The following is a 141,745-nucleotide window of genomic DNA, read 5'->3' as shown; positions in this document are numbered from 1 at the left end:
ATACTAGCTCCAAAAAAAAAAAGAAAGAAAGAAAAGAAATGAGACAAACAGCAAAACTCGGATGATGATAGTTTACAGGATAGCAATGATCCAGAGTGTTTTTCACAGTGAAGGTCACGAGATTTATTGCCTTACATTTACCTGCCCTTCCCTTTCTGGAAAATTCGGCCTCAACTCACATCTCATGATTTTACTGCCTCATCCCTAATGGTCCACCCTTTCAACAAGATGATGCTGATACTGAGACTTCCAAGCCTAGCCCTGTGAGACCACACTATCCATCCAGAAGCTTGGTCCGTCAGTGCCTCCTCAGACCGCTGTATAACCCAAAGGAGAAACTGTGAACAGAAGGGAGCTCCATAATACATCCAGCAAAGCTCAGTGACCGAAACCCACCGGACAAGGGGATCTGTCTGGTCACAAATCCCTAACTGGGCAGGTCACTGTGGGTAGTCGGACCTCAGGCCTATCACTGCCCTGGTGATAAGTTTATCTTTCCCTTAATCAAGCCCTTCCTGTTGTTCTTGTGCATCTAGGTTTACGCCTTTGAATCGCCAGAGTAATCCTCTTTTTCAGGTCCCTGGGATGTGTAACCACTCCCAAGGAAGCACAAAATCTTGTAAACTATCTTATAATCCAATCACAGAGATTTCCCTGCCTTGCTTTTTCTCACCTTCTTGCAATCTTCCTTATGTGCCCTCCTTAATTCCAAGTATATAAAAGGAATAGAAAAACTCATTCTTGGGAGCATTTTCTCAGTCTGTTGAGAGCTTGCTTCCAGGCAGTGTCCTCTGTTTGGCTCAAATCAACTCTCATAAAATTTTTCTACAGGTTTAGACATGCTCACATTGACAGTCTCTGGAGACAGGGTACTATTTGACAGATTACACCTCTGTTGTAAATATGTCTGCAATTTGGTCAGGGTGGGGGTCTGAGCCATGGCAGAGGCTGGCCAGTGGAGCGTGTTGACAACCCACCCACTGACGAAGGGAAGTTCTTACTGTGACTGGCTGTTCTATCAGGTGCATCTGATCTCTGCTTCCTTCCACAATTGGGGCCAAAACTCTAAGGGCACTCACTCCTTGTGTTGTTTTTGCCATAATGACCAGGCCATGCCTTCCAGGTTTGCTGAAACAACTAATTGAAGTGGCAGCCCTGCCTGTGAGATTCCAAGAGACCAGTACTTCTGGTTTCTCAAAGGCGGGCAGTTGTTCAGCTCCCCAGTCCCATATATATCCCTTCTTAACTAAGTGGCATAATGGGCAAAAGCATTGTGCTAAATGGGGTATAAAAGTTCACCAATACCCCAGAATTACTACAAAAGCCTGTACCTCTTTTGGTATAGAGTAGCCTTGTACTTTGTCTATGACAGCCTTGGGGACACCACAGGTCTTATCTACCGCCCCCCCCCGCCCCCCCCCCCCCCCCCGCCAAACTTCCTGCAGTGCCCAGACCTTGCATTTTTACAATTGATTTTGAGAGAGAGAGAGAGAGGAACATTGATTCATTGTTCCACCTATTTATGCATTTATTGATTGATTCTTATATGTGCCCTGACTGGAGATCAAACCCACAACCTTGGCGTATAGGGATGAGGCTCTAACCAACTGAGCTACCCAGCCAGGGCCTCAGACCTTGAGTTTTCAGCAGATTCGTTGCCCAGTCTCTGTTGCAGGTGGTTCAGGAAAGCCTGCAAGATTTTCTGTCACAGGGGCAATCTTCACAGGTTAACATGTCGTGATATAATAAGCCCATTTCACAGAGCTAGGAAAGGAAAACAGTAACAGGCCCCAAGCCACCATCACATGGCATATGGTGGGCTACGTGCCATGGGGGAGCACTTGGAAGGCACACCCCAAGTGGGAAACACGTTTTCTAACAGTTTCGTTGCCACTGTGGAGGCAGCAGCCTTGTGGCAGGGAAAGGCTTTAATCCATCCAGAAAATAGACATGCAACACCAAGAACATATTGAAGCCATACTAAATGGCAGTTGAATGAAGTCCAGATTAAAGGCACTATGGCGCATGAAGGAATGCAAGAAAACAAGAATTGAGGCTTGCCAGAGAGTCTGAAAGCGCCAGGAGGCCTTCTTGGGTTTCCCATAGATCCTACTATTCATTTAACTTATAGCCACTGTTTACCCATCTTAACCTCTAATTCAGGAGCAGACTGTTGCCATGTCACAAGGACATCAGAATGGTAACAGTCTGGCACTGAGGGGTCATTTTTATAGAAGCAGAATGGACTTCATTCACATGTGCCACAATCTTTACAGAGTTTCTGCTGCTGCCTTTTCATGAAAGCCAGTGTGGACATTTCAAATACAGGTTAGCCTTTGCTATTATGATTCAGTGTCCAAAAAAAAAAAAAAAAAAAAAAAAGTTGCCCTAACAGGTTTGGCTCAGTGGATAGAGCGTCGGACTGTGGACTGAAAGGTCCCAGGTTTAATTCCAGTCAAGGGCATGTACCTTGGTTGTGGGCACATCCCCAGTAGGAGGTGTTCAGGAGGCAGCTGATCGATGTTTCTCTCTCATCGGTGTTTCTAACTCTCTACCCCTCTCCCTTCCTCTCTGTAAAAAATCAATAAAATATATTTTTTTTAAAAGTTGCAGCTTTTTTAAGTAATTAAGGACTGATTAAGACAACCTTAAACATGGAAAACTATTATTTTTTAAATATGTTTTTATTGACTTTTTAGAGAGAAAGGAAGGTAGAGGGATAGAGAGATAAAACCATCAATGAAAGAGAAACATCGATTGGCTGCCTTCTGCATATTCCCTACTGGAGACTGAGCCAGCAACTTGGGCGTATGCCCTGACCAGGTTTTATGGATTGACGCTCAACCACTGAGTAACACCAGCTGGGCCAGAAAATTATTTTAATAAAATATAGAATCTAGGCAGAAAACTTTCATACCTGAACACTGAGCCATAGGCATCAGCAGAGCCCCCTCTGATCTCAGGGACCTGCCTCATGCCTGCTCTTCTTAGGCTGCAGGAAAGCACGCCCGCCTCCTTTCGGGCAGTGATGTGCCCCTGCCTGTACAGCCGGCCTCCGCCAGTCCCAGCCTCTTTGTAAGAGCCCCAGATAGGAAACTCCAGTCTATCAAAATAGATCAGCTATTCAAGTTGTTGGCTATTTACAGAGTAACTTAGAGCAGCGGACATGAACTATTCCTGCTCTTGCACCATAGATAAAGCCTCAAGTATTGCAAAAGAATGAAACACTATGAGGTGTTTATGAAATTCAAAGACAGAGTCAAGACCGGCACGAGCGACCTTTCCTCTGTATCAGCTGAACTTCTCTGCCTGCACGTGATGGGCTCAGCCCAAAGGAGTAGGACGCCAGATGGATCAGGAAAAGGTTCTCCACCAGCGCCCCCAAACCTGTCACAGCGGAGCCTGAAGGTCACGGTGGGCCAGGTGTAGAGCTAGCAGGGTACATCCACTTCCCCAGGGGGCTCAGCTTGGGGGCGGGTCACACCATCCACTAAACACCGCAGAGCTCCGTGTCCTCAGAAGAGGGGCAGTTCAAAGAAAGCCCAACCTAAAGACGCCAATGTGTCCTTTGCCTCCAGCCAGCGTGGTGCATCAGGCACTACACAGGCTTGTGCTGGCGACTGGATCTGAGCATCCATGGCGTGAAGTTAGAAGTCTAAGCAACTCAGCTAACATGGTTTCCCTAGTCAAGGAGCTCCGGCCCCAGAGCCTACGTGTCAGGGGATGAGTAGTCACAAGGGGAAGGCTCCCCTCTGGGGCTGCCAGACCTCAGGGGAAAGAAGGCAGGTATTTGAGTTTCAGAAAAACACAGATAATGTTTTAGTATAAGCATGTCACGTACCGATGTCCTGCATTTTATCTGCCAGCGTTATGCCCTGAAGACACAAAGTTAATAGTCACCTCTGGTTTCTTGCTGGGAAAACAAAAAACAAAAAACAGAAATCATGGGAAGAGAAATGGCCATTACCTGCCTGTAGTCTCCACACCCTAACTTGGAATGCAAGATGTTGTTTCTTGAGCATACTCAGAATATAGAATATACAAACTGGATGAAAATATTTCAGTAAACACAGGATTCCACAAAAAGGTGGCCAGGGCGGCGCTTTCTTGCCTGAAGTGAACAGTGAAGAGCCAATCAATCTCAAGGAACTCAACTCCACGGTCTCTGGGCTCTCACCCTCACCGCTGCCCTCTGCCCCCCCGGCCACGGGAAGACATCAGATGGTGCTTTCTCTGGGCTCTCAACTTCAAGTTCTCGGTGGTGACCACCACTTTGTGAGCTGGTATACAGGAGACACTAAACAAAAATGGTTTTCAGGCTGCACTTACTAGTAGCCATTTGTTCCGGTTCAAGCTGGTCGCACAACCTACATGTTAACTGCTCCTCTGAAGTAGAGGCAAATTCAGCAGCTCCCAATTGGGAAGACCTCCAGGTGAGCATCCGCAAGGAATGGGAAAAAGAGTTGGAGCCTCATCTTCGTGTTTCTGCTCACAGAGCAGTCCACTCAGGAGCTGTTCTTGCTCAGCTGGCACATAGTCTGAATCATGAAACTGTTGGATTCTAAGGAAAAATTAGGAAAGAGACAAGTATGTGATGTGTACATGTGATAATCTCTAATCTTAGTCTCCAGGCCCTCATTTTCTAGTTTCCCAAACAAGAGTTCTGCCTGGGTGGGGGGAGACTTATGTAATACTTTAAACAATAAAGAATTTTAAAAAAAGAGTTCTGCCACATTGGCTCCAGGGTAAAGACAGGAGAGCCTTCTCTAAAGCTAACCAGAACAGAGAAGTTATATGTTTTCGGGGCTTAAGAAAGTAGTTGACACATCAAATAAAAGCTCTATAAGCATTTAATACATTAAGATACTATTTTTAGAATCTAAACTTGTATGAGTAGGGTATCATTTTTGCTACATGTAAATTCTCAATCCAGAGCAGGACTAAGCCAGTGAGCAGGGCTCTTTGGTTTTATACCTCCTCCCTAATGGTAGTCCCGAGTAGCTAGGAAGACATCTGCTTTGTCTGTATTTTCCATTACAGGTTCTCAGTCATTTCACGATTAGGAACAGAAGATGTACATAAAAATAGTGCATCTCTATGGCAAACACTATAAAGTTTTAGCTTTCCTTGCTAGAGGTAGCAGCTCCAAGACCATCACAAGGGCTGGCAGGCATTGATACCGTAAGGGCTGGCAGGGTCTGGCCCTTGACTGGGGAAGACAGACTTTCAGGGGCTTCTGGGAATGATTTTCCGCTCTGAGGGCCAGTTACACGAGGCTTTACTTTACAAGTTCATCCAGAAGTGGTCTTGATTTGTGCACATGCCTGCATGTATGTGACCCATACGTTCAAAAATATTCATAGAAGCCATCTCCAAAGTAAAACTACGCGACTGTGGCAAAAGGGGGGCAGCACATACTAAACCTGACAACTCGTGGGAGATGGTCTTACAAACTCAGAGACTGAAAGTCGCCATATAGGATGGTCTGAACATGAAGCCGTGTGGTGGGTAGGCAGGTTCTACGCCTGCAGCTTCCTTGGCAAAGGTCAGTCTTCATCTTAAGTGACCTTGGGTGGGGTAGCCTTTGCACGTCAGCTTCTTTAACTGTAAAGAGTGATGCATATGCATATGTCCCGTGTCCCTGGGGTGTGTTAATTCAGTGCATCTTCAAAAACGTCTGAGACCCTTCTCTGCCTCAGTTTTTGTGTGTGAAATAGTTACAGTACCCACCTTAAGGGAAGTGAGAATAGGCAGTTAGACATGTGAATTGCTTAGTGCCCTTCGCTAGCATATAACATGCATTCAGGTGCTATTTGACACCCGGCACAAGAGAGCTCCATGAATATTAACTCTATGAAAGGAGAAGGAGATTCTGCCCTAACACACCGGGGAATAAAATACTATAAAAAGACATGAGCAAGACTAAAGTTATCTCCATAGGAGCCAGGATACTAGTACTTTAAGGCAGAGACTACCCCTCAAGAGAGGACTTTTGAGGGCTTATGGGGATGCAGACATGATTTTCTGCTCTGAGTGCCAGTTACATGAGTGTTTACAAGTTCGTCCAGCCGTGGTCTTGATTTGTGCACATTCCTGCATATATGTTGCCCATATGTTCAAAGATATTCATAGAAGCCACATCCAAAGTAAAACTAAGCTACTGTAGAAAAGGGGGTGGGGGAGCACATACTAAACCTGACAAGCTCAAGGGAGGCGGCCTTACAAACTCAGAGACTGGAAGTAGCCGTATAGGATGGTCTGAACATGAAGAGTGGTGGTGGGTTGGCAGGTCCCAGGCCTGTAGCTTTCTTAACAAAGGTCAGTCTTACCCTAAGTGAGCCTGTCTATTGTCTTCTTGCATCTAAGATAACAGAGCTTTGACATGTCAGAGTCATCTTTTCCAGACCCCTCAGGCACAGCCACCAGCAGCAGAGCAGGAGACCACAGAACCCCCTGCTGTTATCTTGTTCCCCACATACCATCTCTATGTGCTGTAAATGTTCATCCTTAACGATCCTGTGCCCACCAATGGGAAAGAAGCATGTGTCTCTCCATTTTACTTTGTATCCAATCCCAGAGATTTCCCCACTTTGCTTTCTCCCGCCCCCCTAATCTATCACCAGTGGATTTCATGTAACCCTCCTTATATCTCCTTTGAGTCTAACGTATAAAATAAGCTGCAAAGCTGCCATTCTCCGGAGCATTTTCTCAATCCGTTGATATTTTGCTTCCCTGCAATTGTCGTCAGTTTGGCTCAAATAAACTCATAAAAATTCTCTATAGGTTTGGAGATTTCTTACATTGCCACTGTGGTCCAATGCACACTGATGTTACAAGTAAAGGAAAGTGAGGGAGCAGTTCTCTTGTGTCAGGCTGTGTTGCCGCTGACAGAAGAAGGGTCGGGTTCTCAAGGGAAGTCCATGTGACGGAGGGCTCTCTTTTGACGCTGGTGGTATCACACAGCTGTTAGCTCTGTTAGACTTTAACTGTTTACTGTCAAACAGTGTCCACAGACAGTTTAGTTACAGTGCACTTGTCTTCTGTTTACTGAAGAAGGCTAACTTTAGGAAGCCAAGGGGCTCTTCACATCTCACCCACAGCTCCATGACCACTTTCCACCCAGGTGCGCTGGGACTTTGAAATGGCTGATGAGATGGGCTGTGAGATGGGCCATCACAGTCCAACTTTTCCTTCTGTGTTAGATGAAGCAAAGCAGCTAACAACTGCCACATGGCTTCCCTGCTCAGCCTTCCTTCCCCAATTGTACTAGATTCACGCAGTCTCTACCACATGTGGATCGGACTCTGAATTCCCCCTTAAAAAGTCACTCAGCTAGTTTAAGGCTTTAAAATACCTAAGTTACTTTTAACAGCTAATGTCTAAGATGGAGGTGGTCAGCTTAGAAAGAAGAAATTAGAAAAACTCAGGAAAATAAGAAGCATTTCATGGTTAGCAGTATGGTAGGTTGTATTAGTAAGTAACACGTCACTTTAAGTGTCTGGGAAGTTTCTCATTTACTTTGCTATTTCATGTGGGCATTCCTGGTCAGACCTCCCTTGTACCTGTTCGGGGACTGGGGCTCCTTCCACATTGCGGCTGACCCACCTCAGAGTCTTCTCCATCAAACCCGTGGATAGGAGGGAAAAGACCATGGGGAGATAATGGGCTACACTTACATGTAGTACACATTTCTGGTCACGTTCTCCTGGCCAGAACTCAGCCCATGCCCATATTTAGATGTAAGGGAGGCTAGATGCTAGTCAAGTTTGGGATCACCAGCAGTCTCTACCACAAGTGTACACCCTGAAGGCATGTGTTCAAGATCATCATATCTGATGTCTTCCCCAAGCCAAGTCTCTCTAATGTGCTATTATCAGTCCTATTGAACATACAGCAGGCTTTGTTTATGAAATTAGGGTGTTTAGACAAAACTCGAGATTTACTGATAGCATCTGGAGGATACTTTTAAACAACTTGTCTGATCTGATCAGTGCAAGTATGAAACTAGGTGGCTCTAGGAGTCAGGACCAGCATGTCCCCGGTGCCTCAGAGAACTGTTTCTCTGCTTTTCCTCTGCACTGTAAGCTTAACACTGACATTTCAGGAGTCCCTATTAAGAGAAGTTGCCTGTATTTTTTTTAACCTGCCAGTATTCTTTTGGGCAGGTTTCAACCTCCTGCCTATTCTTTTATCAAAGGGCGACAATTATACTCCCAGGCAGTTTTGACCTACACAAACGAATAGTGTAGCCTGCTTTGTAGATTTCTATATAAGCACTCCGTGTTCTTTGAACTCACTTCTGAACACCTGCAACACCATGCATTGTAATTGCTGCAGAACAGCTGTCTCCAGGAGACTGTGCTATATGCTTACCTGACCCCCACAAGGTGTTTCAAACTGCTTCCACCATTAGATAAAGTACAGCTTATTACTTAATAAAAACAAGTCATCTTTGGTTAAGATATAGGAACTGGTAGATAAAGGGAAAGAATTATGCATTTATCCTGCCTTTTTGTTTTTTAAGGGATAGCTCATTAGAGTTAGTGATAGAAAGCTGCCACATTGCATCTCTAATAAGCAGACCTAGGTGAGTCCATGGCTGTCAACCTCAAAAAGCAACTGCAGAGGGTACCCACCACTTGATGGTAGTATACAGTACCTAAGAGGTGGTCTTGCCAAGAAGTGAACTTTAATCTTACATGTTAGAGCCAACCACAGACTTACAGAAAACACAGGAGAGAGGGGAAATAGTAAAGTATGCCGCAGAGACGCAGTTAGCAAAGTCCCCAATGGGGGTGATTCTGCAGGTCTAATGACCCTGCTTCAAAGAATTGCAAGGAAAGATGGAGAAACCTGTCCATTGAGACAAAGGACGCCAACAATTGTAGTAAGTAGACCTTATTTGGACCCTAGTTTTCATAAAAACTGGAAGGAACCATAATGTAAGTGCTAAAATGTGAACTCTGAATATGAGTAAAGACTAATAATTTTGTTTTGTTTAGGTATGAGTAGTATTAATTGCTAAAATAGTGCCATAGAACTTGCTCACCAGGGCACTGATACCCCTAAAAGCGAGGTACAAAAACCGTTGCCCAACTTCCTTGACACCTACAAAGCTAGTGCCAGATACTGATACTAGAATACCTCTACAGACAGAGTATCCCCAGATCCTGGCTTGCCAAGAGAATGGTATGTTTATCCTCTATTTCTGTCCCTATCCCTGTCATTATTGCCTCTACCAGCCATACCCTTGAACCCTACTCCTAAAATAAGAATTCAGCTGATGCTTTTATTGGTAAAAATTAAAACTATAAAGTACAACCTTGGTTTTGTGTTACAGACTGAGCATTCATTTTTAGGTGTAATAACAAGATATCAGTATTTGACAACAGCCCCTTATCTGAAGATTTTCCAAAATGAAAAAAAAAAAATTTTTCATTATAGATCAGCATTGACAACTCAACTTTTCTAATCAATTTTGATGGGGAACACTAACTTTGAACATCAAACAGTTCTCAAAAAACAAGTCCTATTTTTTTAATTAATAAACCTGTATGACAAATCGTAATATTATATTTTTAATTTTATAAATACAACTTGGGAAGTTCCTTTGTCATTAGTACCTCCATAATACCCTTAATTTTGCCCCATGGCCCAATATATTTATCATTTGGGCCTTTATAAAAAAGGTTGGTGGCTGACCTGTGCTTTAAGAAGAAAAACACTGTAATACAACTTCTAGTTTGCTCTATGATATTAGCAGTGTATTTCATTAACATTAATTTCTATTATCTAATTTTCATCTCTAGAAGGTAGTCTATCTCACCCAGCCGCCAGCAGGCAGGATACTGCCTTTGAACATGTGAACATACACAAGTCCAGGTGGTCTTACTTTGGATGTAGCCGACATGGAACAGCAACTGGACAATAGCTCATTCAGCCTGGAAGGAGTTGTGAGCTCAAACCTCAACCTACTTAGCTGATCCAGCGGCCTTCGTTTGCTGTTCAGTGGTCTCTCGTGGCTTCCCCGAGCCCCTCATCACTAAGCATTCCCAACGCGAAGGAAAGTCTCAGTTGTTAGGTTGTGAAGGCGCCACATGTGCATGAACAGACAGGCATGGGGGGTGCTGCTCATCACAGCCCCTGCAGCTGTATTCACGAGAGCAACTGTATTTTAAACTTAGGTGTTAATTCCAAACGTCGGCTACTGCTGGTGACTTACGAGATTAGCTACTTGAGAACTGGCAGGTCAAGTGGTAGGCGTTAAGAGCTGCATGAAAAGACGGTAAAGTCACTCAGTCACTAAGTACGTCTCGAAGAAACCGACGGATCAGGCTTCCTCCACGAGCCTGGATGTTTGTCTTGATGCAATGGCATCGATGGCTTTAAAAGTAATTCCGCTTCATGCCACCTCTCTCTCCCATCATTCCACAGATTAGAGACAGTTGTATCCCACGATGTGCATAGAGTTGAATAAGGTGAGGCATAACACTTTTTGCAGATTGAGCATTCATTTTTAGGTCTTTGGACACAGCAAAGTATAATCTCCAAAAGTAAGCTTTTTCAAAAGGCAGATTTATGCACCCCTCCCTACAGGTGGAATACATCTCTAATTTAAGTTCTATTCACCATAAGGATTAATACTTATTATAAAAGCCCATCATTCTTATAGCCCTAGGATATCCGTTAGGTTCTTAAAGTTCAGAAGCAAGTAAACAGGTAGCCCAATAATGACATTTCAGACAGACCATGGAAGCACAGGTGTAATATGCTTGAGTAAGTAGAGCATTCTGGAAAGTCTACAAGATAATTGACATATACCACCCATCTCTCATAGATGCCAGGAGATGGGAAGCCCAGCACTTGACTGCAGCATTGACCATGGCCAGAGGACAGAAGCAGCAACAGTTCTCTGAGAAGCAGAACTTTGAAAGCTAGTAGGATCCCCTACTAATGTAGGTGTTTGAAGTTTCTATAATAAAAGCATTAAAGCTAGTAGGAAAAAGAAACAATGTTTGACCTTGAGGATAAGAAATCCTTCATTAACACCAAAGTCATAAGTCATGACAACATGAGAATAGAGAAGGGTAGAACAAGAATACTTAGGCTTGTTCTTTATTGGCCAATTCTTTAATATAAAAATTAGACTGGTGACTAGAAAACATGAGAAGCCCTTAAAAAACAAGTGACAAGGGAAATCTATAAGATACAGGGAACTCCTACCAAATGAAACACGGATGTCAATATGGGGAACTTTTCTATGGGTTTGTCATAGCTTGCAATGTCATGATTGCAATTCTTCTGCTATTCTCGTTAAAAAAAATAAAATTTTGCTAGTTAAAAAAGGGGGAGGGGGACAGAGCCAATAGGAGAGATTAAATACATCAGCAGGTAGTTTAGGAAAGGGAGAAAAAGTGACTTATGAATATGGTATCTTATTTTACTAACCAGAAATACAAATTTATAGTGATCATCTTTTACCCATCAAGCTAAGGAGTCTATGAGCCGGTGGAGATCTGGAGGACGTAGGCGCACCTTCAGCTCTAAGGAGGTTCCTGGTGGCATTGAATATGCCTGTGCCCAGCAGTCCATGGTTAGGTAGAGACCTCAGGCCTCATAAACACGTAAGAGGCAGTTACAGTGTCTACGTCCTTCATGGCATAGTCAGACAAGCATAAACATGTGATCTATACCGAATGGAAGGCTACGCCTTTAGAAGCAACTGCCTAGCCCCATGGTTGGCAAACTGCGGCTGGCGAGCCACATGCGGCTCTTTGGCCCCTTGAGTGTGGCTCTTCCTAAGCCTTAGGAGTACCCTAATTAAGTTAATAACAATGTACCTACCTATATAGTTTAAGTTTAAAAATTTAGCTCTCAAAAGAAATTTCAATCGTTGTACTGTTGATATTTGGCTCTGTTGACTAATGAGTTTGCAGACCACTGGCCTAGCCATATAGAATAGTAGTGTGGGTTTGTCTCAGAAGTGTTTGACCAGAAGAGACAGGACCATAGTACCATTTATGAAGATAAGCACACTCTCTGAGATAAAACTCACTCCCCCAGCACAGGGATTTCCCCCAGACATGAGGTCTAATTATTCCCCACTGCACCTCACCAGAATGGGGTGGGAATCCCTGCTGATCCAAGGTGTTAAGGACACAGCAAGTCTCAGAGATGCTGCTGCTGGGGTAGTCCATCACCGAAATATAGGCCAACAGATGGCCAAGCCCAGGGTGCACACCATCCCTCTCATTAACTCTCAATAAGTCTTCCTCCAGGTTCAGAGCCCAAACTCTGCAGACCCAGACCCAGCTTTCCAGGGCCATGTGTTGTCCATTTGAGGTTCCCGTGATGACCACCCATTCCTGGAGCTTCTACAGGAGTGCAGAAAGAACTAGACATCTTAAGTTTTGATATAGCTAAACTAATCTGAACTAAACCACTTGGTTCCTGGCAAGACCCCTAACCAAATGCATGTGCACCATGGGCAAGAGCTGGCCTAATACCTGTTCATGAACTCACCTGTCTTCAAGTTCAACTCAAGTTACTGAGTCCCTTGAGTTCCTACTAACTTGTCATCTTGCTTAGCAACTCATCCAGAACACAGAAAAACATAAGTCAGCAGGGAGCACCAGATCCTCTGAAGCAACCAAGCTGAGGAGGCCAACGCTAGCCAAGCCAGAGACCACTCTTTCCCACACAGACCTGAGAAGTTCTAACCTCAAGTGCAAGGTTATAGGTGAGAGAACATATATCAAAGACCTCTTTTAAAAATAAGGGTGCCAAGGAGCTGGATACCCAGCAGAGCCAGGGTAGGGAAGGTAGGTAGTGGGGACAGTTTGCTTCCCTCATTGTGGAACCTTTACTTTAGAAACAAGGCAGGCCAAGTGAGCTCAGGACTCCAGTAGTCTCAATACTCTGGGCCCAAGTTAGAGTACAATCTCCACTGGGGCCTGCGGAAGGAGGGAGCCCATCTCTTGATTGTACTTAGCCGCTGCAACAGGCCAACAGGTCCTGTCCCATGCACAGTGATAGCCTTGTCTCAGACTTGAAAGGAAGTTTCTACCCTTAAGGGGCCCGTAGGCAGCCTGGACAGCTCCTTGAGGCTTACACAGTCCAGAGAGGGAACTGCTACATTCAGGGATGTTCCATGACCAGCTGAACAGAGAGAACTGTTTGGATAGAAACCAGCTCTAGCAAGTGAAGATTTTCTGGTGTCCTCACAAGAAAAATGTTGAACAACCTGAAAGTCAACGATTTCTTAGACTACTAGAGAATTGAGGTCATGGGGGAAAATGCCATTTTGAAATTTGGAGACAAATGAATAAACAAAATCACAGCCAAGATCTACTTCCCTGCAGCAGAAGACACTGAAAACAGTAACTAGTAGAAACACTGACAGGTTGCTAGACTAGCTTGAGAGTGAGAAATTCTAGGGGCTGCAATAGTATGGGGTCCTTCACTTCAGGGGATTTCTACCTCCAGAAATTCCACAATGTTACCATGGTGAATGAAGGTCAAAGGAAAAAATCCTCATATTTCAGGCAGCCAGAGAGGAAGAGTTACCATTTTAAAATATACCAGAGCATCCTCCATAACGTAGGACTGTCTCCCAGGGACAAGTACATTATCAGAGTCGTACCTGGCCTGGAAGAAGGACAGTTAGCCAGCTGCAGCCCCTCTCGTCTTCCTGTCTCACAGGAGGGAAGGAAAGGGCCAAGAAGCACTTCTGAAGGTCACAGCCCAAGGACTCGAGCCCACTAAAGATCTGAGATATAATCATTAGACTACACAATGCTCTCCCTCCCCTGCACCTTGCCACAATATCAATAGGGCTCCCATATAACGTGTATTTATACTGAGAGAGCCACAAGAAAGGAACCCTACTTAAGAAGGAGTTCTTAGGAAAACCAAAGGACAAGACTAGTGGGGGAGGGGGCAATGAAAGAAAATAAAGCTGTCGGGCCCCTATACCTACCACTGATACTAAACGAAGCATAGAAAAGAGTTACAGCAGTTCTTATTACTTAACAAAGATTTACAAGGCACGCGAATGAACAAGAAACAGTCCGAAGAGACAACCTAAGTATCAGAATCAGATTCAAATGATACAGAGTTTGTAATTATCAGGTAGAGAATTTTAAATAACTGATTAATATGTTAAGGGCTCAAACAGGAAAACACAACATGCCAAAACGGGAGCGCTAATGTAAGCAGAGAGATGGAAACTATGAAAGGACTAAAAGGAAATGCTGGAGATAAAAAAAACACGAAAAGAAGTGAAGAATGCCTTTGGTGGGCTCATCAGTAGAACAGACACTGCAGAGGAAAGGAATGAAGAACTTGGAGATATGTCAATGGCATCTCAAACAAAAATGCCAAGAGGAAAAATAGAGAAAACCGACCAGCAGGTATTCGGAGTTAGTGTTCTCTCCCGTTGACTCAGAGCCAAGAGTGTTTCCAGAGTGAAGGAGAGGTTACTGGACTAACCATACCTTCGGTTCTTCATCCCCAAGGCATCCCCGAGTCCTGTCCATGGCTAACAAGGCAGAAGAATTTTAGAGCCGTCTCCTACGCTCTCTAGGTCACTTCTTCTCTGACTGCATGTGGGAATCCAGTGGCTTCTGGGCCCTAACTGGTTTGGCTCAGTGGATAGAGCATCGGCCTGCGAACTCAAGGGTCCCAGGTTCGATTCCGGTCAACGGCATATACCTTGGTTGCGGGCACATCCCCAGTAGGGAGTGTGCAGGAGGCAGCTGAATCGATGTTTCTCTCTCATCAATGTTTCTAACTCTCTATCCCTCTCCCTTCCTCTCTGTAAAAAATCAATAAAATAAAATAAAAAAGTGGCTTCTGGCTTGGGTCTGGCTGGCCTCCTTTCTTTCTTTAGGGCAGGATAGGGAGCATGCAGGCCCTGGATTCCTTTAGCCAAAAGGCAAGTGATTTCACATGGCATCCCAAACATCTAGAAGACATGAAGTGCCCAGGAAAAGAGTTGAGATTCAGAGGAAGCGCTAAGAGTGTGTAACCAAAACTAAAAGCAATTCCTGGGTAAAATTAAGTTGCATGTTCAAGTATGTTCAAGTATGTCAGTTACCAGTATTGCTTTCCACCCCAGGACTGGTGGACATAGTGACAAACCTCAACGGATCTTTTGACAGAAGAGAATGTTGCAGGCTTTCAACAAGAAAGGCAATTTTTAAGTCCTCTGGATCTTGCAAATGACTTTGGACCTTACAAAGAGCAGCTGTACAGGCAAGTTCTTACATAAGGATGCTCAGACTTGAGTGGTCCTGGCATAAAAACAGATACATAGATCAATGTCATAGAAGAGAGAGTCCAGAAATAAATTGTCATTTCTATAGTTAATTATTCTACAACAAAGAAGGCAAGGATATACAATGGACTAAAGACAATCTCTTAAATAAGTAGTATTGAGAAAACTAGACAGATACATGCAAAAAAATATAAAACTGTACCACTTTCTTACATCATATACAAAAATAAACTCAAAATTGATTAGGAACTTAAAAGTAAGACCTTAAACCATAACTCCTAGAAGAAAACATAGGCAGTAAACTGTTTGACATCACTCTTAATAACATGTTTTTAAACACGTCTCCTCAGGCAAGGGCAACAAAAGAAAAATAAACAAATGGGACTACATCAAACTAAAAAGATTTTACACAGCAAAGAAAACCATCAACAAAACAAGAAAATTTACTGAGTGGGAGAAGGTAACTATAAATGATACATCCAATAAGGGGTTAATATCCAAAATACATAAGGGACTCATAAAACAACACCAAAAAAAAAAATCCTAATAAAAAATGGGCAGCCCTACCTGGTTTGGCTCAGTGGATGGAGCATCAGCCTGTGGATTGAAGGGTCCTGGGTTCAATTCCAGTCAAGGGCACATGCCTGGGTTGCGGGCTTGATCCCCAGTAGGGGATGTGCAGAAGGCAGTTGATCAATGATTCTCTCTTGTCATTGATGTTTCTGTCTCTCTCCCTCTCCCTTCCTCTCTGAAATCAATAAAAATATTTTGTTAAATGGGCAGGGGACCTGAGTAGACAGTTTTCCAAACCACAATAAGATATCACCTCATCCCGTCAGAGCAGCTACCATCAATATATTAAATGATGAGTGTTGGCAAGGAAGTGGAGAGAGGTACGCTGTGGTGGGATTGCAGATTGGTGCAGCTAACTATGGAAATCAGTATGGAGCACCCTCAAGAAGTTAAAAACAGAGCTACCACATGACCCAGCAATTCTACTTCTGGGTATTTATCTTAAATAAACAAAACACTAAGTTGAAAGACTATATGCACCTCTATGTTCATTGCAGCGTTATTTACAATAGCCAAGATATGGAAGCATCCTAGGCGTCCATGGATAGACAAATGGCTAAGTAAGATGTGGTCCATATATACAAGGGAATATTATGCCGCAATAAAAAGAATAAAATCTGGCCACTTGTGACAACATGGATGGACGTTGAGGGTATTATGCTAAGTGAAGTAAGTCAAACAGAGAAAATTAAATACCACATAATTGCACTTTTATGTGGAATCTAAAAAGTAAAATAAAAAAATGAATAAACAAAATGAAGAAGAAACAGAAACAGGTCTAGAAAATAAGCTGATGGTTGCCAATGGGGTGGGCGTAGGGGAGTGGGCAAAAAGGGAAAAACATCACAATGTTTTTTAGTAAATTGTTGTTTATTTCTGCATAAATGATACAGATCTTTTAAAAATAAAAGCAATAGTTGTGTAAGATTAAATAAACCTAAGTATTTTAGCTACACTGATATTCCAAAATAGAATAACTTGGACATGAGATCACTAGATATGATTGAGAATGTGTGGCAAAATGGGAAAATATCACATTTCAGAAGAAATAAAATAGTACAGAAAAGCAGCAGGACCTAGGAATCTCACAATAGTCTTCTTGGTGTGTTTTAACTCAGTACTTGATTAGTTTCCATTTGCTATGACTGCCCAAACCAATGTAGTCAGATCTGTAATCCATCAGCGCTTCTATTGAACTCCTTTGGGAAACAAGATTGGGTCTAAAAATGCTGATCGCAATTGCTAGTTCTTCCACCAGGATTGGCCCAGAAAGACTAAAATGACAACAAACTGGAGAAAAGACAAGCAGCCTCCAGGGAAGGGGCTGTTCTGGCCTGGTGAGGGGACGGGTACCTTTTTCCTGGGACAGGAGGCAGCCTGGCTGCTGTGGAGGAGGAGTTAGGAACCAAGGTAGTTTGGATTCTGTGCCTGTTTCTCCTTTACTACCTTGGGACAGGGCCTCATACCTGCAGCAACTCACTCCTCTAGGCCAGGTGCCATCAGCAATAAAATCAGGACCTGGCAGAAGCCCTGAGACAAGGATGGACAGATGGGGAATTTGGGGGAGTTACAGTCTGACGCTGTCCTATTGCCCCTTCTGCCTGAAGACCTTTTGTGGAGTGACTCCTGCCCCAAGCTCTGAGTCCTTTGAGAATTGGGGTTGGGGCTCCCCCATAGGCATCACTGGAGTAGTTAACACCTCCAGAGAAGTGAGTTCAAGCCAAGTGACACATTAGGGTGCAACTATTTCAAGCTGGTTCACTGGATCACAGATTCCAGAGGTACAAGTGTGAAGACAGACCGAGGGTTTTAACCGCCTTAGCAAAATTAAATTGGGCATGAAAAGAGTTAAAATAAAGGCTACAACAGATCTGAGACAATCGACTCAGCTAAGAAACAAACCAACTTGAAGTCTGATTGAAGACTCTCCCAGAAGGAAAGGGCGAAAGTAGATGTAAGGAAAAGCTAAGCCTTGGAGGATGCACGTGCCAACACCCAGGAAGAAGGAGTCTTAGAAAAAATAGAAATATCTGAAGGGAAGCCTGCCAAGATTAGAGATTTGCAACACAGAATGAGAAGACCCACGGTGAGGGGAGGGGTAAGGAGACCCCAAGCCCTCCATCAGCTGGCTCCCATATCCCTACTTTACTAGGAAGAGAGAGTCGGAGCTGGAAGAAGGGACACACACAGGAACAGAGACAGGTGCACCCCACGGCAGCTCTGGGTAGAGGGGCAAGACTAGGCTCGTTAAATGAGGTGACTTTCCCGAGAAGGGAGATGGGAGGCAGCTCTCAGGGTGCACAGAAAGCCACCCCTGCCTGAGGACACTGCTTCTGGTGGGAAGTCCAGGGAACAGTTGAGACAGCACCAGACACCTGGGTGAGGGCCCATCGCAGCCACGCAGTGACATGGAGGGGCTTGTCCTGGGCCAGGACAGAGCACCCTGGCTCCTTGTAACAGCTACAGGGACAGCAGGAGAATGGCCTGTGGATCCCCAGCTGCAGGTCCCAGGCATGGGAGGACCAAGGCAGCCCGCTGAGGAGGCTCCGTAGCTGGTGGAGGAGTGCCTTCAAGACATGTGATGCCATTTAGCCAGCTGCTTCCACTTGGTGCCAGCTTCACTCCAGCCCCTCAGGGTAACTTGTCCTTCCGCGTATGGACCATCCACTCTCCTAGCCCTTAGCTCTGGCTCTACACAGACCCCAGATCACTCAGCTTGACTTCAGCCCTTGGTCTAGTGACTCTAGTCTTCACCACGGCCTGGCCTCTTTTTTACGGAGAAGGGATTGGCATTAACACCGTTCATTGCAGCAAGGGAGAGAGCACACCTTTCCTCCCTGTAGCCCAGATTCCTGCTACTGCCCATCTCCTCCAAACTCAGCATGCAGGCCACTTGAGCCTTCTCTCCCCAGCGATCAGCCAGCTTGCTATGACCAAGGCCTCGAGGCAGAGTGGGTTCGTCCTCTTCATCCTTGGCACTGAGCCAGGATCATACCACACAGAGGGAGCCTCAGAGGGCCAGGGGGATGGCTAGAAAGATGGGTTCCTGGAACAGTGAAATGCTTTGATTCTCTGACTATCTTGTTCAAGCCTGCTTTGTTCCCATGGCCTTCAGGCTAATAGCTTCTGCTTCATCTTAACATATTAAAGGAATTCTGCTTGCGGCTTGAGGAGATAAGAGAAGTATGTATTGTTTATCAAAGATTTGCCGGAACCTTGTGACCTGACTAACAACAACTAAGGTCAACATAATCTTCTTCAGACCCTGGCGCCCAGATGTCTGCGGTCAGTTGCCTCTTGCCTCTCTCATTCTCTGTTCCCTTGACATGAAGAAGCCTCTACTCTGTCCTTTCTTAAGATAGATTTGAGGACTAGGTCTCCCCTATTCTTGGTTGGTACTTTCTCAAGGAATAAACTCTGGCATTTTGAGTTTGGCCTTTTGAAGCATTGGGCACACGGACTTTGGATTGGTAGGATTCCTACCACATGGCCCCCATTGGCGGGGAGGAGGCTGGGGCTAGGCCACCTCAGGCACTCTGTCTGGGATCCTGAGCCCAGCTTGTGAGCTTCCCCCAGTCATTACCCACCCAGCCACAACCGCACCACATGGCATGCGCAGGGAACCCAGACCCATCTTCTACTTCCCCACAGTCGGAGGGCCTGCCCTATACTGCCACAAGTGGGGTGGGGGTGGGGGCAACAGAGAACCCCACCCAGCATTTGAGGGCTCTCCTGCCAAGGAGGCATAAATAGAGCAGCAAAGCCTGGGGCTGTGACAAGGCATTGTTAAGACAAACATCAGTGATGGGGTCCTGGGACCTGGCCTCCTCTCTCTCATGCCCTCTGGATCTAGATCCCCAAGCCTATTTCTTCACCAGGAGCTGCAGCTCAAGAACATAGCTGAGCAGCTCCTGAGTAGCCAACTGAGGTGATGTTGTCCAGCCACAGACAGAATAGGGAAATCCTCAGGCCACCAGTCTAGACTTCCGAGTTTCAGGGCCTCCCTGGCCACAAACTCATCTTCCCAAGATGGCAGCCGAGAACAGAGAAAAAGGTTCTGCCTGCCCCTACGCACACAGGAGACCTGCACACAGGACCTGGGCTCTCCCTAGCCTCTTACGTCAAGCACCAAGCTCAGGACACCCATTCAGACACCCTGAGCTTCTGCACGTCAGCTCCTTCATGAGCCACAGCCAAGCCAGACCAATGCCAGACCTGGGGCTTCATGACAGACCCCAGGGCTCGGTGACAGAGGATACCGGGCAATCTTGGCTACCTGCTCATTGCCTCTCTGACCAGACAGGCAGCTCTTTGAAGACCCTGACCCCTTCGGAACCCAGCCCTCTTCAAAGAAGGCCCTTAGTCCCAACCGCCAGGCCCAAAGCACGTGACTCCAGGTCTAACAGTGGCCTCCTCTGCGGTCCTGCCTGTGCCATTGGCTGGACATCTGAGCAGCAGGTAAGGACAGCCCTTCCAAGAGTAGAAATGCAGGGCCTGGGGGTTCAGTCTCATGTCAGTGACCAAGGCCAAGACTCTGCCTCCTTTCCCCAGCCAGCAGCATAAGAGCTTCCCAGCTCAGGAATTCAGACAGGTTCAGGTCTCAATTGGAAGTGAATCATCACCAGGCACCCAGAATCCAGGGCTGAACAAAGACTGCACCCCACAGCCATTCCCCTCCCTCTCCCGGTTCTGTTCTAGCCACATACTCCATAGCCAATGTCAGGTTCCCTTCCAGCCCAGGCCACAGGTGCTGCCCAAACTCCAGCTTCCTTTCTGCTTCCTACTCCACCCATCGTTAGGTGGGAACGCTACACGGCTGTGCCCCAGGGGTTCCTCGGCTCAGGTGGCTGAGAGGTCCCCAGGTAGGCTGCTGGGCTGAGAACATTGTCCCCCATCTCTGATCAGGGCTACCTCAGAACCTCCTTCCCTGGGGAAGGTTGCCAGGCCCCATCCAACCGGAGCCGCCTGGGACGGGGGACAGAGTCCTGGTAAAGGCAGGACCTACATCCCCTTAGGACGGACCTATGCCAGGTCAGCAGCCTCCCACTCCGAGCCCTGGCCACCAGATAACACCAAGCTGAGGGCAGGCTGGTCCTCAGAGTCCCCACACCGTCTCCTCCCAAGTCAGACAGGCATAGCCAGTGAGCAAGACAGTCATCTTCTCCTGGCCTAGAGCAAGCACGTCACCTGGAGAGGCAGCCTTCAGCCTGGTGGTCCCAGCCTTCTCTCCCACCTTCATCTCCAGCCACCAGTGTGCGTGTGTCCCCTAGGCCATGGCTTTCCTAGAACCAGGCGTCCCCTTTATAAAGAGCCAGGCAGGTGTGAGCACCTCCCAGCCCCGTCAGTACTTCCTGCCCACTGGCCATGAACTGTCTGTCATAGTTCAGCCAACACTTATCCAGGGCCTGTTGTATGGCGGGCACTGTGCTAGGTGCTGGGAGGGGGCAGTAAAAGATGCCACCCTTTGCCTGGAGGCAAAAGACCTCCAGAGGCCGGCTGGGCAGGCAGCTACAGCAGAGAGGAGGCAGTGCAGTCTGGTGAGGGACAGACAGGAAAACAGGGGTGAGTACAGGCGGCAGCAAGGAGCCCCTCCTCTTGCCCTCTGCACATCCTTTCCCCTGGAACCTGAAGAGAAGAAAAAGCAGCCAGAGGGGAAGGTCCCTCCAGTGTTTTGGCAGCCAGTGGTCTCCCCAGTTCTGAAAACCAGCTTTCAGGGGGAAGCGTGTATTTAAATTAATGCAAAATCAAGCTTTTACAATTTATTCTCCTTGCCCCTGCAAAGCGCATTCTGAGGCAGACTGCAGGGGTATGGGAGCTGATGTTTCACTGTTTATACTGAGCTTATAGCTCACCAAGTGTCACATGGGTTAAGATACCGGGCTCACAGACTCTGGGGGCAAGACCCAGGCATTGGAGGTGGTCTGTGCAATCTTTGGCTGGTTGGTTGGAGAATCACTGGTCTAGACTAGGAGGAAAAAGACCTCCAGACGCCAGCTGGGCGGGCAGCTCCAGCAGAGAGGAGGCGGTGCAGACCAGGTTCGGAAGGCAAAGCTCCCTGTGTGACTGCGGGAGGCAGAGTGGACAGAGGGTGGAAAGGTGGGTTGGGCCGGGTTTTGCAAACTAAGGGATTAGGCTTTTCCTTCAAAGCCAATGGGGGCATGGTGCCATCAAAGCTGAGTGCCAGCCTCAGCCTCCTCCTGCCACTTCCATCCCTCATACACTTCATTGTCTCCGTCATGTGATAAAAAGGAGAGGGCTTGGGCCTCAGGAGCCCATTGTATTAGAGAATGCAGTTTTGGGTGGACATTGGTCCAGAACAAGAGATGAGAGATGACAACTGTCAAAGCTGATGCCTGTTCTTTCGCAATCATGAGCACTTTCCTGTGTGGCCTTAGGCAAGTTGGTTACTGTCTCTGAGCCCCAGTGGTCAAAGATGGCTCCTCCTGCCTGCCCAGGATTCACAGGCAGCACGCAGAGGCATGCTGTGAGGAGAAAGCTGGACCTTGCACAGGATTCATTAGTACCCTTTGCTGAACCCAGCTCAGCCGGAAGTGCTGAGAGGCTAGGAATCAGATGGCTGGGAGAACATTTGAGCTTCCTGTTAAGTCCCAAACCTGGGAAAAGTGTAAGGGTGTGTGGAGTAAACACATCTATTTTTCATGATCCCAAGCTCAAGTGTGAGAAGACGGTAGTGAGGTGATCTGAGATAGAAAGCAGATGAAACATTGATAAGAACAAGATTAATATTGCAGAAGTGGGCAGGCTGCAGGTGTAGAGGCAGGACCCTAGGGCATCCCTCCCAGATGTGGTGTACCTGGAAAAATGCAATTGTACCCATGGCTTTAACAGAAACTGCCTGAGAACCAAGCTAGGGCAGGAGCTGGGACAGGGGCAGGGGCAGGGGCAGGGGCAGGGACAGGGACAGGGGCAGGGGCAGGGGCAGGAGCTGGGACAGGGGCTGGGCAGGGGCAGGGGCAGGGACAGGTGCTAGGCCTGGGGCTGGGGCGGGGGCAGGGCCTGGGGTTATGATGAAGAGTATTCTCTTCAGAATTCAAGCTCCAGTTTTGCTGTGTGACTTGGACACAGAGTGTCACCTCTCTGGGACTTATTAGAGCTACTTTACCTGCTCCCCCTAATGAGGCTAGAACTCAAACCCTTGCTTGGGTTACTAACTCATGGCTCTGATCATGTTGGCATCAATACAGGACCATGTGGTGTAAAGAGGTAAGATGAGTCTAAAATGAGTGATGAGAAATAAAAGAGTCATTTAAAAAACCAGAATCAGCCCGGCTGGTGTGGCTCAGTGGTTGAACATGGACCCATGAACTTCGATTCCTGGTCAGGGAACATGACCGGGTTTTGGACTCAATCCCCAGGTTGGGGTTGAAAGGGCGGGGACTACGCCCTCCATCTTGCCCTGGGTCCTCCATTTTTGGGCAGAGCCATGTGCTCGGCAAGGCTTCTTCCCGGAAGCCCAAGCCTCTGCTAGCCACACCCAGGATTTCTCTGGACTAACCAATGATAATCAAGGGAAGTGCACGCCATCAATATGACCACATCCTGTGTACTGACTTGCGCCTGGCCAATCGGCAGGACCCACAGTCACCTCTCCACCCCTTACTCCACCCCCCTATAAAACTCCTCGTTCCATCGGGTTAGCTCTCTCTCTGCCACCTGCTGCTGTGTCAGTAAGGAGGGTGGGGGAGTCAGACCTAGGTTTGAAATAAAGGACTCTTTGCTTTTGCATCGGACTTGCTGGCTCCCTGGTGGGCTCTTGTGAATCTTGAAATCTGGGCATAACAGGGTGTGCAGAAGACAACCGATCAATGATTCTCTCTCATCATTGATGTTTCTATCCCTCTCTCCCTCTCCCTTCCTCTCTCTGAAATCAATTAAAACATAGAAAATTTTTTAAAATAAAAATAAAATAATAAATAACCATGATCCTTCAAAATGATTCACTTGGCTCCACCCCAGCCTCAGGCCCACAGGACTCAGCCAGCAGGGCCCTCCCCAGGTGGCCAGCCCTAGGGCAACTGGGCCCAGCTGCTGGTGGCCTGCCAATTCTAGCTCCCTGCCTGGGGTGAGTCCTTTGATCCTTGGCGCTAGGAACTGGCTGCCCCCAAATAAAAGTCTCGCCCCAGGATGGGCTTCCCAGTGCTTGTACAGCCAGCAGCTCCCCCAAAGGTCCTTCTGCTGTAAAGCCTCAGTCGCCTCCAGCCCTCCCCACCCCCACCCAACCCCACCCTGAAATCTACTGCTGAGAGTCTGGGCATCACAACAACTCGGCTTTCATTTCTTTTCTTTTCCTTTTCTCTTTAAAACTTGTTTTTTAACCAGTATGTCACCTCAAACAGCCTAGTAGCGTACAACGCAGGTCACCTTCTTTAACAACTGCCATGTTCCTGTCCCCAACCAAGATGCCAGGGAAATGGAAAAGTAATTTAAAACTTTGGCTTCTCGTTCTACTTTCCTTTTTACACAGATGCTATTGAGTACCTAACAGGAGCCAGGCACTTCCTCGCATGCCATCTGCCTGGATCCCCACAGCAGCCCCACCGGGACGGGAGACCAGGCTCTGAGAGTCACAGAGCTGGCAGGCCAGGATCCCAGTCCAGGCTGACTACCCTCGGAGCTGTGCTCTGCCCCAGGGCCCTGCCACGAGGCGGGAAAAGCTCCACTGTGGCCTCAACATCCCCCTCTGGACAGTGGGTATAGTTTGCTCTGCCCTGCCCCCAGTCAGGGTGGTCGTGAGGAGCTGGGGGAGGGGACAGGGCCCTGAGAGCCCCACAGACCTCATCCCAGCTTTGCAGATGGTGGGTGGGCTTCTCTCCATGGCTCCCACTCCTCTCCCACCCACGGCAACGGGTCCCACGCCAGACAGCACATGCACCTCCACCCACTTTGGGGCAGAAGAATGCAGGGAGGGTTGAGATCTGGAGCTCAACACACTTGGGTTAGTATTTGGCTCTCACAGGCATGGTCTCCCACGGTCTGTGTGGCCTTGGTAAGTTGCTTCACTTCTCTGAGCCTCAGGGGTTTGCTTATTTTCCCCTGTCCCGTAAGTGGGGATCCTGCTACCTCACAGGAGTGTTGTGAGGCTTTGACATGACAGTGGCATAGCAAGCACAGCAGGTAGAAGGCCCGGCGCTGAGGTTAGAGTGAGCAGCCCCGATTGGCCACAGACGGAATTCAGCTGGAGGGAGCCTGACCGACACCCTGCCCGGGGACTAATTACCAAAAACCAAAGACATCCGTGCCCAGGTGGTCTCACCTGTCAGGGGCTTCCAAAGGATGGCTCAAGAGCTGTGGCCTACAGAGCCTCGTGAAGCCTGGGCAGGGGGTATTGCTGCCCCCTTCTTTACTTTTGGGGCGCACCTTCAAGCCTCCTCAACCCCAAACTGCCTGGCCTGTGACACCTGCTGAAAGCTGAGCCCCAGACTCGGCCACCCCAGCTGGACCTTTGAAATATTTCTGCACTGGCCTTGGAGCTGGGAGGAGCCTCAGTGAGCACCACACTCGTGTTACACGGACGGGGAGAGGAGGTTCAGAGAAGAGAAAGCTGCCGTCTGCATACCCGGTGGGGCCGGGACCAGACCCAGCTTCCCCACCCCTAAGCTTGTTAGTTGCTCTGTGCTGGTTAGAAGTGTCTTCTTTTCTTGGAAAAACAGAAAAAGCAACCACTTTGTAGGTCAAACTAGTAGCTGGGGCCAGCTTTGCCCACTGGTGGATTTGCTTTGCCAGTTCCCCTCCTTTCAATATTTAATATTTTAACCCACATGTTTAACCCACATGTAAAACTCAGGAGCTTTTTCATCCACATTCCCACTTCTCCTGATCTCTAAGTGAACGTGGCAACACTAGACCCACATACCCGGCTGGCATCATTCACTGTGGCCGAGTGGTCGCCCCCTATTTCAGTCAGGACATGCATCTCCAATTTGCCACAATCCCCACCATGCCTTATAGTCTCACACCCAGCTAGCTTCATTCACTGTGTAGTCCCTACAGGAAGCTTGTATGTGTTCTCAGTGTTTCACCCCCTTTCTCTCCAGCCCCCAAAGTGTATGGCCTCGATGCTGCCCAAATAGCAATAATGACCACCCTCAGACATTCATCCTGTCAGTCTTGGCTTGCAAAATGCCTTCCCCAGCTTCCCAAGGCAATATCATGCCTGCTTCCCACACCACCCTGAAGTGTGGTTGGAGTGGGGGAGAGTGAATATCGGCAGCCCCATTTTACAGGTGAGAAAACTGATGAGCAAGTGGGTGTAGGATCAGAACTAAATAAACTGACAGCTGCCCATGGGGTGGGCTCTGGAGGCACTACCTGTCTGTTTGAATGTTAGACTGAAAGGCAGGCCCCGCGTAGGGAGCGGGGTGGAGTCTGAGGCCTGGCCTGGCCCAGTGTTTGGAAGAGACAGCTCTGTGAGGTGGGCAGAGCTGGTCCTGCAGCCTGACACCCTCCCTCCCACCTTGGCCAGCCCAGCTCTTCTCTTAGGTCAATGGGGGTGGAATGGTCAGCAGGCCCAGGGCCGGGACCAGCCCTGCATACATTAGGAGTAACACAATTGCGCAGAGAGCTGTAGGACATCATTGCCTGTGCATTATTGATAGTCATTGTACACTGCCAGCTATAAATTGACAGGACAGGGGATGGAGAGGTGGGGGCTGTGGGCTAAGGGGAGGGGACTGGGGCTGGGCATGCAGAATGCCTGCCTGGGTGAGTTTGGGCAAGAGAACCCAAGCTGGGGGGAGGGGTGTCCCTATGCTCACTCCCAGGCAAGGGAGTAATGAGTTTCTGTCTCTCACCTCTTCTCAATCTTTTCTTGACTTCCCTCTTCCTAGATGCCATCATCTGTTCCCTCCTTCCCCTTCTTCCTCCTCTTCCTCCTCCTCTTCCTCCTGCTTCTCCTCCTCCTCCTCCTCCTCCTCCTCCTCCTCCTCCTGCTCTCTGACCTCTGGTGGACTGATTGACATCCAAAAGAGGACTCGAGGACAACTCCAAGTGCCAGACACCCAAGCACTGGGGATACCGTGTCGTGAAATAGAGGAAAGCTAGTAATAGACAATTGGGTAGGGTGGATCCAATAGTTCTGATTTAGGCAGGTTCAGTTTGAGACAGTTGTCAGCCGTAAGGTAGAGGTATGGGGGTTGTTATCGTAACAATGGCTAACACTTAGTGGTCACCTTCTATGCGTCAAGAGCTTTAGTCATGTTCCCTTAGTCCTCAGAGCGAAGTTCTCGGGCAGTACAGAGGGGTTAAGGCATTTGTCCAAGGTCACACAGCTAGTTAGTGGCAGAGCAGGAATTCAAGCCCAGGTAGTTAGGCCCCATGCCTGGGCTCTTAACCATCACACTGGATATGTGAGTGTCCCTGAGTGGGGAGATTAGGAGGGGTGTTATTTGCCTTTTGTGCTTATCTCTATTTTCCAAATTTTCTACAATGAATATTCATTGCTTTTGTAATCAGAAAAACACACACAACAAATTACTTTTTTAATAGCATCTCACCCCCTCCCAGTCCCCAGATGCCTCTAGCCTATTGCCCCCACACATGCCCAGCCCCATGGCAGCCCCAGCACCATCCTCCAAGCAGGAGGGAGAAGGAAAAGGGCCGCTGACCGCATATACTCCCTCCTGCAGGTGAGAAGGGGATGCCTCCTCCATCCACCTCAGCCAAGTCCAGAGCTGCAACCACAGGCCCTGGGGATGGGGCTCCCTCCAGCGCTCTGCCAGGCTTGGCAGCTTCTCCGTTGGCTCTTCAAGGACTGGGGGGTCAGCTCCAAGCCACCCCCACCTCAGTTCTCTCTGCCACAGCAGCTGGATTGGCAGCTGGGCCCAGGGCCAGTACCATGGAAGGGGCCTCCATAAGCCATTCCCAGCCCTTCCTCTGCCTCCCAGAACACCATCTCCATCTCTTGGTACCAAGTTCCCCGGATTAATTCATGTTCCTAAACTGGGGCCACGGGGATGCTGCTCCGCTTTCATCCTCACAGCTCCAGCTAGGACATTCTCCTACCCTCGCCCCTCCTGGCTCTCCCCAGGAGAGACTGGGAGCAGTCCAGCCCAGCCTGCGTGGCTCTGTGGTTGGTGTCGACCTATGAACCATGATATCATGGTTCAGTTCCCAATCAGGGCACATGCCCAGGTTGCAGGCTTGGTCCCCAGTAGGGGGTGTGCAGGAAGCAGCCAATAAATTAGTCTCTCTTATCATTGATGTTTTTTATCTCTCTTTCCCTCTCTGAAATCAGTAAAAATATATTGATTCCCAAAAAAAGACTGGGAAGGGTCCAGGAGGGAGCCAGAGCCCATGATAGAGAATAGCTACTTAGGAGAAAGCCTGAGAGCTGCCATCAGCCTGCCTGCCCACCTTCCCAGCAGTAGGCAGAAGGTGCTCACCCAGGCCTCCAGCGTCCCAGGGACTTATAGCGCCCACTTATACGGCTGCTGGCAGGGACATCAAGTACACCTAAGAGAGAGCATTTGTGAGACCACTGGCCTAGGCAGCCTTGAAGCATAGCTTGTGTACACACACACACACACACACACACACACACACACACACACACACAAAGAGAGACCTGAAAACAACTCAAGTGTCCATTGGTGAATGACTGGCTAACCAAATGATGATGCATCCAGTCTATGGAACACCATGTAGGCATTGAAAGAATGATGTAGATCTTTGTGTGTTGACCTCCAATAACATCAATGTGATAATGTCACATAGAGAGGCAAGTTGTACCTCAATATAAAACATACACCCATTTTTAATTTTTAAAATAGCTATTTTAACCACGTTGATCTAAATTGACATGTTTGCACAATCTTAGGACTTGATTGAGAAATGCACTTGGAAACTGTTAACAGAGGTTAGGAGGTTAGTTGGCTGCACTGATAAGGGCAGACCAGGAGGAAACTAACACATCTTGTTTCACGTGATACACACACACACACACACACACACACATACACACACGTGCGCGCGCGCACGACATTCTGTATTATTTTTCCCTACTCATCATAAATAACACTTCAATAGGAATTAAATATGGTCATAGTCTTCAGACTCTAGCAACAACTGTGCAGACTGGAGAGCAAGTGACAGGTCTTCTTGCCTGCGAGCAGTGTCCCTCTCCAGGGTGTGCCGGGCACCGCCTTGGCAACTGCTGGTCCATGGGCACTGAGGCCAGGTGACTCTGGGCTCCTTTGCCAGACTGGTCTCGGCGCTGGGAAGATTCAATCATTCATTCAACAATTGTGTCAGGCACCTCCTCTGTGCCCGCCTCCGTCCCTGGATCCTTCTATCGCATTTCCAGCTATTCCCTGAGAGGTCCATGCCGAGGAGAGGGACCTCTGACCTGCTCCTCAGAGGAGACTAAGTCCACGCCTTCTTTCAACTTAGGAAGCCCCCAATACTAGTATGTGCTGGGCATTATGCTAGACAGCCTCCTTCCCCATCTTGACATGGCTGTGTAACTTCTCTGGGCAGAAAGCTGGGCAGGTGTAGGAATAACCAGGGATGGGGTAGGTAACCTGGAAAAGCACATGTAACATGCGTATCTATTGTTCTTGCAACCACAACTGTGCAAAGTTGCGTTCAAGGCCACCTGGGCTGGCAGGAGCCACAAAGACAGAGGGGAGTGAGTGTTTCACTGGAAAGATTGGAGCTCATAGGACACCATCCCAAGCTCGTGGCCCAGAGTGAAGCAAAAACATCTCCCGGGGGAGGGAACTGAGAAGCAGAGAGCGCTGGTCCTTCTTTGATGGGGGATTGACAGGGGAGGAGCTGGTGGTGATATGAGGGCCTGTGCATATGCTACCAGGGGCCTCAGATCCACTCTGGGTTGGCGTGGACTCCATAGGCAGAGACCCTGGGGCGTGGCTGAGCAAATGCTCCAGGTGTCCATAGCGGCAGCTGCAGGCGTGGGCTGGATTTGGCAGGTCCACCCTGCTGTCCTCCCAGAGGTCACCATCTTCAAAGAATGAGGAGGTCCCAAAGGCAGATAGAAAAACTGGAGGCCCAGAGAGGGTGGGCGGGCCGGAGTTAGAGTCGATGCAGGGGCTGTTCTTGGGTAACTGCCACGCCCACTCTGAGTGGGGATCAGTGCCCCCTGGGAACCCTGCACCCCTGCCACAGTTGCTCCTCTCCCTGCTCCTGAGCTCAGCGTTCTGACGAAGGGAAGCAAGGCTGCATAGTCCCTCCCCCCCCCCTGCCACCCCCCCACCACACACACACACACACACACACACACACACACACACACACAGGCAAGGCCTGGAAAGCCCCAGAGAAGGGAGTCTGCGAGGACGCCAGCATTAGGTTATAGAGCATCACGCTGTATCTGCCTCCCTAAGCCTGGCCCAGCTCCAGGGGATCTAGCTCCAGGGGGACAAGGGGAAGAGGTGGAGGAAGGATCTGGGAAAAGGGAAGGGTGGGCCCTGGTTCCAGCTCTGCCGCCAACTTTCCAGGTGGTGACAGATGACCCTCACAGGCCTCGGGGCAGGAAATGACAGGTCACAGCGAGAGCAGGGGACTCTCGGGTGGGGTGCTCATTCCTGACACCTGCTGGTGGGGCTGAACATTGTGGGGTCTGGGTCAGGGGGTGTGGACAGGAGGGAAGGGCAACCTGGGGAGTGACCTGTGTGAGGGACAGGAAGGGGGGGAGCTGGGCCCGTTGAGGAGAGGCTGCAGGGAAGGGAGCATGAGCACGGGCTGGGGATGAAATCTAAGGTGCTCGTCCATGTCTGTGCGGTCCCGTGCGGTAGCCACTGCCACTGCCACAAGTGGCTACTGAGCACTTGAAATGCGGCTGGGGTGACTAAGGAGCTGAATTTTTAGTTTTAATTTTATTTTTAAATTTTAAAAATTGACTCGAGAGAGGGGGGAGGGAGAGAGAAAAAATAACACATCAATTTGTTGTTCCTCTTATCTATGCATTCATTGGTTGATTCCTGTATGTGCCCTGACCGAGGATCGAACCGGCAACCTTGGGATACTGGGACGATGCTCTAACCACTGAGTACCTGGCCAAGGCCTTGATTTTTAAAATTTTAATTCACTAAAAAAAATTTTAAATTTAAAATTAGTACTATCGGAAAACTTGGTATGTTTAGAACAACACGGGCACTTTCCTACTATAAATTTTATGAAATCTAAACACTGATAAGTATTTCTAATGAGAATGTAGCATCCAAATCGAGACGTGCTTTAAGCGTAAAATGCACACCAGGTTTTCAAGATTTAGTATTGTAAAAAGGGAATGTAATAACTATTAATAACTTTTATGTTGATTACATGTTGAAATAGTATGTTGGGTATTTGAGCTAAATAAAATACATCAAAATAAATTCCACTTTATTTCTTTTTAGTTTTTTTCTTAAGATAGCTGCTAGCAAGTTTTAAATTACGTATGTGACTTCCGTTGTATTTCAAGGAGACATAGCCGAAGGTTTTGAATGCTGGCCTCAGTTTAGCATGAGAATATGCATTACCCAGCAAGTGGCTCAGGTGTGAGCGGCCCTGGGCAGTCTGCGTGCTTCCAGCGCATCCCATTTTCATCTCAACGCTGAAGAAAAAAAGCGCCATGACACGGAGGACTTTATAAGTGTATTTTATGCCGGATGCCCAGCAGCGTGTGAGTTGGAGGATCTGGTTCTAGGCTCTGGTGCCCCCCCCCCACCCCCCTCCCACCACCACCACCCTGAGCTGTCAGCAGGCCCATGCCTAGAGTGTCCTAGATCCAGCCAGGCATGAAAAGCAGGCATCACCTACCCTCCCTGCCTCCCTGCCTGTCACTTAATCAAGCGCAGACAGACCCAGGGCCACATGATAAGCCCAGACCTCTGTAGGCTGGCCTGCGGCCGGGTGCTGGCAGGGGCCTCCCAGGGGAGCACATGGTGACGCGTCAGACCTGTCAGCTCTGATGCTACAGAAGGGGTACACAGGCCAGTGAAATATAACCCCAGTTCCTGCTTCATGATGTCTGGGCTTGGGTCACCAGCGTGCAGGGCCGCCCAGGTCCCAGGCCTGCCAGGAACTCCCTCGCCCAACAGGGATCTGCCTGAGGGGAAAGAAGGCTGGAGCCAGTCTTCCCCAGCCCAAGGGCGGAACCAGATGGACTTGCCTGTCCTGTTATATTTCTCTCTGTCCCTAGTGTCTCTGAACCCTTTTCATGGGGCAGGTTTCACTCAGTCCTTGAAATCACCTTTGACCTGGTCCTTGTCACAGGGAGAGACTCTAGAGGCCCAAATTTCGGACAAGACCATTTCTAGGGGCTGCAGTGCTGGAGTGGAATTGCTGTGTGGTCTTAGGAGAGTCACTTTGCAGTCTGTTCCAAAGGGGTGAGTTATTGACCCCCTCTTATGTCCCACCCCTGATGTTGGTCAGGCCTTGAGGAGGAAGGAAAGCTGTGCGAATGTGCAGACAGGAGACCCAAAAGGAAGCAGTGACGCTGTGGAGAGCTGGGCTTGCAGGCCAGATGGTACATGAAGGCGGCAAACATCCTGCTTCCCATTGCTCTTCACAGATTCCTCTCTCTGTCTGAACACTTTGGGCACCTTACCAGCCTCTCTGTACAGGAACAGGCCCACCTTGTTATTTTTTTTTTCCATCAACAAACATCAATTTCATACCTTATGAAAAATGCCTGGCCTGAAGCTGAAAACACACTACAATGCATTATTATTATTACAATCATCATCTTCTTCTTCTATGCCAGGTGTTGACATGCTCTTTCCCTGGACATCACGTGCTTCCCTGAGGACTGTCAGCAACTAAATATTCTTTTCCTGCACCAAACTGTCCCAGGAGAGGTGTGGATGGGGCCTGCACAGCCTCACGCAGTCTTCACCCTGCATGCCCCTTACCAGGATTGGCGGTTTCTCAACATATTTCTTCCAGTAGTGGGCCCCTTTCTTTGCACAGACTCCCTAATTTGTAAACCAGCTACTCTCAAGGAGGTGGGTAGGACCTGAAGTCCTGCACCATCCCACTCTGTGGCAGCGCCCTCTGCAGAGCCCTGGGACTCCCCGGAACACAGATGGAAATCACTGCGGAGGAGAAAAGCCTGGGAGTCCGAAGGACTGGGCTGTGCAGCACAGGCCCATTATCTCACTGTGTGATTTCGGGCAAGCTACTACTCTCTCTGGGCTTCAGGTCCATTTTCGTTGAATGAGGACGTGGGGATGGGGGAGGCTGAAAAGATGACCACCCTATCATGGGGAGAAAGGGGAGAGTTACCATTCACATGGGTGAGACCACTTCGCCATCCTTCCTGAGACCGGGGACCAGCCACATGTCTTCAGGTGGCAGATCCCCTCTGGAGTGAGCCACCGCACACCAGAAAGGCTTAGAAGTTTTGCTTAGTCACTAGTTGCCCCCAAATATGTCTCCTCTAGTCTTCCACCATGTCTAAAATTCCACCATTACCACTGCATCCTGGAGTCCCAGTACTTCATGCTCCACTCAGATCTTGTGAAAATACAGGTAACTATACACTGAGTGGCCAGATTATTATGACCGGCCAGATTATTATGAGCACCCCATCAGTACTTCATTGGGCCACCTTTTGCCTTCAATACTGTGGCGATTCTTCTTGGCATTGACTCCTCGAGATGTGGAAAGGTGATGCAAGGAATCTGACACCATGCCTGATGAATAGCACTGTCCAGTTCTGTGAGATTGGATGGTTGTGGAACCAGCTGCCTGATGGCTCTTTTAACTTCATCCCACAAATGCTCAATTGGATTGAGATCTGGTGATTGTGGGGGCCACCTAAGCAAGGTAAAGTCTCCCTCATGTTCTTGAAACCACTCCTGCACAATATGAGCACCATGGCATGGCGCATTGTCTTGTTGGAAGAAGCCACCTCCATTGGGATACGCCATCAACAGGATAGGATGAACTTGATCAGCAACGATACTTAGGTATGTTGTGCTATTCAGAAGTTTATAATGATCTGGCCCTCTAACAACGTCAGCACAAAATTATAGCTAATTTGCCTACAAATGTCAGGTGGTCATAATAATCTGGCCACTCAGTGTATATGAGACAAAAACAACTCATCAGCTAAGACCTTGGTGACAGTGAGCTGTCATCTGACAGAGTTGGGCTTGGGGAGACAGTCAAGGGGCTCGGCCCAAGAACCAAAGACCAAGTTCACCAATGTCATCATTTTCTGCAACTAATACTCAGGCAGACAAGCTTGAGATTCTAACCAACTGCAGGATCAACCCAGTGCAGCCAAGCTGCCCCTACAAACTCACCTCCCATCAGCCCCATTCCTGCCTCTCAGTCCAGCCACCATGCTTTGCTGATTCCACGTCATCAACAGCCACTGCCAGGCACTTACTAGTCACTGTGCTCTGGGCCAGGGATTCAGCCATGAGAGGACAGACATCTTGGGCAGCTCCCTCTGATGCTGAGGTCAATAATAATGACTCTGTTTACTGAGCACCAACTATGCTTCCTGTCCTCACAGGAAGACCCACAACAAACAAGCAAACAACGCCCCTGACAACTGTGCAAGGGTATGATCTGGTTTATGCTTTAAAACAGGGTGAGGAACATCTGGCCTCCAGGCAGTATAAGGCCTGCGAAATCATTTGGTCTGGCCCTCTCCAGGCACTAGGGGTGACTTAATTAAATGTCTGACCAAATATAGCAGGCTAAATTTTAAGTTGATCATTTTGGATGGCCTGGGAATGATGTGATAAATATCCAAATGGCCCTTGGCAGAAAAGAGGTTCCCCACTCCTGCTTTAAAGGGTCACTGGCCACTGGATGGAGAAGGGGCTTCTAGGGGACAAAAATGGAGCCACTTCCCATGAAGCTGGAAAGGAACTAATCTGGTCCAATCCCTCGTTCACAATTGGGGAAACTGGGACCCAGAGGGGGAAGTAGCAGCAGAATGGAGTAGTGGAAACATCCCGGCGGATTGGCCTCGTCTTAACCCCAGCTTTGACGTTACTCATTAGGTGGCCTTTGCTGGAGTTACTCAGCCTTCCTGAGCCCCACCTCCCACATCTGGACGTGTTCCCCGCCCATCCCACCTCATAAGGGTCTATGAGCGTGGATGAGATCACTTGTGCAAAGAGCCCAGAGCATAGTAGGTGCTCAGTAAATAGAGCCATTATTATTGGCCCCAGCATCAGAGGGAGCTGCACAAGGTCATATAGGAAGTGAGGGGACAAGTCAGAACTGGACCCAGGTCTCCCAGTGCCCTGACCACCCCACCAAGATCCAGTCAGCTATCAGTGGAGTTTCCAGGTCAGATCATGGAGGATGAAAAAAATGAGTAGGATGTTATGCAATTGACTAGCATCCAGTTAAATGATTTTTTTAAAAAAAGGAAGGAAAGTGCTTAAGCGAACACACGCAGGCTGCTACTCTCCGTTTCCCAGCATGCTTTTCCCTGAGGTAAGCTCAGTGGGAGACACAATAAATTACTGTTCAATAGGAAAAGATCATCCCAGCCCAGGGGAACCCTTCTCCCCCCCCCCTCCTCCCCGCCCTCTCCCCCCCCCCCCGGCCCCCTCCCCACCTCCCCCAACCAGAGCCACCAGGAAGGGAACTTGCTTCTCTAGCAAGAATGCCTGAAGGCTGCAGGAGTGCTTCCCCGACCAGGCAGGCCTGGGGACAGCCTCAGAGCAAGCAGAGGCCCAGTGCAGGCCAGCCTGGGGCAGGGCAAACAGGAAGGCTTTGGAGCCACGGAGTCTGATTCCTGCCATTCCCCTCAGCTGCCCTCCTGCGTTGGGCAGGTTACCCAACCGCTGTGAGCTCAGGGTCTTCGCATGTGCCCACAGGGCCCGCAGCACCCTCCTTGTAGAGGTGGGGCTGCAAGATCCCGTGGGCCGTGCAGAGCTCAGGAGCACAGGAGGGGCTCAAGACTTGCTTGGCTCCCTGTGGCCCCAGGTGTACCCTTTGGAGGGTGAGGGGAGAGGTGGTTCCTGGGAGTGAGAGCAGGATGAGGCTGGGGGCAAACAAAGGGGAGAACCGGTAGCTTATTCTCCGGGTGGGGCAAGGACAGTGGCAGCCCCAGAGCTTGACTAGGAGGGACTCAGAGGAAGAAACTTGATACTAAGGGAGCACAGCGAGGGGTGGGGTGGGGATTGTTCCTGGTTGTATACTAGTTTAGGGCCAATAGAGTAACACTTTCTAAAGGCGCATGAATTCTTTCCCCAGGCTGCCACGACAACGTGCCACAAGCTGGGGGGCTTAAAACAACAGACGCTCACTGTCCTGCAGCTCTAGAGGTGACAGGTTTGAGCAGGTGCCAGCAGGGCTGTGCCCCCTCTGGGGATGGATAGAAACCCTCTTGGCCTCTTCTCAGCTTCTGGTGGTGCTGGCTGTCCTTGGGTGTCTTGGCTGGCGCTGCATCTCCCAAATCTCTGTCTTCACAGGGCATTCTCCTTGTGTCTTCATGTCACCTTCGCTCTGTCTGCGTCTGTGACCAGATTTCTTCTTTTATAAGGACACCAGTCATATTGGATGCAGGCCCACCTAAATGACCTCATCTTAACTTGGCTAAATCTGCAAAGATTCTATTTCCAAATAAGGTCACCTTCTGAGATACTTGAGGTTAGGACTTCAATGTATCTTTCCTTAAGATGTGGACACAATTCAACCCATAACAGTACCCTTAGATATACTTTTATATCAGCTTGCTAAAAAGTGCCAATTGGCCCTAACCGGTCTGGCTTAGTGGATAGAGCATCGGCCTGCAGACTGAGGGGTTCCAGGTTCGATTCTGGTCAAGGGCATATACCTTGGTTTCGGGCACATCCCCAGTGGGGGGTGTGCAGGAAGCAGCTGATCAATGTTTCTCTCTCATCGATGTTTCTGGCTCTCTATCCCTCTCCCTTCCTCTCTGTAAAAAAATCAATAAAATATATATATATTTTTAAAAGTGCCAATCGTTCAGATCAAGCAATATTATTTTGGGTGATGGCTTGAAGAAAGGGCAGGTAGCAATTATGAGGGGACTAAAGCTCTTAATAGGTCCCCTTTGTTGTTGCCACTGGTAAGAGATGGGGCTAAGGCAGCCCCCTGAGATGAGTGCTTTGCCCTCAGAGGACTGGAATAGCAGTAAAAAGGAGTTACTGTGTGTCAGGCACTGTGCTGCTCGGGTTACATACCTCATCTCATTTCTTCCTCACAATAATCCCATAAAGCAGGCGTCAAGCCCATTTCCAAGACAGGAACTGAGGGTGAGACAGGCTAGATAGAGGTCTTGTTCAAAGTCACCAAACTGTCAAAAAACAAAAACAGTCAAGGAGAGGAGCTCAGATCCCAATCCAAGCAGTCTGACTCAGCCTCCGGGTGCTACCACTAAGCTAAGTAGCCTTCACATGAGAGAATGGAGTGGTGCTGAGCCTTCTCCCAGCACTTCAGTTCCAAGGTCCTGCCAGAATCGAAACCAAAGCTAAACCCAAAGGCCATCTGAAACTGCAGCCAAACCCTTTCCCAGCTCAATAACAAGATCAAAAAGCTGCTCATTGCACTTGAGGTTGGGAATAGAGTTAATCATAGGTGAACTCAATCTATTTAAAGCTGAAGCCCAACACCAATCAACTCAGCCTCGGAAGAATCTGATCGATCTGTTCCTTATTGTATGACAGAGGAAAGTGTTTATACTGTCTGTGGAAGACATAAGCATATAAAACAAAATTATGTTTCAGTCTTCACATTTTTTTCTAGATAGTAACCTTAAAAATTAAAATAATTTTATTGATTTTTTATTATATATATATATATGTATATATATATATATATATATATATACTTTAGAGCAGCGGTTCTCAACCTTTGGGTCACTACCCCTTTTGGGGGTCGAATGACCCTTTCACAGGGGTTGCCTAAGACCATCAGAAAACACATATATAATTACATGTTGTTTTTGTGATTAATCACTATGCTTTAATTATGTTCAATTTGTAACAATGAAAATACATCCTGCATATCAGATATTTACATTACGATTCATAACAGTAGCAAAATTATAGTTATGAAGTAGCAATGAAAATAATTTTATGGTTGGGAGTCACCACAACATGAGGAACTGTATTAAAGGGCCAGAAGTTTGAGAATCACTGCTTTAGAGAGGGAGAAAGGAAGGAAAGGAAGAGAAAAAGAGAAACATTGATGTGAGAGTAGAACATTGATCGGCCGCCCCTTCCATGCCCCCCCCCCCCGAGTAACTGAGCCCAGAACCCCAGCATGTGCCCTGACCAGGAATCGAACCAGCAACCTTTTGGTGCATGGGATGACGCCCGACTAACTGAGCCACACCAGCCAGAGTTAAAATATTCAGTGGTATTCTGGAACCAGCTCTGTTCATGAAAGCCAGTTGTGCACGCCTTTTTATAACTCTGTATTCAGTTATATCATTATGTTATGTTGATAACTTGAACTCAGCTATGGTGGAATTTTTACAGAGTGGAAATTGGCAAACACTACAAATCAGGGCCATTGATGCTGCTTCCGCTTTTTCTTTTCTCCCTATTCTCTTCCTCCTCTTCCTCTTCCTCCTCCTCCTCCTCCTTTTCCTTCTTCTCTTCCTTCAGAGAGCTGATTGTTAAACATTTATAACATACCACTGAAAATATGATGCAAAAACAAGAGAAAAAATACCCACTAGAAGCTGATCAATAGATGACCTACTTATTGCAATAAGCAGAAAAGGCCTTTTAAAAAATATCATAAATATTTTAAAGAATATATAGGGAAAGATGGGCATAAAAGGTGAAGAGAAGGAGGGTTTCAAATGAGAAGTAGTAACTCTAAAATGAATAAACAGAAATAATATAAAAGAAATTATATGAAATAAAGAATTCACTGATGGACTTAGACTGCAAAAAAGGGCATAAGTAAAACTTGAAGCTAGCACAATACAATTGTTCAAACAGAAGCAGAAGAAGAAAAGTGATAGAAAAATAGTGACCTATGGAATGACAGTAAGCTGTTTGACATGTATTTGGCATCCCAGAAGGAAAAAATAGATAATGGGGCAAAAAATTATTTTGAAGAAATAATGATTAAATGATGAAAAATATTAACTCACAGATCTAAGATGCTCAATGAACCCTAAGCAAGTTGAGTATGTCCAAAATTACAAAACAAAACAATAAAACCCCACCATTTTCAAACTGATGAAAATAAAAAATGAGTGTGGGCCGGACTTAGTCACTCCCTTATACCAAAGACTATGGCAGAAGAGGCAGTGTGCGAGTGAAGACGAGGTCATTCAGAGGTGCCTTCCTCTGTGCCCACTCTGGGATCACAAACTGTAGGGAAGTCAGAGGCCATGACACGAGGGGACTAAAGCCGACCCGTGGGGAGAGACTGGGACCTCCTGCCAACAACCAGCAAGGAGCTGATGCCGCCTGCCAGAGGCCATGTGAGCAAAGGATCTTGGGAGTTCACCCTCAGTCAGACCTTTAGATTACTGTGGTCCGCATGCCTGGAAACCAAAAGAGAGCAGGGGCAGCCATACTTCTATCAGGCAAAGTAGACTGTAAGCCAAAAATGGTCACAAGAAGCAAAGAATGTCATTCATAATGATAAAGGGGTCAATTCATTAAGTAGGTATAATAATCATGAATATATATATGTACCCAACATCAGAGCACTTGGTTAGGGAGGGATTGGAAAAGTCAAAAACTAGTAAGATGTCAATTCTCCTCAAATGGATCGATACATTCAATGGCATTTTATCAAAATCTCAAAGGTTGGGGTTTTTGTGTGTGTGTGTGTGTGTGTGTGGAAATTAACAAGCTGATTCTAAAGGTAATGGAAATGTTAATGATCTGGAAGAGCCAACACAATATTGAAAAGATGAACAGAGTTAGAGGACTTAAGATTACCTATAAACCTATATAGCATTAAAGATGGTGTGGTATTGGGGTAAGGACAGACAAACAGATTAATGACTAGAGGATTCAGAAATAAATCCACACATATATAGTCTATTGACTATATAAGTAAAAATATCAATGGGGAAAGGAAAGTCATCTCTTTAAAAAATTTTATTTCTCAATTACAGTTTACATTCAATATTATTTGTATTAGTGTCAGATGTACAACGTAGTAGTTTGACAATCATATACTTTACAAAGTGCTCCCTCAATATTTTAAGTACCCATCTGATACCATACATAGTTATTACAATATTATTGACTATATCCCCTATGCTGTACTTTACAACAGAATGGAGAACCCAGAAATAAGCCCAAGTCTATATGGTCAAAAACACACGATGGAGTAAAAACAGCCTATTCAATAAATGGTGCTGGGAAAATTGGACAGATATATGCAGAAAAATAAAACTAGACCACCTTCTTACACCATATAAAAGAATAAACTCAAAATGGATTAAAAACTTAAATGTATGACTTGAAACCATAAAACTCCTAGAAGAAAATATAGGCAGTCACATCTCTGACATTTCTCTTAGCCATATTTTTTTCTGACATATCTCCTTGGGCAAGGGAAACAAAAGAAAAAAATAAACCAATGAAAGTACATCAAACTAAAATGTTTTGGCACAGCAAAGGGAACTATTAACAAAATGGACAACCTACTAAATGAGGAGGAAAGTCTTTTCAAAAATATGATGCTGGAACAACTGGATAATCATGTGGAAGTAAATGAATTTCAACTTCTAGAGATGGACAGACTTACGGAGGTCAAGAGATACAAGCTTCCAGCTTACAATTAATAAGTCATGGGGCCGATGGTTAACAATAATGTATTGTATATTTGGAAGTTGCTAAGAGAGTAGATCTTAAAAGCTCTCATCACAAGAAAAAAAGTTGTAACTTTGTATGGTGATGGATGAAACTTATAGTGGAGATCATTTTACAGTGTATACAAATATAGAATCATTATGTTGTACACGTGAAATTAATATAATGTTAAATGTCTATTATATCTCAATGAAAAAAAGATGGCTAGACTTGAACATAAAGGCTAATGACCATAAAACTTTTGGAAAGAAACAGAAGAATACCTTTATAGTACAAAATGCAGTAACCATAAAAGAAAAATTTGTAGAATTGATTTTTATCAATTTAAAAATGAAAACATTAGCTCTTTGAAACACATGTTAACAAAATGAAAAAGCAAACTATAGACAGGGAGAAAATATTCGCAGTGCATGTCTGACAAAGGATATGTAATCAGAATGTTTAAGGAACTCCTACCAAACAATAATTAAAAGACAAACATCTCAATAAAAATTTGGACAATAGGCCCTGGCTGAAGTGGCTAAGTGGATAGAGCGTCAGCTCGAGGACTGAAGGGTCTCGGGTTTGATTCCCAGTCAAGGGCATGTACCTGGGTTGCAGGTTTGATCCCCAGCCCAGGTCCCAGAGGCAACCAATTGATGTGTCTCTCTTGCGTCAAAGTTCTCGCTCTCTCTCTCCTCTCTCTCTCCTCCCCCTCCTCCCTTCCATTCTCTCTAAAAATCAATCGAAAAAAATATCCTTGGGTGAGGATTAACAAAAAAAAAAAAAATGAACAACAGGTTTGAACAGATTCTTCAGAAAAGGAGATATACAAATGGCTAATAAGCATATAGAAAGGCGATCAGCATCACTAGTCATCAGGGAAGTGCTAATTGAAACTAAATTGAGATACCCCTTCACACCCACTGGCTAACACTAATAAGACTGACAGTGTGGGTGCTGGGGAGGGTGTGGAACAACTGGAGTTCTCATGCATTGAAGGTGGGAATAGAAAAGGTTACAGTAACTTTGAAAAACTGGGCAGTTTTCTATAAATTTAAGCAGGTACTTACCTGATGACCCAGTAATTCCCCCCTGGGTATTTGCTACAAAGAAATGAAAACATATGTCCACACATACACACAAAAAGGTTTGTTCAAGAATATTCCTGGCAGCTTCATTCATACCAGACTAAAATGAGAAACAATCCATATGTCCATTATAAGAGAATGAATAAACAAATTACAGTGTGTTCATATAATACTCCTCGGTAATAACAAGGAATGAACTTCTCTCACCACAACGACAACACCCTGGAATAAATCTCAGTCATTATGCTGAGCAAAAGAAGCCAGTCACAGAAGACTACATGCTGTCTGATTCCATGTATGTGGCATTCAAGAATAAGCAAAATTGCCCACCGTTGTGGCTCAGCCATTGAGCATTGATCTATGAACCAGCAGGTCATGGTTAGATTCCAGTCAGGGCACATGCCCAGGTTGTGGGCTTGATCCCCCAGTAGGGGGCATGCAAGAGGCAGCCGATCAATGATTCTCTCTCATTATTGATGTTTCTATCTCTCTCTCTCCCTCTCCTTCCCTCTCCGAAATCAATAAAAATATAAGGGGGGAAAATGAGTAAGCAAAACTAGTCTATGGTGTTACAAATCAGAGCAGTGGTTGCCTCTGCAGGGTGAGAACTGGCTGGGAAGAGGCAGGAGGGAATTGTTGGAGGTGGTGGATATGTTCATATATGGATTGGGACTGGGGTTACTAGGTGTTTTCCCTTGTCAAATGCCATAGGACTTTACATTTAAGGTCTGTATATTCCATACGTAAATTAATACCTGACTCAAATATTTTCAAATGGATTTTAGAGAAAGAGAGGAAGGAAAGAAACATCTATTTGTTGTTCCGCCCATTCGTGCATTCTTTGGTTGATTCTTGTATGTGCCCCAACCGGGGATTGAACCCGAAACCCTGGCACATGGGGATGACCCTCCAGCCAACTGAGCTAGCCGGCCACCAAGGCTACCTCACTCAAATGTTTAAAAAGAGAGAGAGAAGCCTGGCTGGTGTGGCTTGGTTGGCTGGGTGTCATTCCATGCACCAAAAGGATGCTGGTTTGATTACGGATCAGGGAACATCCCCGGGTTGTCAGCTTGATCTCCAGTAGGGGCTGTGGAGGAGGCAGCCGATCAATGTTTGTCTCTCTCTCTCTCAAAATTAATTAAAAAAAAATATTGGAGAGGGAGTGAGAGAATACAGGAGAGAGGAAGCACTGGCCAGGAACATGAGTGTGTCAGTTCTTCACTCTTCCTTTCCCCAACCTTGACCTTCACCACTGGCCTCTCCTAGTTCCAGCAAGTAACACCAACCATGCAACAGCAGTCTAAGTCCTGATTTCTGCTCACGTCCTTGGGTGATGATGCTCTGGGCATCAGTCGCTGGAATTTTTTATAGCTCTCTTAATTTATAGACGTTTTCACTTGTTTAAAAAATGATCTCCATACAACTTAGCAAACAATTGCAAGAGTAGGTAACATTCTCAAAAAGCTTAGCTATATTCAAAGAAAACATATGTCTCTATACACATGCAGACTGGCAGCCTGGAGTTCTGCTAAAAAGATGCCAGCAATGATAGAGTCATCAGAGCAGCAGATCTAGAAGCAAGCACTGGAAAGCTAAATACGTCCAGCTTCATAGTTCAGAGTGGAATCGATTTATAGCAGAAGAGCTGAAGGAAGAGAATGCTACATATTCAGAACCAGATGAATGACTGCTGATGTTACAAGAAAGATAGAGCCGGGGATCTGACAAGGAGCGCTCCCCATCTGGCCCTTCATCAAAGAGTCAGTATTCACAAGACAGGTTTTCGCTATTCCCCCTACACGCTTCCACGCAAAAACACATACCCTCTCCAGGTTACTATCGGGTTTCTATCCTCTGCCTGATCCTCCAATTAAGATCTTTGTTGCCAATCATCCAAAAGAACCTGCTACCGAAAATGCAGACCCACAACAAGAAACAGGGATTCTGTCTCTCTTCCAAGTTAATTCTGAATTATCTCTCCATTTTAGTTTAAGAAACAGCTTTAACTTAAGTGATTATACATCTGCCCAAATGAATGCTTTACAGAATTATGATTAAGATATAGCTTGTAAATAGTGTTGATTTAATAGGAACCTCACTGAGTGAATTATTTACATTACCTTGTACTCTTTGAATAGTATTAATATTGTGTTTAAATTGGTTAACAGTCCATTATTACATCACTGGGAGCATCACATGAGCAATTCTGAAACTGGACATATTTGAAATGGCAAAGGCATTTTTATATGCCAAGATCTGTATTATCATAGTTTTAAGACAAATGTGAAGTGACTTGATGGTTACCTAAATATATTTAAATTGAAATGTTTAAAAGAATAAAATAGGAGAAAGTTTAAAAGGTCTATACTGTTACTCTAAACCACTGGTTCTCAACCTGCCTAATGCCGCGACCCTTTAACACGGTTCCTCATGTTGTGGTGACCCCCAACCATAAAATTATTTTCATTGCTACTTCATAACTGTAATTTTGCTACTGTTATGAATCGTCATGTAAATATCTGATATGCAGGATGTATTTTCATTGTTACAAATTGAACATAATTAAAGCATAGTGGTTAATCACAAAAACAATATGTAATTATATATGTGTTTTCTGATGGTCTTAGGCGACCCCTGTGAAAGGGTCGTTCAACCCCCAAAGGGGTTGCGACCCACAGTCTATTAGAACCGCTGCTCTAAACAGTCTGTTAGACTGTAATTCCCCACTCAGAACACCAGGCAGGGCCTGGAAGAGGCTAGTAGTGTGGACTGGTCCTTAGAATGTGGGCTCAAAGCTGAGAGTCAGTACTTAACAGCAGTCCCTTCCCCTCTGGGAGCCCCAGTTTCCATTTTAATGGGTTCACGATGAACACCTACCTCCAAGAACAATGGCGATGAACAATGGGAAACTGAGTCAGGATAAAAGAGCTAAGCACACCCAGGCCGCTGTCTCTAGGGAAGCAGGAAAGGCTGAGGTACAGTTTCCGCCATTTTTCAAATGGGGATGATCCTAGCATCCACCTCACGGGTTACAATGGAGGTGAGGAGCTGATTCAGGAAGAGCTTTGGGTCGTGTCTGGCTGTAATCGTTAATCGCTCAGTGTACATTAGCTGGCCTTGTAATTTTCTAAGACAGCGACCACTCCCAGAAGCACTGGTCAGTCCTGTGTTCACAGCTGTGTGCCGAGAAGTCCACAGGCACCTCTAACTCACCGTGTACAAACCCAAACTCTCCACCTTCTCCCTAGCCCGCCCCTCCTCCTCATCTCACCGTTTCTCCCATTGAAACCCCCTTCCTCTGTTTCCCTTCCATCCACCCCCCCCCCCCGCCCCCAATCCCACTCTCACTGAGGTTCAAAGTCCGGAGACTTCCTCCTCTCTCCCGGAGTCCCCAGGCACCCCCATCTGCAGCCCTGGCCAGGCCCTCTGGGGGGCAGGAAGAAATCTCACTAGTTTCCCCCTCCCCTCTGAACTGTCCGCCTCAGTCGGCCCCACACCCCAGCCTGAAATGTGCTCCCACAGCACAGCCCCCATGTCAGCACCCACGACTCCCATTTCCTACAGAATCAGTCTCTAGCACAGCAGTCCGTGCCCTCCCTGAGAGATTTCCCCTCCTGCCTTCTCTGCCATCTTACTCCCCGGTGCGTACGCAGTTGGATGGAAAGACCAGGGCCTGGCTACCCCCTGACCACACCAGCCCCACCCCTGACGTCAGGCTTTTCTCACACTGTTCCACGTGCCTGAAATGCGTTCCATTCTGTGTTTAGGCTCCCTTCTCTCCCCTGGGTCTAGCTCCCAAATCCCGATTCAGAGCACAGAACCCACCCACACCCTCTCAGAACTGAGGCATGCCTGCCAGTCTGCAGCCTGTCCCAGCCCTGGCCCCATAATGCCTGGGACTTAGTGCAAACGTATTTTTAACAGGGCCCCTTATTGAAAAATTAAGAACTTCAAGGCAGACAAGTCCCAATTGAGGGACATGCTACACAAGACCGGATCAATAAGCCCAAAACTGTCCAGATCATTCATGTCTGAGAAATGGTCACAGCCAAGAGACGCCTCGGGGGTTCCGACTACCATGCGTCATGTGGTGTTCTGGTTGGGATCCCGGAACAGCAAAACGACATGAGGGGAAACTAAGGAAAGTGAATGAACTTTGCTTCATAATAATATATCAATACTGGTTTATTAACTGTAGCACCATACTAATGTCAGACATTACTAATGGGGAAACTGGGTGAGGGGTAAATGGAAACTTTCTCTACTGCATTTGCAGTTTTTCTGTAAATCTAAAACTACTCTAAAATAAAAAGTTTATTTTTAAAAATTAACAACAACAAAAATTTTTTTTTTTTTTTGGAGAAGGTGACAGCACAGTATATTGTTTAAGACACAGTCAGGATTTGAAACTGGATCTACATGACCCCAAGGCTCTTGAACTCTCCCCTAAAGCCCTCCCCTAAAGGGAAAATAAAACTGTTTATGGGGGTGGGGGCTGCGGGGAGGTGGGGGGAGGAAGGTTGTCACAGTATTTAGTAGAGGTTATGATTCCAAGCTTGATGACCCAGGTCACACAGTGTATGATTCCATTTATATGCAATTCCCAGAACAGGCAAAGCCATAGAGACCAAAAGTATATTCTTGGTCGCCAGGGGCTGGGGGAGGGGGAATGGGGAGTGACTGGTGAACGGTATGGGGCTTCTTTTGGGGGTGACGAAATGCTATCAGATTAGATAGGAGTGATGGCTGCACAACATCGTGAACATACTAAAGAACACTGAATTGTATCCTTTAGAATAGTTAAAATGGTACATTTTGTCTCAATTAAAAATAAGAGCACAAACTTGAGATCCAGTCTGTCTGTCCTGCGCCATCTACCAGCTGCATGTGAGCCTGGGCAAGCTACCTGTCCCTGCCTCAGTTTCCTCATCTGATAAAAGGAGTACTAACTGCTCTTATCTCATAAGGTTGTCGTCGGCATGTAGTGGACCAGGACAGTACCGGCACACAGCAGCACTCAGCATTACCTAGAATAACATTATTACAAAGAGGTGGCAGAGCGGCAAGGACTTCAACCCTACATGCCTCTCTCCCCCGGGTCCAGGCGTTTGGAGTTCATGCTGAACGGGACAGTGTGGGGGTGGGGAGCCGAGCGGATTGTGAACTCATCTCCAAACCTTCCCACCCAAAATCCTGCAAACCCAGTTGTCTGAGAGGTTCCTCTCCATAACAGTCCCAGGGCTGAGATCCACTCCAGGGCGGACCCCCAGGTGGAAGCCTTCCGGAGCCCAGGCTCTGGAAAGAGGCTGAAGCCGACGGAGGAGGTGTGAGCTGCAGCGCGCCGCCTAGTGGCACCCGTGAGCACATGGGTACCGGCCGCCAGCTGTGCATGCAGGGAACCGACAGCTGCCTTTAAATCTTCATTGGTAGTTTGTCTTCGGCCGAAGTAGGGGATTTCCGTATATTCTTTACAATCCTATGAGCTAGTTATTGTTCTCATTTTACGACTTAGGAAACTGATGCTTGGAAAGGCTCAGCAGCCAGCCCAAGGTCTCCCAGCAGGTAAGAGCACCCATCAGCTCTGATTCCTGAACTCGGGCTCTCACACTCTTCTGGTTTTTGAGAAACGAGGGAGCCCTGGAAGCATTTGCAGTCCCCTCTAAGAGTCTAAACTGGCTTTGTGACTGATTTTGAAGCAGCTATATTGTACAAAGGCTTCCCCACCGCCAGCCTCCAGCCTAGATGACCCCCCCCCACACACACACACACACACTCACCCAGGAAACGGAGGGGAGGTGGGAGGCTCCTTGTAGGACTCACTTGGCTAGGCTGTAGGCCCTTTGACCAGTAACCCCTCTCTCCCCAATCTCACTGATGTGTCCATTCAACCAATACTAATGTATGCCTACTACGTGCAGGATACTGTGTTAGGTGCTGCTTATTCAATGGTGAACAAGAAAGAGTGTGGACCTCTCCTCCAAGCAGCTCACTGCATCATCCTTTTTCTTAATTCACAGCAGGACCCCTTTGCTGTGAGTCCCGTGGCTCTGGGTTTGGGAATACCCTGGTGTAAGTCTTAATCCAGCTACTCCAAGGTATTATCCCAGACTTAGGCCTTGTCTGTTCTTCACTCATCCCAGGGAAAGGGGTGGGCTCAGGGCAACCTGACTCCCTCTAAAGTCCTCTCCCTGGACCCCAGAGATGCCCAGGCTGCAGAGGAATCCCATCTTCAGCGGGTTGCTTAGCTGCAGGTGGCTGAGGAACGGGCACATCCCAGACGCTTGCAGGGCATGGGATGGGGTGCAGGGGAGTGAGGAGAGATCCACAATGTGGGATGCTGGAGTCCTGGAGGGGAAACAGGGCCTAGGACCTCCCATGGGTATATTTCAAGAATTGAAAGAGTTTTTAGGCTGGGAAGTGGTGCAGGGACCGGCAGGAGAGGGGAAAATCACCACTCTCCCTTTGCTTGCCCCGCCCCCCACCCCCACCCCCCAAGACTCCCATTTCTCCAGCCAGAAATTAAACAAAGTCATGAAACCTGACACTTGGACTAGAGGCCTGCCTGGTGCAATTACTGCCTGAACAGGACTGGACCTTGTTTGAAAAATCTCCAATATCCCACTGGCCTTCTGACTGAGAGAGAGAGAGAGAGAGAGAGAGAGAGAGAGAGAGAGAGAGAATGCAGGCCAGGTCCTCTGCTCAGGTCTTTGCTGAGTTATCCAGTAGAGTGTCCTTGACCATATGCCTGTATACAGGGGTTAACAGGCAGATGTGGGTCTTGGTACCTGTGTCCCTGAATGATACTTAAGTATCTAAATATCTATTTGCCTTTAGTGTCCTCTGCCTAGGAGTATATTTGCACTTCTGGGTGTGTGTGCCTGTGTATGTGTTTGTGTCTGTGATGAGGCATGTGTGTGTGCTTTTCTGAGTCCTGTATTTTGGGTATGTGTTTGTCTCTGCAGTTGGGTTCCTGTTTGTACACAGATGTTTCTGGGAAAGTCATTTTGCACCTGTGAGTTTTTGTTGTATGTCTACTTGTGTGTACCTTTGTCGGTGTGTATCAGCCACGTGTACCCTGTAACTGTGTCTAGGGATTTGGATGTGCATAGGTGCCTGTAGTTATGTGGATAGGTGGAGCTGGCTGGGTAAAAGAAGCTATTGACTCTCTCATCCACTGCCCTTGCCTGGGCTGCCTGGGCCAAGCTAAAAATAGCCCACCTACCTTCTCCCCGTTTGCCAAAGTTCTTCCCTAGGGAGTCCCACTCTACCCATATCCGCCCTCCTGAACCTGGGTGCCCAGCCAGAGAGGGCTGGGGAGGTGGACTGCTTACATACATCCTCCCCCAAATGCTCCAGACCCCTACATGTGGGGGAGTGTTATGGAGGGGAGGGAGTCCTGGGAAGTCCTGCCTTTATCTCCTTTGGGGAACAGGTGGGGCAAGCCCTTGTTGCTTCTCTGCCCCCACAAAGTCCCCTTCCAACCCGCAGGTCTGGCCCCAAGTCCTTTCTCCAACCTAGGAAGCACCCCTGGGGACACTTGGCCCTATTCCAGCACATCCTCTGGCTCCTGGGCCTGTCAGGACCCCTCTCTGACTTCCTTCATTCCTCCGGAAGCAGCCCACTGCATCTGTATTTGAGGAGTGATTCTAGAGCCCAGCTCCTGGAAAATCCCAAGTAGTGAACAGATCAGGGCTAGGTGGAAGAGGCAGTCCGCTGGCTGCCAGCCCCTTCTCACAGCCAATCCAACACCAGACGGCATCTTCACAATCCCATCTCTCCTGCCCCTTTCATTCCCTCACTCGCTTATTCACTCAGAGCTGTGTGTTCTTGAGCAAATAACTGTACATCTCTGTGCCTCAGTTCCTTCATCTGTAAAATGGGGATACAAGTGGTACTTACCTCAGAGAGTTGTGAGGATTCACTGAGGCAATGCATATAAGGTGCATGCCTAGCACCCCATGCCGGCACCTAGAAGGTCTCTGCTGACCCATCCTTTCTGATGTCTCTGGGTTTCAATCTCATGACACCCATCCCCAAACTCCACCTAGTCCCCATGTGCCCCTTAGCCCACCCTTGGGTGGTCAGGACTTTCCTCCAGAAATCAGGCTGGCTGGGAGGGGAGATCCTGGGGAGATTACTGACATTTGTGCTACAGTTTTCATACTTTTTAAAAAACTTCTATTCCATGTCCCCTTATGAAATAGCTATTATCATTATTTTCCATTTTACAGATAGTGACAAAAGGAGCATCAATGGTTAAGTAACTTGTTCAAGGTCACACAGCAGGTAAGGGGCAGAGCCCAACTTTACACTGAGCCAAAAATGGCTGCCCTCCCCCCCTCTGCCCTTGGTCACTCAGGGTGGAGGTGGGGGGCTGGGTTTCTAACACCCTAGGACCTGTGTGCTGAGAGGCTCAGAGATCTGGGAAACAGTTCTGCCTAGGGTCATACCAGAATGACCCAGATCTGTGCCCAAGTTCACAGAGCCGTAAGCCCCAGCTCAACCAGGACTTGAGTGTGAGAGTTTCTCACTTATGAAGCCTTTTTGGAAAGACCCCCACATGTGGAAGGCATAGAGGGTGGTATGCACCAGAGAACTAAAAATTAAAGTCCTGGGTTCAGAGAAGAAAGCTGACATAGCCAAGCCAAAGGAGAGCACAATGGTGCATTTCTTTAGTTTTTGGAAAAGAAACTTGAGCAGAATCCGCTCCCAGCTATGATCCAGCAACCGGGTTTTCCAATGCCTCGGGCACAGTGTCTTGCGAGGTCCCCCCTGAAGTACCCCCAGTGCTTCGGAAGCCGGGCCCTGGTGGCCGTCGGATCCCCCTCACGAAAGGCCCTCCGCCGGCCCCGCCCACTCCCGCCCAGGCCCCGCCCCGCGGCGCTCTGTACCCTCCCACTCTCGGACTCACTGGGGCTCGCGAGCCGCGCGCTCGGCATTGTGGCAGGCGGCGGGGACCCGGGAGGCCGCCGGAGCCGCGGACTGCGGCGGGGCGCAGAGAGGCGCACCACACCGGGGCTCGGACGGCGCGGCGCCGGCCGCTGCGGGCGCTCTCCCCTTGGGTCGCGCAACTTCGGAGCCAGGGGCGGGAGCCCGGAGAGCGCTGGGAGCCCGGGAGCCTGAGGAGCGCAGAGAGGGGCGCGCCGGAGCCGCGCTCCAGAGGGGGCGACCAGCACCCTTCGCAGTCGGAGCACCGGGCGGCCCTCTGTGCAGCGTGGCTGCCGCTGCCCCCACGGAGGGCACGGGCTGGCGCGGCCGGGCGCCGGGGAGGACGGCGTGGAGGCGGCGGCGGCGGCGGAGACGGCGGCGGCGAGGCTGGGGCCAGGGAGAGAAACCCGGCGGAGAGGCGCCCGAGCCGGGCCACGGGAGCATGTGGTCCCAGAGCGGAGCGCGGGGCGCGCTGCTGCTGGCGCTGCTGCTCTGCTGGGACGCGAGGCTGAGCCTGGCAGGTAAGGAGCGATCGGGCCCGGGGGCGGGAGCGGGGCTGGGGACGCGGGGGACCCTTGCTCCTCACTCTGGTCCGAAATCGAGGTGGTCGGTTGCCGCGCCGGTGCGCCCAGGGAAAGTGGCTTGGGCGGCCAAGTTAGAAGGTAGATTTCTCGGCCCCACCAAAGTGGGCGGTGGCTCAGCACCTCGTTGGGTGGTTGGTGGGGGGGGGGGGGGCGCAGGCCATGGGGTTCAGAGTAAGCCGGAAGCCTCCTGCTTGCTCCTGGAAGAGATCGCTGTTTTTTGGAACGGGTGTCCGAGTGAGGGTCTGCGCTCCGGGAGGACCCGCCTCGTGGGGACCCCTGGTCCTCCGCGCGCCCTGTGGTGCCGCCGCTTCAGAAAAGCGATCGCTGAGCCGGCCCGGTGTGCGCTCGCTTGCATTTCGCCGGCAACTTCCTAGCCCGGGTCCCGGCTCGCCTTGGCGAGAGGGAGGGAGACCTGCGGAGCCCGGGAAGCGCGGGTCCGCTCCGCGAGCCGAGGTGGCAGGCGTGAAGGGCTTTGGCTGCAGAAGGGGGGAGGGCGTCCACGGCTTCCCCGAGGTCGTGAGACCCACAGGTCTGGAAGGATTTTTTTCTGGGTGGTGTTGTTGTTGTTGTTGGTGGTGGTGGTGTGTGTGTGTGTGTGTGTGTGTGTGTGTGTATAAAGATTCTGCCAAGTTTCCTTTTAAATGGGTCGTTGACATTTCCCCTACCCGGGGAACACACAAGGTGCGCTCGCCTGGGTACCGCTCCTACTCTGGATCCAGCAAGATGCCTTGCAGTAGTTCTCAACCTTCTGGCCCTTTAAATACAGCTCCTCATGTTGTGACCCAACCCTAAAATTATTTTCGTTGCTACTTCATCACTGTAATGTTGCTACTGCTATGAATTGTAATGTAAATATCTGATATGCAGGATGGTCTTAGGCGACCCCTGTGAAAGGGGTCGCGACCCACATGTTGAGAACCGCTGCGGGTTGGTGGGCTCCTAAAATAAAGTCCCTATTCCCACCCACCCCACCCCCGTCATGGATGAGTACACGTCTTGCTCGCCTGTAGCTGGGCCCAGCGTCCCTGCCTGGGCTGCGTCTTCCCGGAGAGCCGGCGGACGCACGGCCGCGCGGGAGCCAACCTCTCGGGTGCGGAGACCCAAGCTGGCGGGCTGGCCCGGGCGGCGGGGCGCCTGCGCCCCTGGGGCGGAGTGGGAGGCGGGCGGGCGGGGGAGCATCCTGCACGGAGCCCTCTGAGTTGAGGCTGATAAGGGGGCAGGAAAACTGGAGCAGAAAGTGGATGAGATGAGGAAGCCCTCCCTCCTCCGCCTTCCACTGGGATGTTGACATCCCTCCCCTTTCCCCCAACCAATAGGCAGAGGTTCCTCACTTCGGAATTCATTCCTCACTTTGGAATTAATGATTCCCACGGCCCAGAAGTAAGGGCTTGATTTTAACCCCCCTCCCCCTTCTCCCTCACACACTTTTCCCCCCCAACCCTGTGTTGTAAAGTTGCGACACAATCATTTGATCCAAGTTAATTATGATTTGGGCAGACTCTGGTATTTAAAGCAGTGTTTTGAAGTTGGAAGGCAATGATGGGGGTGCGGGGCAGGCTGCTGAATGACCAACCTTGTTACAGAGAGTACAGTTGGGTGTGGGAGGTGCTGGGCTGGGTGCTGGTTTCTGGTTTGAGGGTGTTTGAGGAGAGTTGATTGAAGGGTAGGGTGAAGTCTCTGTAAGTGGCACATGGGCAGGGTTGGGTCTTGGGAAGCTGTTTTTGTAGCAGCAGGGCCATGGGAGTGGGAATAAACCCTGAGGTTGCTGGGGGCAGGGGTTTCGGGGAGGCAGGAGAAAGACAAGACTGGTTGGCCTGGAGTTCTCGGAGCTGCGCAGTAGTCTCAGCTGGGCGGCTGGGGGTGGACAGCCGCTCCTGCTTAACAAAGCATCCAGCCCCCACCTTCCCCAGAAGAACCCCGAGCCCAGGGCTTTGATGGATTTGGGCGCGAATGGTGCCCAGTCGGAAATGGCCTCTAATACCCGGCTTTGATTTCTCACTAGCTAGCAGAACTGGTGTTGGAATTGTGCTCATTACTTAGCACGGCAGGGGCTGCCTGCCCACCAGCCTGGACAGGGGCCAGCTGGTGGGGTTGGCGTGCAGCCTTCCCTTTGCCCAGAATGTGCAGCCCTTAGAAACCTGCCTTCAGGAGGGAGAATGTGTCCCTCCCTCCTCCCCAGGCCCAGAGCATCTTTCACAGTGTCCTTGGGTCTTCCCAGTGAACCCCTCATGCGTCCCATTTCACAGATGAGCAAAAGCAAGGCAGGAGTGTTGGCTTACTTCAAGTCTTGCCTTCACCAGCTCACGGATCCACATCGCAGACTTGTATGCAGAGCTCCTGTCCAACAGCCAGGCGGATTCAGGCCCCCTGGGACTCTTCGGGGTGGCCCCACCCATTTCTCCACCAGGAACTGGAGATCAAGCTGGGGCAGAGAAAAGGCTGTCCCCCAGTGAAGATGAGAATTTTCTTAAGTTTGATGCAGAAACCAAACCTGGAACCATAAAGCCCCAGACCTTTAGAAAGACAAGCCAGCGAATGACTGAGCAGGAGAGGCCACTTCAAAGCTGGGTTGGCTCCCCGAGTCTCTTCCCACCCCACCCCTTAGCCTCTCCGGGAGCTTTTAATGAGCCTTTCCTTGGCCTCTGGCTGGGATGCTTAAGGAGGACCCGAGGTGTCATGATAACACTTCTTTTTAAGGTGCAATTAAAATCAGGGTTTTCCTAGTGTCTCTGCTGTGTGTGGGGGGAGTGGGGTGGGGGTGGGGGCCTTGGCTCCCTCTGCACTGTGGAAAACACCCATCCCACTTAAACAAATGGGAAATCAAGAATGTCTTAATGGGCTTCTCATTAAAGTGAAAGCACCACTGCAGGGGAGGAATTTCGGATGCAATCCCTCTCCTCTCTTCCCACCCCAAACTGGGGATTCTGTAAGACAAAACCATTCCCCCTTTTCCAGCCCACGTATTTAACTACTGAAGCTTTGAGACAGGCCCCGACTTGCCCAGGGTTACTCTGGGGCTCAGGGAGAGAGCTGGCATTGGAACTCAGTCCTCCTGGCTCCTTCGCGCCACCTCGGCAGCGGACTGGCCTCCAGGGGCCTGGGATTGAGATGCTGAAGTCCAGGTCCCACCTGAGAGAAGGTTGGCTTAGCTGCCTTAGATGGACTTGTAGCAGGAGCGGGGAAAGAGAGGAGTTGGGAGCATGGACCCTGGAGGGTGGAAGAAGGCAGGACCAAAGGTCAGAGGTGAGGCCCTGAGCCCAGGCCAGTGCCCAAAGACAGCTCCACCCCTGGCCCCCCAGCACCTACCTTCTCAGCAATTTCCCCAGCCTGCCCAGGGAAGATGCATCTCAAGCCAAGCTCCCTTGGGCCTATCTTCCTCTCTACCCCACTTTGTTGTTGAGTTTCTCCTGAACTTGACCTTGCTTCTGGGTGTTAGGCCTAAAATGAGGTCGGTCTCTCTCCCCCCCCCCCCCCCTTCCATTCCAATGCTTAGAAAGCAAGGTTGATGGTGATTCTGAATGGCCAGTCCTGGAGCCTCCCCCAGGGCCTGCTGGCTAAACATATGGCCTTTTGGACTTCAGTGCTGGGGTTGGGGTAGCAAGGAGACACCTTGGAGCCCACCAAGCCTGTAGGAAAGGGGGGAGAGGTTGGTCATAGGTTGGGACATGGACCTTGCCCGCTGGGGCTGGGGCTGGGGCTGGGGAGTAAAGAGAAACTGCTGCCAGGCTGGATGGCCCCCAAGGGGGGAGAGGAGGAAGCGGACAGCAGAGGCCTGAGCTGGCACTCCTCCTCCTTCCCAGTTTCCTAAACAGCTTCCACAAAAGGAGTCATTACAGCTTGGAGGCAAAATGAAACCAAACAAGTGCCTGTGCCCTGTGCTTTCTGTTATTTGGGATTTTTTAAAAAAGGAAAACTTAAAATTCCATAATTGGATAATAGGAGGAGCAGTTTCTGGAAGCGGGAGGGAATCCTGCACTCCGCCCTTTTGAAGTTGGGGCTGAGGCGCCACCTCCTGCTCCCTTGGGGCCTGCACTCAGCCAGATGCCCCTGGGAGCCTGGGGAATTTCTCCCTGACCTGGCATTTCGGTGAGCCAGAGCCAGAGGGAGCCAGGTGAGCCCCTCTGGGCTTTTGGGCAGAAGTCTGGCATCCTGTAGCAGGCCTGGCTCCTCGCTGGTAGCTGAGTGGCACACTGGATTCGAACTCCGTTCCAACGCCTCTCCAGCCACTGCACCCCCCACCCCGGCAGGGCAAGACACGCAAGCTCCTGTGAGGTTAATCCACAGGTCCCAGATGCTCCCCTTTATCTCCTGTCCTCAGCTTCGGAGAGGCTAATGGCAGTGAAAACGTTTGCTGGAGTGCAGGCATAAATCAGCTGCCCCCCACTGTTCCCTCACCCCCTGCCCCTTTTGTTTCCTCTTCCTTCCTGCCCAAAGCACTGGGTCCCTGGGAGTTCCCGAATTTACCCTCTGACCACTCAGCCTGATTGGCATCTCCTAGCATCTCCATAGCTCAGTCCACACACCTGGACACCACCCGCTCCTCCTTTCCTTCCTCTCCGGTACCCCCTCCTTCCCCTCCCCCTCTCTTGCTGAGCTAAATCTGCAGGCTGGAGCCCCAGAGCTCTCACCACCAAAGGAGTGAGCGCACTGAGCCTCCCTCTTTCTCACCCCCCGGAACAGGCTGCCCCCAGCGCCTCACAACTTCCCCGCCACTGCTTGGCTCATTTCTCCAGGAAGGCAGGCTGTGGGTGTGGGAGTGTGTGTGTTGGGGGGGGGGGGGGCGGTGAGAATATGTGTGAAGGAGGTGGAGGGAGGTGGGAGTGTGCAGTGGGAGGTGAGGGTAGGTGTGGTGTTGCGCGGGGGCATTGAGTGTGTGTGGATGTGATGTGTGCGGGCGGACGGATGTGTGTGTTGAGGGGGTTGTGTCTTTTGTATACGGGGTGTGTGATGTAGATGTCTGGGTGTGTATGTGTGGGTGTGTGGGGTGTGTGCACCATACACGAGGGCACAGCTGTGGTGTGTTTGTATAGAAATAGAAATAGGTGTGTGTAGCGAGGGGACAGTGCGTCGCGCCCAGGCAGAGGAAGCTCCATTCATTGTCTTCCATTGTTGGGGGTGCCTCGTGGCGATGGGACCCAGGCTGTTTGCCCCTTCAGCACTAATGAGACCTCATTTTGCCCTGTGCTGTGGGCTGTGAGCAGGATTTGGTCCCAGTGCAGGTTCTGGACTTGGAAGGGCAGAGGTCAGCTTTTCTATTGAGGGCAGATGGGAGAGGCCTGCCTGAACGTGTGTTGCGCCACTCCGCCGGGAGGAAGGTTGGCCATAGGTTGGCTCTAAAACCAGCCCAGGATCCTGGGCGACTAACTGCCCCCAGCAGGACAGGGCTCTGAGTCCTGGGGTCCGCTGCAGTCCCTCCCAGCTCGCCCAGAGCATTGGCAGGGTTCGTGCTTCAGCCCCTCAAGAGGAGTGAGGGCGAGGATGTGCTGGAGAAGAATCAGGCTGGAATGAGTGGCATCCCTAATGAAGAGCAACCCGGGCAGGCAGGGCTGGGCTGGGACTCTCCGCGGAAGCAGTGAAAGAGTCACCTGCACACACAGACACCTGGGACTCCACTGTCCTTACCGCCTCCTGGTCACGAAGGTTCCGCTGCTTCCCGACCTCTGCCCATGCTGGGGCCTGCCGTCCTTCACTCTGGGGTAAGGTGTGCCATTGGGGAGCAGAGGGGCCCAGAGGAAACAACAGCCCCCCGGAGAGCATACTGCTTTCCAGTTAACCAAACCCTCCTATGGGTGGGACCTCAGTTGGTCCCGGTAAGAACCCCATAAGGAGGGAGGTGCCCACTTACGAAGCCAACGTAGGTCCCAGGTCAGAGCCAGAGCGTGCGGTGGCTGATGCCTCCTCCGGAAGTGGTCAGTGACATTCAGAGAGTCGACGATGCCAGGTGAGGGCAGCAGCAATATATGCAGGGAAGCGCTCCGCAGAGTGAAACTTCACGGCTGGGGCTTCCTGGCGGGGTGACAGGGGCCTGACCTTGCCTCTCCTTTTCTCAGAGCATGTCCTGAAGAGAAGATGGGATGGGGTAGCTAGCTGGGCACCTGGGCAGGAGTGCCTGGCCTCAGACCTCCTCCACTCCCAGGAAATGGGTCAGCATCGCTCGGCCACCATCCTGGATTGGCACCAACCCTTGGTGAGCCACCCCCAGGCCATGTTTCCCTTTTGGGCCTTGCAGGCCCAACTGAAGGGGTGCACCTTGGGACCTGCTACAGGCTGGGACCTGGCTGTAGGCTGGGACTTGAGCAGGCCTTGAAAGGAAAGATTTCTTATTCTTTATTCTCTTCCTGTGGCCCTTGAAGATGGAATACCTTTTAAACTGAGGGATTCTGTTGGGAGTGGGGCACAGGGAGGCCTACTTCTCTGCCTGCTGCTATGCTGCCATTAGAGACACAGAGCAGGTAAGAAGGAAAGGATGGAATCGGCAGCCCAGCCACTCCCAGGAGCCAGCCAGAGAGAAAAGGCTCATCGTCGTCACCACCTCTGGGACCCCCAGCCCCTCTACACACCCCTCCTCACAGAAGCCTCTCCCAGGGCCTCAACTTCAGGTGCAGAGGCGGCATGGCATGGCCAGCTGGAAGCTGGTGTTAACATAGCCCTCAGCACTGCCGCTTGCTAACTCAGTAGGCACTGGGCAGCTCAGCTAACTGCACTGTGCCTCAGTTTCCTCATCTGTAAATGAGGATAACAGGATCGTCCTCACAGGGTTGTTTTGAGGATCACATGCCCTGATACACAATAAAGCACTTAACATGTGCCAGCACACAGTGGGTGCTCAGGGAGCCCTGAGGCACAGCCTCCTCAGGAGGGAGCCCTGTGCCACTAGGGACATCTTCCTCCAGGGGAACTGAGTGTGTGTATGTGTATGTGTGGGGGAAGGGGTGGAATTGGCGGGGTGGGGGGGGGGGGCGGGAAGAGGAGGGAGAGAGGCTGGAGGCCCAGCAGCTCCGGACCGGGGACTTTGGAGACTGGTTCTTGCCTTTCTTCTGCTGTGTGACCTTGGGCAAGTACCATTACCTCTGTTCTAGTTGGTCTCCCCATCTCTAAGCTTCGGTGGGGGAAGGTGGAAGAGTGAGCTCAAGACTGTAGGGTATTTATTTATTTATTTATTGGTCTGGTTCCATCTGAAGAGGCCCCAGCAGCCAGCAGGAGACAGAGGTAGCCGAGGCCCAGAACCACTTGTGTTTACAGAGGCCCCTCAAAAAGTCAATATATTGACTGGAGTGCCCTTGTGAGCGTTATTCGGTCCTGGGTGTGTGTGTATCTCTCTCTCTCTTTCTTTCTGAAGCCATAAATCACCCTCCGGGACCTCGGTCCCTTTTTCTTTCTCCATACGCCTCTGCAGCCTCAGAGAGCCCCAGACACCCAGCAGGGCCCAGGAGGCAGAGAAGGACCCCACCAGCAAAGGCACTTGCTATTCCCCCCCTTTCACTCTCACCAAGGCTCAAGGGGTACTGGGGGTAGGAGGTGAAGGGGGGGAGGGGGAGGGCTTGGAAGATGTAGCAGGAACAGCTTGCCCAGACCTGGCCACACTATTTTCTGTTTCATCTCTCAGGGATGGGGGCAGCTGAATTTGCGGGTGGGGAGCGAGCAGTCCTGTCCCCACAGGGGGTATTAGAACTCCAGCCCAGCCCTACCACTTGGTGCACATGTGCATCCATTCACTCTGAGTAAGTACTGGCTCTGAGGTCAGAGATGGGCAGAGCGCAGGCTTGACCTTGAATGATGGGCTTTGTGTTGCTTCTTGAAGCATGAGCCACGTGTCAGGCCGGTGATGCTGGGGTGCAAGAGGAGTGTATGATGATTCAACAGAGAGGAGCCCATTCAAGGACGAGCCTGAATGCGTATGTCCTGGGAGGGACTTGACATGGTGCTTAGAGGGCAGGCTGTGTAGTCAGACTACTTGGGTTCAAATCTTGACTGTGCCACAATCTGCCTGTGTGTCCTAGAGTTAAGTTGCTTACCCTCTCTGAGTTTTCCTTTCTTTATCTGTAAAATTAGAGTAGCAATAGCACCGACCTCATCAGATTGTTGTGTGGATGAATGAGACCATGCACACAAGTGCTTTGTACATTCAAAAGTGCTTGATAACATACACTGTCATCATCATTGTCGTCATTATTGGTGCCAAATATTGGGCGACATGACAGGAAATGCTTAAGCTGGTAAGAGAAAGCTCCTGTGGGCCTGAGTTGGTTGGTCAGGGAAGGCTTCCTGGAGGAGGGAAGCGTGGTCTTTGAAGGATGAGCAGACTTTGGGTAAACAGAGAGGGTGTTCCTGGTAGGGGATGTGAAGATATGGGGTGGAAACCTTTGGCATGTCCACCTAGGAAACAAACTCCAAATCCAGCCACTGACCAGATGGTGAGGTGATATGAGAGAGCGCGTGCAGACCTGGCCCAGGGTAGCCGCCACTGATTTCCACTGCCCTCCCTCCTGCCTGCCGCTCCCCTACTTTCAGTCTGGCTCACCCCTGGGTTGGGCTGGGCCCTGCTTTTCTCTCTGTACATCTCTGGGCAGGAGAGCAAAGGGACAGAGTCTCAGATGGCAACTTCCAGATTGAGTGGAGAGCCTGGGAGGGGTGCGGAAGAGGGAGACTGCCTTTCCTGGTCCATGGTGCCCACCTGGGCCTGATGGCTACCAGGAGGCATCCCCAAGGTCTGGGAAGAAGGTCTTCTGCTGAGATCACTGAGAAGCCTGCCATCCCCAGAGGCCCTGAGAGTGTCTGGCTGGAGGCCTTACTGGCCTAGAGACAGAGCTGAAGGGAAGCAGCTCTGTAATGTGACTGGAGGTGCCTGCCTGCCTGCCCAGCCTGGGGCTTGAGCACCCATGGAAGACTCAGAGCTTACAAGAAGTTGAATCAGAAATTCAGGAAACTTGTTCCTGGCACCTCCCCCAACCCAGCTCTGGTCATTCTCTGACATAGCAGGGCAGAGTGGGGCGCAGGCAGCACTAGCAGTGACTGGGGGTGTGGCGATGTCCGTGGGGCAGCCTTTCAGTCTCCCTTTCCTTATCACCGAGCCAGGGCCCCTGGCACACAGCAGGTGCTCCACAAATACCGTAGAATGAGTGAATGAGGAACTCATGGTCAGATTTATTCCCTGTTGTGTTGGACTTGCTACTGCAAATGAGTGACCAAAGAATTAGAAGGTTCTCACTGCTTTGCTTTGCCTCCCCTCTCCCTTCATTCTCTCCTGCTTTCTGTCTTCAAGCACTGACTGTGTGCCAGGAATGATGGAAGTCAGAGCCAAGTCTTCAGTGGTCAGACCCCCTAGTTAGGAAAGAATTTATTCAATAATCCAATGGAACCGCAAAGAATTAATCAAGTCCTACACTCAAGTGACCTTAGCCCCTCTGGGCTGGTAAACTCTGCACTTGCCTGCAAGGTGGCCTTCACACAACACGGCTGGTCCAGGCCCTTTTAGTGCATTTCCTACTTGGATTTCCAAGCCCACTGATCACTGCCTTCCACCTTGCCTTCTCATGGCTTGAGAGAATGCCTGTTACATGGACACTGACCTTGAGGTCTGGGAGCAGGTGTAGGCTGAGAGGATACATTTGAAGGCCCATAGGTAGGCCTAACCACAGCCCTCAGCCCTCCAGAGCTGCTTGGCAGGAGCTGGGTTTGGTGCAGGGGAGCAGTTTTGGCTGCAGGATCTGGCTGAGCTGGGCTCTCTCTGGCCCTGTGTCCAGTGCTAACATTCAGAGAGGATCCCTGGGAGATTAACACTCCTTTCTCCCCACTCCCCCCACCCCCCAGGTTCTTGGCTGAGACAGCAGAATGCCTGGCCCAGCTACCACCCTCACAGCTGGGCACCTGCCGGTTCTTGCCAGGAGCCCTATCACAGGCTGGTCTGGAATTCCTGTCTGGCAGCCCAAGACAGCTGGGCTGCTGGGCACCATGACCCCTGCTGCAAATTTGATCTAACCCTACATTTTCCTACCGGTGCACTCCACTTCTGTAGACACACACACACACATATAGAGGAGGCAACAGCAAAAAGAGCCCTGGCTGAGGATGGGAACCTGGATTCTCATTCCAGCCACAGTGCTGGGTGGCATAGAGTTAGTCCCTTTCCCTCTCTGGCAGTACCCTCCTCTGTCCAAATGCAGGGAGTCCACCTTGAAATCAGAAAACTGAGATAAGTCCTAGCTCTGTCAGTAACTGCAGTTCCGAGTCCGTATCTCCTCCCTGTTAAATAGGGGCCCTGATTGATTGATGGGGAGATCAAACCCAAGGGGCCTCAAACAAGATGGGGCGTGGTCAATAAAGGTCAGTTTCCTTTTCTTTCTACCTGGGAGGAAGGCAGTCCACAAATCGCTGGTTACACCTTCCTTCTTTCCAAGGCTCCCCTCTTGACATGGGAAATATTAGAAACATAAGGTTCAGGATGGCTCACGGGGTGACTTAGTGATCCATCTGGGTTTACAGTGAGGGGCTGGCCTGCATTGTCATATCACAGGCAAAGCATTCACCATCTTTGAGCCTCAGTTTACCCATCAGCAAAAGGAATAAAAGCAGCTGGATGCTTAGTAGCACTAAGGGAGAAAACACCCAGAGAGGTGCTTTGGAAATGATTCTCTAAACTCCATGGGTCACTGATCAGAGGCAGCAGGAGGCTGGCAGAGCCAGGTCTGTTACGCCAGGGACTGTGCCGTGTGTCCTGAGAGCTGTTTGCTATGGGGTGGGGTGGGGTAGGAGGGCCCACACTTCCACTTCCCTGGCTAAAACCTCCCACGGGTGTGTGAGCCCTGGCATCTCCTCTTGGCCTGGCTGGCCATGGCTGTTGAGGTAGTTGACAACGGTTTGGGTCGCTTCCCATCCTTCTCCGTGCTCCACACCCCAGAGCAGAGGGGGCCGGGGTGCCACGTCAGGAAAGGTTAGTGTCGGTGCTGGGTTTGATGTGTCCAAGCCAGCACGCCATCTGCCATGCCCACCAGAAGTTACATAATCCCTCGGCTGGCTGCCCGTTCTTAGAAAACAGGGCAGGTGGGACCAGCAGGGAGTGAGGGTTAGGCACTTTGTTCCTTGCAGCCCATCACCACCCTGGATCAGCCTTCATTCTCCGAGTCCGCTGTGTGGAGCCTGAGACAAATGCCAAGACAGAGTGAGGCTGAGGCTGGGAGGGGACTGGGCAGGCCTCTCGGGCTGCTTGCTGCCTTGCCTTGCAGACTCCGGGGCATCTCGCAGTCTGCTTGCTGACCGCCCCCCTGCTGGCAGTGCTCACCAGCTCCTCCACCATTCTGCTGAGCTCCGTGGGGTGGATTCAGGAGGGCAGCTCAAGCTTCTGGGAAGCAGGGGTAGACCCTCCCTCCAGTTCCCACAGAGATGTTCCCCATCTAACATCATCAAATCATAAGCATTTCCAATACATATAAGTAACAGCCAAGGAACACAGCTCACATATTACAGAGACCCAAGCTCCAGTCCTGTCTCTGTTCATTCCTACCTGTGTGATGTCAGCCAGGCTACCTCACCGTAGTTAGTCTGTTCCTCATCAGTGAAATGGGAATAATAAAGCCTGATTCATAGAGCTATCTTGAGGATGGAATCAGATAATAATATACATAGAGGACAGAGAAACTGTTCAATAAGTGGTAGCTGTCGTCATTGGATCCAATTCCATTCTCCTTTTTTTAAAAAAAGAAAAGAATACATTATGACCATTTTTAGTAGGATCAGTAATAAAGCATGGAGACCCATCATCTCTTCTACCATTCATCAGGGTGCTAGAAGTATTACCCAGTGTGATTAATCAAGAGAAATTAGAGGCATAGGAATGGGTAAAGAGGAAGTAAAACTATCCCTACCAGATATTAAAACATACTGTAACACCTCTACTGGTATAATTAAAACAGTATGGAACTGGTGTACGAGTTGGAAAATAGATCGGTTAAAGATAAAAGAAAGTGCAGAACCAGACCCAAATGCCTATGGAAATGTTTATGACAAAGGTAGTATGTTGGATCACTGAGATAAAGACAGACTTTTAAATAAATGTGCTGGGAAAACTGGGTAGCCATTTGGAAAAAGATGAAACTTGCTTCATATTTCATACCATACAGAACAATAAACACCAAATGGAGTAGGGATCTAGGAGTAAACAGTGACACCAGTGAGCACGAGATGAAACCTGGGTGAATTCCTCTTTAGTGCTGGGTGAGGGAATGCTGTCTGACTAGATTCAAAGTCCAGAGGCAATAAAATATAAAGTCGATAACTTTTATTACATAAAATTTTTAAAAAAATCTTTCTTTGGCAACAAAGCACCTTAAAGAAACCCAAAAGACAAAATATTTGACAAACTGGAAGAAAATGTTAACAAAAAACTAATACTCCTATTTATAAAGTACTCTATGATACTGAGGGACAAAGAACCAGAAACTTGATAAAAAGGTGGAAAAAAGATATGAAGAGACAATACATAAAGTAAGACATAACAGTGATCCTGCAACACATGAAAAAAAATGTTAAAACTCATTTGCAATTAGAAATATGCCAATAGAACAACTCTGAGATGACACTTCTCACTTATAAGACTGGAAAACACTAAAAGTTATGACCACACGCTTTGGTGAGGAGGCGTGGGAAATAGGCACGTTCAGACTTTGCTGGTGGAAATGAGTACAGTCCTGTGTACAATAGGTAATTTGGTAATACTTAACAAAACTGCATTTATACTCTATTTTTCATCTCAACCATTTTCTAGAAATCTTCCCTTAAGATATACCTTTATCAACACGAAAATACATTATGATTCATTGCAGCATTGTTTGCAATTGCAAAATATTGGAAACAACCTGAATGCCCCGGTAGAGGAATTGAATAAACTCTAGTGTAGCTACATGCTGGTGTACTATGCAGCTGTGAAAAAGAAAGATGAAGGTCTTCGTGAACTGATATGGAGAGATTCCCAAGACATACTGACAAGTAAAAGAAGTCAAGCACATTATCTATAGGATGCTACCTGTCATGTATGAGAGAAGTGGATGTAAGACCAGGTCATATCTGGACCACTCTTCTCATTGTCTTTTCATGGTCTCTTGAATACGTTATGCTTCCTCATCAGATGCGCGTCCACACTCTACTTACAGATGCAAGCAGTGAGCCCTGCGTGGGGGACACATTCCCTGTGTTGCCCCTAAGTAAGATGGAGAGGAGCAGTACCCATGAGTGCCGCCCCTGCCCGCTGGCTCCATGTGGTCCATTTCCTCTTCGGTAAAATGAGTGATAATGGATCCCACAGCAAGTGGTGTGCAAAAGGCTTTGCATGATGTGGGATAGGATATAACCTACAGGTTCTGTAGCTTGTTCTTTGGCCCTCAGATAAGCCTTGGGTCCTGGTTTTCAGTCCCTGCAAACCACACACACACACACACACACACACACACACACACACACACACACCTGCGTTCTATACAGAGCTACCGAGCTGTGGAAGATGCTGAGGTGGCTGCTTAATTGGCTGTCACCTTGACTTATGAGGGTCCCATCGACATACACTCCACCTGCATGCCAGGTGTATAATAGGCGCTCTGAGTCCCTGGCCTCCCTCCGACTCTCATGCCCATGTGGGCCATTTTGCACACATTTTCTCATTTAATCCTTGTAATGACTCTGGGAGGAGGGTCTTAAAGAAGACCAAAGCGGGCTCGGGGCAGTGAAGTGACCCACGCTAATCTCCCAGTCTTTGCATCAGAACTAGTGTAGGTATAACCCTAGTCTCTGCACTCCAGATTCAGTGTGCCTCCCTGTAGCCCACTCAGCATCACCCCCCCCCCCCCCCCCCCAGGGCTGGGACCAGGTCTTACTGGCTCTCTCCCTCCCTGGATGTCCCAACTGCTCCGCGATGACTTGTGGAATGATCACATGGTAGGTGAACAGAAAAACTTGGAGCTGCTTTGTAAAACGCAGAATCTCCCACCCATGTGATTCTGGTCTCAATAAAGAGCAAGGGGTTGATTGATGGACAGAACTGGGCTTTTCCCACGGCCTGTTACAGCCAGCATCAGCCAGCCTCTTTCTCCCTGGCCTGTGCCATGTGAAGCATTGCTCCGAGAGGGTGTGTGTTTACATCAGTGCACGGGGAGGATCTTTAGCAGCCACAGGGCCACCTCGGAGCCCTGCAGGACAGACTGTTCTTGGGGAACGGGCTGAGCTGGACCTCAGCCTGCACAGAGCAGGAGGAGAGCCTGGGCAAGGCGGTGGGGGGCATAATTGCCAGAAGGTCATGTTTCAAGCCCTGAGAACTCTGCTTACCAGTCAGTAAGTCATTTACTACACCCCTGACAGAGTCCTTCTCTGCCTCCCCTACCCTCCACCAGGTCCTGTACAACTGACAGAGGGAAGGGCAGGGCCAGCTGAGGGTCTGGCCTCTCCAGGGGGAGGGACCTCTGGAAGCCTGAAGGATTCCACCCTCCACTGGAACTGAGGGATCGCCCCAGCCCCTGGGGGCCCTGAACTGCCGAAAAGAGCTGGCTCAGCAGAAGTTCCCAGGAGCTTGGGCATCTCCGTCTCACTGCCCTGGACTCCTGTCCAAGGCTCCTTCCAGGGAATTGCAGTGCTGATGGGGGAGGGAGCTCTCAGGAACTACCTACAGCCCGACAGACCCCGTGAAGGGGACATGCCGCCTGATGTCCGCATGGGTGAGAGCTCGTCATGAGAATCAGCCCCATGCTTCCGGCTTCCTGCCCACCAAATGGCAGGGGGGTGCCCTTCGCTCACAGGCGTGTAGCACTTCGTGCGAAAAAGTGCCTTCATGCGTGAATCTGAGCTGCTCAGCAGCCCCCGGAGGGCGTCAGGGGCGTCTTTTCACAGCCTTCCTACAGATGGGGTGACCTGGCCAGGTATCCCCGGGCTTGCTTTGTGCAAGCTGCTTGATTTTCTACCCTTACCAGCCCCTCTCCGCTCTTGGGTGGCTGAGAAAGATTAAGAAAGGAAGCATTCTAGACTATTCTAGATGTTCCTGCCGGGCACCCTGTCTTGCCTCCAGGTTGTATTTACCTCCAGTGAACTCAGCAGGAGATGGGGAGGAGCAGTCGGGGTTTTAGCTCTGATTGGTCAGAGAGGGCAGGTGCCCACTGTTCAGGGGACAGGAACTCTTCTAGACTCTGTGGCCAGGGAATGAAGTAAGCTGCTGACCCCAGAACACACAGCCGCTGGCCTCATGGCCTCTTGGCTGCCCCACACTCAAAGGCAGAACTCAGGGTGAGCCAGTGGCCCCTTTCAATGGTCTGTCCACAGAGTGGCCTAGTGACTCAGCTTGCCTCCCACATTCTCTGCCCACTCCGCCCTCCCCGCCACATCAGGCCTCTGACCCTGGGTACCTGGGCCACCCCTGCCCTCCCCGGAGTAGGGCATACCCTTCCCTTGATGCTCATCATGGGTGGACAGCTGGGACCAGCCTACCCCAGAAGGGAAATTCCAGATCCCACTAAATTCCAAATTCCACGGCCTTATCTGGCACCATTCTGTCTGGCCTTTGATGGGCTTCCTGGTGTGGGAGGAAGGACCTCCCCACCCTCAGAGCGATTATGGGGGCCCTCCACTTTCCCACCATCCAAGCTCCCTGGGTGTGTCATGGGCTTGTCCCCTGGCTGGAACACACAGGTTGTTTATACAGAGCAAAACAGCAGGGTATTGGGGGGAGGGGTGGACAATGGGCCTGGCCAGGCCAAGCAAGCTCCATAGTGGAGTCGTCCCATTCCACCCTTTCAGAGGAGACCCGCCACACCAAGGCAAACTGCTGCATCCCCCCCCCAGCCTCCGTTTCCCCATCTGTTAACTGAGGGGTGGGACTAGTGAGTTCTGAGGTCCCTTACAGCTTTGAGCTGTACATCTTCTGAAATCCCCTTAGCCCAGCAGCCTGTAGAATTTCCTGAGTGCCGGAGAGGCAGTTGTGACACCGCTGACGTCTTCCCAGCATTTCCTGTCTATCGGGACCCTGTAAACAGAGGTTGACCAGAGTGTGGGTTCTGCAGCTGGCAGGAGTCCGCAGTTCCCATGTGGGTAAACACGCCTCTCTACTGAGTGGCTGGCTCCTTCCTGTCCTCCCAGTCTCAGCTCGGATGTCCCTTCCTCAGAGAGCCCTCCCTGACCCCTGTGCCTCTTTTCTGTTCTAGCGCTTGCTGCCACCTGGAATTACCTGTGTCCTTACTTCCATACTTGCTAGTTCATTGTCTGTCCCCAACTAGCACGTTAGCTCCATGTGCACAGCGCCATGTCCTCACTCAGTACTGTATCCCCAGTGCCCGGAGCAGTGCCTGGCACAGGCTGGGTTCTTGATACCCAGGTGCTCAGTGAATGAGGATTAACATGATCAGGATTAACAGAAGCACCTCCTCGAGTTTTTCCACCCCTACAGGTTCCGATAAAAGTCTGAGCATCTGCATTTTGACAAGGCGCTCCAGGTGACTCCCATGTACACCTCGTGTTCGAAACAGACAAGTTCAGAGGTTTTAAGCCTTAGCAGAACGGTGGGACCACCTCTGCCTAAGTCCCACCCAGAGATTCTGACGTCATTGGTCTTGGGGTCTGGCCTGGGCATTGGGAGCTTTAAGAACAAGTGTTGTGCTGCTCAGGCAGAGGGGGCCCAGGAGCCCAGTCATCTCCAAGGCCTCTCTCTGGTCCAAAGGCCTGCTGTTCGCGGAAAGCCCTGCAAGGTCAAGCCACTCTTGTTTCCACATGGCAGCCCCAGACCTCCAAGGGCGATCGCTCTTTCCCTACCCTCCTGCACAGATGAAGTGATACCCTGTTTGACCCCCATAGATGAGTTGGGAGGGTTGCCCCGGGCCCTGCAGCCCCTCCCCAGTGACCTCCCAGGAGCGGCTGGTGGCTCTCTGCACAGCCCTGGCCCTCCTTTTCCTGGCAAGGTGACTGAGCTGTGTTGGAACCTGTCTCTCCCCCTCCCCTGATAGCGCACAGTTTTAAATAAGATCTTCATTTACCAGAAGTTCACACCACAGCTTATGTGTTATATGAGAACAGCAATCTTGTGTGCACGGGGGAAATGTTCTGAGACGCAGTCGGGGGCTGCCGGAGAAGCGATGGCAATGGGGGGGGGTGTGTGCGGGAGGAAGCCGTGGAATCTGAGCTGGCACCAACCCCGGTCCTGGCCCTGGCAGTGCCACGTTCCTCTTGGCTCAGCACGTGGCCAGTGGGGGAGGTGCCGCCGCTTTGCAAGATGACCTCACGGCTGCTGGACGGCTTGGAGCTGGGTGGGAGTGTGAGGTCACCACCAGCTCCACCAGCTGGCACCCCAGTGCTGCTCTGGGTCATTTCCACGTCTCCAGTTGGTTGAGATCGTGCGCTTGCTCTTGACCTGTTAGTTGCCTCCTGCCTTGCCTTGGAGGCTGCGATGAGGAAGGGGTTTGGTGGCCACGGACAGACCCCACTTCCCCCAACAGTCCTCCTGCCTACTTCTTCCCATCCCACACTGTGAAGCACCTCAAGCAATAAGCGACTTCCAGTTGTCCAGGCCTTTAGCTTCCATGCAGTCCTTCCAGCTTCTCCGTGGGGTGGCTGTGTGCTTCCTTGCTTGTGCAGAGGAAGAAATGAGGCTCGGGGGAACCTGAGCACCTCGTAAAAGGCTCCTGTGGCAGAGCTGTGACCTTGGGCCAAGATTCCAGTGGGCTCTGCCTGCACCTGGTGGGGGCCTGGAGGTCAGTCACTGTCACATCTCAGATGTGGCCTGCGGTGCTTTTACTCACCCTTAGGCAATGCACACACAGGGCATTTGTCTGTTCTGGTGGCCTGAAAGCCAAGAGATCAAGGATGAAATACCAGAGTGCCTTGTGACCTTGAGCAAGGCTGATCCTCTCTCTGGGCCTCAGTTTCCCCAAAGGTAAACCAAAAGAGTGGGATTAGGTGGACTTTTAGGATGGAGCTGTTTCCCAGTGGGCCCGGCAGTGAGGAAGAGGGGGAAGAGGGGTCTGCGGTCCAAGGCTGATGCGCTGGTAATAAATACTCAGCTGACAGATGCTAAGCCGCATCTCAGCCTCTGAATAAATAAAAAGTTGCCCAGAATAACAGCCCGGAAAATGCTGGGGCCCTTCCCACTGGCCATGCCTTTGTGCCTCCTCCTCCCACTCCCTTCCATTCCCTCCCTGACCCCTGTCCATCACTCACTCCAGCCCCCAAAGCGAGCCAGTGCTGTTCCAGACTGGCTTTAGTTCACGGCTCTGCAGCCTGCCTCCCACCCCCCAGCTGCCACAGCAGCTAATGAAGACCAGTCCCTGCAGATGACAGCTGGGTGACAGGCCAGCCTGGCCCTCACGGGGCTGGGGGAGGGCACAGGGGAGTGTGCCTTTAATCCCCAGAAGTCTTTCTTTCTTTGTCAGGCATTTGCTGGCATTTCCGGCCAGTCCCTGAGAGATGAACTAACCCAACTCCAGCCGGAGGCTGTTCACTCTGATTGATTTTGGCTGGACTGAGGCCACCAGAAAATTGGGGCCAGGGTGTGCATAGGTGGCCCCAGAGTGCTCCAGGATGCATGGGTCACCCTTAGTTTGAGGTTTCTTTGATGTGTGTATGTGTGTGTTTCCTGTCTCTTCTTGTTATACTTCAAGTTTTCGGGGGCAGAGCCCCAACTGTTAGGTCAAGCGTAAAGTCACAGAACGTTAGCGTGAAAAGACATCTCCCTCATTTTACAGACGAGGAAACTGAGGCCCCTGAATGGGGGTTGCAGGGAGGGAGGAAGGACATCTGCCCAGGGCCACCCAGCCAGAAAGTGTCAGAGCCTAGATTTGAACCCACATCTCAGACCTGTGCCCTAACCCCCACTGCCAGTGTCCCCTTCCAGGGGCCTCTGCTGGGCACACAGAGATGACCCCTCATGCTCCGGATAATCCCAGCCCCTGAGAAATCTGGGCCAGGGGATCCAAGCTCCTTGGCCCTGTTCTCGGTTTATGGGTCACCCTGGGACATCAGTGCCCGGTCAGAAAGCCTGCTTTCCGCTCTACGAAAGGTACCACTGCCATGTTGGGGCTTCACTGAAAGTCCCTCCCATGGCCTCCTTTTGGGTTCCCAAGCTGCGTGAGAACCAGCAGGGAGGCCCCCTAGCATGGGAGGCTCAGAGCACCAGGCACACCCTCCCTTTGCATGGCCCTTTGTGGTTTGCACGTGGCATCTCCAGGGAAGATCCCAGTTGTTCTGTGCAAGAGGCAGTGGGGTTTTGAGCCCCACTCCACAGATGAGAGTCCCGAGGAACCTTGGCCAGAGTCCTGACTGACCTCCGACCCTCTTCTCCTGCTGTCTTGTGGCGGTCCCAGGGCCAGTCTGGACATGTGGGGCCCGAGAGCTGGACTGGGAGGGGAAGATTTGGTATCTAGACCCCCTCCTGGGCAGGCCAGATTCCTCCTCAGGCTCCACTGGTCCAGAACAGACCACCCTGTCCCCTCCCTCCCCTGCACGCCCAGGCCAGTCCCCGCCTCCCCTCCCTGGCTGCAAATGCCTGGTCTCTGGTGCAGGACTCCTGCCTCTGACATTCCACCCCAGAAGATAAGGATCCTGTCTGGCGCCTGAGTGCTTTTTTCCTCCTTCTTTCCGAATCTGTTCCCTGATTATCTGCAGACAGCCCCTCACTAGGGGGCCACCAGAGAGGGGCCCAGACCACAGAGAAAGGGCTGGGGGCGGGGGACCGGACTGGAGGCCTTCAGCCACCATCAGGCCCTGCGGGCCAGACCTTGCTAGCTCCCCTCACCCATCTGGGGGCTCGACAGCCATTCCCCAAGCCCCCCTGTAGCCTGAGCCCCAGCCTAGTGGAAAGCTGAGGACCAGTTTCCCTGATGGACTGACCCGCGTCAGTGGGGAGAAGGGGTGTGTGGGCTGGGGTCCAGGAGGGGGCACAGGGTGGGGTCACTTCTGCGGTCAGCGTTCCTCAGCCTTGGACCTGGACTATGCCCAGTGGGGGTTGCGGTTGAAGCTGTAGCCAGCCAGACGGCCACATCCTGTGGGAGACGCTGGCCCTTCCCAGGCCAGACAGAGGCAGAGGACATTTAGGGACGGGGAGAGGGGGTGCTAGAAGGCTCCCAGAGCCCAGCCTCTAGCGCTGGTCTCAGGGGATGGCCAGGGCTGCCATAGCCTCAGCCTGAGAAGGAGAGGTGACTCCCCACCACCCGGGCTTAGGACCTGGCACCATCACAGAACCACAGCCTTAGAGTGCCAGCGCTTTAAGCATCTGGTCACACTTAGGCCATCAGTGCACACACAGGGAGACTGGTTCAAGGCGAGAAGGGTCAAGTCCTCTCACCCACCGGCAGGCAGATGCGCCCCGTCTTCCCGGGGTCTGCATCTTGGTCCCCACCACACTGGGAGTTGGGAGCCCTCGATTCAAGTCCATGCTGTACCCCTACCAGGTGTGACCTCGACTATGTTTCTTTCCCTCTCTGGGCCTCATACTCTTAAGTGGTAAACTGGGGAGGCAGCCTGTGTGGAAGGAGGACATGCAGCTTTCTCTTGGTGGCGGGGAGGAGGGCACCGCAGGTGCCGAGCCCACACACACCACCTTCCCAAACCTTGTCAGACACCCAGGGTTGTGAAGATTAAATCTGATGCTGGAGTTGATACCTTGGCTTGGAGTAGGTGCCCTCTAAATACCAGTAAGATCAGCTGTTAGCAGGTCGGGCTGCGGGAGCCTGGGCGGTGGAGTACCAGGAGGCTGAGAGGTCCACCATTTCCCTCCTTGTGTATTTGCTCCTGCTGGCTTGGAAAAGTCCCTGCCCGCTAACTCCACCCTCCATCCCCTGCCCCTTCCCCTCCCTCTCTCCCTCGAAAACCATTTGGGGGAAGGGAAGCAATGCAAGATAATTTTTTATGGCTTCCTGGCCCCGGAGCCAGAGGGCTGAGGATCTGGTGGTGTGGGCTGGATTCCTGAGCCTCCCCCTCCAAGCCTTCAGCTCGTAAATATGAAGCCCAGGGCTGGGGGGAGCTGGCCGTTAAACTGTCAGCAGCGCGCCCACTTAGAACGTCGTAAAGCGTTTCTCGGAGCTCCTCGGAGCTGGGCCCAGGGCTCTCCCACCCCACCCTCACTGGTGGGTGCCAGGCTCCCTCTGCCTGAGCCCCCATTCTAACCACCAGTCACTCCTGCTTCCTCCCCGCTCCCCCATTAGCTGTGCCTTGGTTTCCCTGTGCAAAGCAAGTCCGCTGTGCTTCTCCTCTGGGGGGGTGGGTGTGAAGGCACAGGCTCGGGGGCCTCTGGAGCTCCTTGAAAGCCAGTGGAAGCTTCACGTAGAGCACAGAGGGGGTCTGCACATGATTTCTCCTCCTGAGAACAGTGAGGCCCCCATTATTTCTAATTTCCTTCTCTGTGCCGAGCCTAAAGGGACCCAGAACCTGCCCCAAGGAGCTTACACAATTGCAGTTAGAGAGAGAGAGAGACTGGATGCCTATGAAGAAAGCTCACGTTTTCTCTAGCTCAGAGGAGGGGTCCCTAAGGCTGGAATGGAGGAGAGCTCCCTAGAGGAGGCTGAAATGTGGGCAGGTCTGGGTGTGGGGAGGAGGAGTGGGGGTGGATGGGCTTGCTGGGTGTGGAGGACAGCTAGGAGCCCAGGGTGGGTGTGGAGAGGCCGAGGCCAAGGAGCCAGGACCTGAACTTGGGGGCTGTGTGAGTCACGGAGCTTTGTGAACGCATTGCACAAGGATCCCTCTCTCTTGGTCACCAACACTCACACTTTGTAAACAAGCTCTTGGCAATAGAAGGGGTTCAGATGCCACCTTCCCCACTCCTTCGTCATGTGTCCTTGGGCCAGTTAGTTAGCCCATCTGAGACTCATCTTCAGCTTCAAAATGGAATTAATAGCAGACTACCCCATATCATCCATCAGCATGAAGTTTAAATGAGATTCTGTAGGAGGGGAGTGCCATTCAGTGGCTAAGGGGTCTGGAGTCTGGTAGCCGGGATCCAACACTCAGTTCTGCCTCTTACTGACCATGCGACCCTGGGTGATTATGTCACCCCTCAAGGCCCCAGTTCTCCCATCTGTAAAATGAGGGAAGAGAAGTAAGGATTCAGTGTTAGCTCTTATTACGAGGAGAAGCGCATTTATAACACCTGGCCTGGCCAAGAGCAGGTGCGCAGTAAAACTGGCACTGGGAACCTCCTGCCTCCTTCCTCAGCCTGCCTCTAAAGGGCCAGGGAGGGACAGCTTTATTGGGGGCCGGAATTGTCTTTACTGGGGCCCCTTAAGTTCTTTTTTTCTGTCTTAAAAACGTTTGACGCTTACCTTAAGGCAAGTAAAAACAATAAAAGGCCAGCCAGTCCATTTTCCTCATTTGTGCTGAGCTGGGTGGGTCGGGGGAGGAGGGCTGGTAACCTGAGCTGGGAAGGATGAGGAAGGTCGGGGAGGCCCCTGCAGGGCAGGTAATTGGGTATAGAGGGGCCTCCACTGTCTTCCCACGGTAGGGGTGTAGAGAAGGTGGCTTCTACTGTGTTGCCTCATTAACTTCCCCACAAATAGCCCAACTGCCTGTAACTCCCTTAGGCAGAAATCCGGGGCCATTCAGAAACCAAATAAACAGGAGTGTGATCATTAAAAGTAAGCCTGCCCTAGTGCGCCCCCACCATGGAAAACCTGCTTCCTAATGAAAACACCAGTTTCCCTACCGTGGGAGCCCCAGGAAGGGGTCATTCAGAGAACTTGGAGGTAGACTGTTCTGGAGCGTGCTGATGGCTACCCACGGGGGCGTGAGAGCTAGAGACACGCGGGGCAGGCTTGGTCAGGGCCAGCCCTACACTTGTCTTCACGAGGCTTCCCATGACCCCAAGCTTTGCTGTCACACTCACTGCTGTCCCCCTGCTCTTTGCTGCTTATTCCCCTCCCCATTGCATCTGCACTCTCTGCGGGGTGCCCTCCAGCTCCAACTTAGAAACTGAGGTCTGATAACCCCTTACTTACTTCCCTGCCCTTGGGCTGCCCTGGATGGTGGAAGATGGGAGAGGGAGTGGGTTCAGGTTTGCATGGCCTGTCCTTTAGCCACACTAAACCACCCTCTGCTGGTGCCTGTGACCCAGGAGAGGCTGACCTAACCTCCTGTCACCTTGCAGACACTTTGCAGGCTGGGGTTTACAAGGCTAGGGGGTGGGCTTTATTTAGCATCAGCTCTGGGGTGGGGAAATGTCTTCCATCATGCAAGGTCAGCAGTGACTCCCTCCCCCAGAAGAGTCTAGTAAAGGGAAGGGGCTCCTGAAGCAGCAGGAGGCCCAGGCACAGGGGAGGAGTGAGACCGATGGCAGTCATCTCACTTGTGGGTGGGTGGACAGCGGAGCAGGCTGTGGTTCCCCATCCTACTGAGCAGTTAGGACCCCCTCACGTGTGTCACTGAGCAGAGGCTTCCCTTCTCTGCCCATTCCCCCCTCACTGGTGGTTCCTACCTCATGGGAGGCCCTGAGGGTCAGTTGGAGGATCCTCGAGAAGTGCCCGGAAGTGCACACCAGGCCCCTCCCAATGCTAATGTTAGGATTTGGTGCTAAGACGATGGGGCCCAGCCCAGAAAGCCAACTCCACACACCCACCACTGTTCTCTGTTCAGCAGCATGAGAGCAGGCGTCCCAGTTAGGCAATGGGTAGCAGGCTCCTGGGCCATGTGTGGTAGCCACTGTCGAGGGTTCTTGGGTAAGCCTGAAGTCTAGATTCCACAGGTCAGCTTCCCAGGTCCTCTCCTATTTCTCCATGTGTGCCCTGTACATGTAAACCGCCGGGCCTGCCCTCAGGGAGCTGCCCACCTCGTCGGGGAGCCTGGCCTTGGGATTGTGGAGAAACAAACAGGTGCCTTATGTGGGGTGCGTGGAGGCTTCAGACAGGCGAGAGAGGGTGGCACATTAGATGCCGCCCCGGCTGAGCCGACCTCCCCTCCCTTTACCTACCTCCTGATCCCTGGACTCTCCTGCCCCCCAGAAGCTCTGCCCCCCAAAAGCCCCAGAGATTATGAACTGCACTTCTCACATGCCAGCCTCTGCTTCCCACTCCCAGTGGCACGCTTACTCTCCTGCCACGTGGCTGGCTTCATGTTGGGACGACTTGGATAGATGTTGGTATCAAGCCCAAATGTGCCTCCTCTGGCTTCCACCTGCTGGCCCTGGGCCAGCCACTGTCGCTAAGGACACTGTAATTCCTCCCGAGCCCTAATTCCCCTTCCCCTCTGGGACTCCAATACCCCCAATAACGAGGGAAGGCTCTCAGGGCATGGGCAGTGTCCCCGAGGATTGGTGGTCTCAGCTGTGGAAGTGATGCGTGTGGCCTGCGTCTGGTAGGCTCAAGAACAGGCATGGGACCAGCAGGGTGGGTGTCGGTAGCGAGCCTGCAGGCCCAGTCTCCATCTTTCGTCTGCCTTCTGCTCCTTCAGACTCTGGCCTCCCGAGGGACCCACACAATCGCTTCCTGTTAGGGTCATGGCTAAGCAGAGGCCAGCAGCAATGACTTCCTCCCTGCCCAACGACGCCTGCTTCCTCTCTGACCAAGACAGACATACCCCTTCTACCCCTCCGTATACCTACTGCCCCCACGCCCCCTCACTGTGCAGTCTCATTGCTAAGAGACCAGGGGAAAGCAGAGGCATATTTGATAGTCCCAGCCATCCTCTGCGGCCTGAGACCGGCTGTGGCTGAGAAACCAGAAGAAGGTTCCTTTGACGACCCTTAAAAGTAACAGGAGGCAGGATCCTTGGTACTAGTCCCCAAGGGCCAACAAAGTCTTTGGTGGGATTCCTGTCTGGCGGGAGTTTGGAAAAGGCCGCTAAGCTTCTTTTCATTTGAATCCACGATTCTATGATTCTTTTAATTTTAGACTTGATGTTTCTAAGAGTCCATCATCATGGTAGCCTCCACTTGTACGCTCTACTTGTGTCACCCGCATTCATCCTGAAAGCCTCCTTGGGCAGGAACTCTATCCCCATCTTCGAGACTCTAGAATCTAGAGAAACAAGGAACCAGCTGGGGTTGCACACCCTTGGCAGCACGCCGCAGACCCCACACCCGGAATCACTGCTCCACTAGCCTTTCCTGCATCACGCCTCGCTGCCTTCTATGGCTCTCAGAGGTGATTGGCTTCTGCTAGAGGAGAAGTTGCCCAAGCCTCCCCAGAAGCCTGGTAGGTCACAGATGCCCAAGGGGCCCCCTAGAGAGAGTGTAACTGTGTGGCTACAGAAGAACTCCCCACAGACGTCCTAAGCAGAGCCTCAGCTTGTTGCAAAGGCATGTTTAAGAAAATATGTTTTCAGAGAGAGGAAGGGAGAGGGATAGAAACATCAGTGATGAGAGACTCATTGATTCGCTGCCTTCTGCATGCCCCCTACTGGGGATTGAGCCCTGACTAGGAATCCAACCTTGACCTCCTGGTTCATGGGTCAGTGCTCAACCACGAAGCCGCATGGGCCAGGCAGTTGCAAAGGCATTTGAAGTCCTCCCCAGACACCATGATTGTACTGCAGCTCAACCCCCTGGAGTCACAGAACTGGCTTGTGTCATGGAACCTGGTGGCTGACCATGTCCAAGGTTAGTGCTGGCTCCAGTGGCCCTAGTCTGCTCAGGGAACCAGCCAGAGGCTATAGTGAGTACGTGAGCCCTAGGGCCAAGAGCTGCCCTGGGAGTGGCCTTGCTGTCCTCTCCCATGCTGAGCACTCCCCAGGTAGCCTGATACTATCTGGGGGGGGGGGGGGGAGGGATTTACTTATCAGGAGTATCTAGCTTTGTCCCTGGGTGCAGGGGCCAGACTTGAACAATCACAGTAGTAACTAGCACCAAGACAGGAGGCCTGTCTTCTTGGCCTGGCACCTCACCAGGAGATCCCAATCTCTAAATCACAGGCTTTCAGAGCTGGAAGGAGCCTCCATTACCATTGCCCGAGTTGAGGCCCAGAGCCTCCAAGTGCTGCCCAGGGCTGCAAGATCATACTGGTGTTTCCTGGGCCATTAGAATGGGTTAAGTCCAGGTTAATCCTAAAAATAAACTCCTAACAATGGGGATAATAGCAGCCCAGGCCACTGCGCTGTTATCCTGCACATCACCTCTGATGAGACGCCAGCCCGGATCAGACATGGGGCTGCCTGGAGTTGCACAGTGAGGAGGTGAGACTTGCCTGGACATCCCTGACTCCTAGTGAGATGCTTGGGGCTCTGAGGGGTGCAGAGAGACCTGAGGTCTGAGGACCTTCTTCCTGAGCTAACCTCAGCACTGTGGAGGGAGGTGGGAAGGGGCAGTGGGGCTCAGTCAGCCAGTTTGCCGTGGGCCTTCCCTCTGTCCCCCTTCTCCTGCCCGTGTGCCAGGCGCTGTGCTCACAGGAGCTCCCCTGATTCTGCCACAGGGGAGATGAGCTCCTTTGTGCAAGTGAGGAAGTCAAGGCTCAGGGGCCCCAAAAGGAGAAGGCCAGCGAGGAGTGAAATTCATAGGGAGGCGCTGAGAGGTCCCTGAGCTCCTTCAGCCAGAAGAGGGAACCCACTGTTCAGCCGGGTTGGGGCGCTAGCCTGGCAGGCCAAGAGTGCCTGCTACCCCCTCCTGCCACATCTGTTCCCGCGCATCCCTGAGCCCACTCTAGGCTCTTTGTCGGGGGCTTCTGGAATCTTACACACATGCATAAAGGCACTTCCGTGAGGCGTAGGTGAGGGAGAGCTGGCTATGTGTGCCATCCGTCTGTCCTGGACTTGGCCCTGCCAGCAGCAGAGCAGCAGGTAGGACTGTGGGACACCTGATGAGGACCCAGCCTTCCACTGAAGAGTCAGGGCCAAGTGGAAAGCACCTGGCTTCAGACTCAGTTTCCCCATCTGCGCAGTGGCCATCACAGCCTCCTCTAGAGCAGCGCTGTCCAGTGGAACTTGCTGTGGCGCTGGGGGGTTCGCTCCCTGTGCTGTCCAATATGATAGCCCTACTGCATGTGGCTGTTGAGCAGTGGCTATACAACAAGAAACTGAATATTTCATTTTAATTAATTAAACATTAAACAGCTGCATGTGGCTAGTGGCAACCATGTTGGATAGCACAGCCCCAAAGCTTCTGGAAAGATGCCATCCATTGTGTGTCCAGTACAGTGTGGGCAGTCAGCCAGGGTCAGTCCCCTCCTGTGCTTCCCAGAGGGGTTCCTCACAGACAGTCCCTCACCCATCCCACTTGAATGGCCAAGCCAGGTGGGCCAGAGAGTCCGGGCAGGGGGAGGGGCGGTGGCAGGCGGGAAGGCTTGATTTAAGAAGGCCTTCTACAGCTTAGAGGGCAGTAGCAAGCCTAGCAATGGTGATCACATTCGCTGGTAACTGCTCTTAAAATCTCTCTGTGCTTTGTAATAATAACATTTGTTGAGTTGCTAACCAAGTACCAGACAAGACACTGTGTGAAGGGACGAACATGTCATATAATTTTGGGGGCAAAGCCTTGTTCTCCCCACTTTGCAGTTGAGGGCACCGAGACCCAGAGAGTGAAGCAATTTGCCCAGAGTGACATGGCGAGTGTGCCTCAGCACCAGAATCTGCCCGGGTGTGTCTGTCTCCCAGATCTGTGCCTTTTTCACAGCCTCACGTTTCATTTACTCTCCACCTGCTCTGCTGTGGCTAGCACTGGACCTGGCATCTTCAGGGGACACGGAATCGCATAGGGCAAGGTCCCTACCTTCCAAGTCTCCTTCCCACATCACTCTCTATGCAGAAATGGGAAAGAACACCCCAGTGCCCAATCAGCAGGAGATTCTGAGCCTTCTCTGGATGCAACAGGTACATCCCTGCAGCCTAGGCTGAAGCCTGCAGGGAGAGGGTGGCTCCCCGCCCTGGGACCACTCGGGCTTTATGGGGAAGCCCTAAACCTGGGTGCTGAAGCCTGATTGATAACCTCTTAAATGACATCCAGAACCCAGCAGCTTCCTGGCACTGCAAAAGGCTTGCAGTAAATACCAGTTTGATGAACATTCTCCAGTGTTCTCTCTCCTGTGAGCCAGGCGGGAGAATCATGTCTCATTGGTCAGAGAAGGGAACTCAGGCCTGGAGGAGCCTCCCTCAAGGCTTGCTCTGGGTCCTGCCCCTGCTCAGGTCAGAGCAGGGCGGCCCCCAGCTCTCCCGCCACCTGCTCCAGGGCATGTTCCACTTCCCACAGCTGCTTTTCTAGGATAACCAGGGAGTGGGTGGAAGGAAAACGTTCAGCTCGCGTACGCAGAGAGGCAAATCATAAATATTATAACATCCACGAGGAGAAGAGGGAGGAGGGAAGGCGGATGCTGACAGCGAGGATGTCCGCTTCCGAGAACCTGTGTTCTCCGGCCCGGCTGTGAGTGGGGGGATCGTGCCGAGTCCCTGGGACAGCCCAGAGCGTGTGTGCGTGCATGCGTGCGTGTTTATCTGTCTGTGTGCTTCCAGCGTGCCAGGGCACAGTGTGCTGGCGTGGCAGTGTGCGTCCATGGGTGAGCATGGCACACAGGCCATCTCCCGCTGTGTCTGGCCCTCCCCAACTTGCTTCCCAGTTTTCCGGCAGACAGATGTCTCCCAGATGTTTCTCACTTCCTGCCTGGCTCCGAGCAGTGCGTGTGTGTGTTTATTTTGGACAGCCCACTAAATAATAACCATTTTAAGAAAAGCTTTTCATAACCCCGTTCCCACGAGGAGTCAGAGTTCAGGAAATAATCCCAAGTCTATTCACTATTGTCCCCTGGCTCTCTTCTCTCTGACCTCCACTCCCCCCACCCTTGGGGCCACTTTTGAAAAGATTTCCTTTTCTTCGACATGACGTGTCCTCTCTCCATGACGCTGGCTCCTGGGAATTGGGGGCTGGACGTTTGTGAAGAGGCGGGGGAAGCTGAAGCTCAGAGCAGAGAACCTTCAGAGCTTTGCTCCTCAGTGGTCCCGGACCAGCCTCACCTGGCACCTTGTTGGAAATGTAAAGTCTCAGTCCTACTCCAGACCTGCATCTGAGTCAGTTCTCTGCAGGAGCCCAGGTGATTCATACCTACTTCAGATTTGAGAGGTGCTGGTCTGGGCCAGCTCTGCCGTGTTGGTGAGACAATGGGGCTGACACGGGGTGGAGGCCCTGACATCAGACCTTCCTTTGCAAAACCCAGGTGGGGTCTGGTGGTGCAGATCAGGAGGCTCTGAGCCCGAGTGGCTGGGAAAGAGGCGGCCCAGCTAGACCCTGGTGGGGGGAGCCAAGGGGTAGATTTGTCCTAAGAATGCCATCTATCCCATCCCTGGCAGCCAGTAGGGCAGCAGGCTAAGTGGCATGCCAGCCTGGCCACGCATTATGGAAAAGAGGTTTGGGCTGGCCCTATCATCTGCTTCTTGGGCTCTCAGTCCCTGCCCCGCCCCCAGCTGCCCTCTGGAGCTTGGCCTGGCCCACTTCCTCCCCAGGACATCTGGGCTGTCGGTGGGGTGCCACAGCGTGGGTGTTCTCCTGTCCCTACCCTACCTGGCTTGTGGTCCTGCCTCCTATGAAAACAGAGCAGCTCTAATGTCCGCTCTGCTCACCTCTTAGGGAACCTGGGGAGCCTGTGGCTGTGACTGCGCCCCAAAGCATTAAACTCTACACGTTCCCAGGGTTTATCCATCTCTCAGCAAGGGCCTGCAGCAGTCTTGTACACCTAGCTCAGGGTGGCTGTGCCCTGAGAGCCCTGAGACCCTGGCTTGGGCTTGACCTCCTGCAGCTGGTGGGTTAACTGGGGAAGCAAGAGTCCTGCCCTTGGAAAGTTAAGGAAAGATCAGACCCCAGTGCAGGAGACCAGCAGTTAGCAAAGGCTTCCCCTCAAGTAAGGGTAGGGCTGACGGGAGTCCCTTCATGGACAAGTTGGGTGGTGGGGATGGGCTGCTGCAGGCTTGGAATGTTGAGACTCTTAGGGGAGTAGAGAGGTCCTTGCAAGGTGGAGTCCCCAGGGCCAGTGGATCCCAGAGGTTCCTTTTGGATGGATGGCCCAGGGGCAGACCAGGTTCTAATGGGCTGGGGGTCAGGACTGTGGGGGAGCCCTCTCTAGGGTGGGAGTCTGAGGCAGGAAATGCTTCCTGGGCCCCCTGAACTCCTATACTGCGGAAGGTGACCAAGTCACACATTGTCGATGAAATATTTCATGTCTACCTACCAAGTCAGAGTAGGGACACATGAAATTCTTCATCGATACTCAGTGGATGAAGGATTGGGTGAAGGACTGGATGGAGAAAAGAAAGATAGGAGAGAGAAGGGAGGGACAAGTGCATTGATGGGTGGTCCGAAGGAAGGAAAGGAGAGAAGGATGAAAGATTGAACACAATCATCCTGACACTCTGCCTTTGTCAGTACCTTTCCACCATCCTTTGGTCCCATGCTCACCTCTGAGGGACACTAAGCTAGAGTCTTTCTCTGTAGAGTTGATAAGACTAACCCAGACCCAGATCTTAGAAGCCAGCAGGCAGCCGACAGCCAACGGCCTCCCGCGAGTACTTTACCACTGCAGTTTCCTGGTGCTCCCCACAGTGCGAGGGCTTGGCACCACGTCATCCACACTCCCTTGTCCATTCCCCGTGTGACCAGGGACCCGCCCCACAGGCCGCCTGGACCCGTCTGATCATGTCCTCCCTGCTTAGAGAATGCCGGCGCCAGCAGCGTCTCAGCTCCGGCCTTTCCCCAGATTCCAGCACAAACCAAGTGAGAAAGTCGATGGCCCCAGTTGTCCATCAGAGGCATGTCCAGGCCCAGCAGGGTTGCCGGGGAGTGATCACTAAACATTTACTGAGCACCAGCTGTTCGGCAGTAGTTCATTGAGACAATAAGGATAGTAGAAGTCATAGGCACGGACAGTGTCTGAGAACAGCGAGGTCGCAGGGAGGGGGCAGTTGCTCAGATTGTGGAGTGACCATCTCCAGCTCCTCGTGGAGGGCGTCCTGGAGCAGGTGCCCTTGGAACTGGGCCTGAGGAGAGGGTCGGGCCCATGTTCCATCTGGGCAGCCCCTGCAGCAGTTCCCACCACCCCAGCCTGGTAACATGCCGAGCAGTTCCCACCACCCCAGCCTGGTAACATGCCGAGCAGTTCCCACCACCCCAGCCTGGTAACATGCCGAGAGGAGAGGTGAAGTAAGGGGCCTGGCTTGTTTCTTTCTCTCCCACTGAGGGCTCCTCTCCTGGACAAGCTCCCAGACGTGGCAGACACTGTTAGCTGGTGGCCTCACCCTCTGCTCCAGACCTGACCCTCTGCATGGCTAGTCTAATACCACTGCCCAGCCGAGCAGAGCTGTTTCAGGAACCTGAGCCTAGGCCTGCCTCACCCCTGGTCTCTAGCCCCAGGCTCTGGCCAGGCTGTGAGCAGTGACCACATCCCCCAAACTGGAAGCTGTGCATAGTTGGGAGTTCTGTGCCATGGTCCCCAAGAAGCCAGGCCACAAGTGATGGACAGCAGAGAGCCTTAGGAAGGAGGTGCTTCCTTATTTGGTTTGCCCTGGGGTCTGGAGCCAGGGGAAGTTAGGCTCGCTAGTGATTTGGGGTCTTGTGTCTAGGAGACTCCTCTCGAGGAAAGAGAACAGGGCCCACCACACCTGCCTTGGGCTTGCTGCCGATTCCCCTCCTCTTATACATCCCTTTATCTTCTTCCTCTGTGTAATGAGGGGTGGACGCAATGACCCCCAAAGCACCGCCTTGCCAGCATGTGACATCTCGGGGAAGGAGATGCTGGCTTCACCCTGGGGACCCTTCTGAGGCTCCTGGGCCCCTGGTCCAACTCTCATCTCCTGGTGGCAGCACCTCTGAGGAGCAGAAGACAGTAGGCCCCCCCCCCATCCTCCCTGCCTGGGCAGGAAGCCTTGCCTCTGGCCTCAGACTCACTTTCCCAAGCAGACCTGCTCTGGGAGGCTGCAGCAGGAGGGGAGGGAGGAAGAGAGCAGGAGGCAGTACAGACAGAGCCAGAGAGAGAAGTCCTGGAGCCAAGGCCTCCATCCCCCCCACCCTCCCCGGGCTCCTCCTGGGGCCTGCGCATCCTTACTCCAACCCAGGAGGGCTGGACCAGTGGGAGACCGGCCTCCCTTCTTTCCCTGAGTTGGCACATTTTTCTCTGGGTGTTAAACTCAGCTCTTCCTCCCTTTTCTTCCATTCTTGACTGCCTATTAAATAATTTAAATATTTGGGCCTAAAGGGCTTCAATTATCCTTTAATTTACATTAGTAATTTATGTATTAGGCAGAATGGACACGCGGTTAGTGTAACAGCCCCCAGTAGACCGGCTAGTATCTGCTACACTCCGTGTTCTTAAGAATCTCATCTTTTTCATTTGCATGCCAAGGTCTTTGTTTGGAAGTGGCTTCTATACACACACACATTTACACAGACTCATGCAGATGTTCATGTGCACCCGCAGGAGGATGCCTGAACTCAGAATGAACATGGACATGCACCCACTTACATGCATGCACACTGAGGCAGAGGACACAGGACACACATACACACACACAGATATAAAATGCATTGATAAGTACATGATCAGTCTCCACTCCCACCTGCACCCTCCTTTTTTAAAAAAATATATATTGATTTTTTTACAGAGCGGAGGGAGAAGGATAGTTAGAAACATCGATCAGCTGCCTCCTGCACACCCCCTACTGGGGATGTGCCCACAACCAAGGTACATGCCCTTGGCCGGAATCGAACCTGGGACCCTTCAGACCATAGGCCGACGCTCTATCCACTGAGCCAAACCGGTTAGGGCACACCTGCACCCTTCTTATTACTACGGGCAGTGTATACACACATGCTTGTGTGTGCATCAATTGGTCTGGTGGTCCCAACATAGCTCTCTCTGACAAAGAGGCCAGTGGGCCCCCAGATGACACTCCGGTGGGCCATTCTGTGTCCTTGTTTTCTGTTCCTCCTTGTGGAGCCCCACACAGGCACCTCACTGACCTCAGGGTTGAAGGCACATAGGAGAACATGATTGTGGCCACTTCTTCAGCCTGCTCACATGCCACCAGCTCCAGACTCCTGCACATTCCAGGCATGCTGCCCACCGCCTTGGCATCAGAGCCTTGCAGCCTGGGCACCAGCAGCCGGAGCTCTTGCCCTGACACAGCCAGGCTGCCACCGGGAGCCCATTCAGAATTGTCCTGGCTGCCCCTTGAATTCTGTGCCAGCTGTCCCAGCACCAGCTTGCAAGGGCTGGGGGCTTTCCAGGGAGTGGGGACAGCAGTAACAGAGAGCGGTGTTCCTGTGTGTGAGTGTATGTTTGCGAGCTCAGGATCAGCCAAGATGGGCCCTGGCCCTGCGGGAACGTGCCTTGCAGCCCTGTGTTGAGACCTTGCTCCCTGGGCAGGCTCTTTGGATCTAGAGCTGTCCCTGAGGATATGGCTCCCAGCTGTCATCCCAAACTCCAGGAGAGTCCCCTGGCGTGATTCCTAGCCCTGCCCTCTTTCACCCCTCCCCTCTCCCCCATGGTCCCCAAAGTACAGGGTGGCTAGGAGGTGGGTAGTGGGCCGCGCAGGCGTCCAGATGATAAGGTGATCCATTATACAAAGGGAAAAACTAAGACTGCAGGTTAGGACACCGTACTTATACTTAGAGAGTTTTCTAGTAAAGGCCCCTTCTAAGGTCCTGGCCACGTACCCAGCACCCGTGGGGCCTTTTGCAGCCCAAATTTCTCTCTTCCCCACTCTAGAGTTCAGGCTGTGGCCCTGCTGTCTGGGATGGGGTGGGGCTGTGGTTCCCTTCACCAAGGACATGTCTGGGCTCAGGAGAGCAGTCCAAGGAGCCAGATGGAAAGTGTGTGGCAGCAGGTGCCCATCTCCCTGCCCCCTCGGGGACTGCTGTGGCGCAGGCACCGTACCCTGCAGAGCAGGGCGGGGGCACTGCGAGCCTGTGATAAACCCCGCTGGGCCTGGGCCTCCTGGCTGCTGAAGGCCTCCTACCATGTCGGAGTCCAGGCCTGGCTCCCCAGGATCCCTTTCATGTCATGAGAGGGCAGTGGCAGTGGAGCAGATACCAGAGCCCCTTGTATCTGGCCCCCAGGGCTAACCCTGACCCTCCAGCTGTTCTGCTGAATCTGAACAGGACCCTCCCTGCCTCGGCTGGCATGTCTCTGGTCCTCCAAGGAATCCTCACCACTGCCCCTCTCCCAGCCTTGGCCTCTCCCTCTTCCTCATACGTCTGATCTGGCCCCAGTTTAGTTGCTGCCTCTCCCTGATAACCCCGCCTCCCCGGGCCTATAGAGCCTGTACCTCAACATCTAGGGCAGCAGTGACAGAAATGGTTGATCTCCAGTGGCTGCTTTGAAAGCCTGAGGGTGACCACCTGGTGTGTTATGTTGAGAAGAATTCTAGGTCCACATCTGGACTTGTTTGTAAAGATCTACATCAGTTAGTAATGTCTGCTGTGGGCAGGGGATTGGGATATGATGTCAGGTCTTTGCCATCAAGATCCAGGGCTAAACCACAAAGTCACAGATTGCTCAGTTTCATGCAGGGTTATCCCCCTCCTGATGCCCAGTGCCCCCACATAGGTGACAGCTTTTCTTGTGAGCAGAACATGCTTTCTGTCTCCCACAGATCCAACATAGGGCTAGATATGGAGTAGAAACTGAAGAGGGGAATACTTATGGCGTGCTGGAGACGGAAGGACCTCTGGAGGCCATCGAGTTCAGGGGTGGCAGATAGGTTTCCTCTTGCCTACCGACTCTGAACAAGCAGTAACGACTTCCAGGAACCTTGCCAATTTGAGACTAAGATGAGGCTCAGTTAGAAAGAGTGCCATACTCGATTAGTCATGTCTGTCATGGGCTCAGCCATGGCAGCAGTCCCACCACGGTATTACGTCTCAGTTACTCCAGCCTTCCAAATATATTGATATGGAGACTAGGACCCAGAGAGGGGTAACCTGTCAGAAGTCATCCCAGTACTTGTTTGAACAATTGGAGGATCCTAGCTCCTGCCAAGGGAGTCAAGGTAGGAAGGCAGGAGCTCCCCCAGCACACACTCCGGAGTTCCCCCTTGTGCTTGCACGCTCACGCTCTCACCAAAACACATACAGCCACAAGCCTATACAGACACACAGCACACATGAGAGTCATGCACACGCGACTCAGCCTTGCCCCTTGGCGAGCCTCATCCTTTATAAGCTGGTCAGCGGGAGGCAGGGGCAACTCACGGAAGCTTGGACAGATGTGTCTGTCTGAAGCAGGTCCCTGCAGCTGCAGTCCTCATACGTCTTTGTGCAGGTTTTAAACTTTTAAACTTTCACCTTTTACCCTTTAATATGGTAGGTGGGTGGTTGGTGCGATAGAAACGCTCTGTAAATGGCATTTGAAGGCGAATTGGATTTTCTTCTGGCAGTTGCCCTGGACTTGAGGCTCACAGGCCACGGAGCGCGCCTCCCTATGTGCGGGAGTGATTTTCCGTCTGCCCCACGATGGGAAACGGAAAATCCATCATGTGCCTTGTGTCACAAAGACACCCTGCCCTCTAATAAGTTCGCGTTGAACTGCTGTCCGTCTCTCGAGGTGGTTTTGCTCGTGCCCGCAGACAGAGAGATCGATGTTGTAGAGCAAGGACCCTGAGTTCCATCCACATCTGAACCCTCCGCCACAGCCCATCCTGGGCAGATGAAGGAATGAATGAATGAACCAAGGAGCAGCTCCTGTCCTGTGAGAGGCTCACAGCCACGCAGTGAAGCACAGGCGGGAGAAGTGGGGATACTATTCGTTTTCTTCAAGATCTTTTTTTTTTCTCTGAAAAAACAAAACAAAAAACTTCTACAGGCTGGGATGTCTATTTCAAGCGAGTCATTTCATTTGCTCTCAGATGGACCTTATGTCTCTGGGACTTTGTGTCTTTATGTGGACCAGGTGTGCCAGTTTTATAAGTAAATGACGTGAGATATGGGGAGGGGGTTCCCAACCCCCAACAAAAAAGTGACAAGATCTGAGTTAAAATAAGTATCATATATATCACAATATTTCCTCAAATGTCTGTACTTTTTAAAAAGGGGAGGGGGTAGGGAGACAGTTAATGCTGTCTGAATCTGGAGTTTTCTCTTTCCCAGTCCAGTTCCTTCAGAGTTGCTCCCTCGCTGTGTGAGTATAGGATGGTCTGTTGCCCTCTCTGGGGCTCAGTTTTTGCCACTGTCAAATGGGACAACTTTGGGCCTGGGGCAGCAGAAACCGTGATAGAGTCCCAGACTACAGCAGGTCCTCCCTTGGTGGCTCTGTGCCTGGCAGGGCAGGGCAGGGTTTGACCTGCTGCCTACAAAGGGGCCCGGGGCAGCAGCCTCCGCCCTCAGCCTCGCCCACTTCTGTTTAAGGAGCACATTGCTTTCAGTCCCTCCGCTCTCTGTCTCACAATAGCCCTGTGAAGGCGGGGCCTATCGCATTGTACAAAAGAGGAAACTGAGGCTCAGAGAGGCTGCTAATAATAACAGCCACTGGCAGCTTTCCAGCTTTTATGATGTGCCAGGCACTGTGCTCAGTTTGTATTAAATTGCCTCGTTTCATCCTCAGAATCCTTCAAGAGGTAGGCACCATTTCTCCCATGTGGAGGGGAGGAAACAGGCCTAGAGAGGGGAAGTGACTTCCCCAAGGCCAGACCCCTTCGTGGGACCTGCCTAGACCGCCCCCAGGCGCTATGGGGAGAGGGAAGGCATTGAAGACCAGAGAGCGGGGAAGAAGTGACTGAGGCAGCCCCAGAGACAACCAGGGCCCGAGTCAGACCCCGGCAGCCTGCTCTCTCCAAGGAAGTACAGGGCAGGCGGGGAAGGGCAGGCAGGGAAGGGTGGCAGGAGTCCAGGGAGCGGAGAGGGGGTTTCCATTTCCCTGGAGAACTCAAGGGGTGGGAGGGGGGGCAGAGCACATGTCCCAGGGTTCCCAGGGCAATTCACACCTGTCCCTCTTAAGTTCTGCTTTTTTGCAACTCTGACCTCGACCTCCTCCCCCGCCCCTCCCCCCCCCATCTGCCCCCTGCCCGCAAACAGATCCCTCATCAACTGTGGGCTCTGGGCCTCCCCCCTCTGCTTCCCACACTAGCTCACTATAGACTCCAGCCTCAGGGGGTCTCCAGCCTCAGAGGGTCCCACAGTTCTTAGCACTGAGTAGCAGAAGTGCCCCAGCCCTGTCATTCAGTAGGCCACAGCCTTTCCCCCCGTGGCCTGGGGCAGCTCTACTAGCCACCCCACTGCACAGGGCCCAGGTGCTGAGTAGGCAGTTCCCGAGTTTGGGTGTCCTGCCCTTCCCCCAACACCATGCCCCACAGATCCTGATGCAAGAGCAGCAACAGCAGTGGCGGAGCTTCCCAGGAATGAGGTTTTCTTTCCACCGTCTCCTTGCCATTGCCCAGGGAACACCTGCAGCAGGTGGGCAGGCTTGCAGCGCAGGCTGAGGTGGCAGATGTTGGGAGGGGCACTGTTTTGGTCCAGGCTCCAGTGGTGGCAGCACAGCAGTGGCGGTGGTGTGTGTGGTGGTGAGTGTGTGTGCTGAGTCCACTCAATCCCTAAACATCCTGGGCTTTTCCTTCCTCTTCTTGGGGCCCCGGCAAGCTCCCTGGCACCTGGTCCAGAGCATTTCCAAGGTTTCAGAAGCTTCTGGCTTCCCCAGGGCTGCCAAGGGGAGGAGGGGCAGGAGGGCAGGGCAGGGCCGTGAGCACTCTCCCTCTCCAGGGACCCACACCCCCTGGGGTGAGAGGTGAGCACTGGTATCCCCGGGGGTGGCCAGGAGGCCAGCGTATCTGGCTCCGGGATGTCTCCTAGGAGGCATTCAGGGAACACTGGCCCCAGGTGGGGGTCACTTAGGAGGGGGGCCGGGGGCCCCCTTCTTGCTTCGTGTGTGACTTCTTCCTGCCCACCGCATCATGTCAGCTTACAGACCAGCAGTCCAGTCCCCAGTTCAGCGGATGGGGAGACCAATACCCAGAGAGGATAGAGATTTACTCAAGGTCACATCATGTTGGTAGTAATGGGACTAGACTCCCAAGATCTCTGGCTCTTGGTTCAATCTTTCCACGATAGCAGGTAGTGATGCAGATTAATTAAATTGTACACAGATATCCACGGCTTTGTACGCCTAGCATGGTGGGACGGGTAGGAGTGTGTCCTAGGGAAGCTTATGGGGTTCTCTTCTCTTTAGACTGTCAGGTCCTGTCGAGCCCTGGTCTCATCCACCGCAGGCCGGGGTCGGAGGGGCTGTGCTGACAGGGAGGAGCAAGCAGCTCTGGGACTGTGGGCGCCTGGCGTCCTGCTGCTGTGGAGGCGCAGGGCTGACAACGCCAGGAAACAGCCAGAGGAAGCCTCCAGGATGGGCCCCCAGAGCCTGCAGGGCGGCGTGGGCCCAGCACAGGGACATTTTCTCACGCGTCCTGGGAAGGCTGCTTGGTCTCTCCAGGCCCCCTGGGTCCCCATCAACAAGCCCAGCTGAATGGACAGGCTGGGTTGGGGGGTTGATTTATTTCCTGGCTTTGGAACCAGCCATCCTCCCTGCCCCCCACCTTCCTCCTGGCCAGAGAACAATGGGGCATCCCCAGACAGGCCTTCCTGGGACAGCAGGTGCTAAGCAGGGTGGATGGCCACTGGCCCCACAGCTCCCAGCCTGAGGCTGTTCGGCACTGGGAGCCTAGTCTGTTCCCTTTGCTTCCAAACAGCAGCCTGAGGGGCACTTGCTAGAATCCCTGGGACCCTTTAGAAAAACTGGGCTCTGACCCTCTGCCCAGTATCTCTGGGCCCTAGAACTGCTTGTGTATCCAGTCCAGATAATGTTGCCATATTGCCCCCAAACAATGGGAAATAAAGTTCTGAAAAGTAATCAGCCGTAATCACACCACGCAGACCCAAGCACTACCTGCTTATTACTATGTCTCCTCTCCGGCTCCAGCCCTGGTTGGTTTTAAGGTGTAATCAAAGGAGTGAATCAGAAGTTTCATTCTACACTCTGGTTCTTCACTTAGCGTGGTTTCATGAACCTTTCTCTTGTGGTTACAGAGGCTTCATACTTCGCACTGTCAGTAGCCGAGAATCATCCACACTGGGGATAGACTTCAATTGACTCAGTTTCCCCATTGTTGCATGTTGTATGCTGATAAGTTACACTGTTGCGAACATCTCCGTGCATACAGCTTGGCTGAGCTCCTTAGGAGAGCTTCCTGGAAATGGAATTCTGGGTGAGAGGCACGCCCCCCCCCCCCCCCCCACACACACACACACACCCTTCCTTGACACATGGGCAAGAGTCAGGCCCAACTTGTCGTTTTCAGAAGTCCCAGCAGATGTGCAAGGGCCCAGGAGATGGTAAAAAGCATTTCCCAGACAGCACAGACTTCCAGAATTAGCCAGGTGCCGCGAGTTCAGGGGGAAGGGAATGTGAATTGGAGACAAAAGGAGGAAGGGAATGTGAATTGGAGACAAAAGGAGTGCAGGGCTCTCACTTGCCGAGTCCCTAACTTAGACACACGGGGCCCCTAGGGACCTGCTGTACCACGCAGGCCACTCCTTGTTGGTAATTAGCTCCATCAATCTGCAGTGAGATCTGGAAGGAGCAGAAGCCCTTTAAAGCAATTTGCTCTTTTAATATCACCCCTGTGATCTCATTTAATTTTCTCAACCAAACTTTGCTCACTGAGGATGCCAAAGGCTTCTCTTGCACCTACCAGCCCGGGCTGAATTCTCGCCCTTCCCAAGCAGTGGGTCAGACTCCGAAGCTCTGCTGAGATTTGTTTCACCTGTGGCAGTTCGGATCCCAAGCCAAAGAGCTGGTCCTGTCCGGCTACAAAAGCAAAGACTGTAGTTTAAAAGATGTGGCTTTCGACATAGGCGAGCAGGCCACCACTCCCTGCTCGGAGCTGCAGGGGAAAGGCCAGCGTTTACCAAGTCATACTCTGGCATTTCGTGTGTGAGTGTCAGGGTGGAGTCTCAGGTAATCCTCCCATGAACTCTGTGGGGTGGTGTATGATCACCCCATTTTATACACCAGAAGACTGAGGTTTTGAGTCTCAATGACTTGCCAATGTCCCTACCATGTCCCCTTCCTTGAGTGATCGCCAGGTGATACTTCATAGGGAGCTGGGGTGCTGCTGTCACAGTGTCCTACCCCAGGAGCGATGGGGTGAGTGGCTGTGTGCCTGCCACACCCTTGTGCCACTGCCCCATTCACAGCCGCTCGGGCCTGGTCCCAGCTCCTCCAAGAAGGGAGCCAGCTGAGCCAGCAGAGCTCCCAAGCTGTCAGCAGCCCGGCTGGGGGAGAGAGCTACTGTGATTTATGTTACCTCCTCCCCCAGCACCCCCTCCCTGCCCCCCGCCCGCCCCCCATGGGCCTGGTATACTTACTGACTAATGGAAGCCCAGCACAGAGGGAAATAATTCTGCCAGGATCTGGCTTCACTGACAGGGGCAACCTCCATTGCTTTGGGGCAAAGACAGAGTAGGGAACAGAGGGAACTCGGGCAGAGGCCAGAGACAGAGACACACTGATGCTCTGAGAAAACAGATGGAGCCCACGCAGGGACTTGGGGGCACAGAGTGGCACCGCCTGGCAGCCCAGTCCCTAGACTAGCTTCTCCAGGGCCCCAGTGGGGAGCCAAGAGGTGAGCCAGGAGTCCAAGCTTCCAGATGCCCACAGCCTACCAGCCTGTCCATTTGGTGTGGGTTTTCATATTCATAGGCCATCAAAACTTCTCATCTAACCCCTCAGTGACAGATGGGCAAACAGGGGCCCAGAGAGGGGCAGGTTCTTGTCCAAGGTCACTCAGCTTGTCGGTTATGGAGCTAAGACAAGAGTCTAAGTCCCCTACCTCCCTGGGCTGTCACAAGAACACTCCAGCCATGGTGCAGCCTAGTGGGGTAGAAGGAAAGTCCCAAAGATGGCAGAGAGCGTGGAGTTGCCGGTGGGGGAGCAGTTGGGGTTCAGAGAGGAGGATGGGCACCAGGATTAAGGAGGTTTCCTAAGGCGGAGAATCGGAACAGCTCCAATAGCAGGAAGGGCAGGCGAGGGGAACCCTGGAAAGCCACACCCTGATATGTCCCCTCTGTCAATCAGCAGGTGCTCCCTCTTCTTTGCCAGGCACCGAGGGGCCGGTGGGAAGAGAGTGAACAGCACTCCTAGCTCTCACCTGGCTCCTCTCACCAGCGTGCCTGGCCTTGTGGTGGAGACGAAGAGCCCTGGGGTCAGACCCAACACCAGCTCAGCATGGCCTGCCACTCACCGCTCCTGAGCCCGTTTACTTACTCATCTGCAAATGGGACCATTCTGCCCACCTACCACAGAGAGAGAGAATCAGGAAGTTGGGGCGGAGAGGAAGCCTCGGTGAGAGGAGCTCTGGCCTCAGGTCAGGTGTCTAAGGACCGCTGGTGCCTCTCCTGGATCCCTCCCCCCTCCAGGCCCACCTGGACCAGTCACTCAGGTGGCTAATGCCTCAGAGATGTGTTCCATCTGTGAAATGGGCAGAACCAGGGCCGCTTCCCCACTCCCTGCTCTTCTCCCAGCCCCTGGAAGGTATGCCCACTAGGCCATGAGCTCCCGCCCCCTCACGCCAGGTGCTGCACGGAGGTGCTGTGTGGGTTTGGAAGGTGTTGCCCCTGGCGGGGGGCCCAGCAGCCATCTGGAGCCTGACAACCAGGAGTGAGAAAACCACCAAGCCTGTCACAGGGCAGAGACCAGGCCCTGTCCCCTCCCTGGCATCGGGGTGGGCTGTGCCAGGTGTGCGAGGAGCTCTGCCAGGTCACCTGGCTGCTACGACTCCCATGGATGCCCAGAGTGCCTGCTCTGCACCAGGCCTGAGCCAAAGCTTTTCATATGTGGGATCTCCTGGAGTTAGGCAATGTCCTGAGAACCCACTTTGCAGACAAGAAAATCAAGGCCCAGAGACTGGATGCAGTGTGCACCAGGACAACACTGCTTCCACTGGAAACGGTTTCGGAGAGCTTACCTTGAGCCAGGCACCAGGTCAAGTATTTCACACACGACCACATCTATTTCTCCCAGTTGTCCTCTAGGATAGGGACTGTTAACAGCCCCATTTTCCAGGTGAAGAGAGCAAGGCCCAGAGAGGTAAAATCACCTGCCTAAAATCCCACTGAGATTCTCTCCTGGGTGTATCCCACCCTCCTGGGGAGACAGGGGTACCCTCAGCTCCAGGCAGGGCCCCCACCTCTCAGTCTGAGCTGGAGGAATCTGGGCATTGCCTCCTGCTTGTCTCTGCCTGCCTGCTGGCCAAGCCCAGGATGGGAGGAGGGACTGCAGATTAAGAACTCGTGGGGAAGCCCTGGTGACTCTACCACTTTTGCTTCTTGAGCATCCAGGAGGCCACCCCATGTCTCTCCAAACGGAACCCTGAGGGCCCTCCAGGACACCTGGCCTCGGGCTGAGCTGTGCCTTTCCTAGAGCCCTCTCCCGAGCATCCAGGAGCAGCAGGCCACGCCACGCCACGTACTGTGAGAGCACCCTTTTAGAAAAAGCGACTTGCTCAAGGTCGCACTTCTTGGGGCATCCCAAGGATTCATTCTGGAGTCCCCCCCAGAGAAAGGATGGGCTTTGCTCAGCTGGCTCCTGCCCGTGCCCACCTTCCCAGGGTCTCTCGGGTCCCCAACCTGTTTCCACCCACCCCCACGTGGCCTTTTCCCTTGGGGTTGATGACCCACCAAGCAGAGGATCTACCCTCCCCCCCAGAGAATTAAGCACCCAAAGGCCCTCCTCCTCCCTGTCCAAGGACAGTCACCTCCCTGTCCAGGAGGCAGCTGGCAGGCAGCAGGGGACAGGCGGAGGCTCAGGGTGGGCAGCCGTGTTGGGGCCAAGTGTCACCAGGCTAGAAATGGCCCAGCCTCACCCCCTGGGCAGGGTGGAGGGAGGATAAGTATTGCCATTCATTACACTAACCTTAGACCTGGACAGTCTTTACAGGTTATGAACCCCTTCATATCGGTATGAAGGTACTAGTCACTTCATCCAAAGAGTAAGACGGAGGCTCAGAGAGGTGAAGTGGGTTGCCCAGCTTTCCACGGAGCGAGTACACGGCAGGACAGGCACCACTACGTTTTCCGGGTGCACGGTCAGAGCCTGTGCTGATTGCTTTCCCATGTGCCACTCTGTAGCTGAACAACAGGCCTGGGAGGTTCATGCAGATCTCCCCATTTTTATGGAGGAGGAGATGAGGGCACAGAGTGGACCTGTGGGCACAGTGCCTCGGCCACAGCCTAGCTCAGACAGGTCAGTGGGCCCGGGGCCTCTGCCCCCCTCCTGACATTTAGGGGCAGACCGGCCCCGGGCAGCTCCCAATCTGCCCATCTCAGATGTGGGAGAGCACTGTCTGCTGGTCCTGCCTGGCACAGCAGGATTTGGGTGTGAGCCCGAGCCTCTAGGAGACAAACCTTTGTCATTGTCCCTCCTGGTGGCCACTGCTCCCCACCTCCTGCCCTGAGGTGGCTTCTCCGCTTTTGCCAACCATCGCCAGCACGCCTGGGTCCATGTCTGAGATCCCAAACTCAGCTCAAGAAACCACACCTGATTCATCCAGCCTTCCTTTCCAGGGGTCCCACTCTGGGGGCAGCAAGCAGGGGTGGTCGGGACCTGCCCTCCCCGCCACCCCAGGGAGGAAGTGGCTGTAGGTGGAGGCGAGAGCAGGCTGGGCCTGGGAGCTTAGAGGCCTCCGATGGCACCGATGGCACCGGGTGTGGCCTGTAATCCCGCTGGCTGGCTGCCCTGTTCCCTAATTAAAGTGTCCTTTTGAAAATGCCCTCGGGCCCAGGACCAGCTCTGCCAAGTGAAGCGGGCACCTCCCAGAAATCTCAGTGGCTTCTGTACCTTCCCTGGAAGGCCTCTGGACTCGGGGCCTTTGGGCATTGGGTGAGGCTGGGGGTTACATAAAAGCGAGGACCTCGGGTTGTGGCCACTGTCTCCCCAGACCCCGTTCTTCCACACCCCTTGCTGCAGGCGCAGCCTCCTTGTGCAGGAGCCTGGAGAGCCCTGATCAAAGGCACTATTGAGGAGGCTTGTCAGAACGGTGGACGCCAGGGGAGAAGGGGGGCGGGGTAACAAGAGGACTGAGTCACCACAGGCCAATTGCGGTGAGTGGGCAGTGGGTGGCTGGAGCCAGCTTTTTGGGCTGGGAGGAGGGCTCAGCCAAGAGGCCCAGGAAGGGGTGTGTGGGCAGCTCGGGGCGTGTGGAGAGGTTGCACTGTTGCACCAGGACACTTCCATGGGTGAGCAAGCCTGTGCCCCCGCAGTCCCTTACGAAAGCCACCTTCTGGTCAGGGCAGCAGACCAGCCAGCTGGGTCAGTCCTGTGGGGAGGGGGCTGAGTGCCCAGAGTTGACAGGGCTGGGCTGAGGGTGCAGTTGGGAGTGGCAGGTTGGCATCCAAGGAGACTGGTCATTAAGGAGTAAGAGCCACTCCGTTACGAGACAAGTCACCCCACCTCTCTGGGCTCCATTTCCCCCTGGGGTTTACTGAGGGTGAGCAGGGAGGGACGCATCAGATCAGGAATGGTGGAACCCTTTCTTCTTGGCTTGATTGGTATGGCTGAGTGTAGTCCTGGGCTGAGGAGTCTGGCCCTGTCCAGGCATGCCACGATTGATTAGCAATGCCTGCCCCCGCCTTGGGCTGGACCAGGCTGCTGTGTGTTTGCTCCTGAAGGAGATTTTCTCTAACCCTTGCACACCCTAACACCCCGAGATCCTGAGGACACCAAGGCCTCCCACGTCCTGGCTCTGCTTCTGGATCCTGATGTGCCAGTGGACATGGAGCCTCAGTTTCTCCATCTCTAACAGGGAGGACTCAGCTGGACCTCTCGGGCCTTGACTTGCAAAACATGAATTTCTCTGGGTTCACTGAGCCCTTCCTTCAGGCCCTGAATCTGCCTCTGACCGAGTGTGTGATGTGGGGCACATTAGTTACCCACTGAACCTTGGCTTGTAAGATGGGAGTGATGGTGGCCGTGCCCATGAAATACAACTGTGCAGAGCCCGACCCCGACCTGCACAGCCGCTCAGCCCTGGATGGGACTCTGCTGAAAGGGGTGGAGAAGCAGCCTCAGTTGTTTTCTTGCCCATTCCTGACCTTGGCTTTGGGTGGGAACTTGGTCGAGGGTGGGGCAGGGGGTGGTGCGAGGACAGTTTCAAAGCAACACAGGCTCAGACTGTGAGCGCGCCACTCTCCCCGACAGAAGCCCCAGCTTGAGCTGTCTCCTCTGTAAACTCCCCACTCCCTCCCTCTAACCAGCCCCATAAAAAGGGAATGGGGCAGGAGGGAGTCCGGCTGCAGACTTTGTAATTTGGCTTGGAGGCGGCTCCTGTGCGTTTTAACCAGGCTGTAATTACGGCTGGCACCCAACACCCCTCATTACCGGAGCCTGGAAGGAGGACTCTAATTATAGCGTGCTAGGTCGTCCCCTCCCCCATGCCTCCCCCCACCCGCTGTAGCGGTGGGGGGGGGGGGGGGCCGGCAAAGCTAGCTGCCCTAGACTATGGGTACCTTTCCCAGGGCTCCTCATTTCTCTTGTTTCCGGAGCCATCCCTGGAAAAGGGTGGGGTATAGATCCACCTAGAGGAGTCCAGGAGGTTCGTTCATTCATGCAAGAAGCATTTATTAAGCATCTACTGTGTGCCGGGCTGGCACTGGGGTCAGCAGTGAGCACACCTGGCATCCAGCCAGGAATGGGTGTCCAGGCAGAAAGCTCCCTGAAGGCCATCGGGCTGCTGAAAATACTTAATATACCCACACTGGATGGCAAGTAGCCACGTCCCACGCCTCGAGTGCCCCCCGTTGCCCAGTTAATCCCCTGGGGCACCTCCCTCAGACTCAGTTGGCACAGCAGGAACGCTGGGACTCTGCCCCAGAACCCACACAGATGGATAAATCTTCTTACTGTTACTACTCATGAGCCCCCTGGGGCCCCAGGATCTGATAGGGACCCAGGCATTAAACAAGGAAATATACAAATGAATATAGAACGCAAAAAAGTGACAAGGGCCATAAGAAGAAGGCCAGAGGAAGAGCCAGGGCCTGTGTACTTGGAAGGGGCACAGTCAGAGCCAGGCTCTGAGGAGGTGAGCTTTAAGGTGAAACGTGAAGACGGAGGGATTCAGCCAGGTGAGGGAGGGAGGTGGGGGCAGGGCAGCACTCCAGCGATCCCCGCTGAAGGCCAAGAGAATGGGAGGCTTGCAGTCTGGAATCTTGCACTCTGAGGTGTCCCCACACTGGGCGGGAACATAGAGAGAGGTGGGATTTCTCCTGCATGTGATGTCAATAGCACTGGGCCATGAGTCTGTAGACTTGCAGTCCAGGCCCAGCTCTGCCAGAGTGCTGTGTGACCTTAGGCCAAGCACACCCTCTCTGAGCCTCCTCTTCCCTGGCTGTCTACCGGGAGGCCCTTTCAGGCTACAAGCCTTCCCTCTGCCCCCACCCCTGAGATTTGAGGAGGCTGTGACCAGCAAGTACTGTTTAAATGCTACACTTTGGGATGCCTAATTCTGTGAAGTGAGGGCCCAGGCAGCCAGGGTGGGGGTGGGGTTGACAGCTCCAGGCTGTCCCATCCCCTTCATGAGTTATTAGGAGCCACCCGGAAGCAGACACAAAGGGAATTGTCCTGAGCTGGAGTCAGCCCCCAGCCCCCCAGCTGAGAACAATTGAGGAGGAAAACCAAGACCATTTGTCCAGCTCAGAGTGCGTCGGTGACGGTGGCTGGGAAAATGCTGGGAAAATGCCGAGTATTTCTCAGCTAAAATTAGCCACCTACTAAACCTTTACATCAAGGGCAACCTGAAGCCTCTATTGTTTTGAACTTGGGATCCCAGGGGACGTGGGGGCAGGGGGGTCTCAGGAGAAACAAGTGACCTTTCCCTCTCCCAGGGGCTGGACCAAGCCAGTCCTCGAGCCTTGAGGGTGCCCAGTGAGGAGGAGCAGGCCAGGGGACAGAGGGACCGACAGGGAGGGAAGGGGCCTGGCTTCCCAAGGTCAGCGCTGTGGGTGGCCGACAGCCTCTGGTTCCCTATTGGGGACATTCTGCCCTCACCAATGACACTGATTGCACCCCAGGCTAAGCTGGCGGGGGGTGGGGAGAAAGGTCTAGAAGGAGGTGCAGGAAACAAGTAGAAAAATAACTCTCCACCCTTCCCAGAGGACGCGGAGCGGGGCATCTCCCTGTTCGTGGTGGCCAGTTCCAACCACTGGGGTCCCACACCTGCTTACCATCCTTCCTCTGCCACCAGTGACTTGGGGCAAGTCACTTATCTCCCTGAGGGCCATTAGGTAACCGTGGAGGTGGGTGTTGATAGCAACCTCCCAGGCTGTTAGAAAGATGATATGGATGATGTCAATAGTAACAGTAGTAATAATAACAGTGATGTAGCTTATACTCAATAAGCCCTTTGATGTGCCAGGCCGTCCTCCAAGCAGTGTGTATATGGTGTGTTTAATCCTTCCTAGAAATACTATTACCCCCATTTTGCAGATAAGGAAACTGAGGCCCAGAGAGGCTAAGTAATTTGCAAGAAGGCAGGTGCAGGCGATGGCTGTCAGTGTTGATAATAGGCATTGCAGCACAGCAGTGCCTGGTTCAGGCCCGGGTCGCCGGCACGTGCTGCCAGGTCATTCCTTTCGTTCCTTGTGAAGGGTCTGCAGCTGAGCCATAGAGGGGCTCAGGGAAAGGGAGCTGGCCTGTGTTAAGCACTGTTGTGTCTGCTATTTTATATTTCTGTTGGGAGGCAAGAGAGCGTGGAGCAGTGGAGCAGCCACAGGACCTGGGGGCTTGTTAGACATGCACATTCTCAGGCCTGCGAAGTGGGAAACCACAGCACACGACCTGACCAACCTCCAGGCTGTCTGGGTACACGCTAGTTTGAGAATCGCTGGCATAGAGGTTAGGGAGACCATTCGAGTGCCGATGACCCTGGTCTGTGACCTTGAGCAAGTTCCTTAATCTTTCTGTGCCTCGGTTTACTCACCTGCAAACTGGGGGTGATAATGGGAGTGCCTGCCTCCAAGGCTGTTGAGAGACTCAGTTAAAGGATGTAGGCCTGGTGCTCTGTCAGTGCCTGGGTGTGGTTAGCCCACAGCGGTGACTGGCTCCCCACACACCTGCTAGGACACAAAGCTGTCCTAAAGGGAAAGGTGGATCTTTGTGGCCCAGGAAGCCCGTGTGTCCCTACCTGCATGCAGCTCCCCATCCAGAGCAACCCGGCAGAACCAAGGGCTCAGATAGAGCAGGTGGTCCCACTCCACCCTGCCCTTCCCCACCCCTCGGGGCTGAGAGGTCTGGAGGCTAAGATGGATGTCTCCCCACCTGGCTGGTTCCTGTCTTTCAGGAACTTTCAATAGCAACCAAAGAGCCCAGCCGGCATGGCTCAGTGCTTGAGTGTTGACCTATGAACCAGGAGGTCACGGTTTGATTCCGGTTGCGGGTTCAATCCCCAGTAGGGGGTGTGCAGAAGGCAGCCTGTCAATGATCCTCTCTCATCATTGATGTTTCTGTCTTTCTCTCCTCTCCCTTCTTCTCTCTGAAATCAATAAAAACATATTTTTTAAGAAGTCAACCAAAGAGACACGTGAACTAGGTAAGGTACTCCTCTCTCCTTTCTCGGGGAAAGAGCAGAGTTGTCTCCTGGGAAACCAGCTTTGAGAGTTATAGTCTGGAGACAGGTCATCCCAGACCTTGGGCTCAGGGGTCGGTGGCCTTACAGTCTCCAGGAGTGTGTCTTGGCTCTTGTCTGCACCACCTGTGTGTTTTTGATGGCTCCTTAGAGGCCTCTGGGAGCCGTGTGCTCCTCCTCTCTTCTGTGCCTTCCTCCCCAATCCTGGGGCCAGGCCAGGCAGAGCACAGCTGACACACTCCAGGGCTCCTGGTGAGAATTCCTATCCACCCAGCCCCCCCGCACCCCCAGTCCCTAGCTCCCTGGAGCCATCCACATGCTTCAGTGCCATGTTACACTCTCACACCTCTGGTCCCAGCTGTCTCTGTGAGGTGGGCACCGTGATGTGCCCATCCTACAGATAGACAAGCCAAGGCCCAGGAGGTGAGGCAGCTGGCCTGAAGTCACCCAGTGAGCTGGTGGCTGGCCCAGGACTATTCTGATATTTTTCTTCCATGGAGCCACACGCCCATCCCTTCTCTTTTCCCCTCACAGACGTCCTTATTTGCCTCAAGAAATCCATGGAGAGAGTGACAAGCTGAGTGCCTGCCATGCACCAGGCTTGGGGACATGGGCCAGCTCCCCTGAAGTGACACAGTGGTGGCACTGGGGTTGACCCATATCCTGTGTATTCCGGGGCGCTTGCTCATCATCTTCGTAACAATTTTCCGGGTCTTTCCTCCCTCTGCTGGAGCCCAGTCGCCCCTCCCTGGAGAATAGCCCTCTCCTGCCGCCTGCGGCTGGGCCTGCCCTCCTGCCCTCGAACTCTTCCTCTGGCTGCAGCACAGAGGCCGAGGTGAACAGGCGGGAGTCCTGAGCCCAGGAGGCCCTCTATTACATCAGCAGGTGCAAACAAGCGGGCAGGGGCCGTGCCAGAGTCCCCCGGGGCTGGGGGTGGAGCTCCAGCCGCACCACTTGAGTCTGTTTCATTCCCTCCTTCCAGCTTGCATCAGCCTTTTGCAGCTTCACATCATCATGGAGTGGGCCAGAGTCACAGCTGGGAGGCTGGGCCAGGGCAGGCGTGGGGAGTGACGCTCAGACCCAGAGGAAGACCCTGGCAATCCCAGGAAAGCACGCCCACTGTTTCTTACGTGAAAAGCAATAATCGAAATTAGCAAGTGCACAGGGCTGCCTCGCTGGCAAATAGGCTTCATACTTCTGACCTTCATGTTCCCAACAACTGTGGTGGGGGGGGAGCAAGCAAAAGTACCCCATTTCCCAGAAGGGAAGGTTGAAGCCCAGAGGGGAGTGGTTTACCCAAGTTCCCTTCATGAGCCAGTGACAGCACCGAGGTGTTTCAGCCCAAGAAATACGAGGGCTTCCAGGGCCTAGAGCATGAGACATCCCTGCAGTGGCCACGTGGGAGCAGTCAGAGCCTCTTCCTGGAGGAAGGAGGCTGCCTCCGTGACTGAGAAAGAAGGGGCCACAGACAAAGCTTCAGATTCATGTCTGCACTGACGGGTCAGCAGGCAGAGGAATCAACATGACTGCAGGCTGGAGGCACACCAGGCGCCGGTCAGAGTCAAGGTGTCTGGATCCTTAACGTTGAACCTTTGCTGTGAGCTTCTCATTGGTAGGACTGAAGCTTGGTCATTACCCTCCAGGCCCTCCCATAGGCACAGTCAAGGGGAAGCTCGGGAAATGCTCGGATAAAGAATGGGGTGAGTCCTGCCCACCACCCTGCCTCCCTCGAGGTGCACCTCGAGGTGCATCTGTGCCTTCCCCCTTGGCCAGTGCACCTGTCTCCCCCCATCTCCACCACCACCAACTCAGCTTCTCACCCAAGCTCAGGGCCAGGTCTTCACCACAGTCGGAACCAGAGAGAGGCAAAGAAGAGCATTGGTCTGAGTGCCAGGATGCCCCTGTTCCACTCCCAGCTTTGCTTCTACCGTGCTGTGTGGCCCGAGGCCAGTTACTCCCCATCTCTGGGCCCAGGGTATTCCCGAGAGTGCGAGTCTCCAACGCCTGCCCTCCTGGCCTGTGGAAGAGGCAGAGCAGGAGTGAGGACGAAGGCCAGAGATGGATGGCCACCTTCCTCCCTGGCCCCCAAGGCCTGAACAGGAACCCAAGTGGACTCCAGGCTCAGAACATACAAGGAGAAGCCCACACACAGCTTCACTCACCACTCTTTGCTCTCAGGTTTCTCTTTCTCCATCACTCCCAACTCTCCCTCCCTGTTCATCCTCCCTGTCTGTCGCAGGCCCCGTTTCACAGATTGGCAAGGGCCTGTTGGGCACCCCTTTTCCTCTCTCCCTACTGTGACTCTCTTTTTGCCACCATGATGCCAGGACACCAGGGTGCTGCAGCCGACTGGCTATTTGACCGTGGACAAGTTGTTGTCCCTTGCTGGCCTCAGGGTCCCGCTCTGGAAGTAAAGGGTGGGAGTCAGGTCCAAGGGTTCCATTTCCCAGGGTGCGAGCTGCCTCCTGGTGCCTGCCAGGTGGCCCGCAGCCACCACCGGGCAGGCTCTGGCCAGGCGTGGTGACAGTGCTGACGGCAGTGGGCAAGCATCAGAGTTTTTCCACTTTGCAATGTGTTGGCAGTTGTCTGCTTTGCAAGGAGGGGCTGTTTGGCCCTCGAGCATGGAGCCGGGAAGGCAGAGGAAAGTGTGCCTTGGGGGCACTCTAAGAGCAGGCATGGCCCTGGACTTCCCAAGACAGCCTGGGGACACCTAGCCCGGAAGGGCAGCAGGACGTAACCACTGCCTGCCAGGCAACCCCTGAGCCAGAGGCTATAGCCATGTGCGTTTTTACTTTTCTGGGAGATGGACAGGACACCGGGCGTCCTCCTGCCCAGCGCCCAACCATGCAGAGCCAACCTGATGTCATTGCCGGTGGCTCCCCGCACATGCTCTGCATCCTGCAGCTCTTCCAACCCCGACAGGCTGTGCCAGGGGAGCCTGCCCAGCTGGCCTGTGCCCGTCTGACGTGTGTGACTGCCAAGAGAGAGATGCCCTGTGCATTTTGCTTATGGCTCAAAAGTCCTCTGCTAACAGCCTTGGAAGGAAAACAGAACACACAACTGTATATAGTGAGGCCCCTTTAAGTAACAAGATATGCGCATCTACAAAAGGCAGAGAGGACCAATGCCCAGGGTTGATTCTGGTAAACTGGGGATGGAAATGGGTGATTTTTATTTTCATCCTTTTCCCCTAAATTGTAAGTGTAAAAAAAAAAGAGGTGTTTTTATTGGAAAGAAAAGGTGGTTTTTAAAATAAAGTTCCCCCACCTTCCCTGAGAGTCTAGAGCCCAGTTTCTCCTCCGGGCTCAGCTGCTCAGATGCTGTGTGGTCCGAGGCCAAGCCACACCCTCTCTGTTCTCCATCCTAGAGGACAGTGATTAGATGGTCGCTGAGGTTCCATCAGTTGGTGGCATCCCACAGGAAGGGGTTCCACAGGGACTGGCTCCCATGGCCCAGGTCAGCAGCCTGTGCCCACAGCCCTGGCTGCTCCCTTCTACGCTCACCTGCCACCCCAGGTGTTGCCAATGAGGTCGGGTGGTGCAGCTGCAGGAAGTCCTGTGTCCCCAGTAGGCCCAGCTAAACAAGCAGCCAGTTATTTCCAGGCCCTCAAGGAGCTTGCCTTCCAGAGAGCAGACCTGTTCCGACACAAGCAGCAAACAATCAAATAGAGGAAGAAGGTAATTTCAAAGAGATGAGCACAGTCAAAACAAACACACACAGAAACCATGACGATGCGGACATAGCACCCGGGAAGGGAGAGGAGGAGGAATTTGCATGTGGTGATCAGGGGAGGCCTCCCTGGGGAGAGATGGTAGGTGGCACTTGAGCTGAGATAGCAATGACACAAAGTCAGCCACAGGAATATGGGGACATGGTTGAGGGGTGCATCCCAGAAGGAGAGAACAGCCGAGGCCCCGGTGTGTGTGACTGCCAAGAGAGATGCCCTGTGCATGTTGCTATGGTTTAAAACCCCGCTGCTGACAGCCGCTGGGTGCCTTGGTGCGGAGTGGGTGATACCTGAGCACCTGAAGTCTGAGGGTTCAGTGGGGTTAGGGCTTCATTTGGATGCAAATGGAGGCTGTTGGAGGGTGTGAGCAGGGGAGGGGTTTGTTTACATTTTTCAAGATCCCCTGGGCTACTGTGAGGAGAGTGGATATGAGGGGGTGGAGGGGGAGGTAGGGAGCACAGTGAGGAGCACTTGGGTAGAAGGACATGGGCGTGGAGACTGCGGAAGGTGGTGATGGGTGGTCCTGCAGTTTGAGGCACGTCGGAGAGTTGACCAAATAATATAACTCAGGTCCCCCACAGGCCTGACTCGCTGCCATTGTCTTCAAACGTGGACATAGGCAGGGTCTCTGCCCAGCCGGTTGGGGCTCTGGGTGTCCAGGGGAGGTGGCTGTGGATCGTGATGTTGGGTGGTGTATGGGTGAGTCTCTTGGTGTGAGTGAGTGTCTGAGTGTGATTTCTTGGGGGCTGCACCAAGCTAGCAGTGGGCCCCTCCCAGGCTAGGATGGATCTGTTTGTCTGGGGCATCTCAAACAAGTCCAGGACTTTTCACTTCTTTGAGCCTCAGTTTCCTCATCTGTGAAATGGAACGCCTACTTCGCAGAACTGCAGTATTGCCGATGATGTTCTCACTTGTGTGCTGGGTAAACATTACCTGGAGTATGACAGATGCGAGGGCTTTGAGTTCCATTTGGGGAGAGGAAGGGGGAGCAGAATGAATGCTCTCTCCTACAACACAGGCCTCCAGGCACAACGACCACCTGGGACCTTGGACTTGGAAAGGGAACCAAAAATTAGACCTAGGGGGACCCAGGTCCAGGCTGAGGGAGCCCAGTGGCCAGAGGAAGGGACTGGAGGGAGGGTCCAGGCTCATGGATGTAGGACACAGCCTCTCCAGGTACCTCCGAGAGCCTGAGGGTAGACCAATGATGCAATAACCAATGTGTTCCTCCCTACTTTCTAAGTGGTGTGGCTCCCTTTAGAATGGGCCTGGGGCCTGGTCCCCAGCCTCCTATCGGCTCCTTCGCTTGAGTCTTTCCAGAAGAGAGATTTCTCAGGATCAGTCAGACACCCCCTTTAGGATGCAAGCTCCTGCCTTCGCTGGCCATCTGAGGCCACTTCCTGCACAGGAAGTGATATCATGGGCACGGGCAGGTCTGCAGAGGGTATGGGAAAAGGGCCGCCCGAGGGGCCTCCTTTGTTAGGGATAGCTCAGCCTCCCCTAAGTCCGCCAGCCCCCATTTGTCATCAGTAAAGGCCATTGTAACCATCTCTGAGGGGGGCCCCCAGCCTGAACCCCATAGCCGCCAGGAGCCAGGGCCAGATGGAAGAAGGGCTTTGTGTCCAGGGAGGGGTCCTTCCATGTGGGGTTTGTGTGTTTTTAAAACATAATAATAAATGGGCTCCTCTTCCCCCCTCTCCTCACTCCCCACTGAGCACATCAGCCTCCAAGTGAATGGGAGAGATTTTCCATGCGGTGGGAGGTCAAGGCTGGCGAGAATTAGCCAGTGTCCAGGGGCTAGAGAGAGACTGTGATTGCTGATGATAAATGGGCCCAGCGTGGGGCGTTTCTCTCTCCCTCACCTCCCGCCTGCCCCCCTTCTCCCCTCCCAGTCCTGTCCCTTCCTGTGGGCATCACCTCATGCCAGCCAGCCCTGAGACACAAGGCCTGCTGGGCTGCAGATGCTGAGCCTGGGGACCCAGGCCTGGTCTTGTCACCCACCTGTGACAAACGCCAGTGGGAGGGGCGTCAAGGCCCTCCCTGCCAAACCCCTGCAGCCTCGTGCTGAGGCCTCTGCCTGGGCAGCAGGGCCAGCCAGAGGCGGACAGATTGAGATGGATGGGAGTGAGTTTTGAGTTTTCGTCCCAGGCCTGGGAGGACAGAGCCCAAGCCTTTCTCCGCGGCCCTGCTGTGGCCGTGCTGCCTCCACACCCAGCCCCGAACCAGAAGCTGGGCAGGGGTCCAGCTTGGCTGTGAAGTTGCTGTGTAGTGTTGCATTAGTCACTTCCCCTCTCTGAGCTGGTAGAGTGGAGGGCCCCACTTTGGGCACCTACTTTCTATGCTTCTTGCCTGCTGGGTCTCAGTGTCTATAGGCCGAGGAACCTGCCAATCTGGGCTTTCAGGGTTTCCCTGCACAGAGATGTCCTGCCTGGCCCCTCCCCCTGCTGCAGGGCACCACCCAGTCAGCGGAGCACATTTACATCTGTTTTTTCATAACAGCACCTCGGAGGTGACAGGACAGCACCTTTTTCATGGATGGGGAACGAAGGCCCTGAGAGTAAGCGGCCTCCCAAGGTCCGGGGCAGGGTGAGGAGCTGAAGCAGTCTGCTGGCTCCCTGGCATCCCCCAGCAGCGGGACAGTCTCCGGTCAGGAATGTCCAGACACTAGTTTTAGCCTCTCCCTCCTTTCGAGAACTTCTGGGAAATACATTCTTTTTACCTTTGTCCTGAAGCCAGTTCTCCACCTCCAAGGCCCTGGGCCCCTGCTTTTTCTGTGGCTTAGATTCTGGTGCCTCATAAACAAGCCTGTGGCCTCAACTTCCTCCCCATCCGGACCTCCCACCTGCCAGGTGGCAGCCTGCGTCTCCACATTGGGCATTGCCAAGGCCCAGTCCCTGGGAAGGAGCGTGCGGCCGGAGTCCCGCCGTCGGGTGGAGACTGGGCTCAGGCTCCCCGCTCTGCCCTGCAAGCTCCGCTACCCTCCCAGGGGACAGGTGCCCTCCTGGACCCCGTGGGGAGCACTGAGAAGGGTGTGGTGTGCTCCCTGCCCTCCAGGAGCAGCTGCCAGACCCGGAGCAGGGAAGTGCCCGCCAGACCCCACCCTCTCCCCCCTCCCCTCCCCAAGCTTAAAAGTGGGCTGTGAGCAAACTGAACTTGTCCGTGAGGAAGCCAGGTTGGTGGTGAGAGGATGCAAAAGGGTGTCTCCTGAATATTCAGAAGGAAGACGAGAAGGCCAGGGAGGGCAGGCCTCAGCCTCCAGACACAGGGCAGCTGTCAGCGGGGCGGAAGCACACTGTTCGGTGTCACCTCGGAGGTGAAAATCGTTGCGGTGGCTGCAGCCTCAGACAGCAGATTCCAGCTGAAAGGAAGGAGGGCTTTTCTGGTAGGTCTGTCCAGAGGCGCACCCACTGAGAAAGGCAGCGGGGAGCTCCCTCCCAGAGGTAGGAGTCAAGGTTGGGGAAGGAGTTGATGGGGGATGCTGCGCCAGGTGGCCCTTGAATAACCTCTGTCGCGGTGAGTCAGTGCCACCGAGGGACGAGCTGACAAGAGACCGCATCCAGGCAGGTACAGGTGAGTTAGAAGCGAGGGTTTGCCTGGTGCTCGCAGGAGGTCCCACCCAGGCTCTGGTGGTCATTGTGATCTGAGACCTGGGGTGGGTGGGCTGGGGCACAGAGAGAGCCCAACAGCACCTAGTTCCTCCTCCTCCCTCCCCAGGCTCCCCCACGCTGTGTCTTAGGACCACGGGAGATGCTGGGTGTGTGAGCCACGAGTAAAAATGGCAAGAAAGGTGATCTCATTTTAAGCAAATTGACTTCCTGTAGAAAACATTTACACCCGGGACCTTGTCATACATGAACAGATTCCCCCATAAGGAATCTTCAAATCTCCACGTGTTAGAAGTAGAGTAGGGCTTGAGAGATTGGCTCAACCAACTTCCGGATTTTACAGACGGGGTCTCCGAGGCCTGAGAGGAAGGCCACACAGCAAAGCCGGGGTGCAAACCCAGGGCCCCTGACTTCAGCGGCGGCTCTTCTCCTGTGTGTTAACTGTCCGCGGTGACATCTGTGCAGGGATGCGTCCGTTCCTTGGAAGAGTGGGGCCATTCGTGTCTGTGGCTTTAAAGGCAGTTTGCAGTTTTGCAACCATCAGTTCAAACGAGTTCTGCTATTTGAAAAAACACACTTTATGCGGACGTTTTCCTGCCAGCAGGAAGTTCGGGTCTGGCCTGGCAAAGGCCAGGTCTCCTCCAGGGGAGTCTTCTCAGGTGTCTAGTGGGGAGCGCTGGAGTGAGGCCAGGGACGGGTGACTGGGAGCCTGGCTTCCTCCCACGGACAGGTGACCTCAGGCAGATCCCTCGATGCTCCATGTCCTCCGGGGAATGGGAAGATAATCCCCACTTGATGGTTGCGAGGAGTAAATTAGCTGAAATAGTCAAGGCACCTGGCACAGCGTGGTGTGAATGCTGGTTCCCAGGCCCGGCGGTAGATTCGAGCATCAGCCTGCCTGAGTTCGCGCTCCACTCGGCTGCTCGCGACCTCAGCCTCCTGTGCCGGTTACAGACCCCCTGGCTCAGCTTTCTCATCCGCAGTTATGAGGATAACAATGGCACCGAGCATATAGGGTTGTGGTTCCAACTGTGCGCCCAGGCACCCCAGGGTGCCGCAGCCGATTCACAGGGGTGCTGTGAGATATTTTTAATCTTCAAGGAAATGCAGTAGTACTGGACGGCTGCCAGCCACTGCGACAGCTACTAGCTCAAGACAGCTTCTAGCTTCAGCATTACATCACACTTCTTTCCTTTGGATGGCATCGTGGCTCTGAAAAGCTGGGGTTTGGGCATTCGGGAGTGCCCTGCGACCAACAGTGAGGGGGGCAGTGTCCACTCTGATCCCAAGACTTGAGCACTTATGTGGTGCCTCATTAGTCAGGCAGTCCCTGTGGCTTGTTTAGGAAAGGACTGGAAGTAATCTTTTACTTTCAACTTATGTGTATTATTTTTTCAAACGGCTGCTAAGGTGTTAGGATGTGTGTGCAGGCGTGCACACATGCACGCACGCACGCACAGACGCTGTTTAGATCTAACAAGCAGAACCCCTAGGGATTTCTCTTGGCCTTGCAGTAAAAATTGCCCAGAAAAATTACTGTGTAAAAATGACCAAGGCACCAAAGACCAGAAAGACTCAGGACACCCACCTGACTAGGGATGGTGTGGGCTCTGTGAGTTCATACCAAACGCTTCCTGACAGCATCTGGCAGAGAGAGCACCCAGGGGCCCGAGACGCCGCTTTCCTCCTCCCTCCACGCTGGCGCCCACGGGCGGGCGCAGGTGGCCCTCGTCTGGGACACCTGTGGAGCCTCCCTCGGCCGCGAGGCCCGAGCCAGGGCCAAGGAGGCGGGGAAGTGTCCAGCGGTGAGGGCAGGGCCCAGCTCAGCTGCTGCCGCCCCGGCGCAGCCCCAGCCCCCCTGTATTTAATTTGCATTCGCTGAGCACATGCTGCAGGCCAGCCTGCCTGTAGTCTGCCAGTGGTCCCTCTGGGGAGGAATCTGAGGTCGGTCCTTGGTTCATCTTCCTTGTCTCTTGGCAGCATTTGCCTCCCGGAGCCTGGGGGGTGGGGTTGTTGGCAAGGGGCAGTAGCTACACCGAGAGCCACCGGCACTGCCATGACAGAGAGGCGCTGAGGAAGACGCCCAGCCATATTCCTGCCAAGGCCGGGGATGAACCTTTGTGCCAGGGCTGAGAGGAGGGGTGGGGCAGGGAGGGCGGGGCCTGCTGCACTAATGGATGTCTAATGTTTAAATGTTTACTTTCCCCGGTCGTGTCTGTGCCAGCTTTATAAATAAGCCGCATTAGGGTTATAAAACTGTCATAAACGCAGCCCGCAGGGCCGCAGCCAGCCAGGGAAGCGATCACCTGGGGGCCACGTGGTTAGAAGGTAGGGTGAGTACACAGCTGCACCCAGGGGCGCCCACACACCTCCTCTCGTGGTCACCACCCCCAGAGGGAGGTCCAGTCCCCCCATTTCACAGATGAGGTGCCTGAGGCCAGTCAGGCCCGGTTCAGACCCTGGGGTACCTCCCACTGACAGGTGACCTCGGGCAGATCCCTGCCTCACACACCTCAGACCTGAGGCTGAACAGGATGCTGGTGGTGGGCGGCGGGCATGGAGCCTGCGGGTTCTCTGCTGCCCACCTGCCCTCTTGTGTCCAACCTGCTCTCCCTAGAGCTGCCTGCCTGGCAGAAAGGCCACAGGGACAGCTCTCAGGCCACTGGGAAACCATGTCCAGCTCGCTGGGCACTGTGTCCTCTCACCACCAACTGCCCAAGCTGCCAGGCCCTAGAGGCTACGGTGTACCTACAGAGAAGGCGTCTCCCTGCCTGGCTGAGGGCAGTGAGAATTGGGGAGGCCTGACCTGACCTCAGGATGCTCACTGCTACTCCCACCAACCAGCTGGCCGCGGGGCAGTCACTTGCCTCATTTGGATCAGCGTCCGTGTCCACAGCTGGGAAACAGGAAGGGCGCTTTTAGGCTCGCTGGACCTGTGGTGAGAGAACCCCCACAGTGGTAGAGTCCCGGCCAATGTCTGGGTCTGTTCGGATTCTCAGGGGACACACCGGTGTATGCAGCTACTCCAGTGATGGGCAGTGTGGAGTCCTGGGCAGTGTCCTAACACTGAAGTCTGATTCTTGGGTTCAAACTTTGGCTGTGCCTCTTGCTTGCTGTGTGCCCTTGGGCAAGTGGCTTAACCTCTCTGGCCTCAGTTTCCCCATTTGTAAACTGGGGACTAATATAACATGCCTTACAAGAATTAGGTACATTTTCAATTAAGTATTGAAAACATAGCACCTAATGTGGGGCGAGCATTAGTTGTGTTTTTAATACAGTAACTGGTACCTGCTATGTGCTCGGCCCCTCCTCGGCACACATGTATGGTTATCTCATAGGACCTGCCCTCTTCGAGATGAAGTAACTAGGTTGGAGTTAAGGGGCTCTCCCAGGGTCACTCACAGCATACTGGATGGAGCTGAAGTCACACCCCTTCTTGCTGGCTTTTCCTTCTCTCCCCCTGGGGTCAGTCCATCTCTCTCTCTCTCTCTCTCTCTATCTCTCTCTCTCTCTCTCTCTCTCTCTCTCTCTCTCTCTCTCTCTCACACACACACACACACAGCTTGGAGCCCGTGTCAACCCAGCATTTTCTCAGAGCTCCTGCAGCGCCTGGTCTTAGCAGGAGCTGCTGGTGCGCAGAGTCAGCGTGGCCTGGGCATGTGAGGTGTGATTGGTTCCTTCTGGAGGACAAGGGCCGGTCCCAGGGTGCTGGGGTGCTGGGCCAGGGACGGTGGCTGGCTGGTGAGGGCGGGGCGGGCCTGGGCACCCCTGCAGCGTAATGTGTGCTTCCTCTGGAGCGGTGAGCAGAGGAGGACAAGCCCCCTGCCGCGTGTCCCCGCCACCTGATCGCTTGGCACTTGGCAGTGGAAAGTCAGTTTTCCTAAGTGGATTGTGAACCAATAGCCTGGCCCGGCCTGGTCGCCCCCATCCTAGCGCTGGGTGGCTGGCTGCTCTCCCTTCCTGTTTGCCTCACCTCCTGAGGTGCTGTTCTTTCCAGGGGGGCGGGCAGCCAGGGTTTCCTGTGGCCCCTTCAGGGAAAAGATTGACAGCCGCAGTGTGTTCCCCCACCCTTAGGCCAGAGGGACGGACTTGGCCAGGTGAGAAAGGCTAGGATCAGAGCCCCAGACCAGAGGAGGGAGGCTCGGTGTGGAGCTGCTGGGAAGGCAGTCTCCCCCTCCATGCTGCCCCCTGCCTTGGACTTCCTGGAGGAGGAGGCCTGCTGGGCTGTACCAGGGAGCCCAGGCCTGGTGCAGCTGCCCCACCTCACCCACCCAGCGCCCTGCGGGTCTCCGCTCTTCTCCCCACTCCCATCGCCCTGCGGGTCTCCGCTCTTCTCCCCACTCCCATCACCCTGAGGTTCTCAGCTCTTCTCCCCACGCCCATTGCCCGGCTGGCTGGGGCTTCGGGGCAGAGCTGGTCTGTTGGAGCTCCAGCCTCAAAAGTATTATGGTATCACCGTGGGAAACTGGAGGGAGGCCGGCGAGGGCTCGTGCAGGGGACACGGGAGGGCTGGAGGGCCTCAGGGGTGCCTCGCCTTGATGGGTCCCCTGCCTGCTCCAGGCCACCCCGATTTCTCCGTCTGTACGGAAGATCACACACAGCATCGTGGAGCAGGGACTGGCTCCACAGCAGAGCCTCCTATCGGCAGGGCAGGATGGGGAAGCTGAGGCGCAGGGAGCCGGACCTTGCCCGGTCACAGAGGGCACCTCCTGCATCTCCAGACGCCCCCTCTGTCTGCCAGGGGCTCCTGGGCGGTCAGTGAGTGCCCCTGGCCTCCTCAGCCTTCGGCCTCACAGAGCCTCCCTCCCTCCCCAGGCACTGATTCCGGCAGCGAGGTGCTCCCTGAGTCCTTCCCATCGGCGCCGGCCGAGCCCCTGCCCCACTTCCTCCAGGAGCCGCAGGACGCCTACATCGTGAAGAACAAGCCGGTGGAGCTGAGCTGCCGCGCCTTCCCTGCCACACAGATCTACTTCAAGTGCAACGGCGAGTGGGTCAGCCAGAATGACCACGTCACGCAGGAGGGCCGGGACGAGGCCACGGGTGAGCCGCCCCACTGGCCTGGTCACGCCCAGGACACCAGGGACACCCCCCACCCAGAGGTGTCGGGGACACTGGGTCCTGGGCCTCACCACCCTGGACTCCGTGTGAGACTTCAAGCAGCCAGGGCGCCCCTCTGGGCCTCAGTTCCCCTCTGTGGTCCACCCTGGGTCAGTATTTCCCAAGGGTTGGCCGCATGGCGCAGGCTGACGTTGGGTGGTCACAGGAAGTGGCGCCTGATCCCTCGCCGAGCCGAGCGCTTGTTCCCTTTCCCAGGGTCTTCCCATCCTGCTCAGCTCGGGGAGCAAGTCTAGCCGGGGGCCAGGGTTCCTCACCAGCACCAGCCAGGGCTCTGCCTCCTGCTCCCCACGCCTCAGAAGCAAGGGGTCTTCTGCTCCAGACATGCTCCCCTCTCCTTCGGTGTGGGCTGCACCCTAGCACCCCCTCTACGATGATTTACTGAATATCGACCCTTTAAAACGAAAACAATTCATTTCTATGAAGGAAACGCTGTCATTGCTGGGAATGGAAACTCCCACTCCCACAGAGAAGATCTGTGGCACGGGGATGGTCTAGAACAGTGGTCGGCAAACTGCAGCTGACGAGCCACATGTGGCTCTTTGGCCCCTGGATTGTGGCTCTTCCACAAAATACCAAGTGCGGGTGTGCACGTACAGTTCAATTGAAACTTCGTGGCCCATGCACAGAAGTCGGTATTTTGTGGAAGAGCCACACTCAAGGAGCCAAAGAGCCACATGTGGCTCGTGAGCCGCAGTTTGCCGACCACTGGACTCCAGAACCCTGCCTCGGAGCAGCCCAGGCCGGGGCTCCCGGAGAGAGCCGGCTCCTCTTTGTTAGATAGGGCGCGCGGCCGGTGCTGGCCACCTGCAGGCCACCCGTGTTGGGCAGCCCCAGAACCCAGGCCCGAGGGGGCTCCCTGGCCCCAGTGCCTGCCTCGGCTTTTGTGTTCGCGTTTCTTCCTTGATCCGTTTCTTTCTCCTGCCTGTCCAGCCCCCTCTTATTTCCATCTGTGTCCCACCTCTCCCTTCTGATCCCCCTCTCTGTCTGCGTCTTTTTTCCTTATGCTCCGCAACCCCTCCCTCCCCTCTCCCTCTCTCAGTCCCCACCCCTCACCCCCACCTTTATTCTCTCTCTTTTTTCTCCTTCTCTCGTTCAGCCTCACTCTGTGTGTCTCCCCTGACATTCTTTCTCGCTCTCTCTTCTTCTTTCTCTCTTCCCCAGCTTCTGTTTTTCTATGAAAAGCTCACACATTTCAGAACCACCCAGGCTTAAAACTATACCCCATAATGTACTTAATATCACGGAACTAAAAATGGTTAAAATAGTTAAGTCTTATATCATGTATATTTTGCCAAACTTTTAAAAGAACATTTAAAAATAGACCCAGAGTTGCATTCTTACCCCAAATCTAAAAATTAAAAAAGCAATTTTTTTTTAAATATATTTTATTGATTTTTTACAGAGAGGAAGGGAGAGAGATAGAGAGTTAGAAACATCGATCAGCCGCCTCCTGCACATCTCCCACTGGGGATGTGCCCGCAACCCAGGTACATGCCCTTGACCGGAATCGAACCCAGGACCTTTCAGTCCACAGGCCGACGCTCTATCCACTGAGCCAAACCGGCTAAAAAAGCAATTTTTAAGAGACAAATAATCTATGCCAGCTACCCCCACTGTCGGGGTGCGTGATCCTGGGGAAGCCTCCCGGCCTCTCTGAGCTCATTCCCCTCTTTCTGGACTGGGAGTTGCTGGAAGGCCCTGGTGAGACCCGCACAGCCCTGAGCATGCAGGACCCAGACATGCCTTTTCCTCCGTCCTCTTCCTTTAAAACTTGGCCTTACTTCTCTGTCCTCCTGAGCCCCTCCGGCCGGTATCAGAGGTCAGCCGTGGGGGTCCAGGCAGAGCAAGGGGACAGTGTGCCCTGCTGGGGACCCTCACAGCCCCTGCGATTATTAGTAATAGTAGCAGCGTGGCTCTTACACTCCCGCTACCAGGCGCATAGCCCTGCCAGCCCTAGAAACTGGGGCACTGTTGTCCCATTAGCTACAAAGAATGGACAGTGGTCCCGTGGGCCACTCCCCTGGCAGCAGTGTGGCCGGTTCTAATCGAGCCTCCTGCTCCCCACCCCTGGCCTTCCCTGGCCTTCCTGAGGCCCTGACGACACAGAGGAGGACAGCTCTAGGCCAGGACAGGCGGGACCGGTGGCATCTCAGGCCAGGATGTGGCAGGCAGCCCAGTTCCGTGTCCTCACCGAGGCACTGCCTACCAGGCTGCCATCATACTGGGGGGCGGGGGAGCACCTGGTGCTGGGGCCCCAATCTAGGAGACCAAAGGCCCCATCATCCTCTCTGCCGGCCGGGACCATGACCAAGGTGTCAAGCTGCCCGGGATGATGGTTTCCCTCTGTCCAGCTGGTGGGTGTTGCCGAAACCTTTTGGATGGATGGGCCCCTTGAGAGGAAGCACCGGGGCGGGCTGGCTCACCACCTGGACACTAAGGGCCGAGCCCTGCTCCCCGGCCGTGGGCCACGCAGCATCACTTGTTGGGCCAGCACGCCAGGCAGCCACTGGGAGCGAGCAGAACCCCTCCCTCCCACCTCAGAGCAGCCTCTTCCCTCCTGGTGCTCCCAACAGCAAACTCTAGCCCAGCCGTGGGCAAACTACGGCCCGCGGGCCGGATCCGGCCCGTTTGAAATGAATAAAACTAAAAAAATAAAAGACCGTACCCTTTTATGTAATGATGTTTACTTTGAATTTATATTAGTTCACACAAACACTCCATCCATGCTTTTGTTCCGGCCCTCCCGGTCCAGTTTAAGAATCCATTGTGGCCCTCTAGTCAAAAAGTTTGCCCACCCCTGCTCTAGCCCCTCCCATGTAGGTCCCTGGCTATCCAGGGGCTCCCCACGGTCAGCCCCTCCCCCTGTGATGCAGGAGAGTCAAGGCAACGACTTTACTGGGAGAGGTCCAGAGAGACGTCATGTTTAGGACAGAGTTCTAACCTGGCAGGACACCAAGAACACTCATCTCAGCTCTGCCGGCAACTTGCTGTGGGCCGTTGGGCCTGCCCCCGGCCCTTTCTGAATCTCAGTTTCTCCAGATGTACAGGGAAGGGCTGGGTGAGGTCCAGATGACCCAACAGAGTGGCTTTGTGTCCAGCCTGAGCTGTGTGCTGTGGCCCAGCAAGTGCCAAGATTCATTTAGCATTTACCCTGAGTGTTTTATTGGGATGAGGGACCTGAGGCTCAGAGAGGCTAAGTAACTTCGTGAAGGTCACAGAGCTGGGGAGGGAGGGTGAGGCCAGGATTCAAACCTGTCCATCTGTCCAGCTTTGTTTAACCACCATGTCACAGTACTGCATGTGTACAGGCGACAGTCCTGCCCTCAGGGGGCTTATTAGAACCCATGTGCAGCCGTGAAAGTGTGAGCTGGGACACATGGCAAGGAGGAGCAGCTTTAGGGATTCTGGGGCAGGGGAGTCTGGGAGGGCTTCCTGGAGGAGGAGGTTTCACAGTTCTCTCACAAGCTTTGGGGAGGAGCCTCAGACCAGCACCCTCATCCGGGAGGGCTCACTTTTTTCCCTGAGCCTAGAAGGCTTTGCCAAGGGAGAGCTGGCAGAAGAGTGAGTGATTCCCTCTCTGTGGACTAGCAGGTGCAGTTATCCAGGGAGGCCTTCAGGTCCTGACAGGGAGCCAATGAGAGGTCAGGGGGCTCCCAGGAAGAGGGTCACATCAATAAATGATGCTGTTCCAGACAGTGGTGGGTGCTGTGGGGAAACCAGGCTGGCAGGAATGACAACCAATGTCTAGTGCAGTGGTAGGGGCACTGAGCAGTACTTTGAGAGCCGCGGCATGGACCAGGGTCAGGGGGCTTCCCTCCAGAAGTGAGGCCCAGCCCAAAGCTGACTGGGAGTTCACTGGACACAGGACAGAAGGGAGTTCCAGGCAGGGTACTGATGTGTAAACAGCCTGTGGCTAGAGGGGCCAGGGTCACACGAGGGTCTGGAGGACGCCTGGGGAGGCTGTAGTGAGTAGATTGTGCAAGGCCTGGGGGCCAGATGGAGGGCCACATCTTCACACTGAGAGGACTGGAGACGTAACCAGGGGAATGACAAGCCATTGTGGATTCGGAGGAGCCCACGCTGGCTGCAGGGGGAGAGCGGATTGGATGGAGAGAGCTGGCCTGTGTTAGCCGTTGCCATTTCCCGGTGAGCGGCAGTGGCGGCTAGGGTCAGGGTGGAGCAGAGAGATGAGAAGATGATGGAAATGAGAGGCACTTGGCAAACGAACCAAAAGGACTCCGGGGTGGAGAAGAAGACATGTCATGGTGCCCTGTGTCCTGTGTCCTCAGACCTGCCCCCTGACCTGTCCCTCCTCCTCCCAGGCCTGCAGGTGCGAGAGGTGCAGATCGAGGTGTCCCGACAGCAGGTGGAGGAACTGTTTGGGCTGGAGGATTACTGGTGCCAGTGCGTGGCCTGGAGCTCTGCAGGCACCACCAAGAGTCGCCGGGCCTACGTCCGCATCGCATGTACGCCGCCCTGACATTCCCCTCCACACACCCCAGTCCCTGGGCCCTTTCCCCTTCCCTGTGGATCCTGGAGAGGGAATTCCACTGCCGTGGGTGGATCTAGCTGAAGACGCCCACCACAGAGACATCAGGGCCCATGGGGACGCCGGCCAGAGAGGGCTTCTAGACCCAGAACTTGGGCCCCCTCTGGCCCAGAGATTTGTAAAGGCCAGTTTTCACCACATCTATATAAGGAAGCTGCCAGCTTCCTCACCATTCCAGGCCATGGGGAGGGAACTGTTTCCGCAACTCCCCCTGGTCAGGGCCCAGGTTAGAGGAGAGGCTATTCCCCAGGTAAAAGCCAGGTGTCCGCACGACCGTTGCCTTAGTGTGCACTGCCACCTGGTGGCTAGAATGGGGCACTGCAGCCTCCAGACTGTGCCTTGTCCCCTCCCTCTTCCCAGATCTGCGCAAGAACTTCGACCAGGAGCCTCTGGGCAAGGAGGTACCCCTGGACCACGAGGTTCTCCTGCAATGCCGCCCACCAGAGGGGGTGCCTGTGGCTGAGGTGAGTGGGGACGTGGCGGACGCTGGGCATGGCATTTGCCACCAGCCATGATATGATGCCTCAGGCTCCCAGAGCCGCCCCATTTCACAGAGGAGGGAACTGCAATCTTTGCGCAACTCAGCACAACCCCATGGGATGCGGTGGAGCCGGGGCAGGAACCCCCAGGACTCCTTGGGTCGGCCGCAGGCTGTACACGCCATCTCCCCCGGCTCCACCCAGGGGTCATCTTAACCGCTGTGCTCTGTGGCGTTCCGTGGGTGCCTGGCTGGCGGAGGCCCCGCCCCACTGCGTCCCCACGGTGGGTGGACATGGAGAAAACCGCCGCCCTGCCTATGGTCAGGCCTCCCTCACACTCCAGAGCGGGAGCAGGCACTGGGTCCTCATGCCCTCCACCCTGTTCCTGCAGGTGGAATGGCTCAAAAATGAGGACATCATTGACCCCACCCAGGACTCCAACTTCCTGCTCACCATTGACCACAACCTCATCATCCGCCAGGCCCGCCTGTCAGACACAGCCAACTATACCTGCGTGGCCAAGAACATCGTGGCCAAGCGCCGCAGCACCACGGCCACCATCATCGTCTATGGTGCGGGCCAGAGGGGGTCAGGCATGGCCCGGGGGTGGGGGTGGGGGGCAGCCCAGGGCTGGATGGCCCCCTGACCCACCCTACTCAGGACACAGCCGGACCCTGGGCAGCAAGTGAGCAGGATAAAGCCCACAAGGTTACATAGCAAAGCTAGTGGTCAAGTGAGGCCCCGAGTCCCTAGCCAGGAGCACCCACCCTTCTCAGACCCTTTTCCTGCCCCTGAAGGAGAAGACCCAGCTCTCTCAGAGTCAGGTCTGGGGCACGGCCAGTCAGGATCCCCATACCCTAGCCCAGTGGTCGGCAAACTCATTAGTCAACAGAGCCAAATATTAACAGTACGACGATTGAAATTTCTTTTGAGAGCCAAATTTTTTAAACTTAAACTATACAGGTAGGTACATTGTTATTAACTTAATTAGGGTGCTCCTACGGCTTAGGAAGAGCCACACTCAAGGGGCCGAAAAGCTGCATGTGGCTCGTGAGTTTGCCGACCAGGGCCCTAGCCCATTGCCCTAGCAGAGTTAGGGGCTGCTGGCCAGGCCCGTAGGCTGTTCCTTGCTGTCCTCTGGGTGGGAGGGGCGGAGCCACACCTGAGATTCCTTGGATGTTGTAGAAAGAACCCCACACTGGGTTCCAGTCCCAGGTCCCCCATCGCTCACGGGAGATCCTGGGTGTCAGCCCTCTCTGGACTTTGCCATGTTACAAGGGGGTGGGGAATAGACCATGACCTCGAGGGTCCTGGTGCTGAAGGTTGCAGCCAGGCCTGCCTGCTGGTATCTGAGTGCCTAGCCCCATAAGCAGGAGGGGTCCAGCTAGGAAGGGCCAGCCTCAGCAGAAGACTCGTCAAGGGTGGAGAGATAAGGTTTGGGGACCCATGGGGCCACAGAGCCAGGCCAATGGGGTGACACCTGCTGCCTCTGCAGTGAACGGCGGATGGTCCAGCTGGGCAGAGTGGTCGCCCTGCTCCAACCGCTGTGGCCGCGGCTGGCAGAAGCGCACACGGACCTGCACCAACCCCACCCCGCTCAACGGAGGAGCCTTCTGTGAGGGCCAGGCCTTCCAGAAGACTTCTTGCACCACCGTGTGCCCAGGTAAGGCCTCTGGCCGGTGAGACCCTGCCCACATCACGTCCACACCCAGCCCCCAGCCCTGTCTTCTGCTGTGGTGTCTGCCAGAGTCAGGATGGCCTTTCTCTCCCCGCGTGGGGAACAGCAGATGCTCGTCCCGGGGCCCACAGCTGGCTGAAATGTCTGGGCTAGGTGCTATGACCTCTGACCTTTGTTCTTCCCTGGCTGCTGAAGAGACAAGGCAGAGGCTCTGAGCCGAGCTGCGGTCTGAGGGGTGGGCTCTGCTGCCCTCTACGCTGAGGGTGCCAGCCCCCTGGGCCGGGGTCCCAGAGCTGCCTGGGGTTAGGGCGCCTGCACTCCTGTACTTGACTGTCGGGCACACCGAGGCTGCTGACCCCGATCCGCTTCTCCTTTTGTCTTTGTGTGACTGCCTCTCCATCTGTGTGTCTGTCCTTGCTTGTCTGGCTGTGTGTCCTCTGGTTACATGTTTCTGTGAGTGGTGTGGCATTTACTGGGTTTGTATCCTTGCGTATGTACTTGTGCGTTGGGCTGCCTCTGTGTGACTCTATGCATCTGCTTGTGTTCTCTTTGCCCACGGGCACACCTGGCTCTGCATTGGTCTGGGGCTGTGTGGGTGTGGCATGGATTTCTCTGTATGGCCTGTATGGTGCTGTGTTCTGTGCACGTGACTGTGTGTATGTGTGTTTGTGTGTGCATGTGTTCTCATGTGCCATGTGCTGTGCTCCTGTAGTGGATGGAGCGTGGACAGAGTGGAGCAAGTGGTCAGCCTGCAGCACCGAGTGTGCCCACTGGCGCAGCCGAGAGTGCATGGCACCCCCACCGCAGAACGGAGGCCGAGACTGCAGCGGGACCCTGCTCGACTCCAAGAACTGCACCGACGGGCTGTGCATGCAGAGTGAGTCCTCGCGAGGACGGATAGGGGACCCCCAGCTGCACCCCCAGGCCTCAGTGCCCAGCCTGCAGCGGAACAGCCCCTCGGGGCCTCTGCCCACCCACCACATCCATCATCTCATCCGGGCCATTCTCCGTCACCTCCTCTACTACCTTTCCCTGCCACCTGTGTCATTGTCTTTCCCTTTATTTCCCTCAACAGATAAGAAAACTCTAAGTGACCCCAAAAGCCACCGTAAGTCCCATTTCATGGCTGTCCTCTTCCTCTGGGGCTCTCCTTGGCTGGCCTTTCCCCCCAGGGTGTGGGGGGCCGGGCAGGGGTAGTGGAAGGTGCCTCCCCCCCCCCCCCGACCCTCCCCGGGGTTCCTAGGACCCGCTGTAGGTGCCACGCCTCCATTACACGCAGATAGGCAGACCCTGGGCTGACAGGCCCTGGGGCAGCATCTTGACCCTCACAATACAGGACAAGAAGCTAAATCTGAGAAGGCACTTGCCAGGGACCCAGCCAGGTTTGAACTGGATGTTTTCCTGGCAAATCTGCTGCTCGCAGCCCCATCCCCTTGGCCTCTGCTTGGGACCAGGGCCAGGGGGCAGGCCCACACCTGTCCATCACGGTGCCCCACTCTGTCCCCCAGCAGCTGGCCAGACCCTCCCCAGGTCCCTGGGCTGCTTTCAGCCCCGAGGGCTTGGCCTCTAGCCCCCAGAGGCTGCGCTGCATTAATTCAAGAGCAGTAAAGCCGCCTGGGGAGATTGGCCTGTGGTAATGAAACCACAATTTCCAAATAATTCTGGAGTCATAAAATCAGCAGTGGGCCCCTCCCCCAGTTCACTGGGGGCCGAGCTGTTGACTGATTAGAAAGTGTAAATCTCCAGGCCAGTGGCCCACTGGTTAGCGGCACGTCAGGAGGCAGAGCCCGGCCCTGGGAGTAGAAGCCCCCAGAGGGGTGGGGTCCATCCCTGAGGGCTGCTGAGGCCAGTGGGGGTACCAGAAGGTGCGAAGTGGGCAGGCACGGTGCCCTCCCCGAAGGATCAGGGACCGACAGATGCCGCCTGGAACTCCCACAGCCATGATCTTCATTCTGCCTGTGCTGTCCAGTATGGCTCTTTAAACTTACATGTACCTCAATTAAATTAAATATATTTAGAAATTCAGTCCCTAAGCCTCACTGGCCACAGTTCAGTGGTTCAGTGGCCACATGTGGTTGGTGGCTGTCGTGTGTAGCAGCACAGACATAGCGTGTCTTCATTCATCATCATGGGAATTCTGTTGGCCAGCCCTTCGTTAGTCCCTGAGTCTTGACCTAACCCTTGCCTGCCCGGCTGTGCAGAGTTCTTCCAGCTGTGCAGCAGCCTGCCCTGCCCCCCCCAGAGCAGGTGTCCTCCAGCCCAGTGGCCGGCCTGGGGGAGGGGCGTGTAGCCAACGGTCGCCTCCCTGAGCCCCTTCCTTCGCCTCCACCTGCTCACCTCCTCTCCACCCCATTGCCCTGCATCTCATTCCCCTCCACCTGCTCCCCCTCCTGCCCCTCCCCCTCCCCCTCCCACCCCTCAGCACAGGGGGAGCCGGGTGGGTCGGCACCACCACTTGCAAACATTGGGGGAGCCTGGCCCTCTGGCCCTCTGGAAGTTTGCCACGGGCTGCAAGGGAGACTCTAGTTTGGATCCCAGCTCCGACAGGACAGACTGTGACCCGGTGCCTGAGCCACGGACCCTGGCTCCTCAGCAATGAGCAGTGAATTACTCCTGGGAGTGACAAGTCACTTTGCCTCTCCTTGCCCCACTGAGAGGGGAGCAGGCCAGAGGTTTTGAGACCATTTTACGTATAGAGACTGGTGCTCAGAGAGGTTCAAGTCTTGCCTGAGGTCACCAGCCGGTCGTGGCTGGGATCGGACTAGAACCCAGGCCCTGCCCCTCCCTAGGGACCCCGGGCCTCCCTGGCTCCCCCAGGCTGGGCCCCTGCCCCGGTCCTCACACAGCCCTCCCGTCCTGCAGTCCTGGAGGCCTCGGGGGACGTGGCGCTGTATGCCGGCATCGTGGTGTCCATCCTGGTGGTGGTGGCGGTCCTCATGGTGGTGGCGGTGGTGGTGTACCGCCGCAACTGCCGTGACCTGGACACTGACATCACCGACTCGTCCGCCGCCCTCACCGGAGGCTTCCACCCTGTCAACTTCAAGACTGCGAGGCCCAGTAAGCCCCGGGGGACACCTGGTTGGCAGGTGGGGACAGGGCACCAGCGGGGTGTGGCAGACAGACTCCCTCCTGGGGTCCAGAGTTTGCTCTAGAGCTGACTGCGGGTTGGTTTGGATTTGAGAAATGCAGAAAAGGGAACAAGGGGCGACCCAGCCTGGGGGGTCCCCCAAGCGTTTTGCAGCTGGACATGTGGGTGCAGGTTTTGCAACAGGTGGGTCCCTGGCAGGAGCGGAATGCGGGACTGGGCCGGTGAGGCCATCTGGGTCTGACTGCAGCCCCGCCTCTGCAGACCACCCACAGCTCCTGCACCCTTCTGTGCCTCCCGACCTCACTGCCAGTGCCGGCATCTACCGCGGGCCCGTGTACGCCCTGCAGGACTCGGCCGACAAGATCCCCATGACCAACTCGCCCCTGCTGGACCCCCTGCCCAGCCTCAAGATCAAGGTCTACAGCTCCAGCACCACCGGCTCCGGGTCAGGCCTGCCAGATGGGGCTGACCTGCTGGGGGTCCTGCCGCCCGGCACGCACCCTGGCGACTTCCCCCGGGACACCCACTTCATGCACCTGCGCAGCGCCAGCCTCGGCTCCCAGCAGCTCCTGGGCCTGCCCCGGGAGCCGGGGAGCAGCGTCAGCGGCACGTTTGGCTGCCTGGGCGGGAGGCTCAGCATCCCCGGCACAGGTGGGTCCCTCTCTGCTTGCCTGTCAGCATGGCCTTGGCACATCCCCTGGACAGCCCCAGCACCCAGCAGAAGATAGGCCTTCCCAGAGCCCATTTCACAGATGGGGAAAGAGAGGCCCAGGGGGAAGAGGTGACCATTAAATAGAAGGCCTGGGGTCGAAGCCTGTCTCTGCCTCACTATGGCAGGGGACCCTTGGCCCAGCCACGCTCTAAACCTCAGTTTCTCTATCTGTTAAGTGGGGAGAATACCCCATTGTAATTCAACGGAACTACAGTGCTGTCCTAGGTTTTGGCATCAGAAAGGGCAGAGGTGCCCATCTCAAGGTTGCGAAGCCATTAGTTAACAGCCACCCAGCGTCATGCCCAAGGCTGGAGGCAGCACTGGGACCTTCAGATGCCAGGTCTTTGCCCATCTCTACACCCCATTGCTACGCCAGAGGCCCCTGTGTTACTGACAAGCCCTCTGGTCAGTGGCTGGGCCTCTCGTTGATCCCAGTCTCCAGACCTTCTCTCCCATCCCCTGCTGGTGACCACCTGTTCGAAGCTCCTGGACTCCCTTCAACCCCTCCCTGCTGACCTCCCTCTCCCCCTAGGGGTCAGCCTGCTGGTGCCCAATGGAGCCATCCCCCAGGGCAAGTTCTACGAAATGTACCTCCTTATCAACAAGGCAGAAAACGCCCTGTAAGTAGAGACCCCAGCCCTGGCCCGGGGTGCCCCCTGCTCTTCCTCTCTCCCTGCTGCCTGTTTAGCCTGGGCCCAGACACCACCTTCTCCCCTCCTGAGCCTGATCCTAGGCCAGAGCCAGTCCTCCGAGGAAAACACTGCTAGATCTTATGTCCACATCCAAAACGTGCAGAACCAGCACAACAAATCATATAACTCGAAAGGCAATTTACAAGCCAGCTACAATATGACAAAAGGCTAATCTCCTTACTATGCAAAGAGGTTTTAGACACCAATGAGGAAAATTTAACATCTCAGTACAAAAACGGGCAAAGGATATGAACAAGTGATTTACACACACTCTGTTATGCACACACACACACACACACACACACACACTGGCCAATAGGTTATGAGAAATTGTTCAACCTAATTTGTAGTCCGATAGTAGCTCAAACAGCCATGAGATATGGGGAGTTTTTTTGCTTCATGAATTCATAAAGATTTTTTTTTCCAAACGAGAATGCCTTCATGCCGGCAAAAGTGTGGCACGCAGCCCGCCATGGCATGCTGGCAGGAGTGTAGAGCGGTACCAACTTCCCAGAGGACAGTTGAGCAGCACCATTAAAACACTCCACCAGGCCCTAGCTGGTCCGGCTCAGTGGATAGAGCGTCGGCCTGCTGACTGAAGGGTCCCGGGTTCGATTCCAGTCAAAGGCACATGCCCAGGTTGTGGGCTCGATCCCCAATTGGGGACATGCAGGAGGCAGCCAATCAATAACTCTCTCTCATTGTTGATGTTTCTCTCTCTCTCCTGCTCTCTCAGAAGTAAAAAAAGATATATTAAAAAAACAAAACAGAAACAAAAACACTCCACGAGTGCAGTCTTTGAAACGTGAGCAGAGGTTTGGCTGTGAGAACGTCCTAGTGTGATAGCACAGATCTGGAAACAGTCTGCACGCTATGCCGTTTCTCTGCCTCTCCTTAACCCCTGACCTCTGGGAGCCCCAGGGGTGGAGACCTGCCCTCTGTCACCCCAGGAACAGGGACAGAGGTGGGAGCCCAGCACCCCTCTAAGCCCTGGCTGAGCGCTCGGCCCCCCCCTCACTGCCGCCTCCTGTCCCCAGCCCTCTTTTGGAAGGAACCCAGACAGTATTGAGCCCCTCGGTGACCTGCGGGCCCACAGGTCTCCTGCTGTGCCGCCCCGTCATCCTCACGGTGCCCCACTGTGCCGAAATCAGTGCCAGCAACTGGATCTTCCAGCTCAAGACCCAGGCCCACCAGGGCCACTGGGAGGTGAGGAACCACAGCTGGGTTGGGGGGCCAGGCCCACCATCTGAACCTGCCTCCTTTCCTCTGGCCCGGCCTGGATAGACCCTGCACAGCCTTGACTGTGACCTGTCTCCCCACCCCCCACTCTCGCCTGCAGGAGGTGGTGACCCTGGATGAGGAGACCCTGGACACCCCTTGCTACTGCCAGCTGGAGGCCAGGTCCTGCCACATCCTGTTAGACCAGCTGGGCACCTACGTGTTCACGGGTGAGTCCTACTCCCGCTCAGCAGTCAAGCGGCTCCAGCTGGCCATCTTCGCCCCAGCCCTCTGCACATCCCTGGAGTACAGCCTCAGGGTCTACTGCCTGGAGGACACGCCTGTAGCGTTGAAGGTAAGGCCAGGCCACAGGTACCCACACAGCCCTGGCACACTGTAGACACATCACCCCTGGCCAGCCAGCTGCATGGTACCTTCTAGTGTTCCCCTCCCCAAGGCCATGGTATCTTTCAGGCACCCTCCACCATCATCAGTCTCATTCATTCATTCATTTCTCAAACATTGAAATGGCATCAGACTCTGAGATACAGAGGAATCAGGCACAGGTCTTGCCCTCGCCAATCTCCAGGCTGGAGGTGGGAGACAGACAGGTGGTCTCTGATGGTGGTTGTCCAGAGGGCCAAGGGCCGAGGGCCGAGGGAGCACCTGCCTGGAAGGGGCTTTCAGGGCCCGTGTTTGGGGGAGGGTCTGAGAAGGCTTCCCAGCAGAGCTGGCAGGTTCCAAAGGACGAGTAGGCATGCAGATAGAGGATGAAGGGCATTGCTGGAGGCAGCAGCTTCTGCAAAGGCAGGGGTGTCTTTCTGCGGGAACGAAGCATGCAGAGGGTGTGAGCGTGTGAGGGAGAAGGATGGGGCTGGAGAGACAGGCCGAGCTCAGCTTCCCAGCACTCCTGGGGCCATGCCAAGGGATTTGGAACTTGTCCAGGGGGCAGGGGCATCGACCCGGAAGACACCAGTTCACAGGTGCTCCTTTCCAGCTCCTTTGTCTCCCAGTCTCATGTGACTTGTCTCAAACTCCGAGTTGCCAGATGATGCAATAGAGGTGAAAAGGCCTCATGGGAGAGTGAGTGTCGCCTGCTGGGACCACTCTGGCCTGAAGTCCCAGGACGTCCAAATGGGCTGGAGGCTCCTAGGGAATGGCCTGGTGTCCTGGATCTCTTCGTCCTGGGCCATTGGCTGATGTCCTGCTTTGCTCAGAGATTGGAGTGGAGATTAAGAGGGACGTTGCCACATTTTGGCACGATGGCATTTGTTGTTACTCAGTCCTGGTCCATCTGCCCATCTGTCCATCCATCCATCCAACTTTCTGCCCATCTCTCTACATACTCTTTTCAGTCAACAGTCCCTCTGTCCATCCAGCCTTCACACATCCATCCATCCATTTGCCTTTCCTTCCATCTGTCCTATTTTACAACCATCCATTTGTATATCCATCTGTAGATCCATCTCTCTTTCTGTCTCTATCCATATCTGCTTATCCATCCATTTATCTATTTATCCATCCATCCGTTCATCTGTCCACCCATTTATGTATAAATCCATTTATACCTCCCTCCCACTATTTGTCCATTTATCTAGCCGCTTTTTTCCTGTCTGTCTGTCCACATATCCACAAGTAAGCCTTCTGTGAGCATTTACCAAATGCCCAGCCCTGTGTTCAGGTGGGTCTCTGCCCTCCAAGTTTCAGCCTGGTTCCTTCTGCCTGAGTCTGTCCCAACCCCCAAGCTTGCGGTAGGAAAGGGCCCATTGGCCAAGTACGACGGGCTCCCCTTCCTGTTGCCCCACCCACAGGAGGTGCTGGAGCTGGAGCGGACCTTGGGTGGGTACCTGGTGGAGGAGCCCAAACCCCTGCTGTTCAAGGACAGTTACCATAACCTGCGCCTCTCCCTCCACGACATCCCGCATGCCCACTGGAGGAGCAAGCTGCTGGCCAAATACCAGGTGAGGGCCGGGCTGCGGGATGGGGAGAGCTGGGGCTGGGGTGGGGCACACATGGGGATCGGCCCAGGGAAGACCAGTTCCCCCTCCCAAGCTCTGGTCCCCCCTCAGCCCTGCAGCCTTGCCCCTCCATCTTTGTCTCCCTCCCACCCCCTCTCCAGGCTCCCTCCCAGTCGTGCTTAGGCACACCCCCACCATTGACAGCCACACTCCCCCTCCCACCCCGATCACACTTCCCATGCACAGATGTCTTCCACATCATCCTCAAAGAGGCCTTACCATCCCCGAGAGCACCCAGGCCTGGCAGACAGTCCAAACTTATCTTCGATGGTCACACCCCTCTGCCCCATCCACCCGGGACACCACTGAGTCCATTGGCTTCCCAGCCCCAGGCACACAGGCGCACACACACGCTCACACATTCAGGCTGTGCCTTCTTCTTCCCTTTCTCAGCTGAAGGGCCCTTGGCCAGGTCTTCCTCTGCCCCGTTGGGTGGAAAGGCCTGAGCTGCCCCCTGAGAGGTCCCAGCCCTCCCTGCACTGGCCCCATGACCTCCTCTGCCTTCATTCCCGGAGGCAGGGCAGGCTGGGCTTGTCTCCTTGACCCGCCTCCCTCCTTCCCCAGGAGATCCCCTTCTGTCACATATGGAGTGGCAGCCAGAGGGCCCTTCACTGCACCTTCACTCTGGAGAGGCACAGCCTGGCCTCCACCGAGTTCACCTGCAAGATCTGCGTGCGGCAGGTGGAGGGGGAGGGCCAGATATTCCAGCTGCACACCACACTGGCAGAGGTGAGGCGGGGGCCCGGGGCGGCATGCACACCCCATGCTCGCCCACATCTGAGTGGAAACGCCGTCTCCCACAGAGACATGCCCCCCCAAGTCTGAGCTGGGACTTGGGCACTTTTTGCCAACATCTACCATTTGAGTGCCAACCCTGTGCTTGGCATGTACTGTACCAAGCGACCTACATTTTCTCACTCAATCTCCACAGCCACCAGGGAAACAAGTCCAGTGATCCCCCGGGAGATGAAAAAGTAGGTTTCAGGGAGGGCAGGTACCATGGACCTGTGTCGGGTCCTTGCTCAGCCCCAGCCTATGCTGTGCATCCTATAAACCTGGATCGAGGTCCATGAAAGCCAGGGGGCAGTGCAGTGGGAAGAGCACTGGCTGTAAGCCAGGGCCAAGTTCTGCCACCAGTTTGGCATGTGATCATGGCAAGTCACTTCCTGTTCTAGACTTTGAGCTCCTCATGGCTTCCTGATCTTGAGGCTGCATTAGCATCCACCCTGGGCAGTGCATCAGCATGGTGCGCCCCCTGGGGGCTGGGAGGCAGGCATGCAGCCCTGGCCCACAGGAGCTGGCCCTCGAGGGGAGAGGGCCTGTCCGGGGCAGGTGGGGACTGGCCAGAGCCTCCTCTGCCCCTCTCACCCTTGCCCCCTGCCCTTCCAGACGCCCGCTGGCTCCCTGGACGCCCTCTGCTCTGCTCCCAGCAGCACGCTCACCACCCAGCTGGGACCCTATGCCTTCAAGATCCCGCTGTCCATCCGCCAGAAGATATGCAACAGCCTGGACGCCCCTAACTCGCGGGGCAATGACTGGCGCCTGTTGGCGAAGAAGCTCTCCATGGACCGGTAAGTGTGGGGACACGGACCTGGCCACCTGGGTGTGCTACGTCTGAGACGCCCATTGATTGAGAGGCGTGGCGCTTAGCGTGCTGGCCCACGGTAGTCAGATGAGGCCAGGCACCAGCCGTGTGAGCACCCTCAGCACCCCAGTGTCCGGACGGAGCAGGTAGAGCGGAGACCGCTTGCTGACAGAACTTTCCTGGAGAACTTAACATGCTGGGTCAGTGCAATGGCAAGAGTAGCCATTATCATGATGTCATACTTGCTGAGAAACCAGTTCATAGACCTGCATTGAGCAGATGCCAGGTTTACGACATCTTATTAGAAATGGGTGGGGTTTACGAAGACGTCTGAGGCTTTCTTCCTGCTCTCGGGAGCGCACGGGGCCAATCAGGCAAGGTTGGAGGTAGGAGGAAGAGAGAATGGAGAGCTAGTTTCTACAGTCACGCCTGGACCCCAGTGTCTTTCAGTATAAAAATGAGATGATGAATGATGATGATCAAGACAGTTTCCATGTTACAGCTGAATTGACTAAAGCTCAGAGAGCTGCAGTGACTTGCCCAGGGCCACGCAGCCTGCAAGCAGAGGAACTGGGACGCACACCCAGGACTGTGGGACCCCAGCGCCCCCAGGCCTCCCCCCTCCTCGTGCTCTCCCCCGACCCAGGCTTCGGGAGGGAGGTGTTGAGCTTTGGGGCAGCCCAGTACCCTTCTTCCCTCCGCCAGGTACCTGAACTACTTCGCCACCAAAGCGAGCCCCACGGGTGTGATCCTGGACCTCTGGGAAGCTCTGCAGCAGGATGACGGGGACCTCAACAGCCTGGCCAGTGCCTTGGAGGAAATGGGCAAGAGTGAGATGCTGGTGGCCATGGCCACCGATGGGGACTGCTGAGCCGCCCCCGACTGCGGGCTGCTAGGGACTGGCAGAGGGGGTGCAGGGAGGCCCAGGCACCTCCTGTGTGGCAGTTCACCTCTGCTGCCCCCCAGTTCACAGCCGGGGTCACCCTCCTCCTCCTCACTTGCCCTACCCCAGATCACGACCAGCCTTAGGAATCCATGGACTCTGGTATTTCTCTCTCCCCGCAACCCGCTCCCAATCCCACCATCTCTCCTGGCTCAGGCCTTCGTGCAGAAACCAGGGTGGGCTGAGGCCTCTGGAAACGGGAGTAAGGGGGTGGCCCTGCCTCCACCCCGACCCTCTACCTGCAGCCCTGGTTTGTCTTCGTTTCGTTCTTGATTTTCTCCCTCAGCTAATGGTTTCTCCCTGCTCCCTAAGCCCTCTGACTTCACGCCATTTTCCTCTTTGAAGATCAGTCAAGCCCACATGCTTTCTCCATCCAAAAGCTAAAAGGAAAGGAAGCAAACTTGCTTCAGGAAGAAGAAAAACACCAAAACCACAAGGGAAAAGGAAAACCCAGTTTCTTAGGAAACGCAAATGATTTATTATCCAGGTATTTGGATAAGTCCTTTTTAAGAAAAAAAAAGAGAAAAAGAAAAAACAACACAAAAAAATAGGAAATTCTTTTCTTGAGTGTGGGTGTGCTCCCAGTTCTGGCCAGGAGCCAGTGTGTGTGTGTGTGTGTGTGTGTGTGTGTGTGTGTGAGAGAGAGAGAGAGAGGGGGGGGGGGGGCACTGAGCTGGAGCACCTTGCTGCTGCTGACCCCAGCTTGGACTGATTTTTACAAGGCCTCCTTGTTGTAAAGGCTCAAATGGTACACGTTTCGCTCTAAAGTCTTACGCAGACGCTGCACGCATAAAGCCAAGGCGCTCTGGAGTGGGGTGAGGTGGGGCTCTCCCTCCACGTCCCAGGCAGACGCCCCACGGGCTCCTCTGGGCCCTGGGATGGAACATGTGGGCCACCCAGGCCAGCTGTGTGCCTTGGAGATGGTTTCCAGCACCAGGATCCAGTGGCTCCTGGGAGGGGGCGTGGCCCAGAAGTGGGGCCCTAGCAGAGAAAGGTGTGGGAGATGAGCCCCCTCTACTCCACCCGAGGGTGGGGCCAGCCAGGGCCCCCTCCCTGCAGCCTCTGGAGCAGGTGGTCTGGAGCAGGTTGGCATTCTCCTGAAACCCAGGCGTCCAGGAGGCACCCTTCCCCAGCCTGTTTCTCTTCTGTAAGACAGAGGGGTGATGAGAGGGCCTTGTGAGCAGCACAGCCTGTCTGAGCCTCGGTGTGGCTTTGAGAAGCGTGTGGGCAGCAGCCCTGCAGTGGGAGGCAGGGAGTGGGCGGCCCGCCTGCGCAGGACATGCCCTCCGCCCACCCCGTGGAGGAGAGGGTGGAGGGCGCTTTCCCAGCTCTGGTCTCCACAGGCACCTCCCTGCCTCCTCCTCACCCTCTCTATGCTCTGGGAGATCCTGAGTAGGTCACCTTTGAACAGGAAGGGCTGCCAGAGTGGAGGGCTGCACCCCCTCACCAGCCTGGACCGGGATGTCCTGAGGGGCCAGCAGGGCCCCGACTCGGGGAGGGACCCGTCCCCGGCCCTTGGCAGCTATCTGACAATGGCTGGGACCAGGCTCCCGCAGCTGGCACGGAGACCTCATCAAAGGCCTCTCCTTGGCACCCGGGCAAGGCAAGTGCCAGCTCGCCGACAGCTCCAGGCACTGGCCCCACGGCTTGCCCCAGCAGGCCCAGCTGCAGCCGCCAGGACCAGCCTGGGCACCGCCTCGCCTTTGAAAGGATGCTTGAGGGCTGCAGTCCCAGCCGTGTCCCCAGCCTGGCTTCCTGCCACCTCAGGGTGGGGGTCGGCCGTGGGCAGATGAGGTCCTGCTCCGAGTTTGAGAGAGGAGTCCCTGTGTCGGGACTGAGGGACAGGCCTGCCTCAGGCTGGGGCCCCAGCTCCTCCCTGGGGCTCAGCCTCCCTGGTCACTCCCAGCCCATGCCAGGGGGCCTGCGTGACAGCGTGGAGCTGGCAGCATAACCAGTGCCACCGGGCTTCACGGTGCCCTTCCCATCACCGGCTCTAGAATGGCCATGGGCACCTGCACCCCAGGCCTGCACTCAGCCTTCTAGCTGTGCCGTGGAGCGGTGGGACCTCGGGCATATGGCTGCCTTCTCTGGGCCTCATTTCCTTCTGTACCTGGAGGGCCCCGCAGCTGCCGTTTGAGGCTGTGGACTCTGACACGCCATCATTCTAGCCTTTGGGTGGGAACCCCGGTGGGTAGAAGTTCTGTGCTCCGCCTGCCCCAACCCACCCTCAAGTTTGCTCAGTGCCTGGGACAAGAGCTCTTTGTGGAGGAGGCCAGGCCACCTGTTTCTAATCTGATTTCTGGAAATTATGCACCAGGGCCTGGCGCACAGAACCCATTGGCTGGGGCCTCCTGGGAAGGCTCACCGCCCGGCTTTGTAAGAAAAGCCAAGGAGCCGTTTCCTGGCTCCGCCCATCTACCGGGGCTGCCGTGACTGCTCCCATGCCGCCCGCCTCAGGTGGGATGGAGGCAGCCCCACGTGCCCAGGTGCATTGAAAGCAGCAGGTTAGGTCCCACTGCGGGGCCTGTGTGGCCCTCACGTGGGTGTCTCTGTCTCTCTCATCTCGGTATGCTTGTGCTCGCGCGTGTGTGCATGTGTGTGCACGTGCTGTGTGTGTGTGCACGTGCTCTGTGTGTGTGCACGTGCTTTTTGTGTGTGCATGTGCTCTGTGTGTGCGTGTGTGTGCACGTGCTCTGCGTGCACGTGCTTGTGTGTGTGTGTGTGCACATGCTCTGCGTGTGTGCTTTTATTCACGGGCACATCAGGGCTCCCCTCCGGAAGTGTGTCCCCACTCGTGGGAGTGTGCCCTCCTCGAGCCCCCGTTGGGACATGCAGAGGCTGGCGTGCCTGTTTGCTGCCCTCTGAGTCCACAGGGTCCGTCGGTGTATCTTCTACGTGCCTCTCCCTCTGCCCTCTCGTGAAGTACCCCGGGGTCGAGTCCGGGCCGGGGTCCTTCTGAGGGCACGAGAACCCGCCCATCTCCCGGATGATCCAGGGCCCGCGGCCCCCTCCCCCCACACCGGCAGCTGAGCCAGGTCCCTTAGCAGGTCCCCCGAGGGGAGGTGATTCAGGAGCTCGGGGTCAGGGAGCAGCTCTCCTGGGGGCAAAGGGCTGGACCTCCTGCCTGAGCCGCGTCCGGGGGGTGCAGGGCTGCAGGAATGGCCCCCATCCGCCTGTTTATTCTGTAAACTACAGCCTGTAAATAACATTTAGCATTCCTATTGTAACAAAATTAATTTTTATGAAATAAATTATATTTCCTAGTCTAATAAAAAAACAAAACAAAACCTCCGGTTATAGTCTGCTGTCTTCTGGACTGTCTTCCTCTCAGCAGCTGGGAATGACCTTCCCACTTTTCCCAAAATTCCGGGGGTTTCAGGGGTGAGGAGGTCACTGTCAGGCCTCTGAGCTCCTGGAAACGATCAAGCTCAACTGCCTCCTTTTATGGAAGGGAAAGCTGGCCCAGAGAGGGACAGGGACTACCCCGTGGCCACACAGCAAGTTCAAGCCCGGATCTCAGACCCCATCCCCCACCCCCACCCCCACCCCCAATCAGTGCTCTCCGTGCAAAGGCAGTGTGTGCCGGGGTGGGCCCCTGAGCCTTCTGTGGACTGGAGATGTGCAGGCGGGACAACAGGGGGAGCCCCAGTGCCCCTGTCTGCCCGTGGAGCTCAGCTGCGCTGGGGCTGAGCCGTCAGTTCCGAGCACTGGCCTGGGGCAGGAGAATTCGTGCAGCAGAAAAGGGATGGGCTGGGGCCGGGGACTGGCCCCGGGGCTGCCTTGCCTGCGTGGGCGGGTTACACACTGGACGGGAATACCTGAGATGGGGGGCGGGGGGTGCCCTCCCACGGGGATTGTAGGCTTGAGTATTTACGAGGAGAAGTTTCCAGCAGGCGGCAGGAGAGGGTCCTGTTCTAACAAAATCGCACTGGAGCTTCATTTTCCCGCTGATGGGAGTGTCTTGAGGGGGCTTTTCTTCCTAACGTGCTGGTTTCGGCTGGCCCCCTCTGCCCTGTGGACCCCAGGCCTCTGGGAGTGGGCCTGGCCCCAGCATCCCCAGCGCGCACTGCCTGCTCTGTGAGCGGGTTCCCTGGTCCTCGTTCATGGCAGGAGACGCCGTGTTCACCAGCACGGGACAGGCTCCGAGAAGTCGCGCCTGAAGCAGCCGCTTCCTCACATCAGCACGGGGTGTCCCAGGTGCATTTGGCCATGGAACCCCTTGTTATGCTCTGAAGTACGTGGTACCGCTGGGCCCGGCCAGCTCTGACTCTGGGACCTGTGTCTGGGGTGGGCACCAGGTACCACCTGCTGCCGCCTGGGGGTAGGAGCACCTGTGGGCTTGTCCTCTGGGGACGTAGGGCCTAGCGGGGCAGGCGAGGTGTTTGCACAGGTACACACAGCCCACCCGCTCAGACTCCTCACTCCCTGCTTCCCCGGCCGCCACGGCCCAGTGGGTCAGTCAGGAGGGAGAGGAAGGGGGCAGCGTGTGTGTCTGTCTGTGTGGAGGTAGGCATGGCCAGTAGCCTGAGGTGGGAGCAGCAGCCCAGGGAGGGGGCAGCCGAGTCAGGTGGGCAAGTAGCTCCCACAGGCAGTTGTCTGGGGTCCTCCCAGGAGTGACAGGTGCCCATCTACACCCCCTAACCCTCGGCGCCCCCTAAGCATGAGGGCCCCTCCTTATAACCTGCCCCTTGGTGGGATTCACAGAGTTCTGGCCTGGGAAGCAGCGGACCTGAGTCCTAGCTCTGATTCTGTGAGGGTCACTGTCCCCTCAGACTCAGTTTCCCCATCCACGAAGTGTGGGTCTTAGACCTGCAGCTCCGCAAGGGCCCTCTGGCTGGTGTCCCGCAATTTGGGGGGCGCTGGTTCTAGGACGGGTGTGACAGCCCCACCCCTCGGGCCCTCCTCTGTCGCAGTCCCAGAAGTAGATGCAGAAGAACCAGTTAGGAGCAAAAGATGGGCTGGTTCTGATCCTGTGACCGAGCGGCTGCCCAGTGAGGTGGCAACGCTGGCACACATGTCCAGCCCGGCGGCCGGCGGCCCAGCCCGCAAATTCAGGCCGCCAGCTGTTGCCAGTGAAGGGTTGCTGGGTGCGGTGGGCAGCCGGCTGCCCCCTCCCCCACTGGGGCCCTAAGAGAAAACCCATTTCAACCCACTTTACGGTCAGACTCAGGAAAACCTCGTGCAGTCCTGTTTAACATTTTTTAAAACTTTCGCCCATTTTAATTGAAAAGATCATACATGCCTATGGTATTAGAAAATTCAAAAGGTACAAAAGAATAGATGAAAAGTCGATTCCCTCTCCCCAGGCTTCCCCCAGAGAGGCCACTGTTACACCCACATATCCTCTCGGGGAGATCTATGCAGATGCAAACATATTTGTACATGTAAATATTTAAATATAATGGATTTGGCCCAAGACTCTCAACCCCTCGAGGTATAAACATGAAATAGTTTTATTTTTCCAATAACTGTTCGGAGCTTCATTTTGTCATCTCTGACGCTGGCTTTCCCAGCAGATAGCAGGCTCCCTTAATGACGTCTCCACGGAGGCCTCTAACCCCGCCCTCCCTGCTGTTATTAAGACGACCTCATTTTTGTTGCTAAGGCTCAACCCATCCATCTCAGAGCTCCAACCTCATCTTTAACTAAAGTCCTCCGCTCCCCACGCGGTCACTGGCGTGCTGTGGTGGCCTGTCTCCACGCCTCCCCTGCCCCTTCTCTTCACAGACTCAGCCAACCGCCCCTCACTCCCAACGCGGGACATCCTCCCTCTGCGCCTCCTCCATCCTCACTTTATGGGAAAGCTGCCATCAGACCCACGGGCACCTCCTGCACAGGCGAGGGCCTCTCCCCCAAGCCCTCTTCGAGCTGGGCCTGGAGAATTCTCAAAGGGACGCTGTTCCTAACCGGATCCCCGCCCTGGATACCACATTCCAGGCCAGGGGGACCTCGGGATTGGGAACTCCCGAGTCCTGGTTTTCAAAACACAAACTGGCCGGGCAGGAATGGGGCTCCTTGCTCGCTGCCCAGCAACTGACTTGGCACATTGTGCGGGTCACTCCGTGGCCCCCGGGCGGGGCGCACACGGCCGCAGAGCCCGCAGTCCAGGGAGGAGACAGAAACAAACGGGCGGGGGTCCAACAGGCTTTCTAGAAGAGCCGCTCCTTTGGAGCCATTTCCTGGAGACCGAGACGTGCTTTCTCAGGTGCGCGTTCTGTGGGAGATGCTTTCCGGCAAAGGTTTGCGGCAACCTGCTCTTAATGAACCTTCGTGCCAAGAGAAGGCGCTGATGTCCTTGCAGCAGGGATGATCCAGGTGTGACGGCCGCTGCCTGCCACAGGTGCACTATTTGGGTGTACGCGTGGGGGGTGTGAGGGGAGAGGTGGTGTCCTCTCTGGCCCTAGCCTGGGCCATGGGGGAGTCTGGGAGCAGGCTCCAGTGAGCCCGTGCTACCCCAGCAGCCATGAGGGGCTGGCCAGCCCAGGCCGCACTGTGGGTGGCTTGAATCTGCTCATCCCAGCCCCTTAGCCTAGGGAGCTCCCCCAACCCAAGGAGGAGGTCTGGGACACCCGGAAACCCAGTCAATATTTAGTGATCTGCTCCCCACGTGGGCACAGCCAGGGCAGAGTTGCTGAGTCAGGCAGCTCCCAGCAGAACAGGAAGTGGATCCATGGCTGCTTCGCCAGGACCGAGGAGCGGCCGGCCTGAGGGTCACCAACAGAGCACGAGGAGCAGGAGGCAGGAGGTCATTCCAGCGGGCCCGTAGTATGTAGGCAGGTGGAGAGGGGGTGGGCATGAGGCTGGGTCCAAGGGGCCACCAGGAGGTGGGGACAGCGTGATGACAGGTGTGGGGGTGAGAAAGGCCCAGGGAGGAAAGCGGGTGGGCGGAGTCAGAGGCAGTGCAGGGTCAGGCTGGCGGGCAGGGAGGGGCAGGCGCCTGGCTGGCCCCACTCCCATGGGGCGTGGTTCCCTACAAGACCGCCCACTCTAGATTCGCACAGGTCTCCTCAGTGGTGCCATGGTCAGGAAAGTCCCCCAGGCCAGGCCTCAGGGCTTTGCCCATAGGCCCGGGGTCAAAATCATGAGCCTGCTGGGTCATGTGAAGAGAGAAGCAGCCACGCCAACAGTTCACAAGCAAGAAATGTGCCCTCTTGGCTGTTTCGTGAGACGTAAGGCTGCCTCAGCACATTGCTCACTTCCCACTTTCCTTAGCAGCATGGGTCTGTCCTTGCGTGAAGCAGGAGGGTAAACATTCTGTTAAATGGCTTCCACATTTCTCCTCAGTGCCATGGGGGGGGGGGGGGCGATAGGGCAAAGTGGGGACTGTGGCTAACTCAGCGGTTCTCAACCTATGGGTCACCAACCTGTGGGTCACGACCCCTTTGGGGGTCGAACGACCCTTTCACAGGGGTCGCCTAAGACCATCGGAAAACACATATATAATTACATATTGTTTTGTGACTAATCACTATGCTTTAATTATGTTCCATTTGTAACAATGAAAATACATCCTGCATATCAGATATTTATATTAGACTCATAACAGTAGCAAAATTACAGTTATGAAGTAGCAACGAAAATAATTTTATGGTTGGGGGTCACCACAACATGAGGAGCTGTATTAAAGGGTCGTGGCCTTAGGAAGGCTGAGAACCACTGTGGCTAACTGGAGAGCACACGGGCCACCCGAAGGGGAAGGTCTGCACTCCTGGCTCAGTCTCGGGGTTGCCAGGCAGGAGTGAGTGCCCAGATTCACAAAGAGAAATCAGAAGTCAGGATTAGAATGTGTATGTGAAATCATTCCGTTGTGATTGTTGGCCTAATCCTTTTTAAACACTGCATGGGCCAAACAAGCCCTTCCCAGTGTGTGACCTGCTGGGCTGCGGGAGCTGGAAAAGGCCTTGGGAGGAGGGAGGCCAGGCTCAGAGCTGCCGGTGTCAGGGTTCACTGGCTGTGACGGGGCCTGAGGCCCTGTTCCTCCTCCAAGACTGCCAGGGCCCCTCCGCGGGCACGGCGTTCCCTGCGTTACATCAGAGGGACAGTAGCACTTGCCCCAGATCCCCTCCTGCCTCCCTCCATGGAATGGCGGCCTTGGCGGGTCCTCTCCCCAGGACCTCTCCTCTGTCTGATGAAACTCAGGGCAGGACTTGGCTGCCAAGCCCTCGGGTCCCAGCAATTCCCCTCCCACCCGGTGCCCAGGGACAGATGCCCAGTGCTCACCCCAGCAAATACCGTGATTACCCAAGGGGTCACACTGGGCAGAGGCTGCCCCTTCTCAGGGGCTCCTCAGGGTCTACTGCACAGACTCTGAGGATGGCAGAGGCTGGATCCTTGGCCACCATTGAATCCATCTTCACCTGATGCAGGATTCCCTTCACAAAGACCTGGACTCTGGCGTGTACAGTGTCTGTTTGAATACTTCCAGAGATGGGGAACTCACCACTTCCAACAGTCATGACAACAGCTGGCATTCACTGACTGCTTACTTATTTTCACGGGAGGGGCTGGTTTTATTCCCTAGAATCAATAGAAATAAGTCTGCGTCTTCCACTCTCTGGCAGCTTTTGAAATATTCGCGAACAACTCTCATGGTCCCCCCTGGCACCATTTCTCTTCCAGGGAACGGCCCCCCGTTCTCACGTGGCACGGCTCAGTGTCCACGTGCCCCCTGTGCCCCTCGGGTTCCTGGCGGCCTGCCTCTGCATCCTCCACTCCCACAGGGGGAAATGATGACGCCCACAGCACAGTGCACGGGAGGCATAGAGCCACCAACGAGTGGGAGGCGCTGAGCACGGGCTCGGCACTGAGGCCCCTCGGGAACGAGAGCCTGACGTCACCCCCGCTCCCAGCTCGGCTGCAGGTTTAAGAGGACAAGCTTTGGCTTTGAAGGAGGAATCTGGTTTGAACCCAGGTTCCGTCATCTGCTAACCACGTGACCCTGAGCAAATCGCTTAAACTCCTGGGGCCTCAGGTAGTCACACAACAAAATGGGGATGACAAGCCTTTCTTCGTCGATTTACTGTGAGAATGAAAGGAGATGGTGAGTGTCAACACAGAGAGTGGTAACTATTAGTCCCTTTCCATGTCGTCAGCATCAGTAGCAGCTGCAGGTGTGTCGCTGAACTTTCACTGTCACCTCCCTTTTTATGAGCTTTATACACCTATTTACACAAGCTGTGCCTGCCTATGAGGTGAAGATGAGAAGGAGTGGCTCTTTGCGTCTGCAGATCTGAGAGCACACAGCTCTTTCAAGTGCATTATGTCAGTGGCGCCTCGTGTTTTTCCTTCTCATGTAGGCAGGAGGCCAGGAACTCTTGGTCCAGGGCTCCTGCCACAGCCCCACACATAGCCCAGCTGCAGCCCCGCCTTCCGAACCCGCATCACCCCTGACCTTGACATACCCTGTGGCCTTCCTGCAACACCTTCACACATTCCCTCCTCGACCTCCAGAACCAACCCCACTGCCAGCCCCTGGCGATGGCAGCTCAGGGACTCCCCTCCTGGCTTCACAGAGGGGGGAACGCAGACCCAAGGGCACAGTCCTGGGCTCCTTCTCCCCCCGCCCACCCCCCACCCCACTCATCCTCACAGCTGCAACTACCACCCAGAGCTGACAACCCCCAACTTAGGCCTTCAGCCTCGCCTCTTCCTGAGCTGTATATGCCTCCCAGACATCACCCCCTGGTGCCTCAAAGGCACCTCAAACTCAACATGACAAGTCAGGACTCCGGACCTGCTCCCAAATCTTGGCTTTGCTGGCATTTCCTGTCCCAGCAGAAGCCCCATCATCCCTCCAGATGAGCAAACTGGGACCCTAGTCAGCATCCTTGCCCCTTCCACCTCCCTCTGCCCTGCCTCATGTCACTTTTCATTCTGTCTCCTCAGCGCCTCGGATCCCCAGGTGCACCAGCTCCTGCTCGCTCCTGCGTTCAGTCAGTCATTCAGCAACCACTCGCTCTGGGCCAGGCCCCGAGGGAGCAGAGGCGAGCCTGGCGTGCCCTGCTCTCCGGAGCTGGTGCGGATGGCGAGCCAGGTTCGGTCTCCGCTGGACACAATCCCGGTTACAGTAGCAGGACTTCGCCCTCCGATGGTGGAGGAAGACCGTTATAACTGGGGGGAGAGAAACGGGCTGATGGGGCCAGACTTGGTGCTGTGCAATGAGGATTTCCTCTCTGACAGCTTCTGTTTTTTCTGTCGAGTAGGAGGCCGGAGGCAAGGCCCCCTTGGGATGGGGTGTGTGCGGGGCTGGAGGCGAGTGGAGGAGGAAGGTGGCAACAGGTCACGGTGAAGCACAGGCGAGGAGACGCGTCCTCAGGTAGGTACCATGAGTTCACAGGGATCCGCCGGCCTGCTGGCACTTGCACCAGCGAGGCTCAGTCGCTCAGGTGTGTCTGTGGGGAGGGGGAGGAAGGGGGGGGGTGTCTGTTCGCCTAGGGTTGGCCAGCAGCGCCACCAGGAGACCAGGACGTGGGAGTGCAGGGTGTTGCTAAGATGTTACTAAAATGATGGACCATGGGATCTAAGCGGGCGCAGGGTGGAAGGAAAGATGACTGACGCACGGAGGGGAGTCAGGTCAAGGACCTCCAGGAGGCCGGAACTTTCCACGAGGACAGGTGGTTAAAGTAGTGTGGGAGGAGGAGAGGGAAAGGGGTTGATTAGTGATGTGGAAGCAGAGAATTATGGGATCCACGTGCGCTGCTTGGGGGCCCAGTTTACCCTGGAAAGCAGGAAATGCAGCCCCACTGAGCCAGCCCAGCCTGTGAGCACGGCAATGACAGGGCACAGCCGCAAGATGGCAGCATCGGCACACAACCTGCACCTGGAGGCCTCAGCATCCAACCTGCTCTTCCGGTTGCTTCACCTCCTACAGATCAGCGGGCTTCAGGTGAGGTAAGGAGCTTGTGTGACCCCCACAACCAGCCACCTTTGATGGAACCCTGACTGGGCTCTGGAGACAGAAAGGCATTGATTTGAATCGTGGCTCTGCCACTTTCAAATTCAGCTCCTTATTGCAATGTACTCCTTCCCCCGCCCCACAGCCTCGAACATTCCCTGGGAAGCTGAGTGTGGCCCAAGCTGCCTGCCTCATCTTGTCCCCAAGCTAGAGCTGCCGCTGCCATCTGTCTAGGCCCTGGAGGAGAAGGCGAGCCCACACTGGCCCAGAGGCAGCCCAGCGGATACATTAGCAACCTGTTTCCTTCTAGTCTTAACAACGGAGGCCCTTCCAAGACCCAGTCCCAGCAACCGGCTAACCCCAAGGGGCTGGCACCTCTTCCACATGGAGAAAGCCCCCCCCCCCACCTCTGAGCACTAAAGGGGGCCTCCTGATACCTCTGGTTCCCTCAGCAGGTGTCTGAAGGGGTCACTCCCTCACATGCACACGTGTTCTCCCAAAGCGAAGACTGAAATGACTGCATACCACTCAGGACTTTGCACAGAGAAAAGCAGTCATGTGACAGAGCACCAAAGAGATGAAATCATGATTGGGGGGCTGGGCCAGGAACAGCCCTGCATCCGCTGCCCTCACGGGACCCAAGGACTTTTGTCGCCCATGCTGTCCCTTCCCTCCTCAGCCTCACCACCTGGAAATGCAGCCGGACGTGGGAGTGTCCCAGTATCCTGGCGAGAGTACCAACCTTCTTGCAGGAAAGGAAACGATGGGGTCCCGGCCGCCCCCTGCCCTTTGCAGACCCCCGCCCACGTTGCCTGTAATCTGTAACCATTATACCCAGTCCCATTCCTTTTGCCCACCTCCCTATGTATTCTTTGCCCGCTCACCCCACATAAGCAGCTGGCTTATGGGGGAGACAGAGTAGATGTCTAGATGACCTGCTGCTCTCCCAAGCTGCTGGCATTATTGGAATCAAGGCCCATGTGTGATTCAGCCCTGTCTCTGCTTACTCGGCTCCAGTAGTGACAGGCAGCCCGGGCCATTGGTTGTCCGGTTTCACTGTTGCTGTGATCTTGACTCTTCTATCTTAAGCCCTTGCTTTGTTTCACTGCCCCCAGCTTTAATAAGCCTCCTCTCCCAGGCACCTGGACTGGTGTTGTGAAGTCTTTCCTGTACGAAGTCAAGAACCCACACACTCCAGGTAGTGCTGGGGCAGACCCGCCTTGGTAGCGGTCTCCTGGAACACACACCCCATTCTAGCTCTCAGGGGCCATCCCAAGAGGGCCCAGCCTCTCTTACAGCCTCACCAAGTATACATCACCCTCCAGGGACATATCCCGGTGTCACCTGGGCCTTTGCCTCAGCCCTCTGCCCCTCCTGGAGCGTCCTCCCTGCTCTTCTCCATGGCCACATGCCATCGAGACTCAGCTCCAAGTCACCCCTCCTGAGAAGTCCTCTCCCTCCATCCCACTCTCCACTCCACCCGCCTGCGCCAGGCCCTCAGGGGAGCCACGTGGCGGGACAGAAAACAGGTGAGGACTTCAGAGTCCCATCTAGGGGTACAAGCAGGCTGCACCACCGTGTGTCCTTGGGCCAGCGACATTTTTCAGGCCTTGGACTTGTGCCCTGTAGAGTGGGGCCATGGCAAGGGTGGCTGGTGCCCAGGCCTGGCTGTCTCCCACCTGCGCCCACCCTCCATGGCACTGTTTCCCCTGGGAAGTGCACAAGCTCTTCTGGACCCGGACCCCAGCCCTGGGCAC

At 53.7% G+C, this 141,745-nt stretch overlaps 1 protein-coding gene across 2 annotated transcripts; it reads left to right on the top strand.

Annotated features, from left to right (window-relative positions):
- Window positions 1–51,000: 51,000 nt before the first annotated feature.
- Window positions 51,001–129,602, top strand: UNC5B (unc-5 netrin receptor B). 2 transcript variants are annotated; one of them, XM_081104769.1, is made up of 17 exons: window positions 51,001–51,118; window positions 111,830–112,054; window positions 116,455–116,598; window positions 117,042–117,145; window positions 117,552–117,732; window positions 118,656–118,823; window positions 119,551–119,715; window positions 119,914–119,946; window positions 121,701–121,895; window positions 122,188–122,577; window positions 123,171–123,258; window positions 124,368–124,536; window positions 124,670–124,903; window positions 126,360–126,509; window positions 127,131–127,295; window positions 127,956–128,137; window positions 128,857–129,602. In XM_081104769.1, the coding sequence occupies exons 1-17, from the start codon at window positions 51,040–51,042 to the stop codon at window positions 129,020–129,022; spliced, it is 2,838 nt and encodes a 945-aa protein (XP_080960895.1). In that variant the 5' UTR covers window positions 51,001–51,039; the 3' UTR covers window positions 129,023–129,602. The 2 variants fall into 2 exon arrangements, with proteins under 2 accessions (XP_080960895.1, XP_080960896.1); XM_081104770.1 differs by lacking the exon at window positions 119,914–119,946.
- The last annotated feature ends 12,143 nt before the right edge of the window (window positions 129,603–141,745 follow it).

This window comes from Myotis nattereri (assembly GCF_964212035.1).
Source record: "Myotis nattereri genome assembly, chromosome: 13".
NCBI lineage: Eukaryota > Metazoa > Chordata > Mammalia > Chiroptera > Vespertilionidae > Myotis > Myotis nattereri.
The sequence above is the reverse complement of the archived record's forward strand: the minus strand, read 5'-3'. Positions and strand labels throughout refer to the sequence as shown.

What these genes read in the sequence shown, in the direction of transcription:
- UNC5B (XM_081104769.1), top strand. Translation starts at nt 51,040, where the DNA reads ATGTGGTCCCAGAGCGGAGCGCGGGGCGCGCTGCTGCTGGCGCTGCTG. An exon ending in CTTCAAGACTGCGAGGCCCA is followed by an intron (nt 121,896 to 122,187) that starts GTAAGCCCCGGG and finishes CCGCCTCTGCAG; the next exon opens with ACCACCCACAGCTCCTGCAC. An exon ending in AAGAAGCTCTCCATGGACCG is followed by an intron (nt 128,138 to 128,856) that starts GTAAGTGTGGGG and finishes TCCCTCCGCCAG; the next exon opens with GTACCTGAACTACTTCGCCA.